The sequence below is a fragment of the Callithrix jacchus genome, chromosome 17, assembly GCF_049354715.1.
Source record: "Callithrix jacchus isolate 240 chromosome 17, calJac240_pri, whole genome shotgun sequence".
NCBI classification, from domain to species: Eukaryota; Metazoa; Chordata; class Mammalia; order Primates; family Cebidae; genus Callithrix; species Callithrix jacchus.
In genome coordinates, this window is record NC_133518.1 from 43,286,428 (window position 1) to 43,430,606 (window position 144,179).

Genomic DNA, 144,179 nt, shown 5'->3' on the forward strand with positions numbered 1-144,179 from the left:
CAGGCACACAAAAAGAGGGGTTGTCTCCTTTGCAGTGAGAAAAAATAGCATCAAGAAACTAGAGCAAGAGCAAGGGGTAATTTTTAAGTAACAGAGACGAAAAAGGTGCCTCTTTCATCCTTCGAGACTTACGAAGTGTGTGAAATAATGGAGGAGCTGCAGAATAGGACTTGGATCTTATGGCAAAAATCTAGACACTCAGGGGAACTTTAAAACACAGAAGAAAATCCTGTTTCCCCAAGGGCAACCTGTCACTTTGAGAGATAGCACAGGCTGGATATGGAGACAGGTTCAAGAAGGGGTAGGAGGAATTCACAATTGGCAAAGGCAGGCATGTTACTTGAAGAATAAAGTTTGGGGTACCTGTCTCTGATTGAAGGACATTTATGATCCTCACGAAACCACCACAGCCAGTGGAATCATACGAAAGGGCAGGCCAGTGGGTCTGAGGTGTCAATCTATAAGGAGCTCTAAGGCAGCAGCAGAATAAACGAAAAACATGGTATTAGTTAACCCAGATGTCTGCACTGAACTCCACACAAATGTGGCAAAACGTACCATGGTCCACCTCTGTTGAGACAGAAAGCATACTGGGGGAAATTAAAATATTCATTGAGAACTCTCATCTGACACATATGGAACAAATATTGTTAAGCTATGGAAGGGGCCTCACATTCATTAGCCTGTCTGAGACATGCACATGTCTTAGGCAAGCCCTGAGATAGTATTATAACTCTTAGCCAGGCATGGTGGCTCGTACCTGTAAGCCCAGCACTTTGGGAGCTTGAGGAGGGTGGATCACCTAAGGTCAGGAGTTTGAGACCAGTCTGGCCAACATGGTGAAAACCCATTTCTACTAAAAATTCAAAAATTAGCCAGGTGTGGTGACAGGTGCCTGTAGTCCCAGCTTCTTGGGAGGCTGAGGCAGGAGAATCACTTAAACCTGGGAGGCAGAGGTTGCAGTGAGCTGAGATCATGCCATTGCACTCCAGCCTGGGTGACAGAGCAAGACTATGTCTCAATAACAACAAAAAAAATTCTAACTCTTAGATGATCACGGGGCCAGACATGTCTACATGAAAGCAGAGTCTTCCTGAGAATAGGTGGAAAAGGCATCTATATCTCCACCAGAGAGAGTCTGGTGGGAGGAATCATCCACCTGCCCATGCAGGTCAGTGAGCTCTCATACCTGTATGGGGCACCTGTTGTGCACCAGGTCTGGAACCTCAGGAGGTAGATCCTTCAGCCATGCCATCTAGCAGAGGGGACTCTTCCCTCTGCCTACCCAACACAGGTGGCTAGTTTGAGGAATTTATTTCTTTTAGAGGAGATAATGAATGTAAAGTGCTTTGCATAGTGCCTGGCACAGCATGTTAACAGTAAAACTTTAGACAAATTAAATTTAACAGAGTTTACTGGAGCAAAGAACAGTGCATGAATTGGGCAGCACTGAAAGCCAGAAGAGGTTCAGAGAGCCCCACCACAGCAGCATGAGCAACTAGCTTCTATAGGCTGAATGCAAAAGTAAAGTCATAAAATTACTTGACTGGCTACAGCTGGACATTTGCTTTATTCAGGTATAGTTCAAGAGATCCCTAGCTATATCATAGATTGGCTGGTTGGCTGCCTGTGATTGGAAAAAGCTCAGGGTTTTTTGTTTGTTTTTGTTGTTATTGTTGTTTTAAATTGTTTGCAAGAAATGCCTCCAAGTTAAGTTTTGGTTTAGCTCTGTCAGAGCTCCAGGTATAGAGACAAGCTTAGGCTAACAGTCTCCTTCTTATTTGCTTTAACAATAGTAAGCAGTCAATTATGGCTGGATATTGTTTTCAATTATTATTATTGAAATATGTCTTGCACTATTCTTCTGCTTTCCTCTTTCTCACCACCACCCCTACCAGTCTCTCTGTGTCCCTGTTCAACACTGTGTTTGCTGGTGGAGATGAGACTGGTGTGGTTTTGGGTGTCACCAAGCTGGGGGCAGCCATGCCTTCCCTGGTGCTGTGTCTACACAGAGAAAACTTAGACATTTTCTCATCAGAAAGACCTGGGTTAGAAGCTAAAGTGTCAGATTCTTGGTGCACTCAACAAATAGAAGCCCTTATCACTGGAACAAGTGAGGAAATACTAAAGCATCAACAAACCGGGTTTGTTGATGTCCTGCCTGATCTCCTGCAGAAAAGGGTACAAGGAAATACTGGGTGGGGAAGGAGGCCATGAGCCACATGTACTGAACCACAGCCTCCATGGGGCATTTGCACTGGTCAAGATGTGGGCACATCATCTATTTATATGAATTTCCTTCCCCACATTCCATGGGCACATGCACCCACTTGGCACACAAATTTCCATCCCCCAGCACCTCCTTCCCCATCTCCCCTGCTCAGATGCATATACACTACTGGGCTCCCTGGAACCCTGGCCTGGCCAGGGAAGCAGGGAGGTCAATGGGCATATTTTCCCAGTTGTCTGGCAAGCAATGAGATTGTTTTAGAAGTTCAGGTTGCGGTGGATCCTGGTTCATTATTGTTCACAGGCGTCTGCTGGCTCCCAGACCCAGGATTTTCTCAAATGCTGCCAGCACACCCACAGGGCTCTAGACAAGCATGGATTTATTTAAAAATAAAACAACTAGTTGAGAGATTTTAAAGAAAGCTTTTATCGTCGTTTTACTCCGGTCCATTCATTTAGTTGCAAGGAAGCATGCGTCCAACCTTTGGTAAAAAGAGAAGCCAAGAGAATGTTGATTAAGTCCAAGAGAGTAAGAGCCAGAATGACAATTCAGTCAGTTATCTATTACGGATGCTGATGATAATTCACCTCCTTGGATGATGGAGGGAGCTGGGCCTCTCCTCACAAGAGAAGGCTCTTCCTGAAAGTGTAAGCTTGGGAAGCACCAAGACCTCCTGCAGAGGCACTAAGAGCTGGAGCCTGGCTGCTGCAGTCCCTGCCTCATAGGCAGCCGCTCTCAAAAGGCAGGGTGGCACGGGGTTAGAACTAGATCTTTGCTTCACCACTCGCTAGCTGTGTGACCTTGGGCATTTTCAGTAGAAAACCTCTCAGGATTCCTATTTCCTCATTTTTAAAATGAGCATAAAAATAGTGTTGCGTTCATGGGGATAGCGTGAGGATTGAATAGCATGAAGCCATTAGAGTCATGCTCGGAGAAAAAGTGCTCATCAGATATTGTTAATAGATATTAGTGTTGCTGTTATCATTGTTCTCCTCCTCCTCCTCCTCCTCATCGTCTCCCCCTGGATTTCTTGGTCTGACACATAGTTGACTTGAGTTGCGGATAATTGAAGGTGAGCTAAGAGTGGCTCCAAAGAAGGTTGAGAATTCATGGATGAGCTGGAAGCACTTGAGGTCTACTGCCACAGGCAATGGGCACATCTTCCGGCACCAGTCTGGCCCTGAATGCCTGGGATGGGTACGTTTTCGTCATTTTTCAATAATCTTTGTAAATGTAATCCCTCTATATATTGGCTCTATTTGAGCTGGAGTGGCCCAAAGAGTTCATGAGGGAAGCAAGAGGAGCAAGTGAAACATTTTCAGGGACAGAAGAAATTAGAGAGCCTTCTACACTTTTCATGCTCTTGCAGTTTGAAGTATAGATTAGATTATTTGTTATTTTTTGGACAGGGCTCTGCCTCCAGCCTCAGAATGTGTAGGGATTGGCTAATCCTTTTCTATCCCCAATCCCTGCCCGACCCCCGGAGGCTGGGGCATGGGTCTGTGACCTAGGTTCAGCTGACTGTATCTTCCTGCAAAGCCAACTGGATATTCCTGCAAAAAATTTTGAAACTTGAGGAAGTGAAAGCAAGACAAAGGGATGGGTTAGGCAGGGAGCTGAGTCCAAGGGCAGTGCAGTGGTGGTATTAATATCGACTGTGTTAGTGAGTGTTAGTTGAGCTCAGCTTAACAAACAGCTACTGAGTGGACAGAGGTGAAGGCAGTGCAGTTCCCAGCAAGATGAGAGGACCGACAGGCCAGTGGGGAATTGTGAGAATATGCCCAGCATTCAGAGAGGTGCACAAATGATGCTGGGGGCAGGGTGGGGGGAAGCACATGGGAACGAGGGAGTAGAGGAGACCTCCAGGAGCCGGTGGGGCCTCAGCTGTGGAGGTGAGGAATAGCAGAGCTGGCAAGGAAGTGTGGGGAACAACAGCAGTTCTGTGTGGCTGGAAGTACAAGTTGGAGTTTCAGGACATAGAGACATAAGCAAAGATGAAGTCACAGTGAGCCTTATAACCAAGATGCCTGTGTAATTCATTGTCCAAACCAAGGAATCAAATCAAACTTTTCATTTTGAGATAATCGTAGATCTATATTCAGTAGTAAAAAATAATACAAAGACATCTTGTGTAGTAGCCTTTACTTGTTCACCCAGTGATAACATCGTTGAGCAAAGCTATCATATAATATCACAACCAGGAAATTAACACTGATATAGTCAAGGTAGAACATTTGCATCTAATACCACAAGCATCCCTCAGATAACCCTGGTGTAGCCACACCCACTTTCCGCCTACTCACCCTCTCCTTAACCCCTTGCAACCATTAATCTGCTGTCTATTTCTACAATTTTGACATCTTAAAAATGTCATATGGATGGAATCAATTTTCTTTATGCTTACAACTTTCTCTGCCCCTGCATAAATCACAGGAATGATCTGTCTTCAGAAAATAGAAGTTTCCCTGGCATCCACAGCCTTTTTGAAATTCTGGTCCAATGTCAATTTATATGTACCAAATTGTCAAGCACCATTGATTCAGATCACCAGTGGACTCCTGGAACATTCTCCTTCATACAGAGGGGAGAATGGGCTTTCCTTCTGTGAACATTCTAGCATTTCCGTACAACAATCAGAGGAAGACATAGACACACCACAGATGTGTGCAAGTTTTCAAGACTCAGAATCAAAATGGAGTCACTTGTGTTAAAACAAACAAGCAAAAACTAAAAACCAAAAACTCTGACAGGTAGAGCTAAAAAAGGCTATATAGGGAGGGTTTTCATGCATATATATAATAAAAACTATCACAAAAGATTCTATAAAAACCAAAACGTTGCACAAAGGTTATCACAACCTGACACACAAGATAAGTCTGCAGGGACATCTCCCCATCAACTGCCTGTCCAAACTCAGACTCAGTCACCATTGTTATTGATTCTCGTAGCCAAGGGTAATCATCTCAAAACGATTACGTAATCCTCCTCATTTTTTCTTTAAAACCATTTGTCTTCCCTTACTTTCCTGAATGCACACAGTTTACGATGATATGTGCATTCCCATTGCAATACCCTATTCCCAGATAAATATTATTTTCTTTTAGAGAGCTTCTCTCTGTTATTTATTTTCTTTTAGAGAGCTTCTCTCTGTTATTTAGGTTGACAGGTGCAAAGGCCTCGAGATGTTGGATACTTGCAAAGTAAAAAACAATGGAAAGGAAGGAAGATAGAAATGGGATTTGCTAACAGGTGGTCAGTATGAAAATCTGCAATCTTAATTCAAACATGCAAATATGTACCTTACTTTTTCTTAAGTGAGTGGCTCATAGACTCCCTTTTCAGAAAAAGAACTAAACATACTAGTTGAAGGCAACTTAGCAGAATTGATTTTATTATCATTTTATTTATTTATTTTGAGACGAAATCTCTCCCTGTCACTCAGGCTGGAGTGCAATGGCACTATCTCAGCTCACTGAAACCTCTGCCCCTGGGTTCAAACAATTCTCCTGCCTCAGCTTCCCAAGTAGCTGTGATTACAGGTGCATACCACCATGCCCAGCTAATTTTTTTTTTTTTTTGTATTTTTAAAGTAGAGAGGGGGGTTTCACCAAGTTGCCCAGGCTAGTCTCAAACTCCTGGCCTCCTAAAGTGCTGGGATTACATGTGTGAGCCACCGTGCACGGCCAGCAGAACTGATTTTAAATGTGTCAGTTGAAGATTTAAATTCAGTCAATTCAAAACTATTCCATTTCCTCACCAGTTCCTTCCCTCCCACTGTTACTGGAAAGGGGTCCTGATCTAGACCCCAAGAGAGGGTTCTTGGATCTCACGCAAGAAAGAATTCAAGGTGAGTCCTTTTTCACTTTAAAAGATGGTTTACTTTATTTTACGTCCCTTTTCTGTGTTTTCACATTTTTTCCTTCTGGAAAATCCTTTCAATCTTCATTAGCTTTTATTCTTTATGTATAAAATTTTGTGTATTCTTTTGATTGAATTCTTTATCTGTTCAATTCTTGTGGGCTTATTTTGGTTTTGTCCACAGTCCTACATTACATTTTTTTTTTTTTTTTTGAGACAGAATCTTGCTCTGTTGCCTAGGCTGAAGTGCAGTGGAATGATCTCAGCTCACTGCAATCTCCGCCACCTGAGTTCAAACAATTCTTCTGCCTCAGCCTCTCAAGTAGCTGGGATTAGAGGTATGCATCACCATGCCTGGCTAATTTTTTTTTTTTTTTTTGGTATTTTTAGCAAAGATGGGGTTTCACCATTTGGCCAGACTAGTCTTGAACTCCTGACCTTGTGATCCATCTGCCCTGGCCTCCCAAAGTGCTAGGATTGTAGGCATGAGCCACTGCGTCTGGCCCTACATGTCATTTTTATAGTTAGCAGAATTGTCTTGCAACTTTCTAGATCCTAAGTGAAAGCAGAAATACTGGACAGACACGGTGATTCAAGAATATAATCCTAGCAATTTGGGGGGCAAAATCAGGAGGATCGCTTGAGTCTGGGAGTTAGTTTGAGGCCACCTTGGGCAACATAGTGGAACCCCATTTCTACTATATATATATACCAGGCATGGCAGCATGCACCTGTGTCTCAGTACTCACGAAGCTGGGGTGGGAGGATGGCTTGAGCCCAGGAAGTTGAGGCTACGGTGAACTATGGTTGTGCCACTGCGCTCCAGCTTGGGTGACAGAGTGAGACACTGTCTCAAAAAACAACAAAAAAGAAAACCAATAGAAAAGAAAAGAAATCCCTCAAGTGCTAGAGTCTCCTTAATCAACTCTACGTAGATATAATTTTTATATAATGAGGTGCATCTACTTAAAGTGTACAGTTTCACTTTTTGCAGATGTATACACACCAGTGAAGCCAGTGCTGCAGTCCAGATACAAAACATTTCTATCACTCCCCAAAGTTCCTTCATAACCCTTAGCATTCCGTCCTAGCCCCAGGCAATCAGTGACCTGCTTTTTGTTATTATAGATTATATTTTCTAGAATTTTACATAAATGGGATGATATAGCATATACTCTTTTGAGTATGATTGTCTTATTCTGCACAGTATTTTTGAGATTCATCCATGTTGCTACATGTTATCAGTAGTTCATTCACTTTTATTGCTGAGTAGAATTCCATTATATAGATATACCACATTTGGCTTATATATTCACTTACTGATGGACATTTGGGTTATTTCCAGTTTGGGGAAATTTTAAATAAAGGTGCTATAAATATTTGTGACATGTCTTTCTGTGAATAGGTCTTAGTTTCTCTTGGGAAATTAGGAGTGGAATGCCTGGAATGTATGGTAAAAGAATGTTCAAGTTTTATACATTCATAAAGAATTTCTTAAAATGGTTTTACCATTTTACATATCACCAGCAGAGTATAGGAGTTTCAAATGCTTCACATCCTAGCTCACACTGGATATTATGAATGTTTTTAATTTGCTTTTTAAATTTTAACAATTCTCATTGTGGTTTTGATTTGCTTTTCCCCGATACTAATAATATTTAGCATCTTTTTGTGTGTTTATTGCTTATGTGTAAATTGTTGTTGAAGTTTCTTTTCAAACACTTTGCTGATTTTCATGCTGTTTTGATTAACTTTATATTAAACTGTAAAAGTTCTTTACATGTTCTGGATACAAGTACTTTTTTCAGATCTAAGAATAGAAAATATTTCCTTTCATTCTGTGACTTGCCTTTTTTTAAAGAGTATATTTTGGAGACAAACGATTTTTATAAAGTCTAACTTATCAACATTTTGATTTATGTTTTATGTTTTTCTGGTCCCAAGTAACCTTTTCTTATTCCCAGGTTGCAACAATTTTTTTTCACGTGTTTTCTAATAGAAATTAGTTTTTGCATATGGCATGAGATTAGTTGACGTAGCTAGTCACCAGAATAGCTCACCCATAATCTATTATGGTAGACTATGATGTAGCTAAACATAACATTTATGTACACTGGGCAATGGCTTTTATGTCAATATCAAATCACAGCAGAGTTATTTGTTGAAAAACCTTACCTTGCTCTATTGAATTGCCTTGGCGATGTTGTTGAAAATTAATTAATCGATAATCCTTTCAGAAAAAAATGCAGGGCCAGGGCCTGGATTGAACTTCCTCTCTGAGGAAAAATAAAAACCCCCAAACAAACAAAAAAATATAGACAGGACATATGAAATAAGACACTGTACATCAGGCAACAAAGGACAAGGTTATCTGAAAGGCAGAAGAGAAACAAGGTGAGACCTAGAATTGTACCAGTTTACTGCTTAAGAGAGGCTCCAGGACATGGTGCAAAGAGAACAATCCCAAGTGGAGCCTGATGGTATCTCTGCACTGAGGACATGGAGCTGATAGTCCAAAGAGGCCAAAGTGGCCAGAGTTCACAGGGCAGAGCACTGAAGAGGAGGGAGTGGCACAGAGAAAGAACCTGGTAACGAACGGGAGGATCTCTCTCAAGTACAGACGTACCTCAGAGATATTGTGGCTTCAGTTCCAAGCCCCAGCAATAAGGCACATCACACAATAAAGTAAGTTGCACAGATTTTTTGTTTTTCTAGTGTATTATAAATGTTTATACTATACCATAGTCTATTATGGTGAGTCTACCAATACACTCTGGTAGAGTGTAAATGTAACGTAGCTAGTCACCAGAATAGCTCACCCATAATCTATTATGGTAGACTATGATGTAGTTAAACATAACATTTATGTACACTGGACAAATAGCATTATGTCTAAAAAGGTACATGCCTTAATTTTAAAATGCTCCATTGCTAAAAATTGCTAAGGATCATCTTAGCTTTTAGAGAGTTGTGATCTTTTTTCTGGTGGAAGGTCTTGCTCAATGTTGTTGGCTGCTGACTGGTTAGAGTGGTGGCTGCTGAAGGCTGGTGTGGCCATAGCAATTTCTTAAAATAAGAAAACAGTGAAGTTTACTGCATGGGTTGACTCTTCTTTTTATGAAAAATTTCTCTGTCACATGCAATCATGGTTGGTAGCATTTTACCCACAATAGACTTTTTTTCAAATTTGGAGTCAATCCTCTCAAACCCTGCTGCTGCTTTATCAACTAAGTTTATGTAATATCCTAAATCCTTTGCTGTCATTTCAACAATAGCATCTTCACAGCATTGTCACCAGGAGCAGATTCCATCTTAAGAAACCATTTTCTCTGTTCACCTGTAAGAGGCAACTCCTCAGCTGCTCAAGTTTTATCACGAGATTGCAACAATTCAGTCCCATCTTCAGGCTCCACTTGTAAGTCTAGTTCTCTTGCTATTTCTGTAACATCTGCAGTTACTTCCTCCACTAAAATTTTGAGCCCCTCAAAATCATACATGAGGGTTTCAATTAACTTATTTCAAACTCCTATTAATGTTGATATTTGACCTCCTCCCATGAATCATGAATGTTCTTAATGGAATCTAGAATGGTGAATCCTTTCCAGAGGTTTTTCAATTGGCTTTGCTCACATAAATCAGAGGAATCACTATTTATGGCAGCTACAGCCTTATGAAATGTATTTCTTAAACAGTAAGACTTGAGAGTTAAAAATGAATCCTTAATCAGGGCTGCAGAATGGATGTCATGTTAGCAGGCATGAAAACAACACTAACCTCCTTCTTCACATTCATCAGAACTGTAGGTAACCAGGTGCATTGTCAATGAGCAGTATTTTGAAAGGAATTTTTTTTTTTCTGAGAAGTAGGTCTCAATAGTGGGCTTAAGATACTCATTCAGTCAACCATGCTGGAAACAGTTATGCTATCGCCAGAAAGAGTAGATGTGCCATAATTATTGAGGGCTCCAGGATTTTTGCAATGGTAAATGAGCACTGGCTTCAACTTAGTCACCAGTTGTATTAGCTCCTAACAAGAGAGTCAGACTATCCTATGAAGCTTTGAAGCCAGGCATTGACTTCTCTCTAGCTATCAAAGTCCTAGATGGCATCTTCTTTTAAGAGAAGACCATGTTGTCTGCATTGAAAATCTGTTGTTTAATGTAGCCGTCTTCATCAATTATCTTAGTTAAGTCTTCTGAATAACTTTCCATGGTTTCTACATCAGCACTTCCTGCTTCATCTAACAGGTTTATGTTTGGAAATGGCTTTTCCTTAAACCTCAGGAACCAATCTCTGCTAGCCTCCAACTTTTCTTCTGCACCTTCCTCATCTCTCTCAGGCTTCATAAAATTAAAGAACGTTAGGTCCTTAGTCTAGATTAAGCTTTGGCTTAAGGAAATGTTGTGGCTGGTTTGATCCTCTAAGTAGATCACTCAGACTTCTCCATATCAGCAGCAAGCCTGTTTTGCTCTCTTATCATTCATGTGTTTACTGACGTAACACTTTTAACTTTCTTCAAGAACTTTGCATTTGCACTTACGACTTAGCTATTTGGTGAAAGAGGCCTAGATTTTTGCCTGTCTTGGCTTTCGGCATGGCTTCTTCAATACACTTAATTATTTCTAGCTTTTAAAGTGAGAAATGTTGAACACTTACAGACCATTGTAGGGTTAATTGCCCTAACTGCAATATTGTTGTTTCTCAGGGAATAGGGAGGTCTGAGGAAAGAGAGACAGAGAATGGCTGGTCAGTAGAACAGTCGGAACACAAACATTTATTGATTAAGTTTGTCATCTTATATGACTGTGGTTCATGGTGTCCCAAAACAATAGGAACAGCAAAGATTACTGATCATAGATCACCATAACAGGTATAATAATAATGACAAATTTTCAAATATTGCAAGAATTACCAAAATGTGACACAGAGACAGGAAGTGAGCATATGCTGTTGGAAAAATGGCACCAGTAATCTTGCTCCATGCAGGGTAACCATAAACCTTCAATTTGTAAAAAAAAAAAATGCAGTATCTGCAAAGCAGAATAAATAATAAAGAAACGGAATGTGTAGTTAGAAATCTCTCCATGAAAAGAAAATTCAGGCACAGTTGGCTTCACTGATGAAATCTATAAAACATTTAAGAAAGAAATAGTATTAAAGTTATACACAAACTCTTCCAGAAAATTGAAAAGGAGGGAATTCTTGCCAACTCATTTTCAGGCCAATATTATCGTTACATAAAACCAGATAAGAGGCATTACAAGAAAAGACAGCTACAGACTAGTTTTCCTCACAAACACAAATACAAAACTTTAAAACAAAATGTTAGCAAATTAAATAACAATGTGTAAAAAGAGACAACAAATTATTACCAAGTAGGGTTTATCTCAGGAATGCAAGGTTAGTTTAACATGTCACAATTGGTTAATGCAATATTTTTCATTAATAAACTAACAAAACCAGATGTGGTGGCTCATGCCTGTATTCCCAAAATTTGGGGAGGTTGAAGCCAGGAGTTCAAGACTAGCCTATACAGCATAGTGAGACTCTAGGTCTACAAAGAAATTTTAAAAGTAGCTGGACGTGTGGTATGCACCTGTAGTCCTGGTTACTGGGGTGGCCTAGGAGGGAGGAGCTCTTGAGCCGGGGAATATGAGGCTGCACTGATCTATAATCCTGTCATTGCACTCCAACCTAGGCAACAGAATGAGAGCCTATCTCAATAAACAAACAAACTAACTAACTAAAAACAAAGCAAAACCATATAGTTTTCTCAGTACATGCAGAAAAACATTTGATTAAATCCAGTATCCACTCCAGATCAAAACTCACAACAAACTAGCATTTCTTCTAAAGGGATCTTTCTCAACTTGTTAAAAGCCATCGATGAAAAACAGCTAACATCTTATTTAACAGTGAAAGACTGAATACTTATGTCAGTAAAATCAGGTATGAAACAAGAATGTCCTTCACTGCTTCTATTCAACATCTGGCCAATGCCATAAGGCAAGGAAAAGAAATGAAAGGCATCTTGATTGGTAATGAAGAAGTAGAGCTGTCCTTGTTTGCAGACACCATGGTCAGTTATGTAGAAAAACTAGTGAAATCTACAAAAAGACAATGGAACTAATAAATAAAAATTTTCTACTGTGGCAATGTTGGCAGAATACAAGATCAATATACAAAAATGAATTGGTTTTCTATATGTCAGCAACCAAGAATCCAAAGTAGAAAATTGCCTAACAATTTACAATGACATCAACCAATATTAGCTTGGTGCAAAAGTAATTATGGTTTTAAAAAAGTAATGGCAAAAACTGCAATTACTTTTACACCAATTTAATATTAAATAATAGGGGATGAATCTATCAAAAGAAGTGCAAGGCTTTCCATTAAAACTACCAAACACTTTTGGAAGAAATTTAAAAAGACCTAAATAAATGGAAAAGTTTATTCTTTTCACAAAGTAGAAGACTCAATAATGTTAAGATGTCAATTCTTCCCACAACTGATCTATAGATGTAATGCAATTTCTATCAAAATCCAAGGAAGTTTTCTTTTTGGGAGATATTGACAAGCTGATTCTACAGTTTACATGGAAATACGACAGACTTAGAATAGTCAAAATGACTTTCGTAAAGAAGAACAAGGTTGGAGGATTAATACTATCGATTTCAAGACCTGTTATAAAGCTACCGTGGTCAAGACAGAACAGTATTGGAATAGATCAATGGAACAGAATAAGAAGTCCAGAAAAACACCATATACATAGGTACAATTACGTCTCTACAAAGGTGCAAAAGCAATTGGGTGGAGAAAGGAGAGTCTTTTCAACAAATGGTGCTGGAACATTTGGATATATGCACGCAAAAATGACTTGGATCAATTCCTCTAAGGTAAAATACACAAAAATTTACTTGAAGTGGACCAAATACCTAAATATGAAACCTAAAAACTGTAAACTTTCTGGGAGAAAATACAGATGAAAGTCTTTGGAATCATGAGTTGGGCAAAGCTTTCTTTGATAAGACACCAAAGGCATAGTCTATAAAAGAACAAATTAATGATTTGGACCTTATTAAAGTAAAACACCTCTGTTCTTGAAAGACACTGTTAAGAGAATGAAAAGACAAGTCACACACTGGGAGAAAATAAAGCATGTATCTTACAAAGAATATACATCCAGAATATGTAAAGAACTCTCAAAACTTAATTAAAAATGGGAAAAAGTTTGATAGTTCAGCAAAAAAAAAAAAGACGTATGAGTGGTAAATAAACATATGAAAAGATGCTCAACATCATTAGCTATTAAGGATCTGCAGATTAAAAACTCAGTGAAATACCACTTCACACTTAAAACTACAAAGTCTGATCGTATCAAATGCTGGCAGAGATGTGGGAGAACTAACACCCTCGTCCACTGTTGGTGGGAATGTAAAATGACACAACTCTGGAAAGCAGTTTGGGACCTCCCGTATGAGCCAGCCATTCCACTCCTAGGTACTTACCCAAGAGAAAAGAAAGTCTATGTCAGAACACTAATGCTCACAGTTGCCTTATTTGACCTGGCCCCAAACCAGAAGCAACCCGAATGCCCATCAACAGTGAGCAGACAAACTGTAGTATACCCCTCCAATGAAACACTACTTAGCAACGAAAAGCAATAACTATTGCCACACATTAAAAACATGGATAAATCTTAAAATACTGTTATTTATCTGAAAGAATTCAGGTAAAAAAGAGTACAGAAGAGCAGTATGTTCTTTAGGAATCAAAAATGAAAACCAGATATTAAACTTAAAGCTTGGACACCAGTTAGTGAAGAATAGTTGACAGCAGATTATTAGGGACTTGGGTATCAAATCAGGGAATCTTATTCTCATTTTCCAAACTTGATGAGAAATTGCAAGTTGATTTAATCAGTCGGAATCTCCTTGATTATAAACTCATGTAATCCTATGTAAATGCTCAACATCCCAAATCAACTCACCTGCAGAGAATTCCTTTATTATAATTATTATTGTGGGGAATTTCAAACAAGATTAGAACAAAGAGTATAATAAACCCATGTTCTCATTACCCAGCTTCAACAGTTTTCAATTCATTGACAATCGTGGTTTTGTTTTGTTTTGTTTTTTCTTGAGACAGAGTCTCGCTCTGTCTCCCAGCCTGGAGTATAGTGGCACCTCTGCTCACTGCAACCTCCGCCTCTTGGGTTCAAGCGATTCTCCTGCCTCAGCCTCCTGAGTAGCTGGGATTACAGGTGCCTGCCATGATGCCTGGCTAATTTTTGTATTTTTAATAGAGACAGGGTTTCACCATGTTGGCCAGGCTAGGCAGATCTCGAACTCCTGACCTCAAGTGATCTGCCTGCCTTGGCCTCCCAAAGTGCTGGGATTATAGGTGTGAGCCAACGCACCCAGCCTTGACAATTCTGTTTCATCTTTATATCCCCATCCATTCTTCTTGCCCCTAGTCCCAAATATCATGCCATTTCATCTGAAAATATTTGTTTGTATTTCTACAAGAAAGTGATTTTTTTTGTCCCTGTTTTATATTTCTAATAATTCAAATCCAGTCCTGGCAACTTCATCTGAGAATTTCGGAGGAATTGGTGAGGAATATGGGACTGCCTACATGTTGAGAAAAGAGAATTGATTTACCTGCCAGGAGATAAAAAAAGAAAAGAAAAGGCTTATTTTCTTTGTTTACAAAAGAAAAAAAAAGAAGACTGATTTTTCTCTAGCTAGTGGGCAGTGATATCCTGTTTAGCTCTTTGGGAAAATCCCAGAGGCTGTTGTGTAACATGATCATTATCCAGGAAAAGAATGTGCATTTTAGATGGAAATTTGCAATTCTGGAACCTATGGCCTGTGTGCAGTCAGGCTCCTAAGGGCACCTACACTTGCTTTATAGGAGGTCACTTGATCCAGGGAGTTCAATCCCTGCACAGATGCTCAATTCCTGTGAGTGCTTCTAGGACGTCAGCTCTGGGAGCTGTTTTCACTGGACAATAGGATTCTTTGTTCTTCAAACCCTTCAAGGCTCTCGGATGCCTTTCATTTTTCTGCTGTGGAACCATCTCCCTGCTCAGATGCAGTTACTGCCAAGGGAAACACTGCGTTGAATCCAAAGAATTTCCAGTGAGAAGGTAGTAACTTTTTAAAAACAGAAGTTTGCAGATACTACTCCTCCCCCCTCCTTAAAAAAACTTAGGTGTACTATATTAAACAAAGTACACGAATCCTAAGTACATAGTTTGATACATTTTTACATATGTATGTATTCATATAATCATTACCCAGATAGAAACGTGAAACTTTTCTAGGACCCCAGCAAGCTCCCTCAAACTCATTCCCCAAATCAGTAACATGCATCTCTCCCTCCAAAGTAACACTGTTTTGAGTTCTGTGATCACAGACAGCTTTAGCCTGTTCTTGAATTCACCTAAGTGGAATCATGTAATCTTTCCTGTGTAGCATCTTTTTTTTTTTTTTTTTTTTTTTTGAGACGGAGTTTCACTCTTGTTACCCAGGCTGGAGTGCAATGGCGCGATCTCAGCTCACCGCAACCTCCACCTCCTGGGTTCAGGCAATTCTCCTGACTCAGCCTCCCGAGCAGCTGGGATTACAGGCACACGCCACCATGCCCAGCTAATTTTTTGTATTTTTAGTAGAGACGGGATTTCACCATGTTGACCAGGATGGTGTCAATCTCTTGACCTCGTGATCCACCCACCTCGGCCTCCCAAAGTGCTGGGATTACTGGCTTGAGCCACCGCGCCCGGCCTGCTTCTTTTATTCAACATTCCATGAGCTTCATCTATGCGGTGTGTAGCTGCAGTGTGCTTCTTTTGTTGAAAATTGTTGTATAGTATTCCATTGTATAAATATGTCACTATTTTTCTTTATTACTAATGATGCCATTTGGATTGTTTCCAATTTGGGCGTGTTAAGAATACTTGCTTTTATCACTTATGTATATTGCAACTATCTTTCTCTCAGACTGTGCCTTGCCTTTCATTCTCTTACTGTACTTCTTAATGAAAAGGAGTTATTAATTTTAATGAAGTTCACTATGCTAGTCTTTTTCTTTGTTGTTACTGCATTATCAAGCCCAGGTATTAAGGCCAGTACCCAATCTGGGCTGCTTCTGTTGATAGTTTCTTTTGCTGTGCAGAAGCTCTTAAGTTTCATTAAATCTCATTCATCAGCATTTGCTTTTGTTGCAATTGCTTTCAATGTCTTTGTCAAGAAATCTTTGCCCATTCTTTTGTCCTGACTGGTATTGCCTAGCTTGTCTTCCTGGGTTTTTATAGGTTTTTTTAAAGTTTTGGGTACATGTGAAGAAGAACGCAAGATTGTTGCATAGGTTCCCTTGATTGGTCCCAGTGCAAGCAAGTATCTGGATGTTTCAGTTGGAGGTGTATTTACTCACGCCTTCTGTTCCTCTCCATGACAGCCACACACACTAGCTACTTCTAGTCGCCCATCTTGGCCTGCCATTGTTTTCCTTTTCTAATATTGTTACAGCTATTTAGGTCCTTTGCATTTCCAAATGAATTTAGAATCAACTTGGCAATTCCATAGCAAACCTCAGAAAATTGTTATTGTTATTGTATTGACTCTACAGATCACTTTGGGTAGAACTGACATTTTAAACAATATTGAATTATCCAGTTGACATGGTAGAGCCTTCTATTTCTTTAGTTCTTTGATGTCTTTTGCCAATGTTTTATAATTTTCATTGTAAGGGTTTTGCACATTTTTCATTAGATTTTTCTATTTTTGTTACTATAATTGGCATTGTTTTACATTTCATATTCTAATTGTGGCTAATATGTAGAAATACAACTTCTAAAAAAATAAATTATATAATGTTGACCTTGTATCCGTATTTTATAGATTCCTTTATGAATTCTCCTAGTTTCCGATACATTTTCTCCAATGTATACAATGATGCTATTTGAAATGATGGTGGTTTTATTTCTTTCCTTCCAATTTCTTATTTTTGGCTTATTAAACTGCATAGGGTTTCCAACACAATATTGTGTAGAAGTGGTAATAATGGATGACTTTTCTTGCTTCTCATCTCAAAAGGAAGCATTCGATAATTTCTCATGTAATATGATATTAGCTGTAGGTATCTCAGATATCCTTTACTAGCTTAAGTAAATGTATCTCATCCTAGTTTTATGAAAGATTTTTTTCAAAATCACAAACAGGTATTGAATTTTAGCATATAATTTTTCTGCATCTATTGAGATGATAATTTAAAAAATTTGGACAATATGATTGTATCACTTTTTGATTATTAATCCAAACCTGTATTCATAAAATAAAAGAGGTACCATGAGGAACCTCTATATATACCCCTAGGTTTGATTTGCTAACATTTTAAGATCTTCGCATCTCTTTTCTGAACTAGTGTTGCTGGTAATGCTAAGTGCATGCTGGGTGCCCAGGAATAGTCAGAGGTATAAACTTTCATGCATGGGTCAGAGCCGTAGGTCATTGCTGCGACAGCTTTGTTGAGGCTTGCTTTCCCTCACTCTCATCTACTCTAAGCCAGCTTATCTTCATCACTCATCAAGGGACATGTCAGGAAAGGGGCCATGGTAATGTTAGGCCAAGTGAAATGTGCTCAGACTTGGTAGAGCCCCCAAACAAGGTCAGAATGATATGGGGTAATCCCAGTCTCAGAAACATAGTAGTATACTGGAGCCAGCTCATACTGGCTTGCAAAAGCTGATGGCTAAAACTCTGGAAATCGTTCAAACTGGCTATGGATTATAGTCATTTAAAAAAATTAAATTATATAAACTTACAATTAAATAAATTACATTAAAAACAACTAATAAATACTTAAAACTCATCACTCAGTAGTTATTTCCCTACATTTCATTATTATCTTTGCTCTTGAGATAATCTACATCTATCCTATCTGTATGATTGGAAACACTCTATGATAGTTGGCTACTGATCATCTTTTCCCAATCTGCATTCAGTGGCATCACGTTGGAGCTTAAAATTGGCTGTGGTGGGAGTATTTACATTATGGAAAACAGCAAACTCTACAAATCAGGGCTTTTTACTTATCCCTCGAGAGATGGTTGTTAAACATTTACAAGAACACCACTGTGGCAACCCAGCCATCTGCTCTCTCTACTCCTCTTCCCAGCTTAGCAGGCACGTGGGATATTTTACATTTACCGGGTTACCTGTCTAGTACCTTTCCTACTAGACTTTCCTACTAGAGCATAAGCTCTCCGAGGGTGCAGATTTTATATTTGTTTTCTTTATTGTAGTGTCCTCTGCATCAACAGCAGTGCCTCACACATAGCAGGCCCCAATCAGTGTACTGAGAACAAGTGAGTGAATGGATTGTCCTCACTTCTTTTCTTGCCAGAATCCTATATGCACCAAGTCACTAATCTCTGTGGACTGGGCCTCTTTGCACCAGCTTTCTTTCCTAGCTGCTACTTCCATGGACTTCATGCCTTCATTCAGGCCCTCCACTCCCTAGCACCAACAGCCTTAAAAGGTCAGGCTCAGTGGCTCTTGCCTGTAATCCCAGCACTTTGGGAGGCCAAGGCGGGTGGATCACGAGGTCAGGAGTTTGAGACCAGCCTGACCAACATGGAGAACTCCTATCTCTACTAAAAATACAAAAAATTAGACAGGTGTGGTAGCACATGCCTGTAATCCCCACTACTCTGGAGGCTGAGGCAGGAGAATCACTTGAACCTGGGAGGGGGAGGTTGCAGTGAGCCGAGGTCGTGGCATTGTACTCCAGCCTGGGCAACAAGAGCGAAACTCCATCTCAAAAAAAAAGAAAAGTTTTTCACTTCATCCACTTCATTGTAAAAAAAAGAACCAACAGCCTTTCCCTTAATTTTTCTTTTTTTTTGAGGTGGGGTCTCACTCCATCACCCTGGCTGGAGTACAATGGCACAATCTTGGCTCGTTGCAACCTCTGCCTCCCAGGTTCAGGCAATTCTCCTGCCTCAGCCTCCCAGGTGGCTGGAGTTACAGGTGTGGGCCACCACACCCAGCTAATTTTTGTATTTTTAGTAGAGTCGGGCTTTCTCTATGTTGGCCAGGCTGGTCTCAAACTCCTTACCTTAAGTGATCTGCCCTCCTCAGCCTCGCAGTAGTGGGGTTACAGCCATGAGCCACCATGCCCAATGCCCACCTCTACTCCTGCTGACTTGCTAAGCCCCCAGCCCCCTAAGGAAGGCTGTACAAAAACGCAAAGTGGACCTCATCATTCCTACTTCAAATCCTCTGTCGCTTTTGCAGCAGCATTTACAGAATCTCGTTCCAGGCTCTGGACCTGCCCCTTTGTGTCATACATTTGAGTTGTGCTTTGGGAGTTACGTAATTCTGATGATAACCTAAGGCTCTTTGGAGAGGCAGCAGGTGTTTAGCATCTGATGTTCAGGTGGGAGAGGCATGGGAGTGGGTTCAAAAGTCCCCCACCCACATTGGAAACAAATGAGCTTTCCTTTATTTATGCACTCAAGTTTTGCATTTTTGCAATTTTTCTTGTTTATCCTGCAGATAAAGTCTGCTGCACATATTCTTCTCTTGACACTCATCCACTCTTCCTCCTCCTCTGCCCTGCTCTGTGTGTAGAAAACTGACCTCTGTGGATGACACCCATCAGGTTCCCTTGTCTGCTGTGCTCCTAAGTTTCAGCCAGTGGGAGGCACAGACAGGAGATAGGAGGAAGAGCAAGGGCAAGTGAGAATATTTACGCCCTGCTTCCTCCTTGCCAGGCTGTGGCTGGCAGTGGCTGTGTTCCTCCATCTAAGCTCGTAACTCCTGCAGGGTGGCTCTCTCCTACTGCTACAGTTTGTTCTTTTACCAGTTACTGCTCCCTTTTCCTGGCCCTCTGAGCCAAGAGATGGTAATGGTTTTTCCTCCCAGTGTTGCCCACCCAGGGTTCCTTACCCTCAGCTGCTGGTTTCCCTGAACTCTGCCCATGCTCTGTAAATAGTCCCTTTCGTATTGAACTCTCTTCAGTCCATTTCAGCATGCCAGACGTTTCCTCCAAGAACCCTGACCCTCTTGTGGACTGACTATTTGTGTCCCTCCAAAATTCATAGTTTGAAATCCTAACCCTCAATATAATGGTGCTAGGAGGTGGGGCCTAATTAAGTTGTGAGGGTGGAACCTTATGAATAGGATTGGTGCCCTTATAAAAGAGGCCCTAGGGAGTGCTCTTGCTCTCTGCCACGTGAAGACACAATGAGAAGTCAGCAGTCAGCAACCCAGAAGAGGGCCTTTGCCTAAATGGACCATGCTGCCACACTGATCTTGGACTTGCAGCCCCTAAAACTGTGAGGAATATTCACATTCCTGTTGTTTACAAGCTATACAGTTGTGGTACTTCGTCATAGCAACCCGAACTTACTAAGAAACATCCCAACCCCTTATTCCTAAGTGTGATTTGCAAGGCTCCACCCTTCATAACTGCACACCCCCTCACCCCAAGTAGCTTCCCCTCTGTTGTCTGGGACTCCTCAACACTCCCCATCATACTCTACTCCCTCCACACTCCAGCACTTGCTTCTGTCCTGCCTTCTCTCCACTGGCCCTGTTGCCCACCCTGTCAGGTCGGCAGGCAATTGACACCTGTTTGCCTGTCAGTCTCCCTGAGGTGTTGGGGTGCTCTCGGGCAGAGGAGTGTTCTTGAGCTTGCCCAGAGCTTGGTACAAAGCCATTTGTTGAATCAGAGTGGCAAGTAACAGACACCTCTTTTTTTCAAATGCTATCACTGTGCAGCAAATCAACATATTATCTCCCTTGGATGGAAATCCCCAGGCACAGGAAGAGTGTTGCCGAGGCCCCTGGGGCCAGTTGGAAGAAAGGAAATACCCTGATCCTCCTTCCTGGGCTAACTGGGCTGCACTCACCCAGTAGCAGGCCTCCTCCCAGGAAAAGATCCCAGCTTGCTGAAGAGCCAAAGCAGCTGGGGACACTGCCACTAAGCCAGGCTTGGCTTGCTCCTGACTCATTTTACTCCAAAACCTAGAAGTGTGTGTGTGAAGGGCATAGTTTTATAATTGTAACTATAATTTATACATACAAATATAAACGTAAATTATAAATATAATTATAATAAGCATATAATTTATAACTTTTATAATTTATTATTGGGAAAATGTGTTACTTGGCCTTAAGGAAACAAGGTTTTGGAAATGCTAGGAACCAAACCATTCGCTCTCTCAAATTCTCATAATCTCAAATTCTTCTATTCAACATAGCACAGTGAAGACCAAGCCATTCTCAGTCCGCCCTTCACTTCTGCTTCTAAGGTTATTCCGATTGCTCAGGACCATGCTCTCCGGGAAGACAGCCCCACACCATGGGCCTCACAGGGAGTGAGTGGGCTTGGAGTCAATTTGTCAAGAATTGTGTGGGTAGCTGTGGCTTGTTCTTTCTCCCCATGCCCAAGAGCAATCAGCTTAGCATTGTTGGAAAGCGGGAAGAAGGGCTGGGAGGGACTCCCTGGCTTTGTACCTGGCCACACTGGGGACCCCTGCCACTCAGCATCCCCTCGGCTATGGGAATGCAGGCAGCCTGGGCCAACCTTTTCTGGTCTAAGATGTGTATTCTCACAAACATCAACCACCTCTTCAAGGAGATGACTTAATTGAGTGCCTTATCCAGGGGTTCTCAGCCCTAGTTGAACATTAGAACCATCTAGGGAGCTTTAAAAACTGCCATGGCCCGGCCCTACCTGCAGCAGTCCTGACTTAGTTGGACTGAAGAAGGACCTGGGCACTGGGACTTTTTACAAAGTTCCTCAAGGGAGTCTAATGTGCAGCCAGGCTGTCTAATCATGTCACTCAGCTCATCACGAATAGGCCCTGAGAATTCTTGTCCTTGTCCTCTAGGAGTTCACCATCTAGCCAGGAACATATGGGTTTCTCTGGCATCTGAGTAAAGATCTTGGGTGTCTGTGAGCTTGAATATTGGTGGCTGAGGCTGGAGAGACTTCAAAGGCAAGTGCAGAGCTGGCAGATGCTCCCCTCCTGAGCCCTCCCTTGATCGAGTGTGTGTGTGTGTGTGTGTGTGTGCGCGCGTGTGCACGCACGTGCATGTGTGCATATATGTATGTATGTGCGTGCCTATATGTGGGTACTTATCACCCACTGATGTATCTTACACCAATAGTCCAGAGAAGCAAACTCAGAAGCCTTAGCCCAGATGCAGGGAGTGAACACCCTTGAGGGTGGCGGCAGTGAGAGGGCCTAATGCTGTGTTACGGGAGGGCGGGACCTAGGGCTGGACCACAGAACAGAAGCCTCTTCTCAAGGGGCCGCCACTACTCAGCTTTGGCCAACCTCACCATGAAGGAATATGGACCTGGCTTTATCACATCTCCCCATTTCTCAAGAGAAGTCTGAAATTTGGACTTTTCTGTTAAATTACTTGATTTTTCCTTATTAGGCTCAATTTTATTAAAACACACACCCACAGAGTAGCATAACAGAACAAATCTGTAAGCTGGAACGAGATCTAAGCACCCACAACTAGAGGCAAGGGTGGACCAATCGTCTTGTGTTTTGGACTAAAATTGGGCATTTCCACTCCTTGTTAGAGACCTGAAGAGTAATGCTGTGTGGTTCCCTGTTCCTCTGCCTTGGCACTTATGCGCCCCCTGTTCAGAAGCTGTGGCTGGGACCAAGGCCCTGGAGTCAGAGACAGCTGCCCTGGCACAAATCAACTGCCATATAATGGGTTATTTGCTGCCACTTCTGTAACACTGTGAGGGGTGAGATCTTTGTTTCCTAGTGAAAGACAACCCACACAGGAGCCAGCTGCTAGTGCAGATGACAGAGGAGGGAAGCAAGGGAAGGAGGGTGGCTTTACTCAGAAGGTGGGAATGTCAGATGGGGTAGAGTGAGCCGGGGTGCTTATGGGGATCATAAGATCTTAGGGGATGGTGCCACCGTATGCTCCATTCGTAGACAATTACAAAGTGACTAGCAGGGCTGCCTTGGCAAGTGCCCCTGCTGGAAATGGATCATGGAGAGGCCAAACTTTAGAAAACGTGCCAAGCATACGGAGGGGCCTGGGCCCGGGTTATGATGGACACTGGCGCTAGGGGGTGGTCATGAGCTCTCAGGATGTCTGCTGGGAGATGCCCTTGGTCGTGTGTGTGTGTGTGTGTGTGTGTGTGTGTGTGTGTGCACGCACGCGCAGATGCATGCCTGCAGGGAGCACAATTGCACAGCAAGGCTGGCGGTATGTGGGGTTCACATACACAGGGATGCTGAGCTGGAGCTTGGGCGGGTCTGGCAGCACAGTGGCTCCCTTTCCTCATCTCAACTCACTGGGGCTCAGGAGTTTCCTCTTTGAGATTGGGAGAGCCACAAGGCCCCCTCGACCTGGAGCTCCATGACCTTTCAGGTGTTCGGCTCCGTCTCATTTCTTCAGTACTCAGCATCTTCCCAGAGGCCCCCCCCCCCATCGCACTCAATTATTGCGTCCCTTCTGCTCCCTGGCTCTAGCCCACCCCCTGCTCATCTCCACCCTCTGACATCATCTGTTTCTTTGCTTGTATGTCCTGTCTCTCCCTTAGAATGTGAGCTCTGATAGGGCAGGTCCAGATTTCCTTATTCTTGTTCTCATCACAGTGCTGAGTGCATGAAAAGTGCCTCAAAAGTACTTGGGAAAAGGAGAGGGAATGAAAGGGCAGGCGATCCGGGAGGCCTCAAGGCCAGGTTCTTGGCTCTGGGAGGATCATCCCCTCTGCTTCTCCTTGCAGTTTCCTGTGATCATCTCAGCTGCAGGGCAATTCCACCCGCCCCTCCATCTTCGCTGAACCCATGTGTCTGGTCTGAGCTGTGTGGGAAGGAGCAGGCAGAGGCCCTGCCTGTCAAATGTCCATAGCTCCCTGGGCAGATGAGACCACAAGCAGAGGAACTCAAGTCCCTGTGCTCAGGAGAGGGTCCTGAGCCCCAGGTGTGGCATCCTCAGCTGTGACACGAAGAGCTGAATTCTCAGAGCAGGCAGAGAAGGGGGAAGTGGTTAAGGAGGGCTTCCTGGAGGAGGGACACTCTAAGCCAGATCCTAGAGAGGGTAAAGATGGAGAGGACATTGTTGGGGTGAGGGAAACCACATAAGCGAGGCTTGGAAGCCAAGATAAGACAGATGCATCCAAGCTGGAAAGCTGGTGCTGAGATGCGGACTCCATGAGCTGGGAGAGGAGGAGGCCCCAGTCACCAGCTACCTGGCTCAGCCAGGACAGTGTGCACTGGAGGAAGCGACTTTCCCAAAGTCACAGCACGTAAGCCATGAAGCTAGGACTCAAACCCGGGCTTTCTACACACAAAGCCTCCATGCCTCCGCAGGAAGTGGCCTCTGGCAAACGAAACGACTGAAAGCTGCCTGAGGCAGAGCCGGGCCCTGAGGTCAGAGCAGGGAACATTACCCCTTGAGGCAGGTGCCGCAAGTCTGGTTCTTTTGGTGATCCTTGGGAAGGTTGTCTGCCCTTAAAATAACAAGAGGGAAGCCTTCCCTTTATACTCTATTCTCATCCACCCCACTTCAAGAGCTCCTCACTTTATTATGCTGTACTACGTATCTCTGGGGATGAGACACACCAGCCCGGGCTCTGGGTCCCTGGAAATTGCCATCGTGCATGCTGTTGGCTGGTCTGCTAAGTGAATGCGATGCCAGCCCTTACTCAGACCCTATCCGGACTCCAACTCCTGAACTGCAACCAGCCCTGAGCCTGGCCTTACTTCACACTCACCCCTCAGCAATTTGTACTGCTCCTTGGTGACAACATGCATTTGCCAGAGTCACATCCAGTCCCACCTCCAGTCCACTTGGAATCTGGTGTTGCATAGGGTTTGCCCTGCCTGGCCCTGAGTGCCTTTCCAGAGCTGCCCCTTGACTCTGGCACCAGGAGGCTGAGTTGTTTTTCCACCATTAAGGTCAGCTTTGCAAGCAGGATCCAGGCACATTCTCTCTTCCAGGGCAGCCTTTGCAAAATAGCTGGAGTTTGGGCACAAGCAGGGACCACAAGTCAGACGAGACAAAAAGAGTCTAAAGAGGGATTCGCGCACCTGGCTTCTATGGGTCTGAAGCCTTCTATGACAGACCGGCCAGGTTGATGGAAGAAGCTTTCTGGGTCCCTCCCCAAACATTTAATACACGGCTGAAGGACTGAATGACAAACTTTATTAGAAACGCTCCTCATTCATCAGTCAAATTCACATTAAAGTGGGGGCAAGGGGGTGGGAAGGGAGAGGCAGTGCTGTCTGGGGCTCTGATATCCCACTGCTGTGATGATTTCCAGTTAAAAAAATGATGTGGGCAGAGAGTATCTGAAACACACATGTGGTGGCGGCAGCAGCGGTGGTGGCAGCGGCATTCCTGCGAGAGGACCAGGTTCGGAGCAGGTGCAGAATGCATCCCCCACACCCACCCTTCCAGTTACAAGGCTGCCCCCACGGACCTCAAGCTGATAAATAAACAGCACATCACACACACATTTGAAGCAGGAAACAAACTCGTAGAAGTCTCCTAAAGTGAAAAAATAATTTGCTCAAATAAAGCTTTGTGAATGCTGCACCCTGAATGGACATTGCCCAGAGACCCTGGACACTGCAGGAAGGCCCCCCCAACCCAGGACACATCAGACTTGGGTGTCACAATGCCCCCAGTTCCCTTGTTAGCACCTGTGGACTAAGTACTGTCCTCTCCACATTCCTCCTTTAAAATACAAATGCTACTTAAAATAATGGTAAGGATACACTCTTCCCTGGGGTGAACCAGTCAGACTCATCTTCCCCGAAGACAGGTGTCTGGGCATCCAGAGAACGGTGAGCCAGTGGCTGGGAAGGGGGCACGTGGAAAGGGGAAGTAAACAATGTTCATTCAAAGAGGTAAGCCGGAAGGTGTCTCCACTCTGCGCTGTCCACTTGCCAGGTGTGCGGTTGGGCCTCCTGGAAACAGTCTCTTAAAGTGGCCCAAAGTCCTCAAACAGCATGACAATCCTGCTACCCTGGCAAGGGGTGTTGGCCAGGAGGGGCACGGCGTCAGGCTTCTTTCATCATTCATTATTCAGAGGCAATTTTCTCCCTGCACAGGCTAATTTCTCTCTGGCCCTGTCTGCAACAAGGCACACAATAGAAAGTCTCCTGCCCAAATGTTTTATTCATTCTCTTGAATAAGGAAACAGGCTCTCTGATCAATACGGTGGCTGCTGTGCCTGGTTGGTGGCAGGATTTCCAGCAGGTGCAGGCTCCAGGCTCTCTGTGGCTCCAAAGGAGGTGTGTGACTTGGGAGGGCTGCCTTGAGGGCAGTAAATCTTGTTGGTAACAGACCTTTACTTTCCAAAGTTGGCATTATGTCCTGGCTTTGAAAGAACTGAGTGTCCTGGGGAGCCGGGGGAAGGGTAGATCCTTTCCCCTATGTGCCATGAGACTGTGAATATGACAGGTGGGCTGGGCCCTGCGGTGTATGTCTGTGCTGCCCCTCAGGCCTGGCTCACTGGTACTGCAGATAGTTTTTGAGAGACTGAGGCAGGGGCAGGGAGCTGATGTCCCGCAGGCGCTGGCGGCCCAGAGCTGAGCGGACGGATCTCCGGCACAGGTCCATCAGTGGCAGGGGCTCAGCTGCAATGAGAGGGAAGCAGTTAGAGTGTGGCCCGCGCCGTCCTGGCACCTTCTCATCCCCCTAGCTGCACACCGCCTGCCTGCCTGATCCTCGGAGCTGACCTTCAGGGCCCATGGCTTCTCCTCTGAGAAGATATCTCTGGTTACATAAGCTGAAGGCCTAGAGCAGTGTTCATCAGACTGTGGAATTCAACCAGTGAGACAAGAGTCACGAAATCAATTCAACGGGTGGTGACCAGCAATGTATTTTTTTAAAAAAGAAAGAGAAAATGAAAGCAATATCCATAGCAAGAATAAATATTATTTCATGAAGTCCTTGTCTCTGATGTAGGTGTTTAGTGTGTTTTAACCTGAAAAGTACTTCTCACTGCAGGTTGTGATGGAAAATGTTTAAAAGCTGCTGGACCTGCAGTGGGGTTTCCTCTTACAAACAGGTTAGATGCTGAGAGGCTGTCTGAAATGCATGTGAACCCTGAAACTTCCCTCACAGCCTTCTTTGATGGTCTGAAGAGGGTTGCATTTTCTTCCAGCATCTAGTTCTGGGAAAATTTGTAAGTTAAAATCCATAAATAATGGAACCTTTGGACCCAGGACCAGTTAAACCGAGTTTAACTAGGTTTATTGCAGACACCGTTATTAAGTGCTTATTCTTGTCCAGGCCCTCTGATTAGCCTTGGGGATACAGGGATAACCAGAGGCAGCTCTGGAAAGGGGTGAAGGGGCTCATAGTCTGGGATTTTAAATAGGTCAATCATTTTAATAGAGTGTAATATATGCAATAATTCCTAAATACACAAAAGGTACAGAAACTGGAAATTTCTTATATAGAAGAGCTGTTTGAAAGCTTCAAAGAGAGGACACCTAATGGGGGTTTTGAAGCGTGAATACAAGTGTTAGAGGCACATGAGGGTGGGGAGGATATCCTAGGCAGAGAGAACAGGCAAAGGCAAAAGAGGAATAAAACAGGATAGGCTGAGGTTTGAGGGGAGAGGAACAGTGCTGATCAGTTGGCATCAGCTGGAAGGAAGATGATGATTGTGGTCACATACCATCTTGCATGGCTTGTACAGGTCTGCTTTCCCCAGTCCTACAGGAATATGCTGGAGGCCTGAACCTGCATCTTTTGTTTTTTGAGACAGAGGTTTACTCTTGTTGCCCAGGCTGGAGTGCAATGGTGTGATCTTGGCTCACCGCAACTTCTGCCTCCTGGGTTCTCCTGCCTCAGCCTCCCAACTAGCTGGGATTACAGGCATGTGCCACCATGCCCGGCTAATTTTTTGTATTTTTAGTAGAAATGGGGCTTCTCCATATTGGTCAGCCTGGTCTTGAATTCTGGACCTCAGGTGATGTACCCACCTCAGCCTCCTAAAGTGCTGGGATTACAGGCGTGAGCCACCGTATCCAGCCTGAACCTGCATCTTACTACTTTTTTTGGTAATAGAATAAATGATATTTAATAAATATCCCATAATGTACTAAGATACAATAAAACCGTTGAGTGATGAATACTAACACAGGAGCTGTGACAGGAATAATACCACAGAGGAAGGCCCTCTGCAGATCCACCCGAGGCCTGCAGCTTTCCAACATTTTTCATCACGACCTGCAGTGAGAAGTACTTTTTACATGGGAAGGTAGTCCAGAGTCAAGAATATGTTCTGTAGGAATTTTTATTTACCTGAGCTGCAGAGTTAATAAAGGGAGCCATTAAAATTAAGGTGGGACTCAGGGGCACGTGCTTTGAAGCTGTGCACAGGAGTCCATCCAGCTCTTCTTCACTTGAGATAAGATCCCACGACTATTGGAAGGGAGCATTAGTGGCTTCAAACACTCACCTCTGTATCCTCTTTATTAAATGTTTTTAAAAAAGATTTATTATTTTTTATTTTTATTGTATAATTTTACTTGTACAAAATCTCCAGAATAGTCAAATATGGAGACAGTATATTGATCCTCATACAAAATGAGGCTGGACAGGGAAAGCCCAGCCATGCCCAGAAGGCACAGAAGGCTGATCACTCACCTCCAGTTGCCCAATCACTGTGCGTAGGCCAGCATTTGACAACCCTCCCTTAGCATGCCCCTTTGTACCCAGCTCTCCCACTCCTTTGTACCCAGCTCTCCCACTCCTTGTCCCCCATCTTGCTTCAGGAAAACTGAGCTGCTAAAGTTTCAAAATCACTGGCAGACCTTAAGAGATTTTCTTATCACTTTCATGCCCTAAGCACATAATAGGAATCCAACATCCAAAACGCTTAGCCTTGTCAGCAAACCCAACTCCCTGTGTGTTCCCTGCCCAATTAGGGGCTGAAGAGGACAGAATGCCTTTTATCTTCATCTCTCTGAGTCATTGAAATCAATCTAGAGGCTAAATTCCAAAGGAAGAAAGAAAAGGAGTTCAGAGTACGTTGCTAGCTCTAAATGTGAAATACAAATCATCTCTCCTCACTTCTGCGGGGAGAGTAAACTCACAATCGCAAAGTGCACAGAGAAAGTCCTTGGGTTGCTGCCCCCACTGTGGAACGTTAAGAGCTCGGAGAATGCCCAGCGTTGGCTGTGCCTATTCCCTCGGCTCTTCTTTCTCACCTCTCCTGGCTTTGAGGCTTTCCTTATAACTACCAAATATCAAAGCTTGGAAATAACCACCTAGATAGGAAGGGAAGCACAGAAGTTTCCAGTATGGGAGCTATTCTTAGAACTATGTTTTTGACTAAAGATAAAACTGAAAAAGAACTATTGTTCACAAAGGTGAATACCCAAGTTGCCAATAAACATATGTAAACGTGCTCAACTTCATGAATCATCAGGAAAGTAAAAATTCATACCATAATATGCCTCTACTACATGCCAACAACAGAGACTAAAGTGATGATTTCCTCTCTCCTGTGATGCCTGGGACTGAAGTCTGAAGTGATGAAGACCTCTCATAGATTCTGCTTAGAAGTTGTCAAATATTTAGCCAAAATTCGTACCCAGAGTTAACTGCATGGGTTACCTGTCCTCCAATCCAGGTTTGCTTAAACAGCTGCGGTGACTCCAAGACAGTCTATGAAGACTCAACTGACAAACAAATAAATGTCCTGACACTGTTAGCAGCGATTAATTCTGTCTTTTCTAAAAAGAGACATTTCCTCCACTATTTATTGTCTACTTATATTTAATTTATATATTAATGTAAAAATGAGGGCTCATATGTTGGTCTATTTCTAAATTTTTATTCTGTCTCTAACCCTCAGGCATAATTAAAATAACCTAATGGAAAGGAGTGGCAGGCCACTGCAAATTCTGAGACGGGCAAAAAACTCTTGTGCTCTCTTGAAAGCGCCACCTCCTGGCTGGAGGCCAGCCAACTCAGGACATTATAGCAATTCATGATAGAACAACCTTGCTCCAAGGAAGGAGAAAACAGGTGCTAATTCCACTGCCTGCCAAATCCTGGCTAACCAGTGGTCCCAAGTCTGTCCAGATCACAGCTTCACTGCTAGCATAACCAGCACTCAAGAATGCCAGCACACTAAACATCTATAACCAAAGACTCTCACAGAGACTACTTTATTCTCCTGCTACCTCCACCAGAGTGGGTACTGGTATCCATGACTGGGAGACCTGAAGACAGATCACATCACAGCACACCTTGTAAACATTTCCCAGCACCAGCCCAGAGTCTGGTAGCCCCCCTGCATGGTTAGACCCAGAAGAGCAAAAGCAATAATTGCAGTCCAGCTCTCAGGTAGCCCTGTCCCTAAGGAAGCAGGAGAGCACTACATAAAAGTGGATAAAAATCCACCAGCCAAGTATCTGCTGTCTTCAAGAGACTCACCTAGCACATAAGGACTCACATAAACCTAAGGTAAAGAGGGGAAAGAGACATTCCATCAAATGGAAACCAGCAGCAAGCAGGAGTAGCTATTCGTATATGAGATAAAACAGGCTTTAAAGCAACAACAGTTTAAAAAGACAAAGAAGGGGCCAGGTGCAGTGGCTCATGCCTGTAATCCCAGCATTTTGGGAGGCTGAGGCAGATGGATCACCTGAGGTTGGGAGTTTGAGACCAGCCTGACCAATATGGAGAAACCCTGTCTCTACTAAAAATACAAAATTAGCCAGGCATGGTGGTGCATGCCTGTAATCCCAGCTAGTCGAGAGGCTGAGGCAGGAGAATCGCTTGAACCCAGGAAGTGGAGGTTGTGGTGAGCCAAGATTGTGCCACTGCACTCCAGCCTGGGAAACAAGAGTGAAACTCTGTCAAAAAAAAAAAAAAAAAAAAAAAAAAAGACAAAGTGGAACATTATATCATGATAAAAAGATCAGTCCAAGAGGAAAATATCACAATCTTAAATATATATGCACCTAACACAGGATCTCCCAAATTTATAAAACAATTATGACTAGACATAAGAAATGAGATAGAAAACAACAGAACAATAGTGGAGGACTTTGATACTCCACTGACAGCACTAGAGAGTTCACCAAGACAGAGTCAACAAAGAAAAAATGGACTTCAACTATACCCTAGAAAAAATTGAATTGACAAATATTTACAGCACATTCTACCCAACAACTGCAGAAGATACAGTCTTTTCTTAAGCACATGGAATCTTCTCCAAGATAGACTATATGATAGGCTACAAAACAAGTCTCAATAAGTTTAAGAATATCGGAATTATATCAAGTATCCTCTCAGACCACAGTGGAATAAAATTGGAAATTAACTCCAGAAGGAACCCTCAAACCTATAGAACTACATGGAAATTAAATAATCTGCTCCTGAATGATCTTTGGGTCAACAATGAAATCAAGATGGAAATTTAAAAATTCTTTGAATTGAATGATAATAGTGACACAACTTATAAAAACCTCTGGGATACAGCCAAAGCACTGCTAAGAGGAAAGTTCATAGCATTAAATGCCTACATAAAAAAAGCTGAAAGGGCATAAGTAGACAATCTAAGGTCACATCTCAAGGAACCAGAGAAACAAGAACAAAATAAACTCAAACTCAGAAGAAAAAATAAATAACAAAGATCAGAGCAGAACTAAATGAAATTGAAACAAAAAATACAAAAGATAAATAAAACAAAAAGCTGGTTCTTTGAAAAGAAACAAAATCGATAGACCATTAATGAGAATAACCAAGAAAAGACAAGAGAAGATCCAAATAAGTTCAATTAGAAACAAAACAGGAGATATTACAACAGATACCACAGAAATACAAAAGGTCATTCAAGGGGATTATGAACAATGTTACATGCACAAATAGGTATATTGCACTCACAAATAGAAATATTTCAAGAAATTTATCTATATCCTCTAGAGGTTGAAATATACAACCTTTCTAGATTAAATCAGAAAAAAATAGAGACGCTGAACAGACCAGTAACAAAGTAGTGAGATTGAAATGGTAATAAAAAAATTGCCACCCAAAAAAAGTCAAGGACCAGATGGATTCACAGCTGAGTTCGATCAGGTATTCAGAGAAGAACTGGTACCAATCTTTCTGAAACTATTCCAAAAGACAGCAAAAGAGGAAATCCTCCTAAAATCATTCTATGAAGCCAGTATCACCCTAATACCAAAACCAGTAAAGGACATAACAAAAGAACAAAACTACAGACCAATATCCCAGATGAGCATACATGCAAAAATCTTCAACAAAATACTAGCTAACCCAATCCAACAGGATATCAAAAAGATAATACACCATGATCAAGTGGGTTTCACACCAGGCATGCAGGAATGGTTTAATATATGCAAGTCAATAAACGTGATACATCACATAAACGGAATTAAAAACAGAAATCATATGAGGATCTCAATAGATGCAGAAAAAACATGTGACAAAATGCAGCATCCTTTATAATTAAAACCCTCATTTAAGGCTTTACTACCTTAAAGTATGTCAGACAAGGGACACACTTTAAGGTAGTAAAAGCCTGCTGATATTATACTGAATGGAGAAAAGTTGAAAGCATTCTCCCTGAGAACTAGAACAAGACAAGGATGCCCACTTTCACCACTGCTTTTCAACAGTGTATTGGAAGTCCTAGCCAGAACAATCAGACAAGAGAAAGAAATAAAGGGCATCCAAATCCATAAAGAGGAAGTCAAACTGTAGCTATTCACCGATGATATGACTGTATGTATACCCAGAAAACCCTAAAGACTCATCCAAAAAGCTCCTCAATCTGATAAGTAAATTCATTTAAGTTTCAAGATACAAAATCAATGTACACAAATCAGTAGTGCTGCTATACATCAGCAGTGACAAAGCTGAGAATCAAATCAAGAACTCAACCCCTTTTACAACAGCTACAAAAAAAAAAAAAAGAGAATGAAGTTGGATCCTTATCCCTTATCTTATACAAAAATCAACCAAGATGTATCAAAAACTTAAATCTAAGATCTGAAACCATAAAAATTCTAGAGTATAACATAGGAAAAACTCTTCTAAACATTGGCTTAGGCAAAAAGTTCATAACTAAGAACCTAAAAGTAAATGCAATAAAAACAAAGATAAATAGATGGGACCTAATTAAACTAAAGAGCTTCTATAGAGCAAATGAAATCATCAGCAGATTAAACACAGAGTGGGAGAAAGTATTCACAAACTATGCATCTGACAAAGGACTAATGTCCAGAATCTACAAGGAACTCAAGCAAATCAGCAAGGAAACAAAAACAAAAACAATCCATCAAAAAGTAGACAAAGGATATGACTAGAAAATTCTCAAAAGAAGATATACAAATGGCCAACAAACATACGAAAAAATGCTCAACATCACTAATTATCAAGAAAATGCAAATTAAAATCACAATGAAATACTTCTGCAAGAATGGCCATAATTAAAAAAAATAACAAATGTCAAAAAAACAACAGATGTTAGTGTGGATGTGGTGAAAAGGGAACACTTTTACACTGCTGGTGGGAATGTAAACCAGTACAACCATTATGGAAAACAGTGTGGAGATTCCTTTAAAGAACTAAAGTAGAATTACTGTTTGATCTAGCAATCTCACTACTAGGTATCTACTCAGAGGAGAATCATTATATGAACAAGACACTTGCACATGCATGTTCATAGCAGTACAATTCACATTTGTAAAAATGGAATTGAAAACATATTTTTACAAATATGATGGACCTAAATGCCCATCAACGAATGAGTGGATAAACAAAATTATATATATATAAAATCACATTTTGTTATATACACACACCTTGAAATACTATTCAGCCATAAAAAGGAACAAAATGATGGCATTCAAAGCAACTTGGATGAAGTTGGAGACCATTATTCTAAGTGAAGTAACCCAGGAATGGAAATCAAACATCTATGTTCTCACTTATAAATGGGAGCTAAAGTATGAGGAGGCAAAGTCATAAGAATGATCTAATGGACTTTGGGGACTTTGAGGGGAAGGATGGGAGGGGCTTGAGGGGTAAAAGACTACAGATTGAGTAGTGCATCAAAATTTCATAAATCACCACTAAAGACTTTTTCCATGCAACCAAAAACCGTCGGTTCCCCCAAAACTATTGAAATTAAGAAAGAAAACAAAAGAATGACTAAAATGAAAAAGATAGTATTAAGTGCTGACAAGGATGTAGAGCAACCGGAATGCTCACAATGCTTTTAGTGGGAATGTGAACTGCACAACCACTTTGGAAAACTAGGCACATCAACTATAACTGCTGAATCTCCTGGGTAAACACCTAACAGTAAAGCATATACACATTCACCAAAATGTACATTCACAAATGCTCATAGGAGCATTACTTGTAACAGCACCAAATTGGAAGCAACAATCTTACTGTCCATAAATAGTGGAATGTAAAGATAAATTGTGTGGTTTCATATAGAACACTAATCAGCCACAAGAACGAAGGAATCACAATTACATGTAAAAGCGTGGAGGAATCTTTCAACATAATTTTGAGTGAAAAAAAAGTACATTTTGTGTGACTCCTTCTGAAGAGAAGCAAAAGCAAGGTGATGAAGTTAGGACAGAGGTGACCTTAAGGGAGTAGTGATGGGGATGAGGAGGCATGAGGGATTCCTGGGCAGGGGTGGGGGGGCACTGGTATTTTCTGCTGCTTAAATTGAGTTCTGGTTCTATTAGTGTGTTGTTTGTAAACATCAAGCAGCATCCTTAAGATTTGTATGCTGTATACTTATACTTCAAAAACAAGTTTACATTAAAAAAAATAATAAATCATGGACAGAAGTACTCGGTGAGACGCAACACGAGCGAAGCATCTGCCTTGCCTGCCCTAATGGGAAAAAGTAGGGGGAAGGAGCTGGCTTGGAATCCTAGCTTCTGCTCCCACCACCCATCTAATAGAGGAGAAAAACGTGGCATTACATTTTTATCATCTGTAAAATGGGAATAGCAACACCTCCACCTACGGGCTGTTGTGATGATGGTATGACAAAACGGGCCCCTTGCCTTAAAGGTTCTCTCTAAAGTGTGTCTTATCTCAGGCCACCAGCCCAAGAAATACCTTTAAAAATAGTCATAATTTACTTATTGTGGTTCTAAAAATGCCTCAGTACATCATCCTAATTGACAACAATGTTCTGCTCTTGATGAAGATTTGCTGGAGCCAGGGCTGGACGTCTGATTCTGTGCTAAAAACATCACAAGGCAATCATTTCCAAAGTTCTCCAGTGACCTGAATATTAAGGAATTTTCCATTACTAACCTCCTGCACAACCCTAGGTGAGCCATAGCACTTCCCAGGAACTCTGTTTAGCTATCAATAACATGGGGGAAGTTTGAACATCCACTTATGATGGTCTGTGTGATGAAAATGGGTGGAGATCTTGGCACAGAGACTGGTGGCTTAAGCTGCTCCCCTAGACCCTCTGAAGTCTTCTCTGCCTGCAGTGGGAAGATGCCAAGATGCGAGTCCCTACCCTACCCCAATCCTGTATTTATAGTTTGAAAAAAGATCAATATCTTAGGGTCAAGATGTTAAATTCTCTTGTAATTTTAGACAATGGTCAGCAGATGGGGAGGGTTTGAGTGACAGCCCTGAGAGCTGAACTCAAATAGAACTGGGCACTGTTTTCAGGGAATGAAACGAGGAGGAGCCACACACATGTGCAAGCACACACACACTCTGTGGCAGACAATGGTGCTCATCAGTCATCCACAGACTATGGTTTTGGTGTCTGAAGCCTCAGAATTGCTTTCATGCCTCTGAGCCTCCCCTCATGCTGCTCCTTTTGCCTAGAAGACTATTCCCTGTACTTCCTGCCAGGAGCATGTCTCATCTTTCAGGACTCAAATCAAGTGTCACCTCTTCCCCAATGACTTGGCTCCTCTGTCCTCAGAGTCTACACCCATTAGGTATAAATCCACTTACTTAATCATGCAAATTGTCAAGCGTATCATTATCTATAGTAATGCTACTTCTAAAATATGGCATCCCTGTACTGACTTGGCCCCATCATGGCCAACAGAGACCTCAGCTCCCATCTAGGAAGCATTTGGAATTTGGAGAGTTTTCTGTTGACAAGCTTCACTGTTTCCCCAGCAAAAAGGGTTGTGACTACAGCTGGGACACAAGCAGCATCTTCAGATGAACTCTGCGCCAACAAGCGTCATCGGCACAGATGGTCCCCACAGCCCAGGTGGGGCCCTCATTTTTCCCTGGAATAGGGAGCGATCAAGTTACTTCTTGTGCACAGAGGAGTGTTGCACAGGAAAATAGTCCTAAATAATGCATGGCCTTCCCTAGCAACGCTGCAAAGCAAGGACATGAGAAACCTCCAAAGGGGACAACCCAGAACAGGGAGTGCTTGAAAAATTCCATTCGAATGTTGCAGCTAAACTGCATGGGGGCTGGCTGTTCAAAAGATGGAGGCAGTGTGCTCAGGGGAGCAGCTTGGGCCCACACACTACACGCCTCTCACCCATCATCTCCCTGAAATGATGGAAGATTCACTCGTGTGTGCATGCGTACACACGAGGGACAGGATAAGAGTGCTGGAAAACAAGAAAGGCCATCAGCAACCAGACATTATGGTAAATACCAGGAAGACAGGAAGCAGGTGTGACAGAATGGTGGAGAAATCAAGCAGCGAGACCAGTAGCCTTGTACACCAGGGATGAGCAAGGCTCTTATCAAGAGTCCTAGAGAAACCCCAAGCTCCAAGGAGCAAACACAGGGTAATCCTTAAAGAACTGTAATCCCAACACCTGGGTCAGTTGTGTTCCTGTCTCTGCCCCAGCTGCAGAGCCCGATCCAGCTCTGTTCGAGCAGGGCAGCCTTTGGGAGAGGCTCCTGGCGATGTCAAGGTCCAACAGAGAAGCTGAATAGAGCATGGGCAAAACCTCCACAGCAGAGGTGGGCAGGATTTGCGGAAAAGACACCTCCACTTAGATGACGAACTCAAGGGCCTGGCCTTCCCATCAGCTCCCTGACTCAGTACTGACAGAAGAGTGTGTCTGGCAAAATATTTTTCAACCAAAGACTCCTCATCCTCTCAGGCTAAGGGGAGCTACACTGTTGCAGAGCAAACAGCGGCTACCTTTTTGGATGTCTGCAGTGGCTCTGAAAGAAGAGCTTTTGTGCACCTAGTCTGAAAGTTACTCAAGGAGGCACTCCAGCAAAATGAGAAAGAAGCCCTAGAAACAGAATGGCACCACCTCTAGAAAAAGAGGAGAGCGAACGCAACACTGAAGTGAAGGAAGCAGAATGGAACAATGTGGACCACACAGGAAGGGGGATTTCTCACAACCAGAAGGTGGTGCGGAGGTTTGTATTTGGCAGGGGACCCAGGAGGGGACCTGCCCTGCCTCCACCACTGAGTGAGCATGCAGCCCCCAGAGAAGGCAGAAGGGCAGGGGGTACTGGGACAGAGTGATTGGTCCAATTAAGGCAGTGTGCGGAGCTCTCAGAGAAGAAGCTGGGGTTGCAGTTTTCTGTGTGTGGAGTGGCAGTTCCAGAGGGCACAGTGGAAGATTTGAGTGGTGGGGAAACTGAGGGCTGGAGTCAGAGGTAAGAGGGCACAGAGTGTCATGGGGGATGGCTCTTTAGCAAAGTCAGCTGCTAGAAAGTGGTTCCACTAGGTATTAGGAGCCAATAGAACTGCACACGGTTCCATTCCCCCTTCCCTGTGGTTCATACCACTTGGTTCAGTTCTCTCCTCACTCCTTGATGCTGTCATCCACTGACCGCTGACCCGGGGTTTGTCAGGGTTTTGGCCTGGCCTCCCATACCCCGTCTCCACCCACAGCCACCACTCCTGATGACTCCTCCACAGGGATCACTTTCTCACCACTAGGGACTAGGAAATGAGCTGGGAACAAAGAGCATCTGGAGTTCAGTTCAGTTCTCAGTTCTTAGACCTCAGTTCAACCGCAGGGCCTAAGAGAGAAGTTGTCCTCCTTTCCCTGACCCACCATCCAGCTGAGCAGCTGGGAGCCCTGGGCACCTGGCCAGCCTCAGCCACCAGCTGGCAGACTGGCCTCGCCTTCCTTCTCTGGCCTCAGTGTCTCCATTAGAGTGGCAAATAGCTTGGCATGGTGGCAGAGGCTCCTCTCCACTGGGTGACATTTGGCGGAACAGCCGTGGAAGGGCCCTGACTGTATCAAATGAAGTTAGATTTCATAGAAAAAAATGCCCATGAAAAAGTGAATGGCAAGGAAAGTGATGCCTGTGAGATAAATGTCAGAGGAGCCTTGCAGACCTGTGGATGTGGCTTCTGAGCTCCAGACAGAGGCCAGGCAGGCTTCCTCAGGGAGGTGGGGCTGAACCAGGCCCAAAGGCAGGGCTGGCTCTAAGCTGCTATTATCACAGGCAGGACTGGCTGAACTGAGGCCTCACTCAGCTTTACAGGTGAGGCTCATTTTAGCCATGGGCTCACACTAGCATTGTCAAAGGAACAAGGGGTCTGGAGACCTGGACCCCTCTCTGGGGGCCTTCCTTTCACAGGCCTCTATCTTTCTGGCCAAGAGCTGAGCAGGGCTCAGCTGCCTGTCCACTGCTGGCTTGCTGCTGCACCCCACCCCTGCTGAGCCACATAGATGTTCATTACTGACCCTCTCCCAGCTGTGAGGAAGAATGATTGGCTCCAGGCAGGCGCTGGAGACTCAGGTGCTCCTGGGGGTTTGTGTCCTGGGCCCCTGTTGGGTCTTCTCGACCTCGAAGCATACACATCTTGGAGAAACCTCTGTGTGTTTGGGTTGGGTGGGGAGAGAAGAGGTGGAAGAAGGTCCCATCCCTTGCCCAGCCTTTGAGAGTCCGGGCTGGGGCCTGGGGGCTGTATTGGAGGCGAATCCTAGCTCAGCCTCCACCCTAGTACAAGGCCCAAGCCAGACTCTTTCAGTAGCCGCCTACCATCTAAAGCAGAGGCAGATCCATCACTAATACACGATCTCGGGCACCACCCTGACCTACTGCATCAGAAGCAACATTTGAACATGATCTGAGTGATTCTGATATAATACCTTATGTTTACAAGGTCCCTCAGGCAGACAGAATTAATAACAAATCACATCAGTTCTTGGTCTGGTAGAGGATGCTGCTAACTCAGCTGAAAATGTTCCCAGAAAATCTGACTGTGTTTAGCTTGGAGCCTGCCCCGGAGAGCTGCACAATGGACACGCTGGCCTCGGATGGGACAGCCCTTGTCACAGGGGGGAGTCGGGGGTGGGGGTGCCTCTGGGCTGGCATGCACCCTGCTCCACAGATCTTCCAACCTCTGCAGTGCTCCCTGTCACTGCAGCACCGGAACAACCCAGCTGCCCCTACAGGAACTGAAAGAAACATGTCCGACATGGGAGACCAGGCAGGGGAAGCAGAAGGATGCTTGCAGAGACAGTCGGTGCTAATTTCATCCAGGGCAGAGTGGAGTCCTCAGGAGTAGGTCCCCGATTCCCTGTGGCATCCCCTTCTGAAAAGGAATGAGGAGTGTGGGGACGGCCGGACTCGCCTGTCAGATATCAGGTTACTTAACGCTGTAGCAATGACACTGTGTGGTACCGGCATAGGAGTAAGCAATTTAGGAAGCTGCAGAACGACCAGAATGAAACCAGGCACTGTTGAGGCACACATCTATGTACAGAAAGTCTACAAGGAAAAGAGCAAAGGAATAGGAAACATACAATTCTAAACGTGCTTGCCTTGCAGCAAGGGTGCAGATTGGCAGAGACGACAGGAGGGGCACAGAGGTGCTCGATTATCAGTGCTCCGGGCGTGGTGGATTCATGGGCGTGCATTAAACCATAAAGGGGTAAATACATGAATATAAATATAATAGGGGACATTAGAATTAAAGAGGGCTATGCATGGGACCAAAGATGACAGTGTATTACAGCTAAGGATTATGTCTAATCCAATTCTGTGTATCAGAAGTTCAGTTAAAAATAGAGAGAGAGAGAACAAAAGTGAATAAGTACGTTATGAGGCAGCCCCGACCAAACTCACAGGACTTGGCCAGAAGATGAACTATAGTTAAATTCTAGCTAAGGCGTAATCATGGAGTCACTCTTGCCTGCTTAGAGCTTAGCGCAGCTGGGCGAAGACAGAGCTGGAAGGAAGCAGCAGCCCAGGCCTGGACTTAGAAGATCTAGAGTCAAGTTCTGGCTTTACAGGGCAGCCTGCTTCCTCTGTAAAATGGGAACATCACCTGCCTCAAGGGGAAACGGTGGGAGGATTAGAAGAGGGACGGAGTCAAGGTGCCCAGCATAGGCCCTGTCGTTTGTGGGCAGTCAGTCAATGACAGCTATCAGTATTTCAGAGAAGCTAGTGCTCTTTGGGACAAGGTTAAAAAAAAAAATAGGCAGCTGGTGTGGGGAGCTGAGGACTGGACACCTAGGTAGGATGCCTCTACATCAGTAACCACAGATAATTCCAAACGGAGGCCTGCTTAGGACACAGCATCTAATGCATCTGTAAGCCGGAGCTCAGATCCGGGGCTCAGAGCCAGCTCCAGGTGACCCGCAGCTCCCACCACATCCATCAGCCTGCTCCACTCCTCAGGATCCTCCTTCCAATCGTCTCATCAGAAGCAGAGGCCTTGGGAAACTCACGAGTGTTGACATATGTTCAAAGCCCATCTGAGTGCTCTTACCGGACTCTTCAGCTGATTTTCTGGCAATAGTAATAGTAACATTATAGTTGTAACGAGGACTCACACAGCACTTCCTCTGTCATGAGATGTTCTTAGCACTTTCTTTGTCCTACTGTATTTAATCCTCACAACGGTAGTTACTATTATGAATGCCCAGCTACAGACTGGAGGAAACTGAGGCAGCTGAGAGGATAGGCCCTTGCTCAAGGCCACAGTTAAGTGGTGAGAATGGGATTGAAACTGGGGCAACATGGCCTTGGGTGCACTCTCTGTTGCCAACTCCCCTGAAGAAGCGGGATGATGGTCACTGCAAAAGAGACCTCTCCGCCGGCCCCACCGTTCTGTTCCTGAGTCCCGGGGGCCCCATGGCCCTGAACCTCAGCCTGGCTCCATGTGCTGGTGCTAGCTGGTTTTCCAAGCTCAGCTACAGTGAGGGACCCTGCCTAGTGGGGGGCAGCAACTAACGGGTTCAATCCACATAATTCCAACTGGGATTTGGCCTGAAGAATGTGGAAAAGGAAAGGAAGCTGACATAGACTCCACAAGGATAATCAATGATAATCACCTCCAGTCCCAGCCACCAGAACCACCACCATCAAGCTCCCTTCCTGAAGCAGGCTGGGGCTATGCTTCCCAGCCCCTGAGACTACCTGGCACAGTTGACTCCTGTTTTCTAGCAAATAGCTATGCTTGAGCAAACTTCCTCTACTCAGAAACGCCATCCCTTAGCCTCTTGCTAAATAGCGTAAGCCCTAGGGGCTTAATATGAAGGCCTTCTAATGGATTTATTGTGTTTATTTGACCTTTCCAAGTGTGAGCTCAGAAACAGGCCCAGAGGAGGATGGTGGAAGCTTGTTTTTCTTAAGTGAGGCAAAACTGATGAGTAAACTGAATTCTTGGATGGAGTTCGCCCAGTTTTCTCACCCGAGCTTCCCTCCTCCTTTAGTCAAATGATCCAGTTAGGCCCAAGAGGAGCCCAGTATTCATGAGATACTCCAGAAGAGGAAAATTGTGTCTAAGAAGTGGTAAATCTGAAATAAATGTTTTCAGTTTATAAACAGCCATGACACAAAATAATAGTCGGCATTTTTTTAAACAGCTACTTCCAATTCTAGTTTCAAGGCAAATGATTTTCTGTTTCAGATAAACTTTAAAAAAGTTAATAATCAGTGCATTAAGGAAAACTATCTCAAGTGCTACAAATACTTCTGCAATTTAGAGCAGAGGCTTCACACTCCAGCGTCCATGGTGCCAGGCAGGTGACCTAAGTGAATAGTGGGGAGCAGGTGTAAACTATGGACAATGGGCATTTCTTGCTCTTTCCAGAAAACTCCAAAATTCGGGTTTTCATTTAATTTAGTATGGCCAAACAAAACATTTCTAGACCCACATCCAGCCCTGAGCTGATAGCATCCCTTCTATTGCACAGTAAAGCTAATCCACCACCTTACAGGATGTCAGTACCTGCCAACCCTACGTGGAGACAGCTCGTCCCTCAATAAACTGCCAGAGATTGGATGCAACCACAGAGCCCCAAATACAGGTGGATCTGGGGATCTGACCACTGTTCGTCCATACCTCAGCCAACTTTAGCTCTGACGTCCGTAACTGTGTGAAAAACCAGAACTGCATTTGAACCCCATTTGGTGTCTCAGTATCCAGACTGGGAAATTCACCTTGCGCCGATGCCGGCCGAGCACTTGACCTACTCACTCAGTCAGGCACAGAGAGGTCACGTGATTTCCAAGGTCACGCAGGCAGCATCGGCTGGGTGGCTGGGCTCACAAGACTCTTGGTGCCTCACCAGACAGTGCTCAACGCCCAGAACAGTCACATATTTGATGTACAGTGCCTGCGATATCTACTTTTTCCATAAACCAGACGCTTCCTTTCTTATTGTACCAGAGACAAGGGGTAGCAGATATTAGAGGTTTACGGACAAAAACATATCGGTAGAGAAAAATGACAGAGAAAATGAACTTTTTTTGAATTGGGAAAAGGCAGAAAAATACCTTAGCTCAGGCAGTGGCAAAAGCAGTTCCTCAAAAGACCACAGACTGAGATGCCCTTGACCGTGGATAACAATGATAATCACCTAAGACTAGCAGCAGCTGCCCTCTGCTGAGCCCTGCCGACGTGCCCAGCCTGGCCACGGTGGTTTAGTTGCCTCCCGTTGCTGGGCCGGCACAGTGGGTCCAGACTTGGCCTCGTCATCGTCCCATGTTACTTCACAGTGAGGAAAACTAAGTGCTGAGATTAAGCTTCTAGCACAATGTTGGAGCACTGGTGAGTGGAGGACAGGCGCGCTGTGCATGCACCGTGTTTCCTCAATTACCCACAGGAGTTAGTTCCAAATCTCTCAAGGATCTGTCATGTCCCAGATCAGGTGCAGGGGAGCTGGGAATGAGTCAGATGCCCTGAGTTGGAGGAGTGCAGTTTCCTGGGGTCATGGGGAATGAAGGGTGCTCCCCCAGGGCTACGCTCAGGGCAATTGACTGAGTTCACCCTGGGATTTTCCAAATGAACACAACACCCTGTTGACTGAATTCTTGTGACTTCTTGCACCCAATTTATTTATAATTTTTAAATTGAGGTGAAATTTACATAAAGTAAAATTGATCGTTTTTGTTGAGACAGTCTCACTCTGTCACTCAGGCTGGAGTGCAGTGGTGTGATCATAACTCACTGTAACCTCAAATTCCTGGGCTCAAGGAATCCTCCCACCTGGGCCTCCTGAGTAGCCAGGATCACAGGCATGTGCCACCACTCCTGGCTAATTTTTTGTAGAGCGGGGTTTCACCATGTTGACCGGGCTGATCTCAAACTCCTGGACTCAAGCGATCTGCCCGCCTTGGCCTCCCAAAAATGCTGGGATTACAGTCATGAGCCACCATGCTCGGCCAAAATTATCTATTTTAAAGTATACAATTCAGTGGCATTTAATACATTCACAGTGCTATGCAACAATCACTTCTGTCAAGTTCCAAACCATTTTTATTACTTCCAAAGGAAGCCCTGCATCCATTAAGCAGTCATGTTCCATCCTCTGTCCCCCAGACCCTGGAAACCACTAATCTACCCTCTGTCTCTATGAATTTATCTACTGTGGATACGCCATACCCAGAATATGAATATGGAATATTATATGATTATATGGAATCATATGAGAGCTTTTGTATCTGGTTTCTTTCATTTAGCACAATGTTTTCAAAGTTCATCCATGTTGTAGCATGTATCCGAACTTCATTCCTTTTTATGGCCAAATAATATTCCATTGTATCAATATGCTACATTTTGTTGGCCCATTCATCTACTGGTGGACTTTTTTGGCTGTTTGCACCTTTTGGCTACTGTGAATTGTGCTGCTGTGGGTGTTCACGCATACATATTTGTTTGAATACCTGTTTTCATTCCTCTTGGGTATATACCTAAGAATGGAATTGCTGGGTCATATGGCGATTCTATGTTTAACTTTTTGAGGGACTGCCAAACTCTTCCACAGCAGCTGCATCGTTTTACATTCTCAACAGGAATTCCTCCAAATCTTCCCCATTTGTTATTTTCTGTTCCGCTTGTTTGCTTTTTAATTATAACCATCCTAGTGGGTATGAAGTGGCATCTCACTGTGGTTTGGATCCTTGCACTGAATTTAAAGCACTGCTTCCTAACCTTTTGCTCAGCATGAGATACAAAGATGGGTGAACAGCTGGGGTAACCTGGAGGGGCTCTGTCCAAGACATGGTCAAACGATTCACTTGCCCATTGTCCTAGCTACCTAAAGGGACCTTGGAGGCCCCTGTCAGAACCCCTCTCTTGGGCCACTTGCTGAGAGGCCCTGGAAAGGCTCCTTGAGGCCAGAAGGGGTCCATCCATGGACTCTACTGCCCCATGCCTTGCCTAGCCACTCTGAGGACTGAGAGGAGCAGGCTCTGGCATCCAATAACCCATCCAGGGTCATGATGGGACAGCCCAGTCAGCAGGCAGAGGGCAAATCCATGAATTTAGTTGAACAAGATTCCCTCTCTCTTTTGGTATAAGGCTCAGATACTGGCTCTACCACAAACTCACTGTGAGAAAATATTAGTAACAGCCAGCATCGCTAGTGTGTTCACTGCACCAGGCACGCTTCTAAGAACTTTTCATAAATTAGCTCATTTAATCCTCAGAACAACCCTTGACATCTTCATTTACAGGTGAGGAAAGTGAATCACAGGGAGGTGGCAACCGCCCTAAAGGCATCCTGGAGCCAGTGAGGATGGCCGTCCAGGAGCCCACCACGGTCCCAGCCCAGGTTCTGGCTGTGGTGCACGGTGCCTCCCTGGGCTGCAGTTCTCTAGCTGGGAGGAGAAGGACAGGTTTTCTCCAAACAGCAGATCCCTTTGCCAGATGAGATTTATGCAGAACTCTGGTCTATTTAGCAGAGAGAAGGGAAGCTGTTCAGAATGGAGGATGAGGTCTCAGGTTCCAGTCGTAAGGTAGGGCTTTGAGGTCTTCTGAGGAATAAGGTTTTGGGTTCCACGCTTCTGAGAAGTGACTATGACAAAACCCTAGATTCTGGCCCGATGGAAATGGCACGTCACATTTAATAAGTGTGAAAACGATACCTTATACTTACAAAGAACTTTGTCTGTTTCCGAGGACCCAAACACTCCAGTTGATCTCAGAGTGAATCATCCCAAAACACCGTAGAGGATTAATAGGGCCCTAGAGAACCTCTATTTCCTAGGACAGAATACTCAGGAAATGGAGAGACCCACTGATGTGGGTTCTGTGCAAACTGGAGTGTTCCCATTCTTCCTTGCTGTGGTTTTAGCTTGTGTGGCAGTCTCTTGCAGCCCAGGAACTGAAAATAACCACCAAGCATGGAGCACTCCCTATGTGCTGGGCCCTGTGCTCAGAATTTTTGACATATCATTTCCCTTAATCCTTATGATGACCCTATGAGGGAGGTACTACAGGACCATCTTCCCTCATCCAAAAAAAAAAAAAGTAAAGAAAGTTCCAGAGTTTAGTAATTAGGTTGCATATGCCATATATTGTATAATGCATTGTATAACATCTCCAGCGGCCTGCAATCAAACACTTCAATATTTCTACAGTGAAACCTATGAATATTCACACCAAGTGAAATAAGGAATGACTATAAATAGTCTCACCCCAGTTCAAGTTCAGTCTGACTGCCAAATAAGTTTGCCCCAAACTTATGAATAAAGTTTTGGTTTTCAGAACATAGTCCTGCACTAGTGTCGTCCTTTAACAAATAAACGAGGCTCTGAGAGGTTAAATGACTTGCTAGATAGGATAACATAGCTGGTGAAGACTGGAGGCAGAGTTCAAGCCAGAAGTATGACATTACAGCCCAAGGCTATAACCACTTTATTACATGCACAGTTTTCTGGGGGAAGCAGCTGACAGTTCAAATCCCTGCTGTCACTTCAGAGCTGTGGGATCTGGGCAAATCGCTTCACCTCTGGGACTCTCGGCTTCTGTGGAGGTCATTGCGGTTGTTCTCAAATATTCTGGCTCTTGCCATCTGAGCACATGATCAGCTTACCCTTCCCAACTTGCTTGAAGTTAGGTGTGGCCATAAGACTTGCTTTGGCTAAGGAAATGGCAACAGAATTGAAGTGTGTCACTTTTGGAAGCTTTAGGAGCCAGTGTGAGTTTTGCTGCCTTCACTTTTCCATTAGTCACCAGCAGGGGCTGTTCCTTCTGCCCCAGACCCCAAGTGAGGACACGCTTTGTGGAATAAGGCCTCCTGCTGAACAACAATGGGCACACAGTATGGGCCCAAACAAACTTTTGTTATTTGAAGTCAGTGAGGTTTGGGGACTGTCTGTTACTGCAGCAAAACCTGGCCTATCCTGACTGGTATAGGCTCCCTCTCTATAAAACAAATTGTGTGAAGGTTGAATGAGATGGTACATATAAAGCTCTGAGGCAGTGCATGGCAATGGGTATCTGCTAATTCCCTCTCCCATTCTCAGCCTCAATGTCCCCAACTGTAGGAAACAGTTAACTTGCTCTGTTTTAAGGAGTAAAACTACTTGTTAACCTATGAGATGTTAACGGAAAGAATTTTTGGGGCACCCACAAAAACCCGGATATATTGTCTTACATGTCCCTCTTACCACTCGGGCTTTGATGGGGATGCTGAGATGAGGTGGTGGGAGGTTGGGGACAGAATCCCAGCCCTGGGGCGGGCAGCCTCCTGAGGACTCTGGGTTCCTGACTGAAGCATCAGCTGTGGACCAAATATCCCCAAAGGCAGGGCTGCAAAGGGCCAGAGTGCATCAGGAGGAGGTCAGAAGGGCAACCTGCCTGCTGACAGCTGCTGAGCACAGAGTAGGCACCGTTTCCTCCTCAGGCCAACAGATGGAGGGAGTGAGGCTGTGGGGCAGAGATTCTCTGTGATGAAAACGTGCAGTTGCCACAAGACGTGCATTAAAGCCCCATTTAGCAACACCGATTAAGGAGCTATAAATAGCACCTGGGCTCTCTCACAGGCCATAAAACACTCTTCTCTGCACTGCTCCCATCCTGCAGCCTGCCCTGCTTAATTGGGGCTCAAAATAAAATACATGGAAGGCCGCTTTTTGATGGAAGGCCCTTGTTGCCATGGTGACCAGTCGCTGGGACCAGGATGGGGCAGAGGCTTGATACAAGGCTGCTGAGAGTTAAGGTGGGGAAAGAGGAGAAGAGGGGAGAGAAAGGGGAAGTGAGAAAACATTGATAAACATTACTGTGGAAGTCTAAAATCACACATCACAAGGCTGATGGAAACACCAGCCTCCGTCCGTAATGGCTACAAAAAATGGCAGTCTCACCCAGCAGATGGGCTAGCAAATAAGGACCACTGTACTGGCAAGGAAGTGGACCTGGCTGGCCCAGGGCGGGTATGGAAGGCAGAGGAGTAAGTTTCAGGCGTGGCTCAGTCCCTGAACATCCGGTGAGCTGGAGCTGCTCCCCGCCTTCTCTGGGCCTTTCAACTGTAAGACTAGGAGCTGAATGAGAAGGTCTCTAAGCTAAGAGTAACAACTAAATTCCCACTGTTATCAAGAAGGTGGAAGCTCTCACGTGCTGAATCATCTCCCAGATACATGAAGTGATGGAAGCAAGGTGCACATCAGGGCGTGAGTGGACTGCAGCTGTTTGTGTATTTGTGGGAGATACCTCAGAATACACAGGAGGCTGACAGCATTGGTTGCCTCTGGGAAGGGTGGCTGGAAACAGGGATGGACAACAGACTGATCACTGTCATGTAAATAAAACCTTATTAAATGTATTCAAAATAAATATAATCTGAATTTTAAAAGCTGGACTCCAAGAGGCCCAGCTTTGATGAATAAATAAATACCAGACAGAGCAGTGGGGTCACCCTCTATGACCTGGTCTCTTTGCTGACTGCTCTCTACCTCGTATGTACCTTAAACTTCTCGCAACCTTCTGAATGCCACTGTGCAATGAAAAGCTGCTGTGCCTTCACACATGCTGTACCCTCCCCGGAAAGGCCATTTTTGGTCTTCTCCATCTAGGGAGAGGGATATATGAGTCTTTAAATCTCAACTCAAATATTTCTCCTCTATTTGCACTTCCTTGATGCCACCGCTGACCCAAATACTTGATATTCTCTCTCCTGCATGCCTCCTGCACTGCCCAGAGCCCTTTATTAAGACTCATCTCCTTGAATTCTCATTATTGTTATTTGTGTGGGTACTCGATAAACTATGGACTCCTTGAGGCAGAGCCTGGGTCTGATCCTAGGGAAGTACCCCAGGCCCTCACACAGAATGCTGCTCAGTAAATACTCTGCACTTCTGAGAGACCAAATGCACACAGAACATCTATCCCAGGTGGCTCCCTAGTGGTCTATCCACCAAAAATCAAGTCTTTTCTCTCATTCTACCTCCCGTTTGGCCTCATTTGAATGCTGGGAAAGTTCATTTTCAGAATTAGCCTGAGCAAAATATAATTAGGAAGGGAAGCCCTGCAGCAAGAAGTGATCTCGGTAGATGCACCCAGCAGCTCGCAGGGAAGGGCCTGCCCCGCTGCTCTGCCCACTGCGGTAATTGATTTGGTGAGTTATTCATAGCAAAGCTGTCATCTGGGCCTTCACCTTGGCTGCCTCTCTGTCTGCCTGCTTGGGAACCCTGTGGCAACGAGCCATCCATGAGAAGGGGCTGCCAGGCAGAGGCTTGGGGATTTAACTAGCTCTGTGAGCTCAGTAAGACCCTGATGCTCACTGGCCCCCATTCACAGCAGAGGGGGCTTGCACCAGAGTCCCTAAGGCCCTGTCCACTTGGACACTCTATCTGGGATTTTAAACATTAGCCCAAGCAGGACAGAATATTGGAAGACGCCACTACAGAGAAACAAATAAAAATCTTATTTATTTATTTATTGAGAAAAAGTCTCCCTCTGTTGGCCAGGCTGGAGTGCAATGGCACGAAGTTGGTTCATTGCAAACTCCACTTCCTAGGTTCAAGCCATTCTCGTGCCTCAGCCTCCTGAGTAGCTGGGACTACAGGCATGTGCCACCATGACTTTTTAGTAGAGATGGGGTTTCACTGTGTTTCCCAGGCCGGTCTTGAACTCCTAACCTCAGGTGATCCACCCGTCTCGGCCTCCCAAAGTGCTGGAATTACAGGCATGAACCACCATGCCCCGCCAAAAGGGGATGCAAGGCCATCCCACTAGTTATAGGACCATATTCACATGCAAGACAGACTCCCAAGGGGAAACCCGGAAACCGAAGGAAAGTCTCTTCTTAGGACTCATGCCTTCACCAATACTGTCCATGCCCTGGATGGAGGTGTAGTGGAGATGACCAGAAGTAGGCCAGGCTCAACTCTGTTTCCCCTGTCACTGAACAGACTTCTCTTTTCTTGGTTATTTGTTCCTAAATCTTCTGCATTCCTAGGAACACACCTTTCCAGTGAGTGAAGCAACGTTACCATGAAGATTGTCTTATCACTCTGATTTACTCAAAAGATAAATCATTTATGAACTTCCATTCTACTAACCTTTATGTTAGTTACTAATGGATTTTGGATGGTTTTGCCTCTAGCATCCTCCACCTGCCCTTTAGGCGAAACATTTCAGTTCCCTCGGGGAGATCCCTGAGGCTTTGCCCCATCCCAGCCCCAGGCATAGAGCCTCTGATCACATTCCAGTCCAGTGGCCACCGTGATTGGTTCAGGGGTGGGCCTGAGACCCAAGTGGTGCCCATGAGAACACATTCCAGGACTTGTGCTGAGCAACGCCTGCAGTAACAAAGAGCAACAGGTGGACCCAGGGGCTCCTTGAAGTCATCTGGGTAGCTGAGAAAGATGACCCCATAGAGGGGCCTCTAGAACATGTATGTAGGAGGGGCTCAGGAGTGGTGGTCTGTGAGATGGAGATCTAGGCAACACTGCGTACTTAGATCGTGTTATTTCAGGTAGGTTGAGAGTGTGGACCTAAAGCCCCATAAGACACCCCTAAGGCGACACTAAACCTGAAGAAAGAAGAGCTGAGAAATGGAGAGAGAGAGATGCCAGATCCTGCCAATGGTGTTTAAACCTGGGATACAGGTGAGGCTTAAGCAACTAGCTACTCAGTGATAAAAGCACATATATTCCTTTTATTACCTTAAGGCAGTTTGGAGTCAGGTCTTCTGTTCCTTATAAAAGAATACAACGAACAAACCACCTCTGCTGTTCTAAGCCCAGCCTAGACCCTGAACTTGGGTTCCTGAACTATGATATTTCCTGATGGATACCCTAGGGTGTGGTAGAGGGGCTCTGGTCTGGTGAAGAAAGGCGTGGGGTGAGAACTGCCCTTAAGAGGACTGGAGTCAGGGCAGATCCCAGGGTCGGCAGGAAGCCATAACTGGCTGCCCTGAGCTGCCTGAGGCTAGGCCGAGGCACACAGAGGAGGAGGGGCTTCATGGAGTGGTCCGAGGGCTCCAGAAAGCCTAGCTCCACATATCTCCCTCACTGATACCTCAAAACCCACCTGAGCATTTTTCCTTGAGTTCAATGCAACATAGGGGGACGACAACAGAGTCAGGGAATGACTAAGTTAGAAGGACACCAGCCCACACAGGAGCTGCATAAAAAAGGATCTCCCACCTAGAGGGCTGGAGTGGCTGACTCAGTGCCACCGCGGCCAGTCTAGGGTAGAGCACAGATTAGAACCCCTGAATTCCCACTTCCAAACTATAGTGGCTTGGACTGGCCCATAGCTGTTGTCTTTGCTATTGATTTACATCCCGTTATGCAAAATCTCTACCACCAGGTGGCGATGTAGAGTTACCGCATGTAGTGTGGAAGTGCAAGTGGCCATCACGGATTCGCTTTTATGAAAGTATACCTTTATTTCATCTAAAAGATAGTAAGTATTTTACCAGGAAAGAGAGATGGAAAAGAAAAATTTTAAATACTTTTTCAAAAAGGTAGTAAGCATTTACCAACTGTGATCTATTTTATTTGTAACTTAAAAGGCAAAGAAAATAATTATAATCATGATTACTTACATTGTGTCTTTTTTAATAATTACTTGCCTCTTTCTAACCTGTCAGTAAGGGAGTGGAGAGAAGCCATTCCTTGAAGTCACACCCGCCTGGCTTTGAAATCCAACTCTGTTATGTATTAGCTGTATGTTTTTGGCAAGTCACTTCTCCTTGAGCTCAAATGATCCATCTGTAACAATGAATTCAATGCCACTCTGCAGGGGGCTGCTGCATCATCCTCCAGGGATGGCATATAATAGGTGTTCAATAAATCTTGAATGAATGAATGAATGAATGAGGCACCTAGTGGGATGCCTGGCATAATACAGCAAGTGCCCAATAAATGACACTTATTTACTAGAGGCCAAAGGGAAGCAGATCTACCAACGAAATGATAGACCATGGGCAGTAAGAAAGGGGGCTTTGAGGGAGGTGTGGGAACTCCGTGGGAGGCCAGGAATCACAGAGCAATGGTGGCTGCCCACCGGCTTACTGCACAAGGTGGATGCCTTTAAACTTCAGTGTGTAACATCCCGTCTCACCACGCACCTCAGCCTCAAAGCCCTTCCGGAATCCCTTCTGCCTTGTGGTGACGTTCTGAAGAATTCCCATCCACCCTTTCCTGTGGGCCTCTCTGGCCTCACCTGTGAAAAAGAGGCTAAAATGTTCCTGAATGTATGGTGCTAAAGGAACTCAGTCCACCTGTGCTTTGAGAAACTCAGTCTCCTCATTCATCTGACACCATAGCCTTAAAGGCTGAAGACTTTCCAGGCTCAGGCCTCATTCTCTACTGCAAAACCCCAAGCTGGCTCGGATGGTACCCCTCCCTTCCAGAGGTGGGATCGTGGGTTTACTCCTCCCCCTCAGGCTGACAGGCCTTCCCAGGGGCACAGAATTCTTTAAAAGGAGCATTGGTTCACTTCAAACCTCCTCAACGCTAACAGCGCAAATTATGTGATGCTTTATTTTTCCCAGCTTGAATGGGTAGAGCTAGCACCTCATAAAGTGACAGGGAAAATATTTGGCTGGTTTCGTAAACCGGGGCCACAAAGGCTCACTTGTGATGGGCGGACTTGCAGCCTGTGCCAGCTCCCAGGACGCCCCGGTGGGACCCGCCCAGGTCTGGGCAGCGAAGTCTGCAGACACCACTGCCTGCCTGACACCAGCCACCTGTGTGCAGGCCACGAGGCCTGGCAGCCTTTCAGTCCCGCCTGGCCATCTCCTCCCACAGACTTCCAGAATCTAAGCTGCCAAAAATAACCCCAGCCATCTGCCATGCTGAGGAGATCCTTGGGGTGTGTCTGGGAGGCTCTCAAAGAAGTGTCTACAATGTGTCCGGGTCACAGTCTGGCCCCAGCAGGCTGTCCTCAAGGAATCCACAAACTTCCTTCTTGCTAGACTCCTGGACTTTCTCCCCTTCCCCAAGAAACGTAGCACTTCCCAGCCTTTGCTCCTGCCATTCCCACGGCCTGGAGTGCCTTTCCCCTGCTCTCTCCCTCCGGCCCATTCCTGCCCCATCTCAGCACTGCGCAAGGTGCCCCTCTCCACCCAGTCCCTCTGTAATTCTGCACCCGCCGGGACCCGAAGGGTCACTGTGATTATTAGATAATCACACCCTTCTTGGGGCTGCTTTATTGTTTAATGCTGGGATTATTTCTTTCACTGCTGAGATCATTTCACTGACACCTCATTTATTAGAAACTGTTGGGGAAAGGCTTTCTCAACATGAGTGTATTTATCTGATCAACTGTCCTTTTAAGTGACCAACCTACTTTGAGCATGATCTCTTTGGGTGGGAATTTTTCTAAGACTCATTATTCCCTCATCTTTTTTTTTTTTTTTTTTTTTTTCTGAGACAGATTTTCGCAGGCTGTACAATGGCACAATCTCGGCTCACCACAACCTCTGCCTCCCGGGTTCAAGCAATTCTCCTGCCTCAGCCTCCCGAGTAGCTGGGATTACAGGCATGTGCCACCACACCCAGTTAATTTTGTAGTTTTAGTAGAGACGGGGTTTCTCCATGTTGGTCAGGCTAGTCTCCAACTCCTGACCTCAAGTGAACCGCCCACCTGGGCCTAATCTTAAACCAATCACCCTAAACATAAATGAATCCATTTTGGAGGATTCAGAATTAGAAAAAAAAACACAACAAACCACAGTCATTTTTGGTACTGCAACCTTGCTCTGCCTGGCTCCGGAGGGCTGGGCCTCACGCCCTTTTGCTGATGGCTCTGGGCAGATGCACTGTGAGAGTTCTTGCTTGCTGTGGCTGTTCCGTGTTCCTCGAGTGGGTAGGCAGTTGGCTGCTGGGGGGCTGCAGCTGGTGTGCCTGTCTCTGGCCTCACCCACCCCTCATTCTCATTTGTGGTTTCTGTTGTGTGGAGGTAGTGGGAGGCAGGTGGCCAAGCAGGTGTAAACTGCAAGCAAGTAGCACCCGAGAAGACCTTTCTTTTCTTTTCTTTTTTTTTTTTTGAGCAAAGTCTCACTCTGTTGCCCAGGCTGGAGTGCAGTGGTGCGATTATCAGCTCACTGCAACCTCCCCCTCCTGATTCTCGTGCCTCAGTCTCCTGAGTAGCTACAGGCATGCACCACCACGCTCAGCTAATTTTTGTCTTTTTAGTAGAGATGGGGTTTCACCATGTTGGCCAGGCTGGAGAAGACCTTTCTTTAATATACTTCAGGACAGAAGTTGATTCCTTCCCGGGCACCAAGTGAGTGTTTTCCGTTCATTTTCAGGGTCGGAATTGTGAAGAGCTGAGGGCACCAAACGTGTGTGCTGTTCCGATGCCGCCATTTCCTTGGGTTGATGAGTGAGCTGGATGGGAAGCCCCTTGTTGCCTGTCTCGAGGCCCCTCTGTGTCCACACTTGCCTGACCTGGAGTAGCTCAGTAACAAGTCCCAGGTGACTTGCCTTGGGGATGTGGCCTACCCCAGGGTTCACCATTATCAGCTCTTGCCTTAGAATGAACTGCATGTTGAAAGGGCATGCTAGGCCTGCAAATGGAGCCTGCTCAGAGCGGGGCTGTGGCCCCAGGCCAGTGTAGGCTGCTGTCTTCAGGGGCGAAGCTTCGCCTCTGCCCCTGGGATTCCTAAACAATCAAGTATTGGGAAAACAGAGATGTCAGTTTTATGCAGCCCACAGGACAGGTACGGCCATTTGGGAGCCATTCCTTGTTTTGTAAGTGACCATATTTGATTTGGGCTGCAGGAAATCCTCTTTAACGGTCTGGGAAGAGAGGGGAGTCCCTGGAACCCAAGTATGAGGTAGAGGCAGAGATTCGGCCTCTTCAAGGGCAAGGTGAAGCTTGGCTGCCCTGAGGCTTGATGAGTCCTGCCAGTGTTCTCCTCCTGGCAATGCTTCTTGGAGCAACCTCGCTGACCTCCAGGCGTCTCAAAGGGGCCGCTTATCTGTTAGTAAGTCTGTAATTTTGCCCATACCCCAAATTATCCTTACTCAAAATTTTCATATATACAAAGTTTCCATTCCTGCTTGGTTCCTTTATCCTTTGTGAAACCCTGCCTGCTTCCCCAGCTTTTTATCCTGCCACGCTCCCTGCATGCCACCTGCCACCTGAGTTCCTAAATGTCCCAGGCTCCCTTGTGCCACAGGGCCTTTGCACATGCTGTGGCTGCTGCCTAGAATACCTTTTTCATCATCCCTCACCCCTAAACAGCCACCTCGCTTATAATTCCTCCCTTAAGCTTAGAGGTTCCTTAGATTGGCCTTCTCTGGCTCCCAAGACAGACCAGCCCCTCATCACACGCTCTCCCAGGACTGTCTGCCTTCCTGGCATGCCACCCTGCACACTAGGAACCAGAGCGAATTTCTGTAATTGGTTGTGTGTGTGTCTTCCTTGCTAAGGTGTACATTTCATGGGGTGGGATCCCTGGCTACCTGTTCACTGCCTCGTCTTCAGTACCCAGCACAGGGTCTGACCACAGCACCTGCTCTGTAAATGTCACTCAGTGACTACACCCTTCACTCCAGCTCTAGCCACACTGAGCTGCCCCAGACCCCGAGCCCTCTCATAACCGATTTCTTGCTATTTCTGCCTGAGTAATTCCTACTCTTTGATGAAGGAATGAATGAATCAATGAAAGCACGAGCAAACAATTAGAACTTTGGTGATTTATGTGAGAATCCACTGCACAACTGGAAAGGCACGAAACGTGTGGGGCTGGAGGAGACTTGGAAGAAAAGGCCCTTGAGAACGAGCACTGCCTTCAGGGAAGCACGAGGACTTTGCAAGCATCCTCCACCTGCTTCAGGGAAACCTAGAAGTCTCCAGTGAGCAAGGGCTGGTGCGTGGAAATGAACAGGCAGAACTATTACGACTAACTGAAGATGGACAATGGGTTGTTGGGGCATCTTCCATTGAGTGTGTGTTTCCCATTAATAAATGGGTGTCCATCATCTGGGGATTAGGCAGGTGATGGTGATCACCTCTGTGTGCCAGCACTGTTCTGGGCAGTTTATACCCATTCTGTGACTTAATCCTTAGGAGGACTTTGCAAGGTAGGGATTCCTGTCTCCATTTTACAAATGGGAAGGCAGAGGCTTGAAAAAGTTCAGTAACTCAGCCATGGTTCCAGAACTGGCTTGGGGCAGAGCTGGGCTTTACCCCTGGCAGCTGGACTCCTAAGTCTCTGCCCCAGCTGCAGAGTGAGGGGCTGGGCAGAGGCCACCAGGCAGGTGTTCCCAGGCTGAAGACAGAAGGGCTGTCAAGGAAAGAAGGTTCCCAGCCCCTGGTCCTGCAAGGTCTGTCTCTCCTGACCTCCCAGCCTTTAGTGCAGGGCGGAGGGGAGGTGCGAAGGGTGGGCCCTCAGGTCACTCTGGCCGGGTCACAACAGCATGGCAGGGTCAACCTGGTGGGGGCTGCGGCAGTCTCCAAAGGGCAAGAGTTGGGCTCTAAGGTAGATCTACCCACCGTTGTCCACAGGCGGCTCCTCCACTACCAGCCTCAGAAGGCCAGGTGGCATTTGGTAGGGCCAGTGCCATCACCCATGACAACTTGTACCGCAGCCTTCCACACTCACAGAACCACAGGTGGCGGGGGACCCAGCCTTCTGCTGCCTGGAAGTTTCCATTCCCTTCTTGGCCATCATGCATCCCCACCAGCAGAGGGGCAGCTACCTGGCTTGGGCCCTGGAAAAAGGGGCCTCTAACCACTTCACAGGGACCTTTTGTTGAGTTTATACAACAAGCATTCACCAGAGGGCTACAGTGTGGGTACCAAAGGCACCCTCCCTTCTCTCCTTAGGCCCCTGCCCATGTTCAGGGCTACCACACCCCAGGACTCAAGGGACCCACTTCACAGACTCTCTCTCCTCTCCCCTCCTGCCCCTCCCCGCCCTTGGTCCCACCTGTTCAAGCCACTGTGACCAGTGGAGAACCTTTGTTTCACATTGGCTGAGCAGATGCACCCTAACCCTGTGTATCAGTTTCCTGGGGCTGCCATGGACTGTGTAACTTCACAGGAACTTATTCTGGGGGCTGCAAGTCCAAGATCAAGGTGTCTACGGGGTTGGTTCCTTCTGAGAAGTGTGAGAGAGAATCCGTTCCTCGCCTCTCCCTTAGCTTCCAGTGGTTTACTGGCAATTTTTGACTGTCTTTGACATCTATATGCATCTCCCTGGTCTCTGCCTTCGTGTTCATGGGGCGTTCTTGTGCGCACGCCTATGTCCAAATTTCCCCTTTCCATAAGGACACCAGTCACAGCAGATTCAGGCCCACCCTAATGACCTCATTTTAACTTATGACATCTGCAGCAACCTCCTTTCCCAATGAGGTCACTTTCTGAGGTGCTGGAGGTTAGGACATCAACAAATGAATTTGCAGGCGGTGGGGGGCGGGGTAGGGGGCTGACAGAATCAACTCGTAACACTTCTATCTACTTTCTGCAAAGGAAGACAAGGGTTGCCAGGGAAGAATAAGGCACAGCACAGCAGCTGATGACAGGGCAGTCAGGGTGACCACCGGAGAGCAATAAGAGAGAATGAGTGAGAGTAAGACACATGTGCAAAGTCAGCACAGAGGGCAGAGCCATGGGGAGCCAGAGGAGGTGGCCACATGGCTGCTGTGTGGCTGATGACAGTCACTGACACAAACTTGTGGCTTCTTAGGCCTGGAAAAGTCCAGTCAAGACAGTACTAGGGCATGTGTCTGATGGTTGCATGGTTTATACCAGTCCCTAATGGAGGAGGATTCTCAGAGAGAGGGAACAGAGGCTTTGTTTGATTGATCTCAGGTTAGGGGGGATGGCCTCAGTACCAGCACATTCTGCTGCCACAGTGTCTTGTTCTTAACTAAATCTAAGCTCACAATAAAACACCTTCCCAATAAGACTAACATCCAAGCTCACACAACATGAATTCCCTACTAAGGAAATCACCCCACAATCCTAAGATTCTGCAAGGCACTAACCAGCATCTGAAGCTCTGAAGTATACACTTTGGTTAACAAGACATCTTTTCTGAAAACTCAGATGGCATTCAGTGTCAGCAATGTCAGAAACAGTTTTATTCCTTGACTCATCATTTTTACTCCTACCAATCTACCACACGGATACAAATAACATGGGTGGAAAATGTATAAGCAAAAGCATTCCCTTCAATATTACTTATAAATTATAAACTATACATACAAAATAAAGGACATTAATTGGATTATGGTATAACCACATGGTGACATATTATTCAGACATTAAAAGTTGTATTATGCCATTACCATGGTTTAAATGTCCCACTAAAACTCAATGTTGATATTTAATTGCCATTGTAACAGTATGAAGAGATGGGACCTTTAAGAGGTAAAAGCTCCTGAGGGCTCCACACTCATAAATACGTTAATGCTGTTACTGCAGGAGTGGGTTAGCATCTCGGGAGGGGCCTCTTGATAAAAGGATGTCTGGTCCTCATCTGGTCTCTTTATCATGTGCTCGCTTCCACCTTCTGCCATGGGATGACCCTTGCTGGATGCCAGTGCCATGCTCTTGGACTTCCAAGCCTCCAGAACTGTGAGCCAAAGAAACTTCTGTCTTTATAAATTACTCAGTCTCTGGAATTCTATTCTAGCAGCAGAAGATGAACTAAGGCACCCACCAACACCACTGTTACCTTTCACTGTTCTGGATGTATTAGCCAAATAACTACATTTAAAAAAAGAAGGCAAAATCGTTACTAACTGCAGATGGTATGCCTAGAATACCCAAGAAAATCAAAAGAGAATCTACTAGAGGAACTTAGAATTCAGTGAGGCAGATAATTACAAAATTGGTTAACAAAAGTTCATCAGCTTCCCTCTAGACAAACAACAAATTAGGAAATATAATGAAAGATAGGCTTCCTTTCGTAATAAAAAAAAAAGATGAAATACTTAGGGATAAACATAACAAGAATTACATAAGACTTGTAAGAAAAAAATTAAGTATACTAAAAGATATGACAAAAGCTGAATAAATGGAAAGATATTTATGTTTGGATTGGCATACCCAACAATTTAAAAATATCATTGATCCGTTAAAATAATCTATAAATGCCATGTAATCTCAATAAAAATACCAACAGGATTTGTGGGGACCAAACTAAAATAATTAACTAAAATTCATCAAAAAAAAAAAACCACAAAAGAAGAAACAGAAAAATATCTAAAACAAAGAGGAGTAAGGTGAGTGGTTCTATCAGCTGTTAAAACAGATTTTTAACCATAGCATTATAGTCATTAAAACCATTTGGTACCAGTAAGGGACCAGATGGATCAGTAGAATACTGCATTTCTCTGAAAACTGGCAAATAGTTGGTGGTTAGGAAGAAAATGGTTCACTGAAGAAGGAAGGGCATGGATTTAAGAACCAGATAGGTCTGAGCTGTCCTCCCAGCCCGTGTGACCTTAGACGCGTCTGGTATTTGCTCTGAGCCTGTTTTTGTTTCACGTGAATATTATGGGAATTAAGTAATGTATGTAGAGTGCTCAGACTAAGAACTCCAATATAGTGGCTACTCATCAAAGGGTCACTATTATTATCAACAATGTTCTTATTATTGGTTATTATTTTCTTTTAAAATTATTTCAATTATTCAATATTATCAATCTGCCACCCAATCAGAGGCTCACTGACCTTTTGCTCTGTGGGACCAGCCACATCTCAGTTCCCTGTCAGGTCCTCCCTCCCAGATATAGCTACCTGCAGATCCCAGAGACCATCCCTCCTCATTGAACAGGAGGGAGGCCAGTCTCTCCCCTCTGTGGAAAACAATCAGAAAGTCAAAGCGAAGAGGCCTTAGGAGATAGTTCTCAGAGAGGATAAAAAATATAGAATATGTGTGGCTGAGTGTGGTGGCTCACGCCTGTCATCCCAGCACTTCAGGAGGCTGAGGTGGGTGGATCTCCTGAGGTCAGGAGTTCGAGACCAGCCTGGCCAACATGGGAAAACCCTGTCTCAAAAAAAAAAAAGAGAGAGAATATGGGAAATATGTGTCTTTAGAGAAAAAACATGGGCAGTCTCAGTAACAAACTTTCTGTAGTTTGAAAGCCTTGGTTGAAATACCACCCATGGGTCCAGGATGGTGTTGGTGAAGCTCTTCCCATTCTCAGGCTAGGTAAGAGCAGGAATGATGGTGGAAATGAAGGAATCAATATGGCGGGTCCAAGGGCCAACAAAGGCCCTGGTCAGACTGCAGCAATGGCCTAGACAAGGGCAGAGGGACACTGGGTCACCTGGGGGCTGGGAGCTGGTGATGGAGAGCCCCCATGCAGGCTGAGCGGCATGGCCTAGTTTCAGTCACCATCACAGACTGTCAGGAAAGGGGGAAAATGGAAAGAACAGGTATTTCAGAGTGATGAATTTAGAAGCCATGCACAAAGATAATAGATTGAGGGGAAAAATCCAGAGGCAGGACGGGTGGCTGGGATGCTCATTCAGGTGACCAGGACACAGGGGAGAAGGCGATGGGCCCGTTTCAACCGAGCAGCACTCGTTCCAGGCACAGGACTCTGGACTACATGTTTTTCAAGGGCCTTAAAAAATGTTCAAGACATGGGGTGAACTTACTGTTCAAAAACTACTGAAAGAAAATCAGAAAAATTAAAATTAATATGTTTTAATTAAACACCTACAAAAAAAAGAGCATTATGTCAAGAAGTCATGTGCAACCTGCATCACAGTTACACATCAGTTCTATTTAATGGAGGATGCTATATACTTTAATATGTTTACTATGATGTTACCAAATGTGTGAGCAGCACATGCTGGAAAAAGAGAGATAACACAAAGGATATGGAATTAGAAACCCAGTGGTCTCCATACTCTAGGAAATCTGGCATAGTGCAGTTAGATGGAACCCATTAGGGATTCCTGTAAAATTCTGCTTTTAGGCCTTGGAAATCAATCCAGCTGGCAGAACAGGGAGAGTTGGCCTAGCAGTATGTTCCATGAGAGAGAGTCACAAATTCTCTGAGACAGGGCAATGTGAGCTGGCTGTTCAATCAGCTAAGACTAACTGAGGCAGTATCAAAAGAAGTATAAGGTCCAGATGATGGGAGGTGAGGGTCCACTAGAACCTGTGTTTTAGAAGGTCCCTAGTGTCTGACACATCATGTACCTCCTTTGGTCCCTAACTTCATGTGCCATTTTAATAACCTATTTAGCCGTTTCCCCCCGTGGCCCAGGGTGACCGTAGCATCCTAGGTTTGGCTCCTCTTCTACAAGGAAGCATAATAAAAGGCTTCTGGCTGAGGTAAAACGTACCTCCGGTTCTTCCATCTCAGGTGTTATTCCTGCCTCTGCTCTTCCCCACTCACCCACCCGCTCCTTTCCCATCTCCCCTGAGACTTTGCGGGGACTTGATGTTGTCAAAAGCCATACAAATCCTAATGTCACCTGGCTCTGTTGTCCGCCACGGCCCCAACACCAGGCAGAAGAAGGGAGTTTCTACTTTTCGCTATGAGAAGGATGGATGGGGAGGGACTGTGCTCTTCCTGCCCAAATCCAGGCCTTGGGCCCCAGTCCAGACTCACTCTCAGGAGTTCCTGGCTCCCCACTGAATCTGGACCCAGGATCTCCAATAATCTCTGCCACATCTCCCCCTGGGCCTCCCTCATCCTGGGAGAATACCTCTGCCCACAGTGCCAGCTCCACCCTGGTTAGCCCCAGGCCCAGACTCATAAGCAGAAATCACCTGGGTAGGTTATCTATCATGTCCCGAGGGGACAGGACACAAGGGGTCCAGGTTCTGGCAGCTTCCCGGGAAGTCTGGGTGGCACAGGCCCTCCCCATCCATCCTTCTCACACAGAAAAGTAAAAGCTCCCTTCTTCTGCCTGATGTCTGGAGCCATGGAGGACAACAGAGCCAGATGACTTAGGATTTATATGACTTCTGACAACACCAACTCCCAGCAAAGTCTCAGGGGAGCCGGGAAGGGAGCAGGTGGGTGAACGGGGAATGAATGAGTCTGTTCTGCGCTCCAGGACAGGCTCTTCCATTATGCATTTGTATTCATTCCGTAGCCATGGTGCTCCAGGCAGCCGCCCAAACAATACAGAGGACACAGCTGTTGAGGAGCTTATAGTCTCAAATTTTCCGCCTCAGAGTAGCCGGAAATCCCTTCCTGAACATGCCCTCCACAGTCACGGCAGCAGAGCGACTCTCTGGGGACTGCAGAGGCTGCGGCTTCACCCTCACACCTAGCATGGCAGGCACATTTCTGCAGGGTTGCTGATGTGGTCTTCACCCCCGCCCCTGGCCTGCCTCGGCCTCTTCCCCACTTCTAACTCAAATAGGGACCCACGAGTCACACCCGTTTGGCAGCAGAATACAGCGCCAGCCAATAGGAGCCTTTTTTCTCATAGGATACAATGCATCCCTCGTGGTCTCTAAGGCACTTCTAAATCTCCCATGTTCTCCGGGAGGAGCAGTGCAGCCACAGAAAATGGATGAGGTCTCGGAGCCAAGGGAAGCACAGGCAGGAGAGTGGGGAAGTGACATCAGGGAGGACTGTCCTCAGCCAGCTGCAGGGTGAGCCAACACTAGGGGCAGGGCAAGGGGGGTGGGGTATGTGTACACCAACCCTCCAGACAGTAATTGAAGGCCGCCCCCAGGGGGCAAAGCTGCGGTGGTTGGGGGTGGAGGGGCACAAGAGAAAACATTCAGGCCAAGAAACAAGCCAGCATCTCAGTCTAGCAGGCAACCAGCTTCCTCCGCAGGGTGCAATAATGCAGTTTCCACTTGAAAGCATTTTGTTACAGGACTTTTGGGAGGGTTAAAAAAAAGGCCCAGGAGTAAACACAGTATTCAACCCATGTTCTCTTCAGGCCGTCATTTCAAAATTGCCTCCTCCAAGAGGCCTTCCTTGAGTCTCTCACCAGCCATTCTCAGAGTTCAGGGCACAGAAGTGGGTTCAACAGCTCTCCAGCACTGGGCCGGCACAGAGGAGGTGCATGGGAATTTGGTGAATGAATGAGTCATTGCATTTGTGCCTGGCTGACAGAGATAAGGAACTGCCCCATCTCCCCGTGGTCACCTGGAGAGGGCAGGAGTGGAGACTCTCCCCTGGATGTCTCATGGCAGCCAGTGCAGAACTGGAAACAGCCAGGTACAAATGCAATGACTCATTCATTCACCAAGTTCCCATGCACCTCCTCTGTGCCGGCCCAGTGCTGGAAGCTAGAGGTGCACAGACCAACCAGGCCCATGGTCAGGTGCGGAGGGTCACGGCGGGAAAAGAGTGGGAGCTGCGGGAGTCAGAAGAGGAAGAGAAGGTGGACATGAGCAGTGTCAGCCTCAGGGGGGACCACTGAGCCCCAGCCCACCCCAGGCGGCAAGGCCACGGCAAACTACTCTAGAGATACGGCAAGCATGCCCAGCTGCCAACAGCTACAGGGAACTTGGCCAGGCCAGGGGGGCATTTGCCTGCTGGGACCTGGCTGGCTTTTTTTACAGACATCTCATGGGGCTGGTGCTGCTAGTCCCCACTTCCCAGAAATGGAAACAGAGGCTCAGAACATAGCAATGACCAGAACAAGGTCACGTGGGCGATCCGTGTGGCATTAGAAGAGGGGGCCGTTTGGAAGGAGTTTGGCAAGGCAGGTTCAGGCTCTGGAGGGCCGGGAGACTGGGCACAGGGCTCTCCATGCCCAGCTGGTGAGGAGAACCCTGAGCTTCTGGTCGAAGGCTGCTGCAGAGGTTGGACTGCTCATCAGAGCCTCTGTGTGTGATTAATATGCATGTGGGATGAGGGGAGGGAAGCACAGCTGGGCCTTGGCAGCCGGCATGGCCCTTCTTCCATGCCACAGGGTGGGAAGGTGGCTCTGGAGATCCAGAAGCTGCACCGGCTGTGGCTAATCCACCATGGGCCTCCAGCCCGGCTTAACCTCTCTGGGCCTCCTCTGTGTCACCTAAGATCGAACGTTGTGATGGATTACACCACGGTGGGGCAGAATGAGTAAGGTTTGGGAATGAGACCGACCCACGTTCGGATCCTGGCTCTGTCACTTATTAGTTGGGGTGACCTTGGGCAAGTTATGTAACCCCTCTGAGCCATCTATAAAGTGCAAAAGAAACTAAGGCCTACTCTGCAGATTTGCTGGGAAGATTTACAGTATGAAAAGTGCTTACCGCAATGTATGGCATTACTAGATATTTTACTATTGCTGTCATCAGATTCAGCTGGCATTTTTAGGTTTAAGTTCCAAGAAGTTTTGATTGTTTTTCCCTACAGACTCTCTTATGAAAGAGAACCATTTTGCCTCCCAGCACTCCCTTTGCAAATGTTCCCACATCCCTGCAGCTGCCTCATCTTCTACCACCTCTTCCCACCCCATCCAGGTATAGGGCTCCTGACACCTTTTTCTGTCAGGCAGCCTCAGCCTCATTGCCACCCCCTCCCCAGAGCCACCCTGAAGCCTGCACTGCAGGCCAGTAGCCATGGTCTGAGCACAGCCTCCTCTGAGCAAGGCCTGGGGAGGGACAGAGGCAGGCAGAAGGAGCAGAGCCCAAGCATGGGACTAGCCTGGAAACAGCTGCGTGGTCTTGGGCATGTCACTTCACCCCTCTGAGCCTCATAAAATGGGGCGAGCAGTTCCTCCCTGCAGCAGTGCAGGTGCGAGGAAGTTGCTAAGACAGTGAGTGTGCACTGGCACATGGTAAGGTTCCCTTCCTGTGCCGGGAATGTTGCCTCCTCGTTCCCTGCCTTGGGACAGTCCCAGGCTGCTCACCCGGCCTCAGCAGCAGTAAACCCCACATCAAGAGCCTAAGCCCCTACGCCAGTCAAGCCTCCAGGGGGACAGCTGGTGGGGCCGGGCAGGAAGGAGTATCCAGGCAAAATAGTGGATGCCTGAGCAGGCCTCAGCTGCCCAGAGTTGGTCTTGCAGAGTCGGGCTACATCCCTGCCTCAAGGCGCACTCCTGGTGCACAGGGGCACGTGGAGATAGGAGCTGTATCAGTAACAAAGGCCTTCTGTGTAGTCAGTTCTAAGGAATACTTCTTGACTGATCATCTGTTGATAGTGAGAACAGAAGATACAGTTAACGAAGGAGAAGGGCTTTGGTTGAATGTAGGTTGATTTCACCCTGACAGTCTTTCTTTTGTTAATATGCTAATGTAATGCTAACAATACTATCTACTATTTAGCAGGCCTTGTGTGTGCCCCTCACTCTACATTGTTATTTCTAATCCTTAAACAATGCTGAGAAGCGAGGGTTACCCTCCCGTCTTGCAGAAGAGAAAGGAAATGACTGGCCCCAGGTCTCCCAGCTCAGGATAAAGGAAGCTGAGATTTGAACCTAGCTCTGTCTGATTCAAAACTGACATTCCGCTTCCCACAAACCCAGACCTTGCTTGTCCCCTGCTGCTGGCTCTGGGTTCATAGCTTCCTCCAGAGTTTGCTCCCTGCTGTGTTCGATGCTCCACTGACTACTGAGAAAAGCAGCATCTGGGCTGAGCAGGCTCCAGATGGCACAGGCTTTGCTGAAGGGAGCTGGGAGGGAACGAGCTCTACCTGCTAATCTGCCTTCCAAAAGGAAACTGCCTGACAAAAGGAATCCTCTCTGCCCTGCCACCGCCTCTGCAGGTTGCAGCCTCTGTTCCCTAGCCATTTTTAGCATGAACCTGGGCCCCTGGTACCATCTGTAGTGGGCAGTGCCATTGGGCTGTCCTGAGCAAAGTTGGTATCCACATTATCGCTGGCAAACAGCACCTGCACTACTTTAATTAAGTCATTTGTCAGCATTAACAGGCTGTGGCAGGGAGATCAGAGAAGCAGGAGTCTGGAATTTCTACGTCAGCCCCAGCTCTGTCACCAGCATGTGGTAGAGATCTGGGTACTTCCCTTAGCCTCTCTAAACTCAGGGTTCTCACTTGTCAGATGGGGAGAATTATGTCCTGCCTTATTGCCCAGGGCAGTTTTGACAGTCAAAAATAATAGAAAATAGATTCCAAAGCTGAAAAGCACTTATAAGTAGACAGCATGATGCTTGTTGAAACAATACTTTCTGTCATTAATAGAAACTCATGTTTCTGGTACTCTCACTCTATTCACTTTATTACAGGTACCGTCTCACTAATCTCCACGACAACCCTCACGAGGAGGTTAGAGCTTTCATCCCTATTTTACAGAAGCAGAAACTGAGGCTTCGTTTCTAAGTATTGTAGTGCCCAAGGGCTTGGTGCTGGGACCTCTTCTCTCCAGTAGCCCCCCCTCCTTCGCCAGGGGCTTTCGTGCTACATCACAACTATTTAAAAAATCTGTATGCTTGATGTCTGCCCATACAGCATGTCCTCCTGGATGTCTGATGGGCAGACATAGCATGTCCAAATTTGAGCTCCTGCTGGCCACTCCCCAGCCTGCAGTCTTCCCCATCATGGTGAATGGCCCCTCCATCCTTCCAGTTGCTTGGGACCAAAACCTTGGGCTTATCCTTGACTCTTTCTCTTATCCCTTGCCACACATTATGTTGGCTTAATTTTCAAAATAAATCCAGCATCCAACCACTCCCTACCATCTTCACGGCTGCCATCCTGACCCAAGCCAGTAGCATCTCTCACCTGTACTGAAATAGCCTCCTTCCTAGCTGGCCTCCCTACTTCTGCCCTGGCCCCTCTACAATCTAGTTTCAAGATTGCAGTTAAAGTGATCCCTCTAAAACCTAAGGCAAATCATGCCCCACCTTCCCAAAAGTCTGTAGCGACTCCCCATCTCACTCAGAGAAAAAGCCCAGTATCATCCTTGATCTGCTAGCCTCTGTGCCTGGCTCCTCTCTGGTCTCAGCCCTGCTCCTCTCCCCCTCTCTTTTGAGTTCTAGCACATGTGACACAGGGCCTTTGTATATGCTGCTTCTGCTGCCTGGATAGCCCTCCCCAGAGATACCCACATAGCTCACTGCCACCCCTCTTTCACGTTTTTTTTTTTTTTTTTTTTTGCTTAAATGTCACTTTCTCCACGAGTTTCTCAACCATCCTATTTAAAAATGCAACCTCCAACACACTCTGGCCCTTCCCTATTCTTCTCCACAGCACTTGTCATTAGCTAACATTTCACTGTTCATTTATTGACTGATTTTCTGTCTCCACCTACTAAAATACAAGCTTCATGAGGACAGAGATTTTTGTCTGTTTTGTCCCTGCTGTTTCGTATCCCCAATGCCTGGAATAGTACTTGGGACGTAGTAGGTACTCAATTAACAGGCTGTGGCAAAAAGATCAGAGAAGCAGGAGAGAGATCAGAGATCAGAGAAGGAGGGAACGTGTTACTGTGTTGGTGTCGCCCAGAATTTAAACTCCCAACTCCACCACCTGTGTCCCTGAGACTCAAGTCCATTTTTAAATTCACTTAATCTGCATATTAATGCAGATTGGGAGTGTAAATTCTGGGCTAACACCAACATATTAATATATTCCCAATCTGGGAAGCAGGAGAAGAGAGGCAGAGAAGAGGGATGAGAAAGAACTGTTCTGCTTAGCCCTGCCCTTCATTTGTAAGCAGTCTGGAAGGGAGGCAAGAGCAGAAACACAGGGACAGGGGAGGGAGGGAGCGGCCAACGCCAACCCAGACAAGTGTCCATGGACCTCCCCAACCCCTGCAAGATTTTACCAGCTGCTTTCAAAACAACAAAAAGAGCAATTCCAAAGCAGGACCTAGAGTGACTTCCTCAAGGTCACCCTAGCTGATTAATGGCAGAGCTGTCAACACCCAAAAATTGTGAAATGATTTCTGTGAAATCCCTGAAAATTGGTTTTACAAAGAAAACCGGCTTTTGACAAATTCCCCCAAACAGTAAGGTAAGAGGTTGTCCAGATGCGTCCATCATCTCATCTGGTTTCCTGACCCTGAGGCTGCCGGCACAGGCCTGGCTGCGAAAGTCTGTGATGAAAGACTTCACTGCAGTCCAGGAAAACTACAGGCAGACGGAAACACCACCTCTGCTCACTGCCTTACCTGCCCCACACCCACCTCCTCCCTCCACCTTTGCTCATGCTGGCCCCTGGTCTGCCTTACCTTCCCGCTAGGCTCCCCCTCCTCCTCCCAGCCCGGCCTCACTTGGCAAATACCCAGATTTCAGGACTCCGAGTGTCCCCCACTCTGCACAGCCCTCCTTTCATTCCCTCACTTCTCTGTGTCCTGTGCCTCCTTTCTGAGGTCTGTGGCCCCCGGGTCCTCACTGGACTGTTCTACTCCTGCTGGACGTATGGGCTGGAACCGTGTTGGCCAATCTCTGTGGCTGCAATTTCCCGTCCTGGTCAGGCCTGCGGCGCAGTTGTGGAAGGTCAGCCAGTGTTTGGATGCTCATCCGCCTGAAGAGGACAAAAACTTGTCACACATACCCCTTGCTTAAGGACCAGTAGCCTCTGGCTTGGGTTGGTTCCAACCTTGGGGGATGGGGGTGACCCCCTAAGCAGGATTGAAGCTGCCAGGAAGGGCTCTTGACCTGAAATTCCTCCTGCAATGTTTCATTCAATCACAAAGAAAGTGAGTTACAGATTGGTGAGTACAGGGTGGCCCCGTTTGTACTTTGTGAAAAACAAAGTGTATTTATCAGTGTTTGGATATGGACACAGATGTGCTTACATATGCCTAGAATTTGTCTGTGGAGCTCTATGAGAAATTGGTCAGAGTGGGCCTTAGTTTGGGTTCCTGAGACAAAGAATTGAGTGTAGATAGCTTTGTGGGGCGATCTCAAGAGATGAAAATGAGAGAGGGGGAAGTGAGATGGGGAAGGGAGGCAGACAAGAGGGACTATGTCAGTGAGCCGCAGACCACTGTGGCCAGCCTGGGCTCACTCACCAGGATTCTCTGAGCACCTGTGGAGGATGAACTCGGAACTGTCCCCTGGAGGCTGGGGAGCTGGGGCCACTTATCAACAGACTCCTGTCTCTGAGTCACTGAGGGGTGTCCCCAGGAGCGTTCACTCCCCTGCACATCCCGGTGCTACCTGCATCTGGCTGGGTGGCTGCCTGCAGCTTAGGAGAAAGCAAAGCTGACTGATGATGCCCGCAGCTGGACCTAACCAGGTGGGCTGAGGGGATGTGGTGGGGCACCCCAAGAATCTGCTAGGAAGTGGGGATGGAGGCACTTTAGAACGTTCACAACTATGTCCTTTTGTACATGCTGATTTTGAAGTACCTAAAAGCACAAAGAGGCAGGAAAATTCACCTCTTATCCTGCCACCTAGAAGTAATCATCAACAGCCTGTTTGGAATATACCTTCCAGCATGATTTTCTGTAGCATGGATGTCTGCAGTACATTTTACTGTGTGCCCTTTTCTGTGTCCCTGAGCACGGCTGGCAGCACCTTCCCCTAAAGCCAGCACTACCAGACCTGTAGTCCAGGGGACGGGGCGGGAAGCTCCTGGGTCCATTTCCAAGAGAGCCCTGTGGGAAGGCGTTTCAGGACTAGATGGAACTCAGAGAGCAGGGAGACCCCTTCGGGCCATTCCCCACCCTACGGAGCACTGGGGATTTATCACCCTGATGCTGTGGCTCAGCTATTAAACACGGTGCTGCCCAAATGGCCAACAGGGCTTTAAATCTCCGCTTAAGGGTCATTTCCATTTTCCTGCTCACTGAGCACAACCAAACTTTTGCTTCCTAAAGAAAAGTCTTGTCATTTAAGTTTGTGGAGTACAGAAGCATTTCACCACTCCCCACCCCAACCACAGACAAGACCAGAAGGCATCCGGCAGCAACTCCCCACAGGCAGCTAGAGACACTCGGCATCACCCCCTCCCATTCCTCCTCTCCCTGGCCTGCATTAGCCTTGGCGGGCAAGCAGGGAACGCAGGACTCTGCAGCTTGGTACGCAGTCCTGGGCCCTGGTCCAGCTCTGCCACTCCCTGGCCTTGCACCTCAGGCCACCACTTCGCCTTCTGAGGCTCTGTTTCCTCATCTGGAAAATGGGTACATCACACACATTTCTCAGGACTGTTTGAGGATCAAATGAGATGCTAGATGTAAAGCAGTGACCACAGTGCCTGATGTCACTGGGACCCCACAACTGGGGGCTCCCCCAGCACATGCTGGACATTTTACTCCATGCTTGGACCCTCTCCCTGGGTTACCTCCCTATGTGCCCTGCCTCCCTCCACCTTCTCCAATTTTGTTTATCCAAGGTCCCTGGTGCTTCCCACCACTTTACTAAAGAAGCATCCCCTAACACCTGGCTTTCATCATGCTCCGCCAGCCTGTCCCACCGCTCCCACTGCCTCCAGGCAGTCTAAATTCTGCAGCCTCATGCTCCAGGCCTGTCTCCTCCTTGCCTGTCAACCTACTGTGGCCATACTGCTGTCCACACTGCCTGCTGTGCCAGCCCAAGGAGGACAGACCCCCTCAAGACAGGCTCAGAGAGCTCATCCTCCTGAACAAGGGTCAGGGTCCTGCATGCAAATCTGGCTGTAAAGGCTCGGAAGCCCTGTTCCTCTGTGCTGTGTGAGTGTCTTCTTCCAGGGAGCTGACCCTGAAGCTCTGGGCCACCTCTATCCCTTTCCTTCTGCTCTTAAACCCAGGGCCTGCTCCTCTATAGAATCAGTGTTCCTGAGCAGGAGAGCATAGGCTCTGGGTCAGCTGACCAAGGAGATCAAATCTCAGCTTCCTTTCTCACCAGCTACATGACCTTAGGCAAGCCTCTGTGCCTCAGTTTCCCCAAGAGGAATGTTAACACCACCTGCCTCTATAGTGTCATTATGAGGTAAAAGAGGTGACACACATAAAGTGCTGGTAACAGAGCCTGGGACACGGTATCATCATTATATAATCTTCACCGTAGTTCTAACTTACTGGGTATGTCCTATGTGGCAGAACTTCACAGTTATTCTGTCAGTAATCCTGACTCTGCAAAGCAAGTCACATTATCCTTGTTTCAAATAAAGAAACTAGGGCGTAAAAGACAAGTTTACCCAGGATCATAGCATAGTAATTTACCAGGATCCAACAGGACCCAAATACTGTACCATGAACGAAGAGCCGTTACCACTGACGCGTCCACACTGTGTGTCACGTCTTAAGCCCTTTATGTATATTGGCACATGTACAGGCCTCAAAACAGCCCCATAAGGTGGGTACTATTATGATCACCTTCATTTTACAGGCAAGGAAACTGAAGCACAGAGAGGTTCAGTAACAGATTCAGGATCACACCACAAGCAGGCAAGCAGGAAAGCTAGGACTGGAACCCAGGCAGTTTGAACACAACCTGTGCCCCTAATTGCTACCCTCTGTGTCTCTCACCTGCTCTGCCCTCTTTTATTTAATGTGATCCTCTCAAAAACCCTTAAAGGAAGATAGTATTACCCCCTTTCACAGCTAAGGAAACTGGGCTGTGACACACAGCAGGAGTGAAATTAAACCAAAAGACAATGTGCATTTCCAGGTGTGAAAATAAAATGGCTCAGAACTTCCCTCACATTTTTTCTGCATTATTGCATTCTGGAAAACCTCTCACCAGGGATGAAGCTGCAGCTACATTAGTGACATCATATTTCCTTCTCTTCCTCCTAATTCATGCTCCAACCACACAGACGATTCCGCAGACTCCAGCCCTGCTGAAGGTCAACGGATGCCTTGAGGAGGCCGCAGATCCGAAATAAAGTCAGACTGCAGAGCACCAAGACACCCTTCCCCTAAATTCTGCTCTGCTCTGGGGCTTTGGAGGACGGCTGGCCATGTCCCAGCTCTGTTTGCAGGAACTGCACCAAACCTTCGGAATCCCTAGGGAGAGGACCTTTTGGCAGAAGACCAACAAGACACATGCTATTGGCTCCACGCCCACACCAAAGGGAGGCGTCATTAATTGATCACAGTGTTCTTTCCCACAGAAGTAAGACTGGGCCACAGAATCCTCTGCAGAACAATGCTCTAGGCAGCACCTACTGATCAGAACTGCATCTCTCAGCTTCCTTGCACTAAAAGCGGCCATGTGATCATCTTTTGGCCATTGGGCTATGCACAGAAGCATAGTATTGCATTTCAGAAAAATATTTTAAAAGATGAGGCATGTGCTTTCCTTTAGCTCTTCCATTCTGCTGCCTGGAATGTGGGTGCAATGGCTGAAGCTCTAGCAGCCATTCTGGACAATGAGGTACCTATGGGAATGGAAGCCACAAGGTAGGAAGGTGGAGCAGCAGGCAGAAGGAGCCTGGGGCAGTGATCATGGAGCCCCACAACATCCTTGTTCTGCCTGCTTCTGGACTTCTCTTCTATGAGAGAGAAATTCTTGGTTAAGCCCATATTATTAGGCATTTTTGGTAGCAAACAAGCAGACTTAATTCTCACTGATACAGTTCCAACTTCTCATTTTCTCCCCTAGGTGTAATTCCAGCATGCTGTCCAACTTGCAGCTCCCTGAATCCATCCAGTTGCTTCCCATCCTGTGCCTGTGCCTTCCTTCCACATGCTGTTCCTTCTGTCTGAAGCACCCTTCTGCCTCCCTATTTGGAAAGTGCCAACTCATCCTTTAAGACTCAGCTGAAGTCCTCCTCTCTGGAAAGCTGTCCTGGATTCTGACATTGCAGTGCATCCATCTTGAGTTCCCACAGTGCCCTGGCCTTTCTGCTCAATTACAACCCCTATCACCAATTCCTATAGGTATTTGTATCCATAGCTGTCTCTGGGACTTACTGACAGAACGGGAGTGTCTGATCTTCCCATGGGCCTAGGCAGATGAAGCACAGTAAATGTTTGCAGAAAGAATGAACAAGGTATGAATGAGCATCTGGAGAGGTCATTCTGACCTATAGAAGCTCCAGCGGCTGCCGTAGTGCGGGAGGGCTTCTTGGAGGAGGAGGGAGAGACAGTGGCACAGGGAATGCCAGCTTGTACTACTGGTCCAGGTTAATGCCTGTGCCATAATAAGTAAACACCACAGACCCTCCAGAGATCTTTAAATGGCTTAATGGAATATCTCCAAGATGGCCCCTGAAGTCTCAGAGAGGTCATAGCCCCCAGCTGCTGCCCAGGCCTGGATCACCAAGTGTTTGTGATTGACAGGGCAGCTGCCTAAAAAAGTTCCAAGCCCTAGGGCAGGCAGGGGGAGGGGGACCAAGCGTTGCTGGAAGCTGAGCTTTCTCTGTGCTGGCACAGTACAGCCATCTGGTTTGGGTCAAAGGTCTCCAGGGACCCGTGTGATTTATAGGCCGGTGCAGCCACCCAGGCGGCATGAGGGTGAGGGCACAGAGAGGCCGGGAGAGGGGTGTGGGGGAGGTGGAGAAAAGGGACAGTTAGAGGCCCCTTTAGAGAATGAGCAAGTGCTGCACTTCTGCTCCAGGCCACGGAACGACTCAGGTTGCTTTTAAAAGAAACATCACAAAAGAAAGTATTTAAAAAGTCAAGAAGTATTTACTGTGTGTGCCCACGTCTCTCTGGGTCTGTATGGGATGCTGTTAGTCTCTGGGAGAGGAAGCGAATCCACATGAGCTCTGTCCAGCCACGCGGCCTTTCCACACTGCGGCCTCATCCACCTCTCTCTGCCATTAGCCACATTCTGCAAATGAAGACACCAAAGAGCAGAGTCCCAGAGCCTGCAGTGGCAGAGCCAGGAGTCAAACCCAGGCTTTCTGCCCAACTGCAGTCTTTCCCCTCTACCCTACAGGGCCTCCAGGAAGTTCTGGAGTTCAGAGGAGAGGGAGGTAAGTAGGGGCCAGAGTCCAACGAGGAAGCTCTGAGAAAGGCTTGTGAGGATTGCCCACTGAGAAGGGGCCTATGCCTTATAAAGACCCTGCAGACCCCCTTCACCACTGCATATATGCTCCAGCAGCACAAAACAGTGTGGGCAATATGGACTAAGGTCATTAAGGTGGCATGGCACGGAGCCTTCAGAAAGGATGGCATTAGACAGGTGGAGAAGTGGGGCCGGCATCAGGCAGGGCACACAACACAAGTGTGGAGGCAGAGACCTCCCTGGGGGATGTGGAGGCTGCACTGGGGGCTGGGAGGCCGCACTCCTTTGCTGGGGGAGGTGGAGAAGCAGGCTCTGGTGAGCGGTGTAACACACAAAGGTCATCTCCCTGGCTCTGCCCAGAGAAAGGGGCAGAGCTAAGGCCCCTTTCTCCCAGTGGCAGCCTCCTCCTGGCAGGAGGCTGAGAACATAAGCCCAAGTGGGGCTGGGGCCTTTCTCATGTCTTCTGCTGGACACATCCTGGGACCATGAGGGGCGCCACCCAGGGCTCTACAGAGGGTGGCGGGTGACAGTGTGGAGACAACAGTGATTGTCTCCTTGGAAAAGCCACAGGACACAGTCCCCATGGGCCCCCAAACCAGCCGGTGAGCTATGCATGTGGCACTCCATCCCTCCATCTCCTCTGTAAAATAAGCCAGCCAGGCAGCCCCACTATCTACTGAGGGCACCTGAGGGTCCCGTGGTGGACACAGGTCACACAGCTCAGCAAAACCTGGCCTTAAACCCAAATCTAAGGAAGCCCAGATCACCACGCTGAGGCCAAAGAAAGCAGGGATGGGTAGAGCGTTTCAGACACTTAGAAAGCCTGGAGCAGCTCATCGTGGTCAGAGCAAGACAGCAAGGGAAGGAAGGAGCCCTAGGAACATCATGTAAGGGAGGCTTTGAGCCTGAAATCAGACAGACCAGAATCCAAATTCTAGTCCCGGCCCTGAGACCTTCAGCCTCTTACAGCCTCAGTTTCGCAGCTGTGAAGGGGGATATTATTAACACTCCTCACATGGGGCTAAAAGGATTGAGTGGATAGATAGAGAGCACCTGGGTTGGGGCAAGGAGCTAATCATCAAATGGTTACTTTGGCTTTTCTTCACCCCAGTATTTTTGGGAAGCACAGCAGTCCTGTGGCAGAAAAAGTTTCTCTGGCAGGATTCAAACTTTCTGTGTTCTGCACGTCTATGGTGTGGACCTCGTGAAAAGCCAAAGCCAGACCTGAGCAACAAACCCACCCCGGGCTACAGTGTAGCCAGCAATCCACCATCAAGAAGTTGGCCAAAAATGCCACCTCCCAACCAACCATGGATGCAAGTGAGAGCCTGCCCCAGCCTGGGGAGGGGCGGCCTGATGAAGCCTGGCACTGGGCTACCTCCCACCAGGCCCACTCCCTGGGAGACCTGGCAAAGCCCGGCTCTGGCCTTTGACCTCTGCCCTCGAATTGTTTTCACATGGTGGGGCTCGGGTCGGAGCCCACAATGGGCCATGGGTTCAGCAAATGACAACCAGATCCGGCCAGATGCACACATGTGTCAGGGACAAGGAACGTGTTCAGCAACTCTCAGGGCAGGAATACAGCCTGGTGAAAGGCTGCCAGGTCAAGAGGAAAAGGGAAAGACATGGGCTCCCCACAGGGCGGCCGCCAGTGCTGTTCACAGCTGTCCGGGGTACAGGAGGAACATGGCTGCTCTCCTTTCAACCACCTAGAGCCCCATCGGGAAGATACCACGCACACCCCAGAACCTTAAGCTCGTAACTGAGGACAGTCTAGGATTCCAAGCTGAGATAAATGATAGCACCAAATGAAGTAGCCCTAAGGCTGCCCGGCCTCGCTGTCGCTGTCAAGGCCTCGCCATTTAGAGGGCTTTCACAGGGTTTGCTTTATTTCATCTCCATAACAACCCTCTTTCATATTCTTCCCATTCTACCCACAAAGAAATGGAGGCTTGGCAGGCTCAGGGACTTTCCCCAAGGACACAGAGCTAGCAAGACGCCTGCTGCAACACTGCCGAGGTGCTCCGCACAGCCGCCCTCCCCCAGCAGAGCTCCTGGCCCCTGCTGCCCCCCAGGCCCTCCTCAGCATTCCTGACATACCTCCTGTCAGAGGTCACCCCCCACCGCCCAGGACCTTTGACATTCTCCTCAGGTTTTCTGGTCCCGCAGCCTGACACTCATGGTCAGTATCTGGGCTGCATCTTTCTCCTACACTCACCCCTCTTGAACTCATTCCTTGGGCCTTGGAGTCACTCAGGTGACCACTGGCCCAGAAGAAGTCCCAGGGCAGAAACAGGGGGCTGTGCTCTCTCCATGGGCTCCCCAGCTCTCCAGTGGCTCTAAAGCTGCCCCGTCCACTAGAACTTTGAGCCACGGTGGGGATGGTTTACATGTGCTCATCCAATAGGGCAGCCAACAGCAACGAGTGTTTGTGGAGCATTTGGATGTGTTTAGCACAACAAAGTCATTGAGCATTTAACTATTTAATTTTAATTAAACAGCCACATATGGCTAGGGCTAGTGGCTTCCACCCTGGATGGGACAGATGTGGAGCTGATGTAGCACCACTGTGTAAAGGTTTGTCATCCAAAAAATCCAGAAGTACAGTCCCTCGGTATCAGAGACTGGAATTATGGAGACCATCTGAGGTCATCTTATCCAGTCCCCTCCTTGCAATGGAGAAACTGAGGCAGGAAGAGAGGAGCTGAATTACCCGAGGTCACAGAGCCAGTGCCCAAGTTGGCACCCGCCAGGCCAGGTTTCCTGGCTCCCAGGCAAGAGCTCTGTCCAGGACCTCTCCACCTCCTCCCTCCTTTATAACCCCACACCAGACTCTCAGTACATCAACTCAGTTCAGGTGGAAAACGCTTTTGGAACTTTCACATATCTGAACGGTCCATTTTGGCAGAACACCTTAAATATCCAAGGGAGGATGCCTGTGTCAGCCAAAAAGGAAATACAAGCCCTCAATTCACCAATACTCTCCTGGGTGGCTTGCCCAGCCTGGCGGTGACAAGTGCCCAGGCCAGCTTGAGCCCCACCATCCCACTGACAAAAGGGGAGAGCAGGGCTTACCCAAGCAGAGCCCTGCCATGGTGCTGCCCTTCCCAAGGTCCAGCCAAGGATGTGGAGAGGCTGCAGCATGACAGACATGGCGGGAGACCTATGTCACAGCTACAGAGGTCAGGGTGGGCTCCAAGCCCTGGGTCACCCACTTGCCCCAGATGGGGAAGACTGACACACAAATGGCCTGCTGAAGAACGGGACAGAGTTGAGACTTCCTGAGGCTCATGCTGTGTTCACTGCTTTACAGAGGCCCCTTTTCTTGGCTGGACTGCCAGAAGGTTCTCAGTAGACCCAGAAAATTCTACACTTTCTTAAAAAGCCTAGAAGTCAGCTTCTGGAGCAGAAGCAAGATGGAAAAGCACCGGATGTAGGTTCAAATCAGCTCTACCACTCATGGTGCAACCCCAGGCGAGTCTTTTAACCTTTCTGGGCCTCAATCAACTTGTCTGTAAAATGCGAATGGCCACATCCACCTCAACCAAAGGCCACCCTGACCAAATTTCCAACAACGTGCCATTTTGTAGCTCCAGGGGTGACCTGTCCCAGTGGAAAAAGAGACCGGTAGTAAGAAGTGCTTCTTTAAAATGAGGTTGTGTATAACTTAAATAGCAAACGACTGGAGTCTGAAGGATGGAAAAAGATGCTTGTGTCTCCCTGCTGCTGACCCCTGGGCCTCGCCACCTCCATCCTGTCCTCCATGATCCCCAGCCTTTCCAGCCACAGGCTTGCCTGCTGGTCCCCACTGACTCACCTTCTCCCAGATATTCACATGGCTCCCTCCGCCTCATCATTTAGGTCTTGCTCAAGTGCCCCTCCCCCAAAGGGGGCCACTGCAGGAGCTGACTCGCTCCCTTACTGTATTCACCAACTTTGTTCTATATCTGGATTTTCATAAGCATTTATTCTTGTTTTTTTCTGTTTCCTCCACGAGAGTGGAAACTGGACCTGCCTTGTCCACCACTGCTGCCGGCTCCTGGCTGAGGGTCAGCACATCGCAGGCCCTTCACAAACACCAGTGCAGGGATGGATGACCAGGTGTCACTGCCCTCCCCACGCCAATTGACCTAGCAGGACTGCCTGTGATTGAGGAAACCGCAATGGCTTCTTTATACTCATACCAAATTCGGTAGCCATGGGCAGGGTGCAATGAATTTCAATTTACTATCCGTAGCTAACTGGAAATTTATCAGGATTCCCTACTCCAAAATTTCAGTGAGAAGCTTGTCTATACTCTTTCTGTTTTGTGGGACGCTGTAGGAAGTGGGCAATCTTTCCCTGGGCCTCTGCCGCCAAGCAAAGGTGCTTTCATCCTACCGTGTGGCCTCTGAGCAACCCAGCAGCTCATTCAACAAACACACACTGAGAACCCACTACATGCCAGGACAAATAGGACAGCCCAGTCCCTGCTGTTGAAAGAGGGGCAGTGACGGGGAGGACTCAAGACTGTACTACACAAGCTTGAGGGTGCGGAGCGGACCACGTGAGAGCACCATCCTCCTGAAACTGCAGTGGAGGGCCTGGCTTTCGGCAGTGCTTCCATGCACTGCCGCTTAACCCAGAGGCCCCTCAGGAGGTCCCAGGAAGAAACAGGGAAACGGAGCTGCTTTTTCAAATCAGAGCACCTACCACTGGTACTCAGGTTGCATGGACACATTGTTTTCCCTTTGGAGAGGAAAGCAGCTGAATTCTGCTAAACACACATTTCCTTGGTGGCAAAGTTGATGGAAAGGATCTTCAGGTCCTCTGAGCTGGTTCCAGCCAATACTGAGAGCCTGACCCTTGCTTCTGCCCTGGACCGAAGTCCCTGACTGGTTCCTGGGAACGTGGAGCATCACGGCTCTCTCCACCATACCCTGCCCCAAAGGACCTTATACTCCTCACACCCTCCTTCCAGCCAGGCATTCCAGGCAGCTGACTTCTGGCCAGTGCTGGGACTGATAGCACAAGTCACCTGGGAAGATTGTGACACAAACGTTCCAAGCCCTTCTGCAAGACTTTCTGATTCGGTAGGTGAGAGACAGCAGAGATCTGTCTTCCACATGTGCGGAAGGATGCTGAGATACATACAACACAGGCAAGTATGCTAAGGGCCAAACTCTTCTACAGCTGAGGAGCCAGCAGCTGGGTCCACCCCAGCCAGAGGGCTGGTGGGAGCCTCTGCCTGCACCTGAGAGTAGAAGCACTGGCCCATCAGACACTCACAGGACTTTCAACCAAGATCTGGGAATACAGCATGCCAGCTAGCACATTATTAAAGTTGCCAGGGCCACTGTGAGCCAAAGCCAAGGGGCACCTCAAATCATGAGGTAACAGAAAAGATAGAGGAGAGGTTGGGAGTGGTGGGGGGACCGGGGCAGACGGGCAGTTGATGCAGTGATGGGGTGCCTGAGAGCTGTCTCATTCCTGGACCACCTGCCGCCTCCCACAATCCATATGCAGCCTGAGCTCACCACTTCCCTGAGGCAACTTGTGAATTCTGGGCTTCCAAAGGAGCCCCCACTAAACAGCCCACCCCCACTCTCAGCATCCGCACTGGCCTCTGCATAAGCACTGTGAGTGGCCCTCAGCTGTGACCCTGGCCCCTCACTCCAGAGGGGGACCCCTCACCCTTAGGAGGTGAATGAGATCCCCCATGCTTCTCCTTGAGAGGCTCAGACTTCGGGCAGAGAGCTGTCCTCTACCCCAGCAAAGGCGCTCTCACCCTAGGACCGCCTCATGAATTGCATTTTGAGAGAGAAACATCAACAAAGAGGGCAAGATCTGGAAGTCAGCTGTGGCTCCCTGGATTGACTCAGAAGCATTTACTTAATGACTTCAAAGCTGGGACGATGACAAGATCTTTGCTGGCAGTTCCAGCCCCCTGCTGCTCCCCAGTGAGATCATGGGTCTGGGAGACAGGAGGGATGGGGGACACCAGGTGCCCACTGGAGCTCCCAGCAGGCGGGTCACGAAGCAGAACTCATGGCTCTATTTATAGAAAGCAGCCACCGAGAAGGATGAAGAACTTGGGAAAGCCTGCATGGCAGTATTTTCCAAGCTCACGCTGTCTCGGCTTAATTTCATCCCAAGCAAATAAATCATTAAGGAGGCACCGAGTCCTGGAAGATCTGACGAAGGAGGGCCATTAAACGGCACAGGCTTTGCTTGAATTATGGAAGGCCTCAGACAAGCAGCCTTATTAGCGTCTGGGCGAGGCCGTAACTCAGGCTAACCGCCCCCTTGCCTTAACCAAGGGACAAGACTGGGCAAATCAGCTGGCTCCCTGCCCTGTAAATAAAGGCAGCCGCCAGCCTGGCAGGCTTTGGCTCTCCCGGCTCACTTACACCCCACCCCCTGCTCCGGCACATTTGCTTCCTTTATTCAATGCTTTCCCAGCACCAACCACTCAGAATCATCAGCAAGTCCAATCAGGAGTTCAGAGTGAATGCAGTTTGCTGTAGTGTATTTAAGGGTATCTAAGCGCTGAGGTACTGGGGGCTGCCAATGCTGGCTTCAGTAAATTCCTGTTCAGCACAGTCAATCCAAAGCCTGGGACCACCTGCAAAACCACTGAAGACTCAATGTGACCCTGAGTAGCACAGAGGTTACAGGTGTGGGTGCTGGAGTAGGCCTGGACTCAGGTTCGGGACAGCTATCTCTCAAGCAAGTGCTGGCCCTTCATCTCCCTCAAGCCCAATCTCCACACGTGCAGACTGTGACACCAGCACTTCTCACCCGTGGGGATTAAATGAGCCACCCCCCATAGGGTGCTGACGAGCCTTTCTGCAGGGCCTTTCTGCAGAGCGGTGGAGCTGGGTAGTGTCTGGCCTTTTGTGAGTGCTCAATCAATGACTGTTTAACAAAGAGCTGTTTCCATTTGCAGTAATCCCTGACCAAACAAAGTCACCCGCACAGGAACATTCATGGATAAGTGTGTGGATTTGCTCATGTACACTGCATTGGCAACTGTAAGAATGTGGGTTCCAGGGCACATAAACGGAGTCACTTGGTGGCTGGGGAGGGAAGTGGGGCTGGACATGAAAAGGAGGAAATGCAGAAGGCTTAGCTATCCTGTCGGGAGGGGGCCAAGCAAGGCCTGAGACTGCCCTGGTTACAAGGACTGGGGCAGAGCCAGGCTCGGCAACTCCAGGATGAGCTGGAATCGGGGAAGTGGACCCTTTCCAACAAAGAGGGCAACACAGACCAAGGCACAGAGAAATATGCATTTTATTTTATGTTACTTATCTTTATTTTTTTGAGACACAGTCTCACTCTGCTGTCCAGGCTAGAGTGCAGTGGCACGATCTCGGCTCACTGCAACCTCCACCTTCCAGTTTCAAACGATTCTTGTACCTCAGCCTCCCCAATAGCTGGGATAACAGACATGTACCACCATGCCTGGCTATTTTATTTTATTTTTTTTTTGTATTTTTAGTAGAGATGGGGGTTTCACTGTGTTGTCCAGGCTGGTCTCGAAGTCCTGGCCTCAAGCAATCTGCCTGCCTCAGCCTCCCAAAGTGCTAAGATTACAGGTGTGAGCCACAGTGCCTGGCTAGAATATACATTTTAGCTTGGCTGCTGGATCATTCAGCATGGGGGGAAGATGGGTGGATGGTGGGGCATGGGGACAAGCTGCGACTGGGGGTCCTTGTTCTGTGCCACACTCTCAACATGCATATCATCAGAAGCTTGTTAGAAATGCAGAATCTTGGGCCCGACCCAGTCCTACTAAGTCAGAATCTGCATTTTAACAAGGTCACCAAGCGGCTTAAGTGCACACTGAGTTTTGAGAAGCATTGCCGACAACTCTATGGGATAAGTGCCATTGCTGTATCCGCATTACAGGTGAGGATACTGAGGAATTGCCACGTTGGGAAACTTATGCCCGGGTCACACAGGTACTAAACAGGCAGACCAGTTCCTATGCTGGGTCTCTCTGACTATGCTACCCGCTGGTTGTATGGTCTGAGCAGCGGCCAGGGCAGGGTCTCTGACATGCAGGAGGCACTGAGAAGCTGTGCAGGGCCTTCGTATGTGTTGTGGGTCTGAACTCTGCCCAAGCTCCAAGGCTTCCCCTCAGAAAGTCCCTCTGACCCATCAGCATCATCCCCGGCCCCCATCACTCTCCTCCTAAGCTCCTACATCCTCCCACAGCTGTGTTTTTCAATATAGACTCATAAATTGTATTGAATTCTCACTCTCCTGTTTCTGATGGGAACATTTTCAAGGCAGACTGGAGGCCTGGGTTTTAGTTCAGGTTCTGCCACTAACTGACAGGTAACCTTGGGCAAAGCCTTCCGGCTCTCTAGTCCAGTCAGCTCCCACTTGTAAAATGTGGGTCTGGGCTGTGGCTCATGCCCATAATCCCAGCACTTTGGGAGGCAGAGGCAGGTGAATCACCTGAGGTCAGGAGATCAAGACCAGAATGGCCAACATGGTGAAACCCCGTCTCTACTAAAAATACAAAAATTAGCTGAGCGTGGTAGCAGGCGCCTGTAATCCCAGTTACTTGGGAGGCTGAGCAGGAGAATTGCTTGAACCAGGAGGTGGAGGCTGCAGTGAGCCATGAGTGAGCCACTGCACTCCAGCCTAGATAACAAAGAGCGAAACTTGGTCTCAAAAAAGAAAAATGTGGGTCTGGCATTGGCTGCCAGACATCATCTCTCTATCCCTTGTGTCTGGGGCCCTAACTTCACCTTCTGCCAGGGCCTGAAAAGGTGAGACCCTTTACCTTTTTCCTTCCCTTTTCCCCAAAGGTCCCACAATGGCCAGCCCAGAGCCAGACCAAGTCACTATTTCGCAGAGGCAGATGCTGGCCCTCAGGGCTGCCCCCTCAGCAGCCCATCCCTGCCGAATGCCTGCCTGCACACACACAGTGGGGGAAGGTGCTGCTTGTTTGGGTATCCTTGTGAACATGTGTCCACCAGGCAAGTCACCACTGAGAGCTGAGGCCTTTTAGAGAAACGCTTGAATAAGATATGCAGCCAGAAACATTTGAAACTGCTCACAGGGAAGGCTAAACACCCCCAGCTCGTTTGCAACAAACTTACAATGGCCTCTGAACCTCAGGTGGCATTTCCATCAGGTATCTTAAAGAGAAAGGAGTCCAAAACCTCCCAAAGTTTCACAGATTCCTTCCTGTGAAATCCTTCAGTTTCACAGTGCGGACCCAAACTTAATAAGCACAATTATTCCCATATTAATAACAGTAATTTTACTAATTTATGAGAGCAGTAATAGTCAAAATTAGTCATTTTAAACCTACCGCTTTTTCAGTACCTATATTCTAGGCACGAGACCAGTCACTTTGTATATATTAACCCATGATCCTGACACCTCATGGCAAAGTACGTTTCTATTTTTCAGATGAGAAAATGAAGGCTTGGGCATGAAGTGACTTGTTCAGGGTCACAGCTGATTAGAAGCCAAGTCGGGACTGAAGCCAAGCCAGGGCCAGAAGACTCTGGAACCTGCTCTTCCCACGAGACCAAGCTGTGGCCCACGGTGACACTTGTCCTTACCAAGCCTGATTTCGAATGCTATCACCTGCATTTCAAAGCCACCTTTCTGCAGGCAGACTTCCAGGAACCTACTTACAACTATGTTAATGTGAAAACCTGCTTCAAAGAAGGGCCACAGCATCTGATCCAGGCCTTTTCTCAACTGGGAGTCTGTTCCTTTCAAACAAAGGGTAGGGGCCAGTTTCTGAATGTTGGGATCCTGAATTGATGTGGCTGACCCATCAAGCAGCCTCTGCTTGGTCTGTGTGTGGGGACAGATGTGCTATACACAGGATACAATGAGAGGTGGGAAAAGGGTCATTCAGGGGCCAGGCTTCAAGTGAAGGGCGGCTCATAGCCAGCCCCTCTGCTCTAGCCAACTGTGACTCAAATCCCTCTGTGGCAGAGGAAGGAAAATCTTACTCTGGTGGTGGGAGGCCAGGACATGAATATACATTTATTGAGCACCTACTATGTACTCTGTTCCCAGGACTGCTATAGGGTGGTTGAAAAGGCCAAGATACAGTCACCACAGCAAAGAGCCACCACTTGCAGCATTAGCAGCAGCAGCAATAACAGAATAGCAAAACACACGCCTTAGGAGCCTATTCTGTGAAGTAAAGGGCTAGGTATCTTATGTTGACTGCATACCGGCTGGATTAGACACCTCAGATAATCTTAGTCCAACAATGTGACTGAAACCTCCTTATTATCAAATTAATAAATTTCAAAAAGAGAAAAAATTAATGGGTTTCTACTGTATTTTAAACTGGGAACAAAATCATTTACAAGCATTCATCAGGTACACAAGATGAGCTCAGGACCGCAATCAGAGCTTCAGGTTACACATGTCAGTATTAACCTACTGTGAGCCACATGCTGGCCCATGCTTCATTTCTGCGTCACTTCTAATACAGCAACTCTGCAAGGTACATATAATTATTCCCACTGCACAGATGGGAAAACTGAGGCTTGGGGATGTTAATTAGCCAGAGGAGGCAGAAATGAAATTTCAATCGAGATCAAAAGTCTATGCTTAAAGGTTGGAAACTGTCTAAATGTTGAAATATGGGGATCTGAATAATTAGAATATAACACAACTATATCACGGACCCATGCGACTGTTAGGAAAGCATGAAGCATGAACTGATATTAGATCATTGCCAAGGTCTACTGAGGAGAGAAAACAAGATATAGGGCAATGTTTTCAGTACGATCCAAAAATTATCTGTCACAAATATCTCTGGAAAGACAAGAAAATGCTAATGGTGGCTGCCAGCAGGAGGGAATGGGGGCCAAGCTGCAGAGGAGGGGCTACTTCACCATACACCCTTTCACAGTATTTAAATTTGTTGCCATGTGCACAGCTTTCCTTTCAAAAGTAATGTGTTAGTCTGTTTTGTGTCGCCATAAAGAAATGCCTGCCAGGTGCGGTGGCTCACACCTGCAATCCCAGCACTTTGGGAGGCCAAGGCAGGCAGATCATCTGAGGTTGAGAGTTCGAGACCAGCTTGACCAATATGGAGAAACCCTGTCTCTACTAAAATACAAAATTAGCTGGGTGTGGTGGTGTATGCCTGTAATCCCAGCTACTCGGAAGGCTGTCGCTTGGAGAATCGCTTGAACCTGAGAGACGGAGGTTGCGGTGAGCTGAGATTGTGACACTGCACTCCAGCCTGGGCAACAAGAGCAAAACTCTGTCTCAAAAAAAAAAAAAAAAAAAAAAGAAAGGAAAAGAAGTATCGGAGGCTAGGTAATTTATAAAGAAAAGAGGTTTATTTGGCTCAGGGTTCTACAGGCTGTACAAGCATGACACGGCTTCTGCTGATGGCCTCAGGAAGATTTTACTCATGATGAAAGGCAAAGGGAAAATAGGTGTATCACATGGTAGGAGAGGGAGCAAGAGAGATGCCAGGCTCTTTTAAACAACCAGCTCCTACATGAACTAAGAGTGAGAACTCACTCATTACTCAAAGAGGGTACAAAGCCATTCATGAGGTATCTGTCCCTGTGAATCACCTCCCACCAAGCCCCACCTCCAACGTGGGGGATCGCATTTCAACAGGAGATTGGCAGGAGACAAATATCCAAACCATATCAAGTAAATAGGCACATGTGATGTCCCTAATCTTCCCAGTTCACCATGCATGCCTCCTGGGTCTCCATCCCTGCCCTAGGGAACTTCACAACCACTTGGGGAAATAAGGCATATGCATGTGGATAATTGAGTGAACCCTGCAGATGCAGAAGAAGTCAGCGCTAAACTCCCGTTACAGAGACAGAGTCCTGAGCTGATGCCTGGGGGTGAGCTGGGGTCAGGACAGATTGATAGGGGATGGGGGCAAAGGGGAAACCAGGCCCAGAGGAGGCAAGTCCAGATGTCCTGGAGGCCAGGGGTGCCTAACTACCCTGGGAGACACACGGGAGTCTAGCGAGAAGGTCTCGAGTTCAGCCTTGGCAAGGAGATGGTGCCCTTGCAGTCATCGTGAGAGCAAACTCTCTCTGGCCTTCATGAATACCAGAAGCTTTGGCTAGCTGCCAGCCTCCTCTGCTTAGCCGTTGAGCCAATAAATACTTGGTGGCAGATCAATTAAACCATCTAGGAAAGATGTCTGGAAATACAGCTTCCTCGGCTCTGTGCAGAGGGACAAGCCCTCAGCCAGTTAGGCCCAAGATACCTGCATTTCCACTCTCCACCCTCTGCAAGTCAGCCCTGACACTGGCGTCCACTCTGTGGGGTCAGGCCATGCTCAGCAGTGGGCAGGCTTGGGCAGGTTGGCCCAGGCATAGGAGGCAGGGCTGGGTATAAGCATAGCTGTGTCATTTGCTAGCTGTGTGGCCTTGGGCAAATTCTTTACCTTTCCAAGACAGTTTCCTTGTCTATGAAACGGGGATAATAACAGTCACATTGCCTCATGGCTTATTGCAAAGGAAAGAAAAAAAATGAGGTAAAACACTCAGCCAGGGCATAGAACATGGATAGTAGCCAACAAAAGTGTCATCAATACCCTCAAATCAAAGCTGCCCGGGACCCCAAGGTCACTTGTCTCTGTCTGAGACTCCTCTCCATTTCCTGTGTCACTCACACACAACTCACCACCCAAGAACTCCCAGATGTGGGACAAAGCTGATCTGTCAGCCCTTCCGCCACCAGCATGTGGAGAGAGGAGCTGGGGAGCCGCGGAGCAATTCCAGAAAGCAGCCCAGAGTGGATTCCAAAGTCCTGGCCCACTGCAGGGGCCCACACTTCAAGGGAGTTGAGACATTTGCAGTGGCATTCCCCTGTTAGTGATCAAGCATGCCCGATCCATGGCCACCGCTGGGGCTGCCTTTATACAACTTAGTGTTTCAGAACACCCTGCGGAGTTCTGTGCTGAGCCAAGAGCTTTGAAGGCTTATGGCGAAGACAGCCGGAGGAGGAAAAATGACAAGAACGGCATCTCAGGGACTCACCCAAACTCACTGCTAAAGGCAAGGACCTGGCCCTGGGCTGCATGGTCACCAGCCAGACGGAGCACATGCTCCTGCACATTCTCTCTCTGCCTTGGCTGTAAACGTCCCCACAAGGTGCCGATGTGTACCTCCGTTTGAATCCAGGCTCCCTCAGTTACTTGTAGTGTGACCTTTAGCAACTTACTCAAGCTCTCTGTGCCTCAATTTCTTCGTCATACACTGAAGACGATACTATAGGTAGTATTCGTGCAAAGAGTCATTACAAAAATTAAGCGAATTAAAATTTGCAAAACGGCCAGGTGAGGTGTCTTATGCCTGTAATCCCATTGCCTTGAGATGCAGAGGTGGGAGGACTGCTTGAGGCCAGGAATTCAAGACCAGCCTGAGTGACATAGTGAGACATTGTCTCCACAAAAATATATCACCACTCCTGATATATATATATGCGTGTGTGTGTAATTTATAATAAAAATTTATATATGTTTTATATATATATATTTAAATTAGCCACGACCTCCATATATATATATGCCAGGAGTGGTGACATATCCCTGCAGTCCCAGCTGTTCAGGAGGCTGAGGCAGGAGGATCACCTGAGCCCAGGAGTGAGAGGTTACAGTGAGCTATGATTGCACCACTGTACTCCAGCCTGGGTGACAGCGTGAGATTCTGTCTCTAAAAAACAAAAGAGAAGAAAAGGAATTGTTAGACTGCCACCCCATCACCCGCTCAGACTAAACGCTACCTAAGTGTGAGCTGTTGTTGCTATTATGGCTATTATTATTATTTAGACCCTGGACAACCTGGGACAGCTCCCCCATTTGCCTGGCTTTGGCTCCATGCTTCTCAGTTCACTCAGATGGCAGAAACCCTGAGCGTCCTGCAGCTCTCTGTAGTTAGTTTTGAGATACTGAGACATTTCACTCCACGATGTAGCTAAATAATTCCACTTGCAGAAGGTTTGACGATGTTATGCATTTGCAGTAGGAAATCACGCCTCCAGGAGTGCTTGCCCTCAGCAAACACATGCTTCCAAGGTTAAACGTAGTGAGCCCTTTCTAAGTCTTACTTTTACTGTAATAAAAATTCAAAAATTGAGAAAGTGATACCCATTACTTACTTTCATTATGTTAGAGGAAAAGCCTTTATTAAGGCACTTTGCTTTAAGTCACAGGTGAACCCTAGAATTTGCCTTAGCTCACCCAGTTAATCAGCGCAAGGGCAGCAATTGTTATGTGTCTGCTCTGTGCCGGTGAGCTTTATCATCCTCATCCTTTTTCAAAGGAGAGCACTGAGGTTCAGAGAGAGGAGGCACTCACCAATAGCCATTTGTTGAGTGTTGGGGCCCCAGTCTGACCTGGTTCTGCGAGGGGCTCCGGGCAGAGTTCTCTCCTCCTATGATCCTGTGGGGAAGCAACCCCAGAGAGCTGGTCTGCCTTTTGCTTCCAAGCATGTCTCAGACTCTGGTCCCTCACACCTCAATCAAGTCTGAGTTTGGGGACCTGCCACCATATGCACAACTGACGTTCACTCAGAATCTTTTCCATCCATGGACTCCACCTTGGGACGCCTTCCCTGCTCAGGGACTCCCTAGAGCCAAACTAGTCCCAAACCCCGGGATTCATGGTGGACTGCAGCCCAGTACTCAGGCTATAGGCATCACACAGTCCCTTCCCAACTAGCCCTGTGAGACTCCACTGCAGCTTCTCCTATGGCCCACTCTGGAGTCAGGGATTGTCCCAGGCTAGCCATGAATAGGCCTTTCAAGCCCGGAGAAGCTGAGCTTCCCTTTTCTGTAGTCACACCCCTATCTGAGATAGAGAATATTACCCCTATCTAGAGAACAGGCTACTGCCTTAGCAGATAAGCCAACCCTCTCACTAAATGGAAGATGCCCCAGGCTCATATCACATGACATCTGGCCTCTCTTGCCTCCTAGATTCAGTATTCCAGATTCAGCCAACCTGAGAAATCACTGCCCGTAAGGAAGAGAATAGAACACTTCACATTTCAGTTCCACCAAACTGGTCCAACCACCTGAAGGACCCATAAGCTTAAAATACCCAAGCACAACTGCCCTTCCCCACCCAACTTCTCTGAGGTAGATCCTTGCTCCTGATTCCAATATGCACGGCACCACTGGGGGCAACCCTGTTAGCACCTTAGTTTTGTAACTGAAAACCAGGCAACAAACAAAACCCAAGTGTAAATTAGTAGCCAAGAGGAAGCCAACGACAGGAGTGTAACTGTTGGCTTTGGTAGCTCCCACTGGGTGTCAATGTCAGGCCTTAAATCTCCATATGATTAGTGCTACCGTACAAGAGCTTACAGCCTCAAAAAGGGGACCCGATACTATCCCATTTTACAGATGAGTAGAGTGAGTCTTTTTGTTCCTTTTTTTTTCTTTTTGAGATGGAGTCTTGCTCTGTCGCCCAGGCTGGAGTGCAGTGACATGATCTCAGCTCACTGCAACCTCCACCTTCTGGGTTCAAGCAATTCTCTGCCTCAGCCTCCCAAGCAGCTGGGACTATAGGCATGCGCCACCATGCCCAGCTAATTTTTGTATTTTTATTAGAGACGGGCTTTCACCACGCTGGCCAGGCTGGTCTTGAACTCCTGACCTTGTGATCCACTCGCATCAGCCTCCCAAAGTGCTGGGATTACAGATGTAAGCCCACACGCCTGGGCAAGCAGAGTGAGTCTTAGGGAGTAAGAGTGACTCAACAAGGACACAAAACCACTGAGCACTTGGAAACAAGTCACATCAGACTCCAGAGCCTTGGTACACCAAGGCCACTCTTCTAGTCCAGTGATTAATTCCAGCAAATAAATTTTCCAATTCCATTAAACAGATATTGTTTGTTGTTTCTGCTGGTTTTCTCATCACTAGGATTTGCCTGGTCACAATGTCTCAAAGGGCTCCAGACGCTTTCCACAAGGCACTGTGATGACTAAATTAGCCCTTCTCAGGGACATAATCATCAGTTCCTAGATTTAACCCATTAAACAGAGAAAATGGAAAAACACTTTGCCATTCAATGGCAATTGTAGGCAAAACCATGGAAATAAAATATGAACAAGAATATCGCCAATTATACCAGAGCGCTGAGCATACCAGCCACTTTCCCATTAGCCTGCCACCCTTGGAAACTATCAAATGTCCTCTTCCTGTGCTCCAGTAAATAGAAATTTTGCTTGAGTAAAATCTTGTCCTTGACTTCTTTTCTGGAGTGTTATTCTCAGTCCCTCATCTAAAGGGGAGAACATAGGAAAAGAGTGAACTTTGTTCACTCAGAACAGGAGGAACCTTGATTCTGGCTCTCTGAAGCTCTGCTCTTAAGTTTTCTTATTTCTAAAAGGAGGATCTGTCTCAGGGGCTGGTAATTACATCTCTTATTTAGAATGAATAAACTGGAAATTCTAGCTTTAGCATCCCCTCTGAGAGCTTCATTAGGGGTGTGGCAGGAAGTCTGGACGGGTGCTGGTGGGCTGATGTGGGGGAGTATGCAAGCCCACAGGTGCCTGACTCCCGGGTCCCTCAGCTGGGATTCAACTCAGGACAGGCAGCGCTGTGTGCCTCTGTCCAGAGGCCACCCTGTCTCCCTGAGTGGCTCCCTCCAGAAACCAATAACTTGTCTTTGCTCCTATAATTTTTATCTTGCAGGATGGTTGTGTATACTAAATGAGAGGAAGCTGTAGAGCTGTCAGGGGTCAACCCCAGCGGCCTATGGGCTGGTTTGCAGCCTGCACAGGTATTCTGTTTGCCCACATGGAGTTTTCAGCATCTGTCAACTTGAAAAATTAGAAAAGTTCACACTATCTAGATTTCTGGACTCTCTTGGAAAAAGTCACAAGATTCCACAACCCAGGGTGTTCATTCCCATGAGATGACAGTGGGCTGGAAATGAGAGGCAGCTGCCCCCTTTAACAGATGGCCTGTAAGAGCTGGAATTGGGGTGTTGAGCCTCTTGAATACAGTAGGTGGCCAGCAAAGGATGTTATCGCTACTTATTACTTATCGATAACTTGAGTACATGGCATTCAAATGCAGGGACTGGGTACTTGTCACTATCCTCCCACTGTGACTAGCTTGGGTTATTTGCTACAACCTTTGTACAGACTGAAAGATTGATAATTGGTAACTGGCATCAACACTCAAAGCCTCTACTGGGTGCCAGTCACTGTTTTGAGCACGTCACACATATTATCTTATTTGACTCTCACAACTGTGAGCTAGATTACTGTCATCGTGATGCTTTGCTGATGGAAGAACTAAGGCACAGCCCCAAATCACCAAGCCCGCAAAGGAGAGAGTAAGGATAAAACCCAGGTAATGACGATTCGTCCACAGTGCAGGATCCTCCCAGCTTTCCATGGGGGCGTGGCCTGCCCTGCTTCCCTGGGCCTGGCAGCCTCTGAAAGCCCTGCCCCCAGCCCGGTAAGCACACTTACGGTCAAGGCCATTGATGTAGCGCATGGTGACTTCGCAGTGGCCCCACACGGCACTCACCACCGGGTACAGCTTCTTGCCCTTGAGGCCTCGGAAGGCCACGCCCAGGTACTGGCCGTCCACGATGAAGCTGAGAGTGCCCTCATCCATGTCCAGCACCACAAGCAGCGAGTCGGGCAGGGCGAATGCCTCGTCCGGCCCCAGGAAGGCCGGGTAGGCCACGCCAGGCCGGTTCTTGCCATCGTGGTAGAGGCGGCTACGGCCCAGGTCCCAGCCCCATGACTCGGCGTCACTGCCCACCAGCGCCGTGTAGCCCACGGAGTGCAGGGGAGCCCGGGCCGTGGCCACGCCAACCACAGCGTGGGTGCCGCGCTGCCGGGCCGGCCAGCTGATCTGCCAGGCGTGCAGGCCGCGGGCATGGCCCACCTTGCCGCGGATGCCGTCGGTGCTCTGGGCCACCGGGTGCCGGTGGAAGGTGAGCCGGTCGTCGTCCTTGACGAAAACATTCAGCGAGCGGTCCTCGGGGTTCCACGCGTGCCGCAGCTGCACAGACAGCCCCGCCGCCGGCATGTCCAACAGCTGGTCCAGCCGCGCCGGCCGTCCGGGCTCTGCACTCCGCAGCTCCCGTTTGGCGGTCCGCAGCGCCGGCTCTCGCACCTCCACCGACTTGAGGCTCCCGGAGAGCTTCTGGCCCATGCTTCACTGCGGGGAGGGGGCTGCTGCAGGCCACCGCTACCTTGTGGGAGCCTCCACTCCCCGTAGCCAGGAATGGGCCACGGGGCTGAGAACCAGGCTTCGGGACGGTAGACCTCTACAGCCTCTACCGGGCTGCGGCAGGGGCCCAAGCTCCTGGAAGGAAGCAAAGGGCACAGATTATAGCAGCAGCGTCAACAGCCAGGCTGCCAGTCCCTTCATTTATGCCCATGCCTTGGCTGAGCCCTTTGCGTGCACAATAATAGTAATAATTCGCGCACTCCTATCTGGCACAAATCTAGCAGTTGCCTTATGCCAGACAGTGTTCTAAATGGTTTATGTTTATTAGTTCGTTTAATCCTTAACACCTCCCTATTCACATGTTACAGATGAGAATGCTGAAGTGCAGAGAAAGGATAAGTGATTGGCCAAAGTCCCACAGCAAATAACTAACTGAGCCAAGATTCAACCAAGGTCATCTGTCATCAGGGTCTGTGTTCTGCACCTAGAACAATCATAGGGAGTTTGATCTGATTTGATTTATTTTAAGACGTTGTCTCACCCTGTTGCCCAGGCTGGAGTGCAGTGGCACAATCTTGGCTCACTGCAACCTCTGTCTCCCGGGTTCAAGTGATTCTCCTGCCTCAGCCTCCAGAGTAGCTGGGATTACAGACACGTGCCACCACATCCAGCTAATTTTTTCTATTTTTAGTAGAGATGGGGTTGGCCAGGCTGGTCTTGAACTTCTGACCTCGTGATCCACCCACCTCAGCCTCCCAATGTGCTGGGATTACAGGTATGAGCCACTGCACCTGGCCCAGGAGTCTGATTTTAGAAATAAGGAGTGAGCCCAGAGCAGTTGTGAATTGCTCAAGATGAGAGACCGGATGAGAACCCAGGTGCATCTGATCCGAGGGGACAAGCCCTGTGCCAAGGCTGTGGGGGACACAGCTGCTCAAGACACAGGGCTATAGGGTGTGACCTAACTGGACTTCCCAACCCTGGAGTCCTAGGGATCCTAAATCATTTCCTAAAATGTAGCCAGGCTTGAGAGGCAAGACACAGAACAATGGTGCAGTGGGGTCACCAGGGATATGGACATCAGGCAGTGTGGGAAGAGTGGGTGAGGGCTCCATGGGAAAGTTAAGTGGAGGTAAATGGAGGTGAGGAGGAAGGATAAGGGAGCCAGTGTCCAGGCTCTGGACCCAAACAGAGCTGCATCCAAATCCCTCTCTCCATCTCTTACTGTATGTCCACAGGAAAGCCTCCTAGCTTCTTGGATACTCCCGATTCCTCACCGGTAAAGTGAGGATAAAACACTTCCCTCTGGTGATGGGGAAACTTGAGAGACCATAATATAAAGGGTTCTGGAACTCTGCCGGCAGGTTTTCCTCTCTGACTCTGAACTCTGGCCATCCCATGTGGATCCCCTCCCTTTGGATGGGTGAGCTCTTTCTTCCGGCATGTAAACACCATTAATAGCACTGATCCCAGACTGCCTTCCCTGAGGCAGGATCCTGGTTTTCATGGAGAAGGAATTTGCTAACATCACTAGGAGACCAGCCAGAACCCAAGGAGCTTGGACTACTTGGATGGGCCCTGCATATGGGGAGAGATGGAGAGCCAAGCCCTGTCCAGAGCAGAGGCATGTGCCCTCCCCAACCTGGCCTGAGAGCTACTGGGCCCAGAACAACTTCTCCTGAGTCAGAGGAGGAGATGGATGGGTGTTTTTCAGGCCCTGCACTCCCCAGCCTCAACCTCCCACCCAGACAGTGGCACACCCCCAGTCAAAGTCCAGGTAGGGAAGGAAAGAACTCTGCTGCCACTCAGCACAGACAAATATCCTGTTGGTTTCTTTTTCACCATTCCATTTTATTCTTAACTCTCATATTCTTTCCTTTTATTGTCAGATTCCAGCTTCAGCAGATGTCAATCCTATTCCGAGAGCTCTGGCTAATGTTCAATCTTAAGGAGTACCGGAACACATAACAATTTGCAACACTAGACAGTTTTAAGATAGCAGACTAATGTTACTCCTTTTCATATCCGAAATCACCCAAAATCAAGGAGAAAAAAAGAAATGCAAACTCCTTCTTCAGCAAAACTAGAACACATTTGTAACCTGAACCATAGCTTATAAGGAAAGGCTGCCAAAAATGGGCAAGGGCTGCCAAAAGCAGTGAAGATCAAAAATACTGTCAGAAAATATCTAGAGAAGACACCTGTGGGGGCAAATCTCAGACAAAGCTGGCAGAGCCAGCCAGGAGCTGGCATTCCCAAAGGAAAAGAACTAATGATCCCTTATCAGAAACAATGGGAACAGGGCATGTGGTCTGGAAGTGGGAACTGCCTCCCACACTTCGGAGGAAGGAGAGGACAGGGCAACAGAGGAAACACAGACCCGCCATCTTGACAGGAAGCAGTGTGTTAGTGAGGCAGAGTGAGAGGAGGGCTCTGAATTGGGAGAAGCCCACCAGCTGCAGAACGCTGCTGACTAAGTAGAAACAAAGGCTAAAGGAAATCACTACCACAACCCTGTGAAAAAATTTCTTGGGAACCAGGGAGCAATCCTGCCCTCTTCCTGGTACCTCCTCTACATGCATCTCCTGCAAAATGCTGATCCAAGAAGTTTTACATCTTTCAAAGAGAAACCAGCACAGTATATAGTCAACGATGCTATAGAAGAAATAAAAGAATAAAAGAACAGGACAAAACACGGCAAACCAAGCAAACTCACCTGAAAAAAGCTGTCACAAAAACATAAAAATTGTAACCAAATTTGTAAACTAATTTTGTGATTATTTCAGAAGGGAGACAACTAGCATGGTCTCAACAAAAGATTAAATCCATTTTGCCTAGTTATAAAGGTAACCTCCATAACTAAAAATAAAATACACATCTTGCAAATACGAACCTGAACACAACACAAAATAAAACAGACCATAGACTGAAAGATTTTGTTTGAAAGTAAGAGAGGCAAAAAGGCATAAAAATATGAAATATGATAGTAAACAAAGACCAAAATATTAACCTTATCATTAAATGGCCATAATAAAAGCATTCTATGAAGGAACAACGCGGGCAAAAAAAAAAAAGACATCCCTCAAAGCAAAGTGATTTCACAATTTTGAAAATGAAGGGCAACACATACTAGGGAAGTGTGAACTCAAACTAGGCAGGCACTGTAATCTTAGTATTAGGCAAGTAAACTTGATTTCAGGACAAAAGGTTTTAAGTTAGACAAGCATACTTTATAATAATAAAGAGTAAGATCCAGCCAGGAACAGTGGCTCACGCCTGTAATCCCAGCACTTTGGGAGGCCAAGGAGGGTGGATTGCCTGAGGTCAAGAGTTCAAGACCAGCCTGGCCAGCAGGGTGAAACCCCATCTCTACTAAAAATACAAAACTTAGATGGGTGTGGTGGGACTCTGTCTCAAATTAAATAATAATAATAATAAGATCCACAATTAAAGACTCAACACACCAAAGAGCACCAAAATTCAGAGCAAAAGCTAGAGGAAATATAAGGAGGGACCTTAGACAGATACACATCAGAGGCATGTACTTTTAATTTCCCTATTCTAGCTCATGATGGGCCAAAATTAAGTAAAGACATAGAAAAATCAAATTACATAATTAATAAGACAGATCTAATTAATGTATTCATCAAAGTCTATACCTTGAAAACAAAGAATGCATGTTCTTTTCAAGTGTTCATGGAACTGTCAAAAATTTTTCCCCTATATTAGGTCACAAATAAAACTTCAAAAAAAGCAAAAATAATACAGAATCTGATAACACAGAAGGAAAACTAGAAATTAATCACAAAATTATAGATCACAAAATCCTATCACTTGGACATTGAAAAAAACTCTTTAAACAACTTGACTCCGACTCAGAGCAAAAAAAAAAAAAAAAATCCATACAGAAATTGCAGAATATCTGGAATACAACAATAACAAAAAGCATTCCATACACTAAAACTTGCGGGATGCCTCTACAGCAGTTCTCAGAGAAAATCATGGCTGGTTTATTTATGCTATTAAACTTTTAAAAATGAATGGCGCATAATCAAATAGAAAAATAATAGAACTAAGCAAAAACTCAAGAGCTGGTTCTTTGGGAAAAATTACCACAAAAACAAAACAAAAACCAATAAAGCATATAAATTATTAAAGCTAATCATGTAATGGCATATTACATCATATTATTATATTGCTATTATATTAACCTATCATGTTGATAATATGTACCCTTAATATGATATAACAAAATGACACTTTACCTCTATGGGCATCTTCCCCCAAACCCATAACCTCACTTTAATCATGAGAAAAACAAAGGACAAAATCCATTTGGAGGTCATCCCACAAAATACCTGACTGTTTATATACCGGCAAGGTCATCAGAACCAAAGTTTGACAAACCATCATAGTGATGAGGGCCTAAGGAGACCTAACAATTCCACATAATGTGGTATCCTGGATGGGATCTGGAACAGAAAAAAGGATATTAGGGGCCAGGCTTGGTGGCTCACACCTGTAATCCCAGTACTTTGGGAGGCCAAGGCAGGTGGATCATCTGAGGTCAAGAGTTCAAGACCAGCCTGGCCAACATGGTAAAATGCTGTCTCTACTAAAACTACCACACAAAAAAAATTAGCTGGTGTGGTGGCACATGCTTGTAGTCCCAACTACTTGGGAGTGAGCCAAGACAGCACCACTGAACGCCAGCATGGGTGACAGAGAAAGAAAAAATGAAAGAAAGAAAGAAGGAAAGAAAGAGAAAGACAGAAAGAAAAAAGGATATTAGGTAAAAACTGAAATCTGAGAATAAAAGGAAATCTGAGATAATATGTTTATATTAATAGTTTAATTATTAATATTAATTATTAAAATAAGTGGATAATAATGTATCAATACTGGTTCATTAGTTGTGCTAAATGTACAATACTAATGTAAGATGCTAATCATTGGGGAAACTAGGTTGGTAAATGGAATGAGCATATGAGACCTCTCTGTACTAACTGTTTAGTTTTTCTTTAAATCTAAAACTATTCTGAAGAAATAAAGCCTATTAATTAGAGAAGTGTAAAGAAATTTCTCAATGTTAGGGAATACAAAAAAAGAAGGACAAAAACTGGAATTTGCCTCTTCCTCTTATCTCATTAACCAGAAAGAAACATTGTCAGCATTTGGAGGAATTTCACCTTATTCTTTTACTTTTTTGTCTGTAAATTATCAGTAAATTTTCTTTTTAAAAATTGGTAACATGGGCCTTTATTTAGATTATTTCACCTAAAAATTATGTAATTAGCATTTTCACGTATTACTAAATATATTTTAAATGCATGACTTCAGTATATTTTTTGAAATACATAAAAAAATATAAACCATTTGATTATTTAATGGGGGAGAAGACAGGAATATGTAAAATAAGAAATGAAAACGGGAAATAACAAAACGGCGTAGCTAAAAGCACCCATAAAAGAAGTTAGACTTGTTTGTTGTTTTAACGCAGTAAAAAGTTTGCAACACAAGTTCCTAACAAATATAAATTCCCTACAAATGAATACAAGTACAAAATGTGAAAAGATAGCAACAGTTCACACAAAAACAAATGGTTCCTTGAAAAGATGCTCAATGTATACTGAAAAAGAAATGAGTTAGAACTCCAGTGAACTGCCATTTTTGTTATCAGGTTATCAAAGGTCAAAAAGTTGGATAACGCATGCTTGGAGAATGTGAGGAACAAAAGACAAACTCATACTAAAGTGGACAGAAACTGGGTTAGCCTCAGCGAATGGCAAAATAACACCATCTATCAGAATTGCAAATGCACAGACGCTTTAACCTAGCAATTCTACTTCCAGCATTTATTCAGCTGTGTTCTCAAATGCACAGAAGTACCTACATACACAGCACATGCATACATATGCAGCACGGTTTGTAATAGCAGAGTATTACAAACCTGCTATTACAAGAGCAGAGTAATAGCAGAGTATTGCTAGTAATAGCAGAGTATGGGGAAAACCCAAACAGAAGACAGGCTAAATAATGGTAAATGCCTATAATGGAATACTATGCAGCTGAAGAAAAGAATGCACTGATATGGAAGATCCAACAGACAGAGGAAGTTGAACAAACCAGGTGCAGAACAATGTGTGGTATGCTGCCAGTACTATGGAGGGAGAGGTGGAAAAAAGAGGAAAAAGAGGGGATGCGATTCAACGCAAAGGGCCCAAATGGATCTGAAGACCAGTTGTGTCTATAAGAAAACTAGATACCCCAGTAAAGTTTTAGAAAAAAACATGCTATTCTCTGCTCACTGTAGAGCTTCATACTGACCTTTATCCAAATCTTGGGCCTCAACCAAGTTATAAGAAATAAGCAAAACAACATGTGAAAGGTGTAGGGTGTGTACTAGGGATTCCATCAATGGAACAAATAAGCATCCAGTGCTGCCTCTGTAAGTTTGTACAGGCTGCCCAGAGGTACCTGAATGGGAGGCGAGTGGACGTAGGAATCTGCCACTTTCATAATTCATTTGAAGACGTCTTATGCTTCCATTCTAACAGAGCAGGAAACTGGGGCTCTGAGGGAAGCAGCCCAATCAAGGTCACACAGCTAAAAGATGGCAGAGGGGTCCTATCCTGGGTAGCCTGAACTCAAAGCCCCCTCTTCTTTTTCTATCACTAACTTCAACCATTAGTACTTTGTGCCAGGAAGCATGCCCACTGCCTCACAGGCACGATGAGGCTGATGTCATATGCCCCTTTATTCAAAAGAGGGAACAGGCTCAGAGAGGTTGTATAACTTGCATAACATAGGGTCACACAGCCAGGAAGTGGCAGGCCTGGGATCACCCTCAGAGTCACCATATGACAAGCCTGTGCTCTTACCTCTTCCTCCATGTTGTTTAGAATAATGCCCTCTCCAGGGCAGTGACTATAACCAGCTCTGTGTGGCCCACACAGAAAATTTCTAAGGAAAATTGCTTTATCCTTGCCCACAGCCATGCCAACTTTGGAGCTGCTGTTGTTGAAAGATACTTAAACGTGTTTGAAAGCAACAGCCAAGCAGCAGCCCTGGGGAGACCTCTTACGAGTACTTGGCTTGGCCCATACTGGGTCACTGAAGGCACAGTGCTCCCCTTTGCAATCATAGTCTAACAGCCTCTGTCCCTACTAGTGGCAGGCAGAGATCCTGAAGGGTGCTCACACTGTGGTGCGACAAGGTGGGCATGTAAATAGATAGCCCTTTGCTGCTCCCCCAGTACAGGGCACACAGCAGAGTGCTCATGTCCATGAATGGCAAGCCATTAAGGAAAACTAGCAGCTGGTCAATCTAATGAAGGACAGGAGACCTGGATGTGAATCCCCACCTGTCTGTGGGCCCTAGGCCAGGACTTAATCTCTCTGAGACTAGTTGGAAGTGCTGCTAACTATACGTTAACCTTGCCTGCCTTTGCAAGTATCAGAGCAGACACCTGTAAAGTCTGGCACATCACAGGGCTTTGAGCAAGTGGTGAGTGCTCTTTTAAATTGTGGATGTCCTCCAATACTGCCGTTTCATCATATGAATGGGTCTTAGTATGAACTGATCGTGTCCTCCCCAAATTCACATGTTGAAGCCTGATATAGGTTGGATATTTGTCCCTGCCCAAATCTCGTGTTGAGCTGTAATCCCCAGTGCTGGAGGTGGGGCCTGGTGGGAGCTATCTGGGTCATAGGGGTGAATCCGTCATGGCTTGGTGCTGTCTTAGGGATAGTGACTGAGTTTTGGAGAGAGGTCTGCTCATTTAAAAGTGTATGGCACCTCCCCACCCCCATTTCTGGCTCTGGTTTTCACCATGTGACATGCCTTCTCTCCCTTTACCTTCTGCCATGATTGTAAGCTTCCTGAAGCCTCCCTAGAAGCCAAGCAGACACCAGCATCATGCTGCCTGTAAAGTAGATCCATGAGCCAACTAAATCTCTTTTCATTACAAATTACCCAGTCTTTGGTTTTTCTTTATAGCAATGCAAAAATAGCCTAATACAAAGCCCTAATCCCCAGTCTGACAGTAGTTGGAGGTGGAGCCTTTGAGAGATAATTAGTCCATGAAGGTGAGCTCCACCTCCTCCAAGAAGGCTGCCCTGATCCATGGGCCTCCAGGGTCCTGCCCTGTACCTCTGTCCACCCTTGAGCCAGCCAGTGGGGAGACCTTTCAGGCCTTACTGATCTGCTTTTTTCTACTTTGAGGGCATTCCTCTGATGGCAGGAAGCTTTCACTGGCACGTCTGTGTCCCCAGCCACTGCCCCACTCCCTCCATGTGCAGACACAAGCCCAGTACTTTGAACATGGGGCAGAGCACACATATGGACTGTGGAGAGGATGTGCTGGGCTTCAGGGACGGCTCATGCTCTGCTCTGTTTCAGAGGACAAAGCAGACAAAGGGCCAGAGCTAAAGGCAGGAGATGGGGACATGGAGCCCAGTAATGGCGGACACTCACTCCTGAACAGCTGACTCTTGGCTGCATCCAGTCTGCTCCTTTACTAGCTACTGCTTTGCCTCCTTCCCTGCTTCCAACCCTCATTTATTAGTTCAAAAAATGCTTAGTGCCACTTGCCAGGCACTGTGCAGCTGAGAGCGAAGGACACAGCCGTGGCCAAGTCAGGCTCATCCCTGCCTTCTCCCTCCAGCCAGAGGGAGTGGGCACTTAGCACACATCTCCTCTCCTCATCTCCACCACAGCACACCGCACTGGACCAGGCACATGGAACGTACAACAGAAGCCACCTTCCTGATAGAAATAATATCATCTCTCAACCCTGTAAGCAGTCAGCATCCTTAAGAATGCCAAAGGGTGCCTCCGTCACTTTTCCCCCAAACCTAATTTCCTACGCCATGCTTGGATGAGGATGCTAATAACATTATCCGGAAGGATCTGCTCCAGGGCTTCAATCGTGGCTGAGCAAGAAAACAAAAAACTCTCATTTGCTAATTGCCCTTCCCAGGACCCTAGCGGATGTTCTTACCGGACAGGGAAATGAGGAGACGTGAAGTGGCAATGCCACACTGTTTAAGAAGCCTCATTCGTTTGAAAAATATGATGCACAGTCTTCAGAGGCCCGGCACCCAAAATCACAGCCAAAGAGGCCTGTCTGGCTGTGGGTCTGCAAGAGGACATGACTGCTGTGGGGATTGGGAGGGACTGGGAGAATCGCCCTTCTCTCTGTGTGGCCCCTAGCTTCGGACTTGCTGGAGCCAGAGGTAGGGGCAAGTCTCCTTCTTTCATCTAGCCAGCAGTAATGACGCCTTCCCTGGGGATCTCAGGCTGCTGGAAAGCATGAGACTCAACCACTTTCCCTTAGGGAGAGAGCTTCCACCAAGGAGGTCAGACTCCACGACAGATCTGAATAATGACAAAGACTGTAAAAAGAAATCCAGTTAGATACCACTGGAATTCCTTTAGTCTATTGCATATCACTTTCAAATATATACTACAGCATGAGTAAAACTGCGAAGTTGATCTAATCACATGCTTCTGCTCAAAATCCTCCACAGTTCTCCGAGGCTTTCAGGATAAAGTTCACTTCTAACCCTAACCCTCCCAGAATGTTCCATGATGCTTCCCCAGCCCATCCTCCTCAGGGAACTTCTTGATTCCATCCCTTCAATCTCCCTGCAGTTCCCTGACACGCTGCTGCCATCTTCCCTTCCCTCCCTCGGCACCTCCTCTCCTCAGCTATGGAACTCCATTCAGCTTGGATATTACTGCCTCTGGGGAGCTCCCAGCCCCCTGTGCCCTCAGAGCCCTTGTACTGGGGCCCACCACAGCACTTAACACAAGGGGACATGGTGTCTCCGTGGCTGCCTCCCTCCCATCGACTGGGGCAACTCAGGAGCAGGAGACAGGTCTCCTTCATCAGAGTCCCCAGGTCTTCACGTGGGCCTGGTTTAGACAAAGTGGTGGATGAACGTCTGTATGGAATGCACAAGCATGAACAAATGAAGAAAAGCAATGCACTGCCTTAGAAAGAACCACCACCTAAGAATGAACTGGGAATGCAGAGCACTGTGAGCTCAGACTGCTCATTTCATGCCTTTATTCTTCAATTTTTGACTCTGTTCAAAGGTACCAATGATAGGTGTCTGACTTTAGTTTGACTGGAATGTTTTTAAGATTTTTCCTGTGCAAATATTAAGTGGGGAGGCTGTTTTATTAAAGATGCTCATTCAGAATGAACCCACCAACAGTAAATGAACTAAAGAACCCCCAAGGTTTGTTCATAGGCATTCATTAGCTTTTCCCTGCTATACACACATGGATCTCATGCTACAACTGGCTGGGCAAGCCCTTTCTTCCCCAAGAGCTCATAAAGAGAGCCATCTGTCCAGTTCCAGGTGAAATCGTCTCACGCCTGTCTTCCTGGAGTGAGAATCAATGAGGCTTCCCCGAGCCTCTCCTCCTCCTGGGGTTTCCATGGGAATCCTCCCACGGGTGACTGAGCTAGAGGCCCTGAGGGTGAAAGCTCAGCTGTCAGTCAGCAAGGAGAGCAGCGGATGGGATGAAGGAGGTTTGCTAGGCTGTGACCAGGGCAGCAAGCTCTGCAAGGTCATTTGAAAGAGACACACCTCTGAGCCAGTGAGGCCATGTGCAGTCCTGGCCAGCCTGGTCACCGCAACTGCCCCTGTGCCCAGAGGCCTGCCCCAGGCACATGTGGAGGTTGTTCGCCAGATAGCTGGCCTCCCTGAGGCCCAGCTTGTCTGGGCTGGGGCAAAGCATGAAGGGAGAAGATGGGAAGATGCCACTTCATGAGGCCCTCTGAGGAAAATGATGATAAAAACATGATAAGGTTCATGTCCAACCCCTCATTTACCTCCCAAGATGAACCTTCCCTACTTGGTAGAACTGGTTGTCTGGAAACAGAATGCCTAAAAGAAAAGCAGAACTATTCATGCCTCTGGCTTGAGCTACATCATAATAGGGACCTGCTGGGATTTCTGAATAACCCTCTGTTAAGCCTACAGTATCTCTGGGGCATTTTTGAGATACTAAGGAGGAAAGGAGAAAGAAAGAGAGGAGAAAGGGAGCAGGATGGGGGAGGGAGCTGCTCCAGCCCCAGGAATCTGTACAACCTCCATATTTCATAGAATGCAGATAACAGGTGGATATCTCCTGAATGTAGGTAACAGGTGGATATCTCCTGAATGTAGATAACAGGTGGATATCTCCTGAATGCAGATAACAGGTGGATATCTCCTGAATGTAGATAACAGGTGGAATGTCTCTGCGGCCAGCAAACAGGGCCAAGGCCCACTCGCTTCTGGAGAAAGCAGAGCTCCAGTCCACCATAAGTGACATTTCACGTGAAAGACCAGGTGGATGACTTTGGCACTGCTCCGGCCTCTCCCTCCACACATACCAGCACATTGAAGTGCAGTGCTCACCACAGAAGCTTTCCTGCCTCCTCCTGGGCTCCCGGGTCTTCCTGCCTACCCCATCAATGGGACACCCCAAAGTCCATGGCTTCAGCTTCAGTTTCTGCTCCTCACTCTCTCTCCATGCATCTTCTCTTATGACCTGCCCCCTGCAGACACTCTCAGGCCGCATCTTCAATGCTGCTTTCTCTCCTCAGCATGAGACCCACCTATCAGAAGCCTCTGGCCAGCCCTGCCAGAGGTGTCCTTTCAAATGACCTTGTAAGGCCAGCTGATCTCTTTCTATCATAAGCCTCCCACCATGGACACACCCACGCTCTCAGTCCTGTGGGACATCTGTAGTCCGTGGGCACCTCGGAATCTGCAGGTGGGCTGAGCCTACCCCCTTCCCTCTCCCACATAGCAGGTTCCTCTGCATGTCACTGTTCCTGTCATGGATCCGGTCTCTCAGTCCCCACCATTCAACACCGTCAGCTTTCCCCTAGTTCAGACCTTGCTTGGATTACTGCACTGGTCTCTTAGCGTGCTTCCCTGACTCCATTGTTTGCCCGACAACCCAATCTCCATGATGCCAAGGGGTAAATTTGACCAAGATGCCCACTAATCTCTTCATTCAACCCTCCAAGCAGCTTCTCCAGAGAGAAGCTGCACCTCTTTGCTTGGCACCTAAGGGCCCCCTAGACTGCTCTGACTTCTCCCACACTGTCTCTCATCACGGCCACCTCAGACCAGTCATGCCAGACTCTCTCCATCAGCACATCCTATTGACACCTCGGTGTTGGGGGAGCCTTCCCATCTTCTCTGACCTGGCTGACGTTCTCTCACTCCCCCGTCCCTTCTAGCAGAAGCAGAGCTGGGCACCCCTCCATGGCAGCCCTCCAGCCCACTGCATCCTCTTCCCTCTGCCCCACGGCATCCTCTTCCCTACATCCCACTGCACCCTCTTCCCTCCATCCCATTGTGTCTTCATCTCAGCTGTTAATTCCTCCCAACGTCTCCCGCACCGCAACTGCATTTCTTGGTGGCACCAGCGCCCAGCCAGCCTTTATCTCCAATACTCATACACAGCCTTGTACCTGCCACCTCTAGCTGCTTTAAGAAGTGCTTCAGACTGAAGAAGGAATAGCCACTCTACACTTCCTGCATGGTTTGTGTTTTTAACAACAAACATTTTTCATAATTAAAGTATACATTTAAAGTGGAGTAAGTTCTGAACTCAATGTGTAAAGCAAAAATCATGTGCAATCAACACGGCTTAGGAAAGTTCTTCTAAAGTTCCACAAAGTTCATGATAACTTGTTTGAGGTATGCCACTCTCTTTCCCAAACGGCACACCACCCACAGCTGTTTTTCCTGTAGCCTCAAAACAAATCCCTATTTCTTGAACTGACCAGCAGCAAATAAATTAGTTGGCTTATGTAGGTACCATGTTTCATTAAAAATGAGTTGTTGGTTTTTAATTTCTTTTTTTTTTTTTTTTTGAGACAGAGTCTTGCCCTGTCACCCAGGTTGGAGTGCAGTGGCTGGTGTGATCTCGGCTCACTGCAACCTCTGTCTCCCGGGTTCAAGCAATTCTCCTGCCCCAGCCTCCCAAGTAGCTGGGATTACAGGCATGTCCCCCTACACCCAGCTAATTCTTTGTATCTTTGGTAGAGACAGGGTTTCTCTACCAAAGTTGACCAGGCTGGTATAGAACTCCTGACCTTGTGATCCACCCCTCTTGGCTTCCCAAAGTGCTGGGATTACAGGTGTGAGCAACTGCACCCAGCTGGTTTTTACATTTTTTTATAGTTGATCTTTTTTTGCCATAGATGGTCATGATCACATAAATCAAGAGTACAAACTATGTATTTATATAGTATATATATAGGCAGAGACTTCTGGTGACCTCGATCTAGGGCCTGCCACCTTCCTGCTTTTCATGCCTGAGACCCTTCAGTCCTGCATCAACAGAGAAAAAAACCTTTCCAGAGCATGGTTGTGTGACAACAGGTGGGGCAGCTCAGGGAAATTAAGTGGTTCCTGTATGGTGAGTTATACTAGGTCCTTCCCCAAAAGAGCAAGGAATTCTGCACTGGCCACTGTGGCTTAGCCACTTTCTGGGATAGCAATAAAGCCCTCCCAAGGACAGGTCTACATAAATGACGAGGAAGTTCCAGTTGTATTAAAAATCAGGAGGAAAGGTATTCTAGGCAGAGGGAACAGCAAGTGAATGAGCCTTTGGAATGCTGGAGCAAAACCAAGAAGGCTGGGGTGGGGTGGGGTGTGGGGAGTGAGAGAGGGAAATGGTGAGGAAGAGGTGGAGGAGGGTAGTATCAGACCTGGAGAGCCCTGGGAACATCTAGATTTTACTCTGTGGCAGCCTTAAGGAGGTCCTGAGCTAGGGAGAAATGTGATCTACATTTTTTTTTTTTTTTTTTTTAGATACAGTTTTTACTCTTATTGCCCAGGCTGGAGTGCAACGGCCCTATCTCGCTCGGCTCGCTCACTGCAACTTCTGCCTACTGGAATTCTTTCGCCTCTCAAGTGATTCTCTGGCCTCAGCCTCCTGAGGAGCTGGAATTACAGGCATGCACCACCACGCCCCACTAATTTTGTATTTTAGTAGAGGCAGGGTTTCTCCATGTTAGTTGGTCAGGCTGGTCTCAAACTCCTGACCTCAGCTGATCCACCTGTCTGGATCTCCCAAAGTGCTGGGATTACAGGCGTGAGCCACCGTGCCCAGCGTGATCTATTTTTTTTTAAAAGAAACTTCTGATAAATGGTTATGACCACTTGCTAATTTCATACATTAAAAATAAAATCTTGTAATTTTAACTTGCATTTTTCTTATTGAGGTAGGGCACCTTGCCATATGTTTTAGTATCATTTCTATTTTATTTCGCATGTGTGAATTGCCTATAGTCTTTGCCCATTTGATCTTTTGCTTGTTGACCTCAGGAATCTTTTACATATTTAAAGAGATGAGCCTGTTGTGATAGGAGTGGCATATGTCACATGTGACAGTTTGTCATATATCTTTTGACTGTTTCTGGTGAATTCTTTTCCCTGCAGATTTTATTTTTATGTCATTAAATGTATCTTTAAAATAAACGAGAAATGCAAACTGGAGAGATATTTGAGTTGAATTTTGTTTGTGATTTGCCAAAGGTGGCTTAAATTCTTTTCATTACCGTTTTTAAAGAACACTTTAAAATGGAATAAATTAAAGGGTATGTGTCTCAGAGGAATATGCCCTTGGGTAAAGGATGTTTATATCATGCTTTTACACATTTTACGTCTTCCAACTTAAGCTCATCAAATGCAGGGGTGGGAGGTAAGGGGGCAGAAAGTGGATGGGAGGATAGAGGGCTCTGAGTCTGAGACAAGGGAACTCCTATCTTCATCCCCCAACCCCTCAAAGAGGACGCAGAAGAGGACACCAAGTTGGGGGAGGCTAGAGAACTTGCCCAAGGTCACACCGCGAGCTGGTGGTGGAGACAGATTCGAACCCACGCCTGAGTCCAGAACTGAGAGCTCTCCACCTCGTGACAGTGATACAGAAATGCCCTCCTCTCCTTGCTGTAGGCAGCAGGCTGCGCTTGGCCATGGGGCGGCGGGCGTAGCCACCCCCCCCCCCCCAGTTCTCCCGGCAGTCAGAGGTCGGGGGCTCTGCGTCCCCTCCTGGCTTGGAGCCTCTGGTGCGTACAGAGCGACCGGGGCGGACTCAATTGCGGCGCTCAAGGCTCTGCCCCCCTCCCTTCTTCCCAGAGCCCCGCTCCCAGGGCTCCATGAGCTCCCAACCTCCTTCCTTCCCGAGCAAAGACAAGTTTGTCTCCAAGCAAGGCCAGGAACTGGTCCCCGAATCGCTCTCGAGCCAGGCGACCAGCCTCACTGCCCCAGCGTCATGAATAAACGATAACAAGAGCCACCAGTGCCTATTGCGTGACCGGGGCTTTACTTCCACCTCTCCGAATACCTCGGACGAACAGATCCCCAGGAATTACTGTCCCCATTACACGGCCGAGGGAACTGCTGCAGCTCCGGAAAGTTGGATAACAAGCTTGGGCTCGCAAAGCTACTAATAATACTAGCTAACGTATGATTGAGTGCTTCCTGTGTGCCCGGCACAAGTCTACCTACGAGCACCATCCCACAGATCTTCCCAATACCCATATAAGATGTGCACAATTATCATTCCCATCCTACGGATGAGGAAACCGAGGTTTGGCGCCTTGCCCAAGGTCATCTAGCCAGTGAGTGAAGGATCCTGGATTCAAACCCAAGCCGGTGGGTGAATCGGGTGGTCGTTTTTTGTGCAGTATTCCACTATGCAGAGAAGCAAAGGGCTTAGAACCCATGGTACCAGCGGCCGGGCCCCAAACGCCTCAGGGCTGCGCGAAAATCAACCATCTCGAACTGCCACAACCTGCAGAGAGGAATTCTCCAGGACTGGGACGCCAGGAGCGCCAGCTGTGTCGAGTGCCGGCCAGCACAAAGTCTGTGCAGCCGGATCTCGGCTCCCGGCCCCCGCGCGCCCCTCACCAGGAGCTGGAGAGTACTCACCATAAAAGAGAGGGCGAGCGCCTGTTCGGGAAGAATCCCCAGCGCTGGCAGGTCCTGGACTACCGGGAGAGGTGTCTGCTGCCGCCGCCGCCCACTCAGGGGCGCCCGAGCGACCCGCAAATGCCGGCTCTCTCCCCGCGGCCAGGGGCGCGTCCTCACGGCTGATGCCCGACAGCAGCGCCCCCTCTGCGCTACAGGATGGCCTGGAGTTAGGAGCGTTCTTGGCGAAGTTGGGGCTCCTGTGCCGGGGGTCGGGCCTGGAGTGGGGAAGCGCCTTACTGAGCCGATCCTGGGGGCGCTCCGAGGCCCGCGCTCTAGCCGCTTGGAAGCGAGGCGCCTGACCCGGAGGGCGGCTAGTCTCGCGCTCAGGGCGCACGGGCCGCGCCTCAGCAGCCCGCCCTCAGCGCGGGGGCGTCTTCCCCAGCGCCCAGAGCGCACGCAGCGGTAGCAGAAGCTGGGGCCCCGGCCCGGGATGCGGTGTGTTCATCGCCCTCCCCCGGGGCTGGGCGCCTTTGTGCGCGGGGCGCGCCGGCAGCCACGGCGAGCTCTGGATGCTGCAGCCGCCGCCTCCCCCTCCTCCTCCGCCGTCGCTCGCTCCCCGCCTTCCCGGCCGGCCGGGAGGCTGCAGCTGAAAGCCGATCTGGCTGAGCTCATCCCTGAAGGCCACTAATCCAATAGCCGCGGAAGGCGCGGTCGCCGGGAACGCCCCTTCCCCCACCATCCCGCGCCCCGGCCGTCCCAGTTCGGGCCGCTGCCGGCGCCGCCACCTTCTCGAGGCCACCAGCTGGCGGGAGAGGGAAGTGGAGCCCGCGCCCGCGCCCCGGTGCCGAGGCGGCGGCGCGGTCGCCATTCGCTCGCCCGCCGGCTCACCCGCGCACTCCCTAGCTCTCGCACTCATTCAAGCGCACGGGTCCTTCCCGATTCATTCAAGCGCTCTTGGAGCGCCAGAGTGGGGGCCCCTGAGTGGGAGGAGACACCCAGTTGCTAGGCAGCTTTGGTGCCTTTACTCAACGCACGTGGGAAATAGCAGCCGGGGAAAAAGAGGGTGGTTTAATATCCCGCTTCCTCAGACATACACATATCCACACTTTATTTTTGAGATCAGGCTCCAACTTATCTCTTAAAGTCCAATTTCAAACTGCACCTGCTCCAGGAGCTTTCCCCGCCCACCCGAGGCTCAGGAAGTCCGTCTCTTTGCTCTACCAGCGGTGATGGTGGGCCGCCTCATTGGGAGCCTGAGCTGAGCGCTGAGGAAAGGGCGTGGCCAAAACAGAAGCCGCGAGGGTGCTTCTGGTAGCTGCGCTTCCTTAGGAAATTGAAAGTTCAGTTCCTGGCTTGGTGACCCTCATCTGTGCTCCCAGAATTGACTTCAGGTCCATTAGGCAGTCATTTGCTGACCCAATCCCTCTCTGTGCCAGGTACCAGGCAAAGAGTCTGCATGCAGAGTGTCCGTTTCATCAAGGACGCATAAAACAAAGACAATCCAACTCTGTGAGCGGAACGTTTTGAGAGAGGTTCTGAGGCGAATTTGTCAGACTGGAAAGGGCAACTGGGAAGGTTTCCTAGTAAATGTGGCTACATGAATTAGCTCCTGGAGGCAGGGGTCCAGTATGGTCATTTGGTGTGCTACCTATCAACAGCACAGAGCCTGTGGTATCAGCAGAGGGGGTATGACAGAGCTGGAGGGATAGACAGTGTCTAGAATCTTGGGTGGGACTGTATCAAGAGCTTGACTTTCCCCATCGCTTGGAGGCCTTTAACCAGGGTACTGACCTTGTGGGATTTGCATTCCAGAAAGATCTCTTAGCAGCCAAGTGCATGGATGGATGGAGGAAACCAGCTTGGCAGCTACTGCAATAGTCTAAGCAAAAGATGATGATGCTTTATGAACCAAGATCGCCAGCGTCTTGACACATATTTATTGTTATTCTAACATTTCATCATCATCTGTTTGCATGTCTGCCCCTCCTTAAACTGTGAGCTTCCTGGAGGGCAAGTACAGGTATCTCACACATCTCTGGATGCCCTGCACCAGCACAGAATAGAGGCTGAGGACAGTGAATGTGATTTGAACTGCCCTAAGTGGCAGTGCTGACCTACATTCACACTTGGTGTCTTTCCTTCCTGCCTCCTATTGACAAGCTCCTGGAGAACCTCTGCTTGGAGGACCTCTGCTTGGAGCTACTGTGGGGGTTATGGAGGTGGCTGGGGAGCAAGAAAAGAAAATTTATGGAAAGAAGCTCAGAAGCGAAAGCAAGTTTAAAGAAGGTGTTCATGCTGATAGTTTCTGTACCAATCTGGCTGACAGGGTGGGGGTGTGTGTGTGAGGATCCTGTTGCGCCCACCCTTTGCTGGGAAGCATCACAGTAGCTTCAAGGACAAGGGAGGGAGGGAGCAGTGGCCACAGTTTGAGAAAACAACTCCCCTCTCCCTTGGGGGCTCCAGATAGGTTCACCACACTGGCCTTTCCAAATGAGATTATGCCCCAGGCACAAAGGAGTGGCCCAAAACAGAGCCTCCTTGTGTCCCTGAAGACCCCCAAATCCTCCAGCCTCTGGCTAACAAGGGAAACAACTTGCCCTTTAGGGAGAAGCCAGGATAGCCTGGCTACTAAAATTCTTTAGATTGAGATCAGTCTAAATGGCCCCCAGTGATCCCTGACTCCTGGTATGTACTCCCTTGTGTAAACTCTTTCCCTTAAATGTGGGCTGGATCTATTGACTTGCTTCTCACTAACAAAATAGAGCAGAGGTAATGGAACGTTCCTTCCAAGATTAGGTTATAAGAAGACTGTGGCTTCTGTTTTGAGCATGCACTCTTGTTCTCTTTTGGATCATCTCCCTGGAGAAGCCAGCTGCCATGTCCTGCAGTGGCACTGTGGAGAGAGGCCCACATGGTGAGTGACTGAGACCTGCCAATAACCATGAGTAAACTTGGAAGCACATCTCTGCCCCCACCCCGACCCTGGACTGAGCCTTCATAGGAGACTACAGCCTTGTGTGATGCCTTGACTCAATCAGAGAAACCAACTACCTGTGGTCATGGAAACTATAAGATAATGTTTTTTGTTTTCATCTGCTAAATGTTGAAGCAATTTGTTATGCAGTGGTAGATAACTAATACAAGACATTCTTTTTTTTTTAAGATGGGATTTCACCATGTTGGCCAGGCTGGTCTTGAACTCTTGACCTCAGGTGATCCACCCACCTTGGCCTCCCAAAGTGCTGGGATTACAGGCGTGAGCCACTGCGCCCAGCCCTAAGATGTTCTTAACTGTCCAAGAGTGATTCTAAAAATACACCCTTGGAAAACTAGCGACAGTATTGCTCTAAAGAATGTACAGTATCTCATGGGCATAGTCAGACAGCCCTGGGCTTAAATCTCAATTCCAAGTCTTTGGGTCCTAGCTTTCTCATTTGTAAATGGGAACAGAAGAATGTCCCCAGAGTGCAGTTGTGCGTTGTAGCTTGTTGTGTAGTAGGTGCACGATAAATCTTTTCCCTGAAAGATTTAGGAAAATCTCAGCAGTAGACCAAAATCTGTAGCATTCGTGGGATTCTTGGACTAAGGCAAAGTAATGCCTGGGGCAGAAGCTCCAGTGGGGAGCTGCTGGAGTCAGGGGCCCAGAACCCCTTGGATAAAGTGGTGAACCTCACTCCTCCTGCCTTTGCTCCCACAGGCCGTGGTATACAGTCTACTTCCCAGTTTTTAGCTATTAAAATCTTCAACTCCTCTTTTCTTACACAAGTACTAACCATGGTTTTACTGAAGTTGGAGGAAACACTTTCAGTTCTGAAAAATTTTGGAGCTTGAAGCTTGCTCTGTAAAGGTTTGTGGCAGGAGAGAACTGTGGTGTGTGAGGTCTGAATGTCCTCTGCCCACCCCTCAGGAACAACCCTCATTGAGTCCAGCCTGCAGTGCGGTGTTGCCCATCCGGTGCTTGGCTCTTAAATTCTGTTCCTCTTTGCAACTCAGGCATCACCATCTCTTTCCTTAGCAGTTATTATGATTATTTTTTTTTTTGAGACGGAGTTTCCCTCTTGTTACCCAGGTTGGAGTGCAATGGTGCGATCAGCACAATGTCCGCCTCCTGGGTTCAGGCAATTCTCCTGCCTCAGCCTCCTGAGTAGCTGGGATTACAGGCACGCACCACTGTGCCTGGCTAATTGTTTTTGTATTTTTAGTAGAGACAGGGTTTCACCATGTTGACCAAGATGCTCTTGATCTCTCAACCTTGTGATCCACCTGCATTGGCCTCCCAAAGTGCTGGGATTACAGGCGTGAGCCACCGCGCCCGGCCTCCTTAGCAGTTATAAGCAGCCTCCTCACCTCTCCTCTACTGATGGGCTGTCTTCATAAAGGAAAAATCACCCCTGCTACTCCCTTCAGAGGTACCTCATGGCCCACAGGATAATTGTCATGCTTTTCCATGGAATCTGGCTCTTGCCTACCCATCTAGTTTCACCTCTTCTCATCTGCACTCTGGGCCAGGCCACACTGAGGCCCTCTGAGCTCCTCCAAGCTCTTTCTCCCTGCCACAGGCCATTGTACATGCTTACCTTTCTCCCTGGTACAAATTTTCCAGATAATCCAATTCATCCTTCATTTCTCTACCTGTATGCCTGTCATCTCCTCCAGGAAGCCTTCCTAACACTGCAGACACAGCATGGTGCCCTCCTATGTCCATCTCAAGCCTGTCCTTGCCTTTCTCACAACCCCAAGTCCCACTGTTGTGGCTTCTTTCCTTATCCCTCACTCCAGGATATGAGCATTTCAAGGGCAAGGCTGTCTTTTTCATTTTTATAGCTGTTACACCCCAACCACATTTTCTTCTTGCTAGTTTATCAAAGCAGGAAACTCCCCAGTCTTCCCAAATAGCCCAGGCTGGGTTAAGGGCCCCTTCTATAAGCCCTACCGCACCTAGCTGCTTGACATCTGCCATAGCACCTTGAAAACCTTTGGGGAATTGCCAGACTCCTGCATCACATGGTGACTCTTTAGGTCAGGACTGTGTCTGATTCATCCCAGTGTTCCTAGTTCCCAGTCTAGGGCATGGTATATAGTCGACAGACAGTGGTGTTTGTGGAATGAATAATTAAAGGTAAAGGAGAAGAAAAGAAAGACAAAAGCTGGCAGGCAGGAAGGAATAAATGGAGGAAAAAAGGAAGGAAGGAAGAAACAGGAAAAAAGGAAGGCAGGCAGGCAGGCTCCATTGGTTTCTCTGTCTCTCTATTTCTGTCTTACATTTAAGGTATTGAATGATTAGAATTGAATTAATGATAGCCCTTGATCATGACACATTGTCAACATTAGCCCAAGTATGGCACTTATTCATTTATGTATCTATTCATAACACAATGAACACACATAAGCCCCACTATTGAACCCAAGACCTAGAATGTTTCCAACACCTTTATCTTCCCATGTGCTCCTTTCCTAGCCCATCTTTTTGCCTCCCCTTCACACAAAAACACTATCCTGATTGCTTTTTTTAGATGGAGTCTTGCTCTATTGTCCAGACTGGAGTGCAGTGGTGTGATCTGGCTCACTGCAACCTCCACCTCCCAGGTTCAAGCAATTCTCTGCCTCAGCGTTCTGAGTAGGTGAGATTATAGGCACTCACCACCACGCCCAGCTAATTTTTTGTATTTTTGGTAAAGATGGGATTTCACCATCTTGGCCAGGCTGGTCTTGAACTCCTGACCTAGTGATCCACCTGCCTCAGACTCCCAAAGTGTTGGGATTACAGGTGTCAGCCACTACACCTGGTCACTATCCTGATTTTTATAGCTTATCATTTCCTTGGGTTTCAAAATACATGTAACATGAATTTATTTAGCTTTACTTGTTTTTTGAACTTTATTAAAAGGTACTATACTGTATATCATTGTCTAGGAATTGTCATTTTTGTTGATGCATTTAACAGTAGCTCCTTCATTTTCATGGCTCTGTAATAGTTCGTTGGGCGAACGGACACAATTTTTCCATTCTCCTTCTATAGATGTTCGGATTGAGTTTAGTTTGGAGCTACTATAAACAGTGCCACTATGAGCATTTCCGAATAGGTTCCGTGGTGCATCTGTGCTAATGTTTTCTTGGGTCTGTTGGTAGGAGTGGAATCATTTTGTCTTGTTGTCCTCTTCATCACTGTCTAGCTTGGGTCAGCCTATTCAAATGAAGGGCTAAAAACTGTTCCAATCTATCCCCAAAACAGGGAGGGTTGTATGTACCAAAAGTAATTTGCATCATCCACAGGAGACAAAAATGTTCGACCAAAGGATCCCAGCTCCATTTCCCTGGAATGATTTGCATACTGACAGGGCTTCAGATCCCAGGCCATTCCATTCCCTGTCCCATTGCCCTTTTCTTCTTAGATAATTAGACATAGTGGGGCCCAAAGGTCTCAGCCTCCCAGGAGGACTCTGGAAAAGACCTGAGTTAGTCTGTAGTAGGAAAGAAGACAGGCAAGGCTCAGTGACGGATACTCAGATTCACCCAATGATCATCGATTTTTGTGTAGGAGAAGGCATTAAGGACGTACACACACACGCACGCATGGAGGCCCGGAGAGTTCTGTATAAAATGACATGGTACCCCGGGAGGAAGCATCAGGGTGGGCATGACAGGTCATGGCAGGGTTACATGTACCACAGGATTTTTAGCTTTTAATTCATTTCTATAATCCTCATTTTTTTCTTATATGAAATGGGCAATAATATCTACCACATAAAATTGCAAAGATGCAAGGAGGTTACGTATATGACGGCTTGGCAAATGTTCTTTGGGTTCTGGTCGTACACAAGTTACTAAATGTCTAGGAAATTTCAGTTTCAGTGTGTAAAATGGTACTAATAAAAGTACTTTCCTCTGTTGGCATCTGTCACTTTTGGACCTCGTTGCTTCCTATTTCAGCCTTCCTGACACTTTGACCAATCAAAACCTCCCTCTTAGGTGTTTGAAGCTGGGACCATTCAAATAAGCAAGAATGGAGAATTTCTTCTGTTGGGGGCAGGGTTGGCAGCAGACCCCATGAGCAATGTTAGCTTTGGTGCTCACTGGAAGTGGCTGTAGTGGTCCTCACCAGATTGAGTTGGAGGCAAGATTTCCTCCATGATTTTGCTGCCTAGAATTTGCTGTTGTTCCTGTTGGTTTTTTCCCCCGGATCTGGTTTTCCAGCCTTCCCAGTCCAATCTGTGAGTTTCCCAACTTCCTTTCCATTTGCATCTGTTCATACAGAAAATTGCATTAATTGAATTTTGAATGTGAAACTAGCTTTGTATTTTTGAGCTAAATCTCACTTAGTCATAATTTATTTGTTCTTTCAATATATCATTGGGTTCAATTTGCATCTATGTTCATGAGGGATATCGGTCTGTATTTGTCTTTTCTTGTGACATCTTTGTCTGGCTGTGGCATCAAATTAATGCTGACCTTAAGGTAGTTAAGATGTGTTCTTTTTTCTTCTATTTTCTGGAATAATTTGTATAGAATTGGAGTTATTTACTCCTTAAGTGTGTCATAGAACTTAGCAGTGAGGTACAGTTTTCTTTGTGGGGAGGTTTGTAAGTGAAAATTGAACTTCTTTAATAGATACAGAGCTCTTCTGGTTATCTCTTTTTTCTTTTCTTTTCTTTCTTTTTCTTTTTTTTCTTTTTTGAGACGGAGTTTCGCTCTTGTTACCCAGGCTGGAGTGCAATGGTGTGATCTCGGCTCACCGAAACCTCCGCCTCCTGGGTTCAAGCAATTCTTCTGCCTCAGCCTCCCGAGTAGCTGGGACTACAGGCATGTGCCACCATGCCCAGCTAATTTTTTGTATTTTTAGTAGAGACGGGGTTTCACCATGTTGACCAGGATGGTCTCGATCTCTTGACCTCGTGATCTACCCACCTCAGCTTCCCAAAGTGCTGGGATTATAGGTGTGAGCCACGGCAGTTATCTCTTTTTTTGTGTGTGAATTGTAGTAGTTAATGCTTTTCAAGAAATCTGTCCATTTCGTCTAATTGTAGAATATATTGACATTAAGTTGTCCATACTATTTCTTTATAAACTTTTAAATACCTGTGGAATCTATAATGATGTCACGTTTCTCATTCCTGATACTGTTAATCTGGGTCTCTCTCTTCATTCCCCTACGAACTCCCAGCTCTCATTCTCACTCTTTTTTATCTGTTCAGTCTGATTAATCTGTCTTCTCAAAGAAACAGCTTTTGGTACTTATTTTCTCTATGTTTTTCTGGTTTCTATTTTATTGATGGTTTTTTCACTCTGATCTTTAGCATTTCCTTTATTCTGCCTACAATGGGATCCATCTGCTCTTCTTTTTCTATTTTCTTAAGATGAAAAGTGAGTCATTGATTTAAGACCATTTTTCTTGTCTAATATAGGCATTCAGGGCTATACATTTCCTTCTAGGTACTATTTCAGATACATCTCACATAGTTTGCTATATCGTGTTTGTAGTTTCTTCAAATTCAGAATACTTTGCAATTTAAAAAATTTATTCTTTGACTCATAAGTTACTTAGAATTGTGTTATTTTTTGCAGATATTTGGAGATTTTTAGACAGCATTCTGGTATTAATAGCTATTTTGTTTCTGTTATTATCAGAGAGCCCTCTGTATGATTTGAATAGATTTAAATTTATTTAAATGTATTTTGGACTCAAAATACACGATCTTTATAAATGTTTCAGGTGTACTTGGAATGAATGTGTATTCTGCCATTGGTGGGTGGAATGCATTGGAAATCAAGTTGATTGTGTTATTCAAGTCTTCTGTATCCTTAGTGATTTTTTGTCTACCTGCTCTGTCCATTACTGAGAGAATGACATTGAAATCTATGACTGTACTTATGGATTGATTGTCTGCTACTCCTTGTAGCTCTATCTGTTTTCTTTTCAGGTATTTTGAAGCTTTGTTTTAGGTGCATACACTTTTTGTATTTTTTCCCTTTAGGAAATGACCCTGTTTAAGCCTGCTAATACCACTCTGAAATCTACCCTGTTTGTTAATGTAACTATGGACTCTTAAAAATTAGCATTAACATGATATATCTTTTCCCATCTTTTTGCTTTTAACATATATGAGTCCTTGTATTTAAAAAAGGTTTTCTTATAGTCAGCTTATAGTTGTAATTCACTTTTGTTATCTCATTGGGTAACCTGCCTTTTGATTGGGATATTTAGACTATTAGATTTAATGTGATTATTAATATGGTTGGGTTTAAGCCTAACATCCTGCTATTGGTTTTGTATTTTCTCCATTTGTTCTTTGCTGCTTTTCCCCCCTTTTTGATTATTTTTTATAAATCCATTTTATTTTCTTTGTTGGTTCATGGCTATAAGTTACTCTGCTATTTTGGTGGTTGCTTTACAGTTTATATATTAATAGGATACATATTAACTTGTCATATAGTCTACCTTCAAGTAATATACCATTTCTGTATAGCATAAGAACTTTACAAAAGTTTTATGTCCATTTTTGCCCTTGACTTTTATGTATGGTTGTCATTCATTTTATTCCAACATGTGTTATACACCCTTTACTATATTGGTATTTTTGCCCCAAATGGTTATCTTTAAAGAGATCTAAATAATGTTAAAGTGGTTATGCTTACCCACATAGTTGCCATTTCAAATACTTTTCATTCCATTGTATAGATTTGCATTGCCATGTGGTATAATTTGCCTTCTGCCTAGAGGATTTCCTTTTAGCATTTCTTATTGCGCAAATCTGATTATGATACATTCTTTCAGCCTTTGCATGTATGGAAAAGTCTTACTTTGTCTTAATTTTTTGTGATATTTTCCCTTAGTAAAGAATTTTGGGCTGATGGATCTTTTTCTCCTTTCAGCACTTCAAAGATGTTGCTTCATTGTTTCTGACAAACAATCTGTGGTCATTCTCATCTTTGGTTTTCTGTAATAGGTGCCTCCTCCCCCTACGCTACTTTTAACATTTTTTTCTTAATTAGTGGTTTTAATCAAGGAAATTATGATGTGCCTTGTAGTTTTCCTTATGCTTTTGTACTTGGGTTTCATTTAGCATTTGGATCTGTTGGTTTACAGTTTTTATCACATTGGAAAATTTTTTAGCCATTATTTTTTCAAATGCCTTTCTTTCCGCTTCATTTTCTTCAGAGACTGCGTTACACATACATAGGCTGCTAACGTTGTCCTGTTATTCTGAACCTTTTTTTCCTCCTTTCACTCTGTGTGTTTCATTTTCAGTAGTTTCTATTTTTATGTCTTCAAGTTCACCACTCCTTTCTGCAATGTTGAATCTGCTATTAATCCCTTTCAGCGTATTTTTTATCTCACATCTTGTAGTTGTGGTTCTAAAAGTTCAAATTGGGCCTGTATTATATTGTCTATGCCTTTAACTTAACATGTTCAGTTTTCCCTTTAGCTTCTTGAACATAGAAAATAGAGTCAGGATACTTTTTAAAATGCCTTTGTCTACTAATTCTATTATCTGTGTCATTTTTGGGTCAGTTTCAAGTGATGGATTTTTCTCCAAATTTAGGATTGTATATACCTGCTTCTTTGTATGCCTGGGAGTGTTTTCCCACTATGGACCAAGATTCCTCTGAGGGACTGAACTCAGTGGCTCACACCTTTAATCTCAGCACTTTGGGAAGTTGAGGTGGAAGGATCGTTTGAGCCCAGGAGTTCCAGACCAATTCTGGCAACATAGCGAGACCCCCATCTCTACAAAAAGTGAAAAACTTAGCCAGGCATGTTGGCATGTGCCTGTAGCTCCAGTTACTTGGGTGGCTGAGGCGGGAGGATTACTTGAGCCTGGGAGGTCAAGGCTACAGTGGTCGAGTCAGAATCGCACCACTGCACTCCAGCCTGGGCAACAGAGACCATCTCAACAAAAAAATCTTTCTGAGTATTCCACCCAGAGTCCACTCTTGGTACTATTCTGAGTCCTATGTGAGCTCTACTAATTGTTCCATCTAGTCTTTTTGGTTGCTTTTTCCTAGGTCTTGAAGAGTTTCCTCTCATGCATGTGCTGATCTGAACTCAGCTGAATCCTCAAGTGGGGCTCTATACAAATCTCAATGTTCCTCTCTATGTAGCTTTTTACTTTCTAGAATTCTGCCCCACAAACTTTAGTCCCTTTGGCCTCCCCTCTCTCGGCTTCATATTTCCAAGTCAGGGGGCTGCCAAGTTCTGCCTGGCCTCTCCTGTTTTGTATCCTGGGCTGGAAACTCCATCCAGGTAGTAAGCTGGGTCAATTGCAGCGTTCATTAGGTTTGTTTCTCATCTCTCAGAAATCAGTCTCCTATATTGCCTATTGTCTAATATCTTGGGAACCGTTGTTTTATATGTTTTGTTTTGTTTGCCTTTTTAGTTCTTTCAGATGGGAAGGCACATTCAGATTCTGTTGTTCTAACATGGCTGGAAGTAGAAGTCTTTTTGCACACAGCCAGAGTAGCTTTCTGGTGTTTACACTGGAGAGCACTGGCTGAAACACTACATTACATGATTAATGCGAGGATTAATGAGAGGACACATGTTAAATGCTTAGGACAATGCCAGCACAGAGCAAGTGTTTAATTACTGTTGATGTATTAGTCAGCTTTTGCTGTGGCAACAAACGACTTCTACGTCTCAGTGGCTTGCAATAACATTTCTAGCTCCTGGGTCTGCTGGTCTATTGGTCTGCTTAACTGTGTCTGTCATGGCTCAGCTCTGCTTGGCTCACCTTGAGCACCAGACTTTCTCATTCTGAAACCCATGCTGATAGTAAAATCATCTAAGATGTGCTGTCCTCATACACTAAGATTTATATTAAATACTTAATATTTCTTACAGAAGAGGGACCTGATAATTGGGAACAACAATATAATTTACCACAGCTGATCTTTTTTTTTTTTTTTGAGATGGAATCTCACTCTGTTGTCCAAGCTGGAGTGCAATGTCACAATCTCAGCTCACTGAAACCTCTGCCTCCAGGTTCAAGCGATTCTCCTGCCTTAGCCTCCCGAGTAGCCAGGATTACAGGTATGTGCCACAACAGCCGACTAATTTTTGTATTTTTTTGGAGAGATGGGGTTTTGCCATGTTGCCCAGGCTTGTCTTGAACTCCTGACCTCAGGTGATCCACCCGCCTCGGCCTCCCAAAGTGCTAGGGTTATAGGCATTAGCCACCATGCCCAGACTGATCATTGTTATAAAAGCCTCTTTTGCAGGTAAATTTCCCTGTACATTTGTGTTAAAAGCAATACTTTCCCAGGAGTCTTGCAGTGAACGCATCTCTGTCCATTAGCATTTCCTTTATCCCAGGTATATCTCTTGGTATATCTTCCACTTGGTTTTTGATTGCCCAGTGAACTCTGGTTCCTCACACTGCAGGAGGTGCGATGCTTCATTCCTAACAGGCTGGAAGGCCATTGAGGTAGGTGGATGGTAAAAACACAGTTTGAAGGCAAACTGAATGCCTTTCTCAGTCTTCAATGTACCAGTTGGGTACTCAAGTCTTTATTTCTTACCAATAGTGCAGAGCAAGAACTTAGGGCCAAGGTTCCCATAATTCATCTTAGAAAATCAGCCCATCCTGAAGTGCCGTCACTTTTCTTATTTTCCGGGAATTTACTCCACTTACCTCAGTCTAAATGGCCTGCCCTTCACTGAATTCCCAGAGCCTTTATTTCAGGACATTTCAGTTGGCAGTGAATTATAAGCCATCTTGTAATAGATCTTCCATTTTATTATTTAATATGTGGTTTGAGGATGATGGAATTCAGATTTTTCAAATGCCTCCTCTGCATCAGTTTCCTTACCTGTAGTGCAGTTTTGAACCTCATGACAACCTAATGATGTAGGTACTGATAGCTGTGTTTTACAGGTAGGAAAATAGAGGTAGAGCGAGGCTAAGTGATCGCTGAAGGCCACAGAGCTAGGAAGTGGCAGAGCTTGCATTTAAACCCAGGTCTGTCTACTTTGCATTGTGCTTATTTCGGGTCCTTCAGGGCATTTTAAGCTTCTTGAAAGCAGGGGCCCTATCATATACTTCTTTAATCCACCTAGAAAATCCAATACAGGGTCAGGAGACTGGGTGGCTCTTCAAACGCATTTATTTATTTTTCTTTATAAAGAGAAAAGCGGGTTGGCTCAGTGCTCCTAGGGTCTTGAAAGAAATACTGGGTATAGAGTTGGAAAAATTTTGATTCCTTTTGGCTCTCATTCCTCTGGTGGTCTAATCCTCATAGGTGGTTGATGATATGTTAGGCTGAGACCACTTTGGGGCTGAGAAGATGGATAAATAGGGCTTTGTCAGGCCACAAAACAAAGCCGTGGAAGTCACACACAGAGAGAAAGAAACTCACGTTTACCGGGTGCCTGTTAGCCTGGCTTTCATCATTCATTATTCCATCCGAGGCACATAATATCTTTTGGGGAGAGGATTTCTTACCCTCATTTAACAGCTCAGCATCACACAGCAGTAAATAACAGAGCTGGAATTTAAATACATGTCTAACTGACTCTAAAGCCTGATTGCTGCTGTTACACCCCACAACTAGTATGAATGGTAACAGCCCTACTGAGAGGAAACCAGTTCAAGCCACCAGTGAGGACAGCTGCCCTCAAGCACTTGGGGAATTAATAACCAGGAATATATTCCACCACACGCCTGAAAGTTACCCACTCCACACTGCCCAAGCGACAGCCACTTGAGACTTGTAAGCTATTACCTGCCTGGTAGTCAAGCGTTTTCATATTTTTTCATTGAATTATCTTATGTCTTGACATAGTTGCTCATTCTCTCAGAAAATCAAGTGATGTATGAGGAAAACCGCAATTACAATGTCATCTATTAAAAGGATCTGAGGTTCCTGTAGAGTTAAAAGGAATATGTAATTGCCAATTAAAGAAAAGCATGCCATTGGCCAAAATCATTGATTGGAAGTAAATCTTGAAAAATTCTATGAGCATTACAGACAGGCTCATTTCCTTTCTCCTAGAGCTAAAGCGACCTGTGAAAAGTTGATTTCATGGGCAATCATGAAGTGAAAAGTTGATTTCATAGGCAACATGAAATCACTTCTTTCCCCACCATGTTCTCAAAATAACACCCATGGTGATGTGGCAATCACTATTGATTGCATGCTGAGAAACCTTCCCCATCCCTTTTACATCAGCAGGACAATAGTTTCAAATTTGGTCCAGTAGCAATATATACAGACTTAGGAGATGAATCCTGATGGGTCTTGGTCCTTCCTGGCAACCACATTTTCTTTTACCAGTGATTGATCAAGGAGTAGGCAAGTGAACTCATTTTGGTTAATGAAATTTAAGAACTCTACTGGGACTCTTTGGGAAAGATTTTTCTCCCTTGATAGAAGGTTCATCTTGAGCAGAGGAGAAAATTCCACTGATTTTTGCTTCTTCTTTCTAGCTTCAGACATTGCCATGTAAGAAAACGAAGCTGTAGACACCTCTCAACCGTGAAGACAAGACTAAGAGAATTATAGAGATGCCAGCCCAGTGTTCCCATGTTGTTGAGTCACTAAACCAACTGGGCATCCCATGACTACATTCATATATTCAACAAACATTTATTAAGCACCACGATGTGCCAAGCACTGTTTCTGGCATAAAAGATACATCAAGGAACAGCAATGATTTTTAACCTTGTGGTTTTTAGGTAGGGATTGGGGGTGGAGAGGTGGAAGGCAGACAATAAACACACATAGAAAATACATAGTATGTTAGAAGGTGATGAGTATATAGGGAAAAAAAGGACAGAAAAGAGGGAAGGTGACTGCAAGTACCGGGGCATCATGGAAATGGTGAGACTGGAGCAAAGTCCCAAGGAGGTGAGTGAGTGAGCCATGCATGTAGCTGGGGGAAGGAATTCCCAGGCACCTGGTGCAAAGATCCTAACTAGGGAATTGTATACTGTGTTCAAGAACGGCAAAGGGCCAGAGGCGGTGGCTCACACCTGTAATCCCTGCACTTTGGGAGGCCGAGGCAGGTGGATCACCTGAAGTTGGGAGTTCGAGACCAGCCTGACCAACACGGAGAAACCCTGTCTCTACTAAAAATACAAAATTAGCTGGGCATGGTGGTGCATGCCTGTACTCCTAGCTACTTGGGAGGCTGAGGCAGGAGAATTGCTTGAACCCGGGAGGCAGAGGTTGTGGTGAGCTGAGATCTGCCATTGCATGCTCCAGCCCAGGAAACAAGAGCAAAACCCCAATTAAAAAAAAGAAAAAAAAAAAAGAACAGCAAAGAGACAAGTCTGACTGGTCACTCTACTGGGATATTGAAAGTAGGGGGACAAGGACAGGAGCAAAATTAGAAGGCCATTAAAGTAGTATTTTTATTATTGTAGCTTCTTGTTATAAAATAAATAATTGCACATTATTTACTTTCTTTTTTTTTGAGACAAAGTCTCATTCTGTCACCAGGCACCAGGCTGGAGTGCAATGGCGCAATCTCGGCTCATGGCAATCTCCCCCTCCTGGGTTCAAGCAATTCTCCTGCCTCAGCCTCCCGAGTAGCCGGGACTACAGGCGTGTGCCACCATGCCCAGCTAATTTTTGTGTTTTTTTAGTAGAGATGGGGTTTCACCATGTTGGCCAGGATGGTCTCGATCTCTTGACCTCGTGATCCACCTGCCTTGGCCTCCCGAAGTGCTGGGATTACAGGTGTGAGCCACCGCGTCCAGCTTGTTTTCTACTTGAGCCATTGACAGTAGTCCATTGTTTGCCATCAAAGTGATTCCTAATCATTATCATAATCTTGCTAATTCATACTCTAGCCATAGTGCTGCCTTGCTAAAAAAATCCTCCTTGACTGACTTCCCATTGAATAAAATACAGACTTCTTGACTTAACATAAAGGTTCTCCATGAATGAGTGAGTTTCCTACCTCATGACTTAGTTCCTTTTCTCAGTTCTCTTGGATCCAAAGTGAATAGGTTTTCCTGCCTATATAAAAACAGAATTTGGCTATCAAAAAAATCAACAGCCTGGGCAATATGGCAAAACCTCATCTCTACTAAAAATTTAAAAAAAAGGCCGGGTGCGGTGGCTCAAGCCTTTGGGAGTAGGTAAAGTAATCCCAGCACTTTGGGAGGCCGAGAAGGGTGGATCACGAGGTAGGCAGATCGAGACCATTCTGGTCAACATGGTGAAACCCCGTCTCTACTAAAAATTACAAAAAATTAGCTGGGCACGGTGGCGTGTGCCTGTAATCCCAGCTACTCAGGAGGCTGAGGCAGAAGAATTGCCTGAACCCAGGAGGCGGAGATTGCGGTGAGCCGAGATTGCGCCATTGCACTCCAGCCTGGGTAACAAGAGCAAAACTCCGTCTCAAAAAAAAATTTAAAAAAAAAAAAACAATGAAAGAAAAATCAGGTGAAGTGGTGTGCACATGTAGTTCCATCTACTTGGGAGGCTGAGGTGGGAGAATCACCTAAACCAGGAATTTGAGGCTGAAGTAAGCCGTGGTCGTGCACCATTGCACTCCAGCCTGAGCAATAGGAAGAACCCTTGTCTCAAAAGAAAAGAAGGCCAGGCGCATTGGCTCACGCCTGTAATCCCAGCATTTGGGAGGCCAAGGTGGGTGGATCACGACGTCAAGAGATTGAGACCATCCTGGTCAACATGGTGAAACCCCTTCTCTACTAAAAATACAAAAAAGCTGGACATGGTGGCGTGTGCCTGTAATCCCAGCTACTCAGGAGGCTGAGGCAGGAGAATTGCCTGAACTCAGGAGGCAGGGGTTGCGGTGAGCCGAGATCGTGACATTGCACTCCAGCCTGGGTAACAAGAGCGAAACTCCGTCTCAAAAAAAAAAAAAAAAAAGAAAGAAAAGAAAACTTGTTGGCCAGGTACGGTGGCTCACACCTGCAATCCCAATGCTTTGGGAGGCTTTGGCGGGCGGCTCACTTGAGCCTAGGAGTTTGAGGCTACAGTGAGCTATAATTGCACCACTGTACTCCAGTCTGGGTGACAGAGCAAGACTCTGTTTCTACAAAAAATAAAAAAGAAAAAGAAAACTTGTCAAAATTACTTTATTTTTTGTTTTGTTTTGGAGACGGAGTTTCACTCTTGTTGCCCAGGCTGGGGTGCAGTGGTGCAATCTCAGGCTCGCTGCAACCTCTGCCTCCTGGGTTCAAGGGATTCTCCTGCCTCAGCTTCCCAAGTAGCTGGGATTACAGGTGTGTACCACCACGCCTGGCTAATTTTTTGTATTTTTAGTAGAGATGGGGTTTCACTGTGTTGGCCAGGCTGGTCTTGAACACTTGGCCTCCCAAAGTGCTGGGATTACAGGCATGAGCCACTGTGCTGCCCTAAAAATTATTTTAAACAAGAATGAGAGTTGAAAAGTTGGGACCATTACTTTCATACATTGCTGCTCGTGGGGAGAAGTAGTACCCTCACAGGAGGAGAAATTGACATCTAACCAGATTTCGTAAGCATTTACCCTTTGATCCAGATAATCCTTTTAGAATTTACCCTGAAGATACACCTCAAATAATATGAAAATACATCTGCACGAGGTTATTTATTACAGCATTACTTTGTATTATAAATTATGAGACACCACCAAAATGCTAAGAGATTAGTGGAACAAACCGCGATGCATTCACACAATAAAGCATTATGCAGTTATAAAGAAAAAATGCAGAAGATCTTAAATTCATGGCTGAATGTGGTAGCTTATGTCTGCTGTCCCAGCACTTTGGGAGGCTGAAGTGGGAGGAGCACTTGAGGCCAAGAGTTTGACAACAGCCTGAGGAACATAGTCAGACCCTGTCCTTACAAAAAATAATTTTAAAAATTAGTCAGGCATGGTGGCACATGCCTGTGGTCCCAGCTACTCAGGAGGCTGAAGTGGGAAGACCGCTTGAACCCAGGAGTTCAAGACTGCAGTGAGCGGTGATCACACGACTCCCCTCCAGCCTGGGTGACATAAGAGAACGAGACCTTCTCTAAACAAACAAACAAAAGATCTTTATGAACTCATATGGGGGAATTCCATGATATACTGCCAACAGAAAAGAGCAAAGTACAAAAGAATACACTACCCTTCATGTAACAAAAGGAGTAAATAAGAAAATACATATGTATCTGTTCATTGTTTAAAAAAGCAATACAGGAATGAAAACTAGAAACCACCGAAATAGGTTGCTGAGACAGGTGGGCAGGAATGAAAAGAAAAGAATGGGAAGAAGGAGTAACATTTTACTGAGTTTAATCTTTTGCAAAGTTTTGGATATTAAAAGTATGAAAATACTTTTGCATATTCAAACTAATCTAAAGTAATTGGGGAAGACTAAAATGGAATACAAACAGATAAATGAACCCAGCTGTATCTCAAAAGAATGTCCGCAGTAAAAGGAGAAAAAAATGAATTTAAGTAATTTTTCAGCACAGTATTTTGACTATAAACTTTCAGTTTATCAGCAAACAGAAGTGCATAAACAAATAAATCTAATATTCAATGTAATAGATTTCATTTTCTGTAGCAGTGTAAGAATTCTGAAATTATTTTCCATGATTTTCAGGTCTGAACAAATAGGCGAATATGCTAATGCTGTTGATAACCGGAGTTCTTACTGTGGAAATAAGGAGACATAACTATGAAACAGGCAAGGCAGGTACGACCTTACAGAGGGGGCTTGGAGTGAGAGAAAATTACTATTTCTGGCTTTGTCCAGCCAAAGACCTAAAGTGCTGACATTCTAGTGGCAACGAGCATGCTCGAACACACAATTCTTGGTTTCTGAAAACCGTTTTCTTCTGCTCAAGGGAACCAGGAATTCTTGAAGAAATGGTTGATTCAAAAACTAGGGCAGGAAAAGTGTAAGTCTGGAACATGATGCAATAACAGAAATTAGGAAATAATGGGAACATATCAAAAGTACACAAGACACACCTGAAGACACTACCCATCCAAATATAATGCAGTGATGGATTATGAGCAACTGAATATAATAAGAATTCATAGATATGTGCAAATGCATACACACACGGAAAAGGAACAGTTCTTCCTAGCTATAGAATGCCAACTAATAAATGCAGAAGAAATAACACTGTTAGAAAATCACCATTTTGCTACCATCCTAGTAATAGACACAGGCCACGATTATCAAGAAATGCTAAAACATGTGGGTGCAAGTTTGATGAAGATCAAGATATTTGCAGTCCCAACAGAGCTCTCTACAAACATGATTATTAATTTGAAAAGGAAAACTAGAAACTCGGTAGGACCACTTTAACATAGGAATGGAACTACCCCCTACGAAGCAAATCAACATCATGTGTTTTCTAGTACGATGCAGTGACAATAACATACCATCTCTGTGGTATTCTGGCAAGAAAGTATACAATCCATATCTAATAATGTGGACATATCAGACAAGCTGAAATTGAGGGACATTCTGTGAAACAATTGGCCTGGCTGTCCTGTTCAGAATATCAAGGTTGTAAAAGGAAAAGAAGGAGGAATTGTTCCAGATTAAAGGAGAATAAAACGACCTGACAATCAAATACAATATCTGATGCTGGATTTGATCCTGGCCTAGAAAAAAATTGCTGTAAGTGATATTATTTGGATGATTGGTAAATTGGCATCTGGACTATAGATAACAGTGGTTATCAGTGTTAAATTCCTGCTGTATTGTGGATATACAAGAACATTTTTATTTTAAGAAATGAACTATTTCAGATGATGCAAATGCTAATTACTTCAGTCTGATCACTATACATTATATGTTCCAAAATACTACTATGTACCCTACGAATAAGTACAATTGTTGTATGTCAATTAAAAGATAAAATTAAAAAGAACTGTTTTGGAATGTATATGAGGAAGTATCTAGAAGTACAGGAGCATAATGCATGCAACTTACTCTCAACGAGTCCAGATAAAGAATGATATAGCAAATGCGGCAAATGCTAACAATTGGTCAGTTGTTGTATACTGCTGATTTTTTGCTACTCCTCTGATTGAAAGACGGAGTCCAATTTCCCATCTTTAAATCGGAACTTTTTTTTTTTTTAAGACAGAGTCTCAGAGTCTCACTCTCTCTGTTGCCCAGGCTGGAGTGCAGTGGCTTGATCTTGGTTTACTGCAACCTCCGCCTCCCAGATTCAAGGGATTCTCCTGTCTGCCTCCCGAGTAGCTGGGACAACAGGCATGTGCCACCACACCTGGCTAATTTTTGTATTTTTAGTAGAGATGGGTTTTCACCATGTTAGCCAGGTTGGTCTCAAACTCCTGATCTCAGGTGATCCACCCTCCTTGGTCTCCCAAAGTGTTGGGATTATAGGTGTGAGCCACCCGCCCAGCCTGAGCTACCTTTAGTGACTTGTTTGCCTAATAGAATGTGGGGGAACTGATGCTTTGCAACTTGCAGGACTGTTATGAGAAGCTTTACACCTTCAACCTGGACCTCTTGGAACACTTTGTCTGGGAACCTTGAACTGCCATAAGACAATCAACTCCATAAGAAGACCACACTGAAGCTGTCTTGTGTAGATGCGCCTGTTGATAGTTCCCGTTGGACCCCACCCTCACCAAGGTGCCAGAAGCTTTCTTTGATTCTCCAAACCCATCCACCCACTTGCCAAATACTATTCTATGACTTCTTTGAACACTACATTGAATGTAAATCACTCAACTGAGATCTGCTCAAATTCTTGCTACAGAAAATCATGATATACACTTAAAACGGTGCTTGTTTCAAGCCATCAAGTTTTGGAGTAGATTTTTATACAGAAATTGATAACTAGCACTAGGCGATTGATAACAAGGATGCTCTTTGTACTGTTTTTGTAACTTTTCTGAAAGCTTGATATTATTTTTAAATTAAAATAAAAAAAGTTAGAGCCAGAAATTAATGGCTAAATTAAGTATGTATTTCTCCTTAAACCAGAGGCTCTTTTTCCCAGCAGGAAGCTCATTTAGCAGTTTCTTAAATCTGTGCCAATCTCTGGATCCACGTTGAGCTCTCTAAGTGAAACATTGTGAATCTAAACCATGAAGGGGTTTGTTGGGCTTAGATCCTCAATGTGAAACTAAGATTCATGCAAATGGAAACATCCTATCAAAACAGCTTGCCTCTCTGCTCTATTCCTGTGGTTCTACATTTCCACCGCGCATCTCAGAGGTATTGCAACTCAACATGTCCTAAATCAAACCCACGTTTTCACCTCCTTGAGTGCCCACCCCCACCAAAACAAACAAACCAACCAAAAATAACTCGGGTCTCCGCTAGCATGTGCCATATCGGAGAGCAGCTGCTCCTTTCTATTTTGTTGTCAGAACCAGAAATCCAGGAGTCCTCTCTTATTCTCCATTACCAGTAATGTTGGTTTTGCCTCCTAAAATCATCCCTGTTTGTCCTCTTTCTAGCCTCAGCTACCATCATCTCTCACCTCTTAAGAGCTTTCCCTGTATTTAATCTTGCTCCCCTGAGATTCATTCTCCAGTTCGCTGTGCAGCAAGTCACATTTAAAACACAAATCAGATCATACACACTTCCATGCCGGAAACCATTCAAGGCTTTCTTTGGTGTTAGACTGCCTTCAGGAAGCCATAAAGGAAAAATGTAAGTTTAACTAGGTAAAATGTATACAAAATTTTAAGGCAAAAAGGAATGTGTGTGTGCCTGTGCTCGTGTGTGTGTAATCCTAAAATAGACTGAACACAGCAAATTGAAGGGAAATATTTGTAACTCCACATAACTGACAATGAGCTATACTCTTCATTATATAAAAAGATCTTACAAATCAACAAGAAAATTGTTAACATCCAATAGCAAAATAGATCTAGAATATATAAATTCAGTATGAAATAAAAGAGAGAAATGGCATATGAATACACAAAAAGGTTCTTAGCTGCCATAATTAAATAAATATGAAACCAAGAAGCAAGCAAAAGAGTTGCTTATGATATTGGCATAAATAAAACGTTTTGAAAATGTGCAAGCTGATGAGAATCTAGGGAGGCAGGCAAGTTCCTACACAGTTGTACAATTAAGGCTGTTTTTAAAACCTCGACAGATCTCAGGCACTCTTACTTTTGGAAGCCATATCCCACAATATGTCGAATATATTAAACTACACATACATCCAGAGTAAGAGTAATTTTTGCTGATATTGAAATATCTGAAGGGTTTTTAAAATAATTTTTCTTTTGAAATGTCTTGGCTAAGTAAGTCTTATGATGGGCTATTTAATTTATAATAGGCCATTTAATTTATGCTAGGCCATTTCTCAACAGTCATTAGACATACTTGTGAATTCTTGCAAAATGAGTGAAATATATAGCCTATAAATTGTTTTCAAATGTAATGAACTTTTTAGGAATGATAACATTACAAGCAATACATTGTAGAGATATTTGATGAAATATTTATTGATCTCAAATTTGCAGTTTCTTTTTGTGTTAGGAAGCTAATACATGCTTTTCAGAGCCCCCACCTGTTCCTAGACCCCTGATGATACGCTATGCCTACAGAACATTTTAATGATGAAAGGGCCCTGGACAAACATCTCTGGGGGACAATTATGCAATGTCTATCAAAATCGTAAATGTGCATACTTTTTTCACCAAGAAATTCCACCAAAATTAATTTATCCTACACATATACTCAAAAATGTACTGAAATATTTTAAAGTATATATATATAAATTATTTTACTTTAAGTTCTGGGATACATGTGCAGAATGTACAGGTTTGTTAACATGGGTTTACCTGTGCCATGATAGTCAGCTGCACCTATCAACACATCATCTAGGTTTTAAGCCCCACATGCATTGGATCTTTGTCCTAATGCTCTCCCTTCCCCTTGCCCCCTACCTCCTGACAGGCCCCATTGTGTGTTGTTCCCCTCCCTGTGTCCAATTATCTTAAGAGTGTTCATTGCTACATTGTTTGTAACAACAAAGAGTAGAAGAAACTTAAAATATCCATAAGTCAGGCACTGAGTAAATAAATCATGGCACATCCCTATATTGGAGCACCGCGCAGCACTTGAAAAAATTGGTGTATATCTGTGTTGATGTGGAAAATTCTCTTTGTGTATTGTCAAATGAAGCAAGTGAAGGTTCAAAATATTGTGTATAGAACTCTGTCTCCCTTCTTCCTACACATCCGTTTTTTTAAGAAGCTATACATTTTTACATATTTTGTGAAATAGTTCTAGAACCCTTGATGGTGATTCTCTCTACGGAGTGGCGCAGGGAGCAGGCAAGAGGGGGTCACTAAGTTTTGTTTGAATAAATCTATGGGTTATTTTTAAATATATGTTTGAAGATTCACAAAGCTCAGAGAACCAAAAATAGAATAAGAAGAAGAAAATAACATGGCATATCACAGTTAAATTGATGAAACCAAAGATAAAGAGAAAATCTTGAAAGTAGTTAAAATGACACATTATTTATGGATTTATGATTTGAATGTAAATGAGTGTCTCATCAGAAACTGTGGAAGCCAGAGTTTAGTAAAACATTTTTTTAGAGAAAAAAAAAAACACTGTCATCTCAGAATTCTACATCCAGTGAAAGTATTCTTCAGGAAATAAAAAAAATAACTAAGATATTTTTAGTTAAAGAACACTAAGAGAACTTGTTGCTAGCAGGATTATATGACCAAAAAAGGCAGAGAAAATTCTTCAAGGTGAAGGGAAATTATACTATATGAAAACTGAGATATTTAGGAAGGAATAAATATCAAAAATTGTAAATGTTTGTGTAAATAAAACAACTATTATTATGGTCTCTTATTTCTTCTTCAAAATGCATAGATCTGCTTAAACAAAGAAATGTATTACCTTACGTGATTTATAATGTGGGTAGAAGTAATGCTATGACAATGATGGCATAAAGAATGAAATTAGGTGGACTCAGACATAAGAGGCTGCAAAATATTGTCCCATATTTTCATGGAGTAGTACAATATGAATTTTAAATAAACCATGAAAAGCAAAGGATATATATTGTAATCCCTAGGGCAACTAATAACAAGAAATGCAAAGATGTATAGATAAAAGCCAATCGATGAATTTTAAGGAAATGATAGAAAAAGTACTTAATATGAAATAAAATAGAAAAGGGGGAAAGAAAAATTCTTTAAAAATTAAAAAGAGGGGACAGAAAACAAATCATAAAGTTACTTATTCAAACTCAACTATATACATAACTACACCAAATGTTTTGAGTAAGCCACTAATGAAAAGGCTGAGATTGCTGAAGTGTACTTAAAGAAAGTGCAAACTAAGAGAAGCACTTTAAAACTAAGCGCAATGGAGGCCAAGGCGGGTGGATCACGAGGTCAAGAGATCGAGACCATCCTGGTCAACATGGTGAAACCCCATCTCTACTAAAAATACAAAAATTAGCTGGGCATGGTGGTGCATGCCTGTAATCCCAGCTACTCAGGAGGCTGAGGCAGGAGAATTGCTTGACTCCAAGAGGCGGAGGTTGTGGTGCGCCGAGATCGCACTATTGCACTCCAGCCTGGGTAACAAGAGCAAAACTCTGTCTCAAAATAAATAAATAAATAAATAAAATAAAAAATAAAAATAAAAATCCAGCACAATTGAAAGAAAATGGATTTAAAAAAATATAGCAGGTAAACACTAAGCATAAGAAAGATATGGTGGCTATTTTAATGACAGAAAAAGTGCTGCAGAGATTTAAAAAGGGCCATTTCATAACTATAAAGGGGTCAACTAATCAGGAAGACATGAATTATATATATGCATATATTCAACATCATAAAATGAATAAAAATGTATATACTCAACATCACAGCTTTACAATTTATGAAGCAAAATTATACAGAATTAAAGGAAAGTGGACAATTTCTAAGTTATAGGTAAAGAATTTTATCTCCCTCTCTGAGTAAATAACATAACCACAAAAAAATCTGCAAAGACAAAAAAATACATATTATTTTTCCTAGTCCATAAGGTATGTTCAGCAACATAGACCATATAATGAACCACTAAACAAGTTTCAATGTATTGACGTCACACAGAGATCGACCAACATAAGCTAATTGGCATTTATGGCACACTCTACCCAAAAATAGAATACAGAATATTTTCAAGTGCACATGAAACAAACATGAAAATAAACCATATTCTATGCCATGAAACAAATCTCAACATGTTTACAAAAAACACCATCATAAAAGTATAATCATTTGAACAAAATTATACCAAAAATCAGTTAGATATAATCAAACAGAAAGATATTTGAAACATATACAAACATCTGGAAATTGAGCAGCACATTTCTTAATAACTCATAAGTAAAGAGAAGTTGCAAGAAAAATTAAACATATTTAAAATTGAATTATAATAAAAAAACATATAATCTATAGCTTTTACAATGAGAGTAAGGCTTAGAGAGAAATTTATATTACAAAATGCTGATATTACAAAACAGAAAGGGCCTTAAATCAATAATGTCTTCTTTTACATTAAGAAACTAGAAAAGGAATAAAGTAAGCCCAAAGTAATCAGAAGGAAGGAAACAATAAAGAGAATAGCAGGGATACATGAAATTGAAAACAGATAAATACTAAAAATAAACGAAGTTTTTAAAAAAAAAGATTCATAAAGTTGATAAACATCTAGCCAAAATAATCAAGAAAAAAGAAAAGACACAAATGATCACTATGAGGAATGGAGGCAGAGACACTACTATAGATTCAATAAATATTGAAGGAAAAAGGAAAATTTTTATGCTACTTTTATGAACATTACAGACAACTTTGTACCTGAGCTCAAGAAGTCCACCTGCCTCAGCCTCCCAAAGTGCTGGGATTACAGGCATGAGCCATCACCACACCAGCTCCAATTACATATTTTAAAAGATAGTACATCATGACCAAGTAAGGTTTATTCCAGGAATGCAAGATTGGCTCAATATTCAAACATCAATTAAGGTAATTCACAGTATCAACAAACAAACAAACAATGTAATCATCTCAATAGTTGAAAAAAAGTATTTGACAAAATTCAATTCACATTTATGATTTTTAAAAATTATCAGCAAACTAATAGAAGTGAACAGAGAAATTTCTCAACCTGATTAGAGTATCTATTAAGTGCCTACAGCTAAACTCTTGATGAAAAACTGAAGGCTTTCCCCCAAGAATGAAAACAAAAATATTCACTCTCAACACTCCTATTCTATATCTTAGTAGAGAGTCTCACAAGCTCAATGGGACAAAGAAAAGAAATAGAAGGCATTCAGATTGGAAAGGAAAAAATAAAACTGTTCTTATTTGTCGACATGATCATGTAGGTAAAAAATTCCAAAGAATCTGCCGGGGGCGGTGGCTCACACCTGTAATCCCAGTACTTTGGGAGGCTGAGGTGGGCAGATCACAAGGTCAGGAGTTTGAGATCATCCTGGCCAACATGGTGAAACCCTGTCTCTACTAAAATAAAAATAAAAATAAATTAGCCGGGCATGGTGGTAGTCCCAGTTACTCAGGAGGCTGAGGCAGGGGAGTCACCTGAACGTGAGAGGTGGAGGTTTCAGTGAGCTGAGATCGCACCACTGCATTCCAGGCCTGGCAACAGAGTAAGACTATGTCTCAAAAGAAAAAAAAAAAATCCGAAGAATCTACAAAAAAACCCAGTTAAGATTATTAAGAGAAATTTAGCAACATCAGAGGAAACAAAGTCGATATACAAAAATCTACTGTATTTGTATATACTACAAACGAATAACTAGAAATAAAAATTTATAAAACAGTACCATTTATCAGACCATAAAAACATAAAATAAGGCCGGGCGCGGTGGCTCACGCCTATAATCCAAGCACTTTGGAAGCCAAGGCAGGTGGATTACCTGAGGTCGGGGGTTCAAGACCAGCCTGACCAACATGGTGAAACCCCATCTTTTAAAAAGAAAAAAAGCATAAAATAGTCGGCATGGTGGCTTATATTTACAATACCAACACTTTGGAAGGCTGAGGCAGGCAGATCACTTGCGCTCAGGAGTTCGAGAACAGCCTGGGCAACATGGTGAAACCCCATTTCTGCAAAAAAATAGCCTGGCGCTGTGGTGTGTACTTGTAGTCCCAGCTGCTCGGGAGGCTGAGGTGGGAGGAGAGCTTGAGTTCAAGAGGCAGAGGTGATAGTAAGCCAAGATCACACCATTGCACTCCAGCCTAAGTGACAGAAGTCTTGTCTCAAAAACAATCAAACGTAAAATACAAAGAGATAAACCTTAATAAGTATGTGCAAGATGTGTATGAAAGAAATCAAAGAAGACTTAAATAAATGAACAGACATGTTATATTCATAAATCAGAAGACTCAAGATTAAAACATCAATTCCCCAAAATAATGTATAAATTCAGCACAATCCTAATCAATATTTCAAGAGGATTTTCAAAATTTACAAGTTGATTCTAAAATTCATATGGAAAAACAAAGAACTGATAGTAGCCAAAACCATTTTGAAAATGAAGAACAAGTTAGAGGATTCACACTACCTGGTGTTAGAACTTACTGTAATAATCAGGACAGGGTGGAGCTAGCGTAAGAATAGACATATAGACCAACGGAACAGAATAGAAACCATAAATAGACCTATACATATGTAGTCAATTGATTTTCAGCAAAGTTCCACAATTAATCAATGGAGAAAGCACAGGTTTTTCAACAAATAATATTAAAGCATTTGGACTTCCACATGCACAAAAAGAATCTTAATCTTTAACTTGAACCATATACAAAAATTAATTCAAAATGGATCCTGAAGTTAATGTCAAATCTTCATCTTCCTGACTTTAAGACTTAGGCAATTTTTTTTTTTTTTTTTGAGACGGAGTTTCGCTCTTGTTACCCAGGCTGGAGTGCAATGGCGCGATCTCGGCTCACCGCAACCTCCGCCTCCTGGGTTCAGGCAATTCTCCTGCCTCAGCTTCCTGAGTAGCTGGGATTACAGGCACGCGCCACCATGCCTAGCTAATTTTTGGTATCTTTAGTAGAGACAGGGTTTCACCATTTTGACCAGGATGGTCTCGATCTCTTGACCTCGTGATCCACCTGCCTCGGACTCCCAAAGTGCTGGGATTACAGGCTTGAGCCACCGTGCCCGGCCATATTTCTTAAAGAGAACACAAAAAGCATGAACCTTAAGAGAAAAAATTGGTAAGTTAGACTTCATCAAAATGAAATGTTTCTGTTGTTTGGAAGACTGCTATGACTATGAGAAGATAAGCCACATTGGCAGAAAATATGTGCAAAACACATATTTGGTAAGCAAATTGTATCCCGAATTTATGAACAACTCTCACAACTCTATAATAAGACCACAAATAACTCAGTTTAAGAAACAGGACTCATGCCTGTAATCCCAGCACTTTGGGAGGCTGAGGCAGGCAGATCACTTGAGACCCAGAATTTGAAACCAGCCTGGCCAACAAGGCAAAACCCCATCTCCACTAAAAATACAAAAAAAAAAAAATTAGCCAGGCCTAGTGGGGTGTGCCTGTAATCCCAGCTACTCGGGTGACTGAGGCAGGAGAATTGCTTGAACCCAGGAGGCAGAGGTTGCAGTCGGCCGAGATTGCACCACTGCACTCCAGCCTGGGCCACAGAAATAAGACTCTGTCTCAAACAACAACAACAACAACAAGGAAAATAGACAATGAAATGTATATATACAAAAAAACAGAATGTTAATAGCCTTTTGGATACTTATAGGAAAACAAAACGGGGACTTGGCAGCTTTAGTTCTTCTTTCCCCGGTTGGAGACCCTCACTGTTTTGGGGGCTGGGAAAACCACTGGGAATGCCCAGTGGGCCACGAGCATGTGTTACAACTTCTGCCTCCAAGGCCCAGTCATCTTTCCTGCCCTTCTCTGTGGCCACCTGTACTCCAAATCTTCATTCCCTCTTCTTCCTCACTGTGGCTTCCTTCCTCCTCTTCGAAGCTATCACATTCAGCTTCCTGCATCCTGGCCAGAAATGTGGCATTTCTCTTCTTCTCTATGGCAGGGAGATCTCTGAGCCATTGTGGCGCATGCCTGGACTGCAAATGCCACCTGTCACAAGAAATTACAGGGTTCACAGGCTTCATCCACACAGAGAGCAGCTGCTCTGTGTGCTTTTAACAATCCTCCTTATCTATTATTTTACTTAAGCCGTAGGAGCACCTTCTGCAATAAGATAAGGAATATCCCTGCTTTACAGGGAAGGAGGCTGAGGCCTGGTGGGCCTTTCCCACTGAGGTCACAATGCCCGTCAATGAACCAACAACACAAGACTTACAGCCGCAAGGCTCCATGCCTCACAGGGGACTGGGTGAGCCTGTTGAGGCAAGCACAAGCTTTGGAGTCAGAGAACCCCGGGTCTGAGTTAGTCTCTGCCATTTGCCAGCTGTGTGATTTAAGGCAAGTCAGTTACCTTCTCTGAGCTTTCCTTTCCTGGGCCCTGGTGTGGTGATAACGTGACCTGCCTCATGGGGTTATTGGTGACCATCAAAGGTACAGTGGAGGTAAAACTCTTCTGCAAGGAACTCGTTTGGTTTCTTTCTCTGTGAAGACAAATCTGTTTATTGTGATTTTTTTTTTTTTTTTTGGTATCTTCCTCATTTTATTGTGAAATATTAAAACCTAAATATTCAAAGCCTCAGATTATATATGCAAATTAAAATGGGACTGTTTCCCCCAATTATTCGAAACTATTCTTTTCTTCTCCATTTTTCCTCCTATCCGCCCCAGGCTCATGTACATAATCACACACCCTCTGCCCACCAGTTCTCCCTGTGCAGAGCCTAACTCAGAAAACATCCACAGAGTCACTGCAGCAAAATTACATGGAGGAACTTCCTTAATGAAAACCACCTAAACTCGCAGGATGGGCTGATGTCCAAAAAGGAGGAAGAAGGACAATGCCCTGCAGGAGACAGAATTCACTCAGCAACATTCTCATAAATCCAGACACGCTGGTGCCTCCAGGCCTGGTCTGCGCAGTCAGAACCAGCCCAGTGAGGAAACAGCGGAGGCAGGCCTGCCATGGAGCAGCGAGGCAGCAAGGGAGTCCGGGAGGCCGCGTTTCCTTGGGGTCCCCTTCAAAGTCCTCCGCAGGGGCCCGGGCCGGCGGCGGGCGGGAGGGCGGGCGAGCGCAGCTGGCGTCCTCGGCATTGTTCAGAGGGAGGCCCTGGGCAGCCCGAGCCTGGGGTGGCGGAGCAGGCTGAGCCCAGATGGCAGACGGCACCCTGGGCCAGCCAGATGGTGAACAAAGGGCGCGCACAAAGGAGCCAGAGCCAGAGTACAGCTCAGTCCCCGCCGAGAGCCCCGACCTGACCTGCTGCCCCCGAGCGTCCACCGCGCCGCAGACCAGCTCCACCCAGGAGGAAAGGGACTGCCCTTTGCGGCTGGCCCGCCCGGAGCTGGGAACAACCCAGTTTCGTCCTCCAAATTTCACGGCCACATTCTCATCCCCATTTTACAGACGGGGACAGGGCTTGTCCAAAATCACGCTCACGATTTAAACTAAGCAGTCTGCTTCAAAGCCTATCTCATTATGGTTTTCTTTTTTTTTTGTTTCATGGCCATAAATAAGCCAAACGCATTACAGCTTAGCGAGACAATTCTTTTCTTTTTTTTAACTTTTATTTTAGGTTCAGGGGTACATGTGTAGGTTTGTTATATAGGCAAGCTCATGTCACAGGGGTTTGTTGTACAGATTGTCTCATCAACCTAAGCCTAGTACCCAATAGCTGCCTTTTCTGCTCTTGCCTTCCTCCCACTCTCCACCCTCAAGGAGGCACCAGTATCTGTTGTTCCCGTCTTTGTGTCCATAGAGTTCTCATCATTTAGCTTCCACTTGTAAGTGAGAACATGCGGTATTTGGTTTTCTGTTCCTGAGTTAGTTTGCTAAGGATAATGGCCTACAGCTCCATCCATGTTTCTGCAAAAGACATGATCTCGTTCCTTTTTTTGGCTGCATAGTAATCCGTGGTGTATATGTGCCACATTTTCTTTATTCGATCTGTCATTGGTGGCCATTAAGGTTGATTTCATGTCTTTGCTATTGTGAAGAGTGCTGCAGTGAACATTCACTTGCATGTGTCATGTGTCTTTACGGCCAGATGATTTATGTTACTGATTATACACCCAGTAATGGGATTCCTGGGTTGAAAGGTAGTTCTGCTTTTTAGCTCTTCGAGGAATTGCCATATTGACTTCCACAATGGTTGAACTAATTTGCATTCCCACCAACAGTTTCTCTGTTCCCTTCTCTCTGCAACCTGCCAGCATGTGTCGTTTCTGGACTTTTTCATAATCGCCATTCTCACTCACATGAGATGGTAGCTCATTGTGGTTTTGATTTGCATTTCTCTAATGATTAGTGATGTTGAGTGTTTTTTTCATATGTTTATTGGCTGCATGTATGTCTTCTTTTGTTTTTTTGAGACAGAGTTTTGCTGTGTTGCCCAGGCTGGAGTGCAATGGCATGATCTTGGCTCACTGCAACCTCTGCCTCCAGGGTTTAAGAGATTCTCGTGGTTCAGTTTCCCCAGTAACTGCCACCACAGGCACAAGCCACCGCATTTGGCTAATTTTTTGTATTTTGGGTAAAAATAGGGATTCACTATGTTGCCCAGGCTGGTCTTGAACTCCTGAGCTCAAGGGATCCACTGGCCTTGGCCTCCCAAAGTGCTGGAATTATAGGCATGAGCCACTGCACCTGCTCCAGCTTTGTTCTTTTTGCTTAGGATTGCCTTAAAGCCTACGTTTTTGATCTACCACATGACTTCTATCTAAGGTTAGAAAGATGAAACACTAACAATTCCTCAGCCTGTGTTATCACAAGCCAGCATGTTCAATAGAGACAAACAAATCACGATACCAAATTGCTTGACTAGAGATATTCATGTCATAATAAAACGTGTGTTTTTAGATGTTTGCTTATTTATTTATTTATTTTAGAGACAAGGTCTCGCCCTGTTAACCAGGCTGGAGTGCAGTGGCACAATCATAGCTCACTGCAGCCTCAACTTCCTGGGCTCAAGCGATCCTCTTGCTTCAGCCTCCTTAGTAGCTGGGACTACAAGTATGTGCCACCACACTTGGATAATTTTGTATTTTTATTTTGTAGAGATGGGTTCTGGTTATGTTGCTCAGGCTGGTCTCAAACTGGCCTCAAGTCTTCCTTCATTCTCTGACTCCCAAAGTGCTGGGGTCACAGGCATCAGCCACCATGCTTGACCTAAAATAATTGTTTTTGAAAAAGAGAGTTTTTGACCACACATCTTTGTGCTGGAGCACAACCAACCTGGATGACTAAATGCATTTTGTGAACACAGAGAGGTGGCCTAACCAGTTTCTGTGTAGCAGCTCCCACTTCCTGAGGCATTTTGCCAGTTCTAGAGCTCTCTGACATCCCCGAGGAAGACGGTGGTGACATGAGGTGGCCGTCGTGAGGCTTACACATACCAACTCAAAGGGAGCCTGTAGCACCATCTCTGTCTCCACATAGGGAGTAGCAGTAGAACCAACAGTGAGGATGGAGGTGAGAGCAGTTATGCTGATCACATTACTGAGTGCTAGGAACTTTATAGATCCCATTGACGCCTCAGCTACACAGCACTGTCCATTTTACAGATGAGCAAATGGAGGCTGGAGATGGAGAAGTGATAGATGGTGAAGTGATAGATGGTGAAGTGATAGAGCTGGTGAAGTGATAGAGCTGGTGAAGTGATAGATGGTGAAGTGATAGATGATGAAGTGATAGGTGGTGAAGTGATAGGTGATGAAGTGATAGATGGTGAAGTGATAGATGGTGAAGTGATAGATGGTGAAGTGATAGATGGTGAAGTGATAGAGCTGGTGAAGTGATAGATGGTGAAGTGACAGATGGTGAAGTGACAGATGGTGAAGTGATAGATGATGAAGTGATAGAGCTGGTGAAGTGATAGATGATGAAGTGATAGATGGTGAAGTGATAGAGCTGGTGAAGTGATAGATGGTGAAGTGATAGATGAAGTGATAGAGCTGGTGAAGTGATAGATGGTGAAGTGATAGAGCTGGTGAAGTGATAGATGGTGAAGTGATAGATGAAGTGATAGAGCTGGTGAAGTGATAGATGGTGAAGTGATAGAGCTGGTGAAGTGATAGATGGTGAAGTGATAGATGATGAAGTGATAGATGGTGAAGTGATAGATGGTGAAGTGATAGATGGTGAAGTGATAGATGGTGGAGTGATAGATGATGAAGTGATAGATGGTGAAGTGATAGATGATGAAGTGATAGATGGTGAAGTGATAGATGGTGAAGTGATAGATGGTGAAGTGATAGATGGTGAAGTGATAGATGGTGAAGTGATAGATGGTGAAGTGATAGATGGTGAAGTGATAGATGGTGAAGTGATAGATGGTGAAGTGATAGATGATGAAGTGATAGATGGTGAAGTGATAGATGGTGAAGTGATAGATGGTGAAGTGATAGATGATGAAGTGATAGATGGTGAAGTGATGGTGAAGTGATAGAGAGAGCTGGTGAAGTGATAGATGGTGAAGTGATAGATGATGAAGTGATAGATGGTGAAGTGATAGAGAGAGCTGGTGAAGTGATAGATGGTGAAGTGATAGATGGTGAAGTGATAGATGGTGAAGTGATAGATGGTGAAGTGATACATGGTGAAGTGACAGATGGTGAAGTGATAGATGATGAAGTGATAGATGGTGAAGTGATAGATGATGAAGTGATAGATGGTGAAGTGATAGATGATGAAGTGATAGATGGTGAAGTGATAGATGGTGAAGTGATAGAGCTGGTGAAGTGATAGATGGTGAAGTGATAGATGGTGAAGTGATAGATGGTGAAGTGATAGATGGTGAAGTGATACATGGTGAAGTGACAGATGGTGAAGTGATAGATGATGAAGTGATAGATGGTGAAGTGATAGATGATGAAGTGATAGATGGTGAAGTGATAGATGATGAAGTGATAGATGGTGAAGTGATAGATGGTGAAGTGATAGAGCTGGTGAAGTGATAGATGGTGAAGTGATAGAGATGGTGAAGTGACAGATGGTGAAGTGATAGATGGTGAAGTGACAGATGGTGAAGTGACAGATGGTGAAGTGATAGATGATGAAGTGATAGATGGTGAAGTGACAGATGGTGAAGTGATAGATGATGAAGTGATAGAGCTGGTGAAGTGATAGATGATGAAGTGATAGATGGTGAAGTGATAGAGCTGGTGAAGTGATAGATGGTGAAGTGATAGATGAAGTGATAGAGCTGGTGAAGTGATAGATGGTGAAGTGATAGAGCTGGTGAAGTGATAGATGGTGAAGTGATAGATGAAGTGATAGAGCTGGTGAAGTGATAGATGGTGAAGTGATAGATGATGAAGTGATAGATGGTGAAGTGATAGATGGTGAAGTGATAGAGCTGGTGAAGTGATAGATGGTGGAGTGATAGATGATGAAGTGATAGATGGTGAAGTGATAGATGGTGAAGTGATAGAGAGAGCTGGTGAAGTGATAGAGCTGGTGAAGTGATAGATGGTGAAGTGATAGATGGTGAAGTGATAGATGGTGAAGTGATAGAGCTGGTGAAGTGATAGATGGTGAAGTGATAGATGATGAAGTGATAGATGGTGAAGTGATAGATGGTGAAGTGATAGAGCTGGTGAAGTGATAGATGGTGGAGTGATAGATGATGAAGTGATAGATGGTGAAGTGATAGATGGTGAAGTGATAGAGAGAGCTGGTGAAGTGATAGAGCTGGTGAAGTGATAGATGGTGAAGTGATAGATGGTGAAGTGATAGAGCTGGTGAAGTGATAGATGATGAAGTGATAGATGGTGAAGTGACAGATGGTGAAGTGATAGAGAGAGCTGGTGAAGTGATAGAGCTGGTGAAGTGATAGATGGTGAAGTGATAGATGAAGTGATAGAGCTGGTGAAGTGATAGATGGTGAAGTGATAGATGATGAAGTGATAGATGGTGAAGTGATAGATGGTGAAGTGATAGAGCTGGTGAAGTGATAGATGGTGAAGTGATAGATGATGAAGTGATAGATGGTGAAGTGATAGATGGTGAAGTGATAGATGGTGGAGTGATAGATGATGAAGTGATAGATGGTGAAGTGATAGATGGTGAAGTGATAGATGGTGAAGTGATAGATGGTGAAGTGATAGATGGTGAAGTGATAGATGATGAAGTGATAGATGGTGAAGTGATAGAGAGAGCTGGTGAAGTGATAGATGGTGAAGTGATAGATGGTGAAGTGATAGATGGTGAAGTGATAGATGGTGAAGTGATAGATGGTGAAGTGATAGATGGTGAAGTGATAGATGGTGAAGTGATAGATGGTGAAGTGATAGAGCTGGTGAAGTGATAGATGGTGAAGTGATAGATGGTGAAGTGATAGATGGTGAAGTGATAGATGGTGAAGTGATAGATGGTGAAGTGATAGATGGTGAAGTGATAGATGATGAAGTGATAGATGATGAAGTGATAGATGGTGAAGTGATAGATGGTGAAGTGATAGATGGTGAAGTGATAGATGGTGAAGTGATAGATGGTGAAGTGATAGATGGTGAAGTGATAGATGGTGAAGTGATAGATGGTGAAGTGATAGAGCTGGTGAAGTGATAGATGGTGGAGTGATAGATGATGAAGTGATAGATGGTGAAGTGATAGATGGTGAAGTGATAGATGGTGAAGTGATAGATGGTGAAGTGATAGATGGTGAAGTGATAGATGATGAAGTGATAGATGGTGAAGTGATAGATGGTGAAGTGATAGATGGTGAAGTGATAGATGGTGAAGTGATAGATGGTGAAGTGATAGATGGTGAAGTGATAGATGGTGAAGTGATAGAGCTGGTGAAGTGATAGATGGTGAAGTGATAGATGGTGAAGTGATAGATGGTGAAGTGATAGATGGTGAAGTGATAGATGGTGAAGTGATAGAGCTGGTGAAGTGATAGATGGTGGAGTGATAGATGATGAAGTGATAGATGGTGAAGTGATAGATGGTGAAGTGATAGATGGTGAAGTGATAGATGGTGAAGTGATAGATGGTGAAGTGATAGATGGTGAAGTGATAGATGGTGAAGTGACAGATGGTGAAGTGATAGATGGTGAAGTGATAGATGGTGAAGTGATAGAGCTGGTGAAGTGATAGATGGTGAAGTGATAGATGGTGAAGTGATAGATGGTGAAGTGATAGATGGTGAAGTGATAGATGATGAAGTGATAGATGGTGAAGTGACAGATGGTGAAGTGATAGATGGTGAAGTGATAGATGGTGAAGTGATAGAGCTGGTGAAGTGATAGATGGTGAAGTGATAGATGGTGAAGTGATAGATGGTGAAGTGATAGATGGTGAAGTGATAGAGCTGGTGAAGTGATAGATGGTGAAGTGATAGATGGTGAAGTGATAGATGGTGAAGTGATAGATGGTGAAGTGACAGATGGTGAAGTGATAGATGGTGAAGTGATAGATGGTGAAGTGATAGAGCTGGTGAAGTGATAGATGGTGAAGTGATAGATGGTGAAGTGATAGATGGTGAAGTGATAGATGGTGAAGTGATAGATGATGAAGTGATAGATGGTGAAGTGACAGATGGTGAAGTGATAGATGGTGAAGTGATAGAT

General features: G+C 45.6%; 1 protein-coding gene across 2 annotated transcripts; it reads right to left on the reverse strand.

Moving 5' to 3' along the window:
- Nucleotides 1-25,266: 25,266 nt before the first annotated feature.
- SPSB4 (splA/ryanodine receptor domain and SOCS box containing 4) lies at nt 25,267-108,169 on the reverse strand. 2 transcript variants are annotated; one of them, XM_078354986.1, is made up of 4 exons: nt 107,562-108,169; nt 90,897-91,743; nt 28,242-28,331; nt 25,267-26,728 (listed from the first exon to the last, which is right to left on the reverse strand). In XM_078354986.1, exons 2-4 carry the CDS (start codon nt 91,588-91,590, stop codon nt 26,601-26,603), a joined length of 912 nt encoding a protein of 303 aa, XP_078211112.1. In that variant the 5' UTR covers nt 91,591-91,743; nt 107,562-108,169; the 3' UTR covers nt 25,267-26,600. The 2 variants fall into 2 exon arrangements, with proteins under 2 accessions (XP_078211112.1, XP_002759584.1); XM_002759538.7 differs by lacking the exon at nt 28,242-28,331.
- Nucleotides 108,170-144,179: the final 36,010 nt, after the last annotated feature.

Coding starts and splice junctions, on each gene's coding strand:
- SPSB4 (XM_078354986.1), bottom strand. CDS start 91,590: ATGGGCCAGAAGCTCTCCGGGAGCCTCAAGTCGGTGGAGGTGCGAGAG. Junction 28,332..90,896: donor CTACATCAATGGCCTTGACC/GTAAGTGTGCTT, acceptor TTCTCACTGCAG/GTCGTGATGAAAAATGTTGG. Junction 26,729..28,241: donor ATTCCTGTCACAGCTCCTGT/GTTAGTATTCAT, acceptor CTCTCATTGCAG/CTGAGCCCCTGCCACTGATG.